This window comes from Muscardinus avellanarius, assembly GCF_963383645.1.
Source record: "Muscardinus avellanarius genome assembly, chromosome: 17".
In the NCBI taxonomy this organism is placed as follows: domain Eukaryota; kingdom Metazoa; phylum Chordata; class Mammalia; order Rodentia; family Gliridae; genus Muscardinus; species Muscardinus avellanarius.
In genome coordinates this window covers 28,705,869-28,850,047 of record NC_137803.1, presented here as the reverse complement: position 1 = coordinate 28,850,047, position 144,179 = coordinate 28,705,869, and the positions used below count along the sequence as shown (strand labels likewise).

Genomic DNA, 144,179 nt, shown 5'->3' with positions numbered 1-144,179 from the left:
GGGGAGGATCGGTTGCCGTTAAGGCTTGTTCTGTTTGTTACTGTCTGGATCGGTCATTTGGAAATTTAGGTGCAACTCATACATAAATGTTACAGTTTCAGGGAGTAAATCTTGAATTATTTTAAACAATTTGAAGCCATTAATAACATAAGTCTCAGGTATCTTTTTGGTAACAAGGCCAATTCCAAAAAATCCCCAAATCCCCATGCCTAATACTATTCCCCAGAAGGAGATGCCGCACGCCTGTTCCAGGGAATGTCTGCTGAGCAGCGTTCCTGCTAAAACGAGCTGTGCTCAGTTTCAGACTGGGAAGAAGGCGCGGCAATATGTACAAAGGACTGATAAAGTATAGCATGTTAATCTATTATTCAGCACCATCACTGAGCACAGATTCATTTACCTTTGAAATGAATCTGGATATCACAGGACAACCTACCTATCTATCTTTGCAGAGACCTGAATTCCAGGTGTGGCTCAGCCACTAACCCACAGTGTGAAATAAAGTTTGGGTCATCTATTGGAAACCTTGGACATTTAGCCAATGAAATAAGAGGACTGTGGCTTTAAAACTGTTTTCCTGGCTGGGTGTGGTGGCTCACGCTTGTAATCCCAGCATTCAGGAGGCTGAGATAGAGGATTGTGGTTCGCGGACAGCCTCAGCTACTTAGTGAGGCCTTCCGCAACTTAGTGAGACCCTGTTTCAAAATAAAGAATTAAAAAAAATAGGGCCAGGGTTGGAGCTCAGTAGTCGAATGCCCCTGGGTTCCATCCCCAGAACTACAAAAAAAAAAAAAAAAGTTTTCCTATGGAAAAATTCAAAGCAAAAGTGTACCCTGTGGCCTCCCTCCTGCTTTTAGCCCTCTTCTAAGCTAACCTGAGGCACCATCACAGAATGCACAGTCTGCTGGAGCGTAGTTCAAAACCACTGCAATAAACAGTCCCCCAAGTTCCCCTTGGGTTAAAAATGCCCTCACTCGGTCTAATTGTCAGATGAACGGCAAGAGGACCTTTGAGCAATGGTGGATTCCACGTCAGGAGCGGGGCGGCCACAAGGAAGGGTCAGCAATCCCCAGAATTTCAGTTCTGGGATCTGCACATTGACTCAGAGTCTGGGGAATTTTACATAAGTATCTTGAGATTCTTAAACATAACTTTTAATGACATTTGTGTAGCTGCAGATAATAGCTGTGTAAGTGAGGATGAACTTTAAAACTACACATGGGCTCAATAACTGTGTGCTCCAAAGTTCCTCCCTTTCTTTTTAACCTTTTAAAAAAGTATAACATATGTTCCAAAAAGTGCATAAATCACGGCGTTGCACTCTCCACGAATTATCACTAAGTAAAAGAAAGAAACCACCAGCCCCCAGAGCCCACCTGCGCTCCTCCCAGTCTCAGGTGCCGTCTTGAATCCTTTCCTCGCCTGCATTTTTCTCCCGCCTGTCCTGGTGTCTCTCAGCAGTGCACCTCACTTCCCAGGCCCTGCAGGCCGAGCAGGGCATGCCTGTCTGCGGCCACTTCTCAGCTGGTGCAGGAGGAAGAGCATGTGCTTCCTTTGGAGCCAGATCCCCAACATCTAGATCTCAGCTTGGCCACTCATTAGCTTTGTGAGTCCTCAGAAGGCGCAGAGCCTGCTCAACAGTGCTGACCCGCTTCCCCTGGGCCCCGGGGTTGGACCTGTGCTCCAGACGCGGCGGCTCATGTTCAGCCATGGCAGTTCCCCAGAGAGACCTCTGTGTGGGCCTTTTAAAGCCTCGTGAGGGAGCACCCACTATTTCCATTTCAGAAATTGCTGCGGTGCTGCCCTTATCCCTGTCAGCACTCTTGCTGCCATAATCGAAGTATCCGACCACTTAACTTAGAGGAAAGAAGATTTATTTTCGTAGGGCTTCAGGCTCAGTCTGTGTGAGGCTGGGGACTGTGGCTCTCAGGTCCTGGCAGTGGGAAAAGGAAAGAGAGGGTGTGGGCTAAGGGGGGGAGAAGGAGAACCGATTATATAATCCCCAAGGCTGCACCTCTAGGGACCTGCTTCCTCCAGCCACACCCTACAGGCCTCAGGTAAATCCTTTACAATGAATGTATTCACATCTGGGATTACAACCCTCCAGACTCAAAAACATCAGCTCCAAGCATTAATAAATGAGCTCTTTAGAGGACATTTTATATCCAATTATAACACCATCAGAAATGGAACAATTTGCCCAGCGTCACATACTGGGCCACACGGAGCCAAGGCTGTCCCTGGGCTCTGAGGCTGGCCAAGTCAGGAGCCACGGCCTGCTAGATCCAGAGGGGCTGAGACCCGGGAGGGAACTGAGGCTCACCCTCGGTCTTGCAGCCCTCTGGGTGCTTGTTGGGGCCAGGGTGTGTGGTTCTTTAAAAGATCTGCTGTTGTTATAGGACCAGGGACGATTACTCAGACTTAATTTAAGCCAAATAGAAAGTCTTTATTAGCCAGCCAGCAACTACACTGCAGAGTGTTTGGTCCTGAGTGCAGCCCTGAGCCACTTCTCAGGGTTCTTTTTAAATGTCAAAATCACAAGCTCAGGAGTGAAAAGTTTAGGTTCCCACAGAATGGACAATCAACAGTTGTTTTTTTCCAGTGGGTGTGCAAGTCAAACGGAAAGTACAGAAACCAGGAACAGCATTGTGCAGGAGCTCAAGAACACATGTCTGACCCTTTTATTGTCTACCTTTTAATTGTTTTAAGGATAGAACGTTCCTAACGGCCTTTATTGCTCTGCAGGGGTAGGCCAAGCAGGCAGTTATGTGTGACTAGCAAGACACCTGCTGATGAACGTTAGTGCCTTGGGGCCACCTAGGGGAGCATCATGGTGACTGGAAGCTAAGGCCTATGCTCGCTTTATCACACTGTCTTCCTCAAGGATACTTATCTCAGCGTCCCCAGAATGTTTCCTAAAAAGACACTTACTAATAAAAACAAAGTCCCTGAGTAGGACTGGGTCCCAGTGGTGCCTAAAAATAGCTGCAGGCACAAATGAATGAATAGCTGGCCAGGAAACCTCCAGGGCCAAAATGTGGAGCAGTCAGGGCCAAGGCGGCAGGGCCTGGGCTAGCAACCGGGGACTTAAAAGGCACAGGAGTGCAGGAGACAGCGAGGCCCCGTCCACCACGTCCTTAAAGCTGGGGGGCAGTGCATGCCATCACCCAACACACACTACAGGACACTGGCCCGGAGCAGGTGCTAGGTGGAGCAGCTACTTCAAAGGGGGTTGGGTCCTCCCTGATATTACAAGTATATACTGGCAATCAGATAGCTCTAGGAGAGGAGGCCTGGGGACACCCAGATGGTGAACTTGTTCATGAATGAGGTCCAGGGCTTTGCCAAGGAAGTCCTTGTTCAAACCTTAGGCCCTGGAAGCAACACAGCTGCGTGTGTGTGTGTGTGTGTGTGTGTGTGTGTGTGTGTGCGTGTGTGTTTTAGTATTTTCAAGAAATGTTTTATTTTTTATTTTTTAATTTATTTTTATTGGTGCACTGTAATCATATATCACATTGGAATACAAGACTTGAGAGGATATACAAGCACACATCATCCAATTAGCTCTCATCCACTCCCCATCCTATTCCCTTCCCCTCCTTCCATCCCATGCTTGTTTGGTGATTAACTTTGATACATTTGTTTACATAAAACTCCTGAGTTTTAAAGAGGCTCCATCCTCCCCTTTTCCATACCCTCTGATTGGTCACCTTAATTGCTTCGCTATAGGGGCCTTTCTATAACTCGACCTCTTTCTGTTGCCCCTTTCCTCCTAGTTATTGCTGATTAGGGGAAGCATCTGGTTTTTATTTTCTGCAATATTTCTCTGTGCATGCCACGTTGCAAGTACCGATCCCACTCTTGACGGCCCCTGTAGTGGCCTGGCTACCTGGTGGACTGATCCAGACCTCGCTGCCTCAAGCAGCGGCCTTGCCTCATGGGAGGCCTGATTCTGGCCTCGCTGGCCCCACACTGGTCTAACCCCTCAGCTGGCTCCAATCCCGGCCTCGGTGGCCCCAGCACTGCCCTAGCCTCAAGGCAGGCTCCGTCCCAACCTCGCTGACCCTGGCACTGGCCTAACCCCTCGACAGACTCCTATCCTGGCCTCGGAGGCCACAGCACTGGCCTTGCCTCATGGCAGGTTCCGATCCCAGCTTCGCTGGCCCCGTTACCGGCCTACCCCTCGGCAGGCTCCAATCCCGGCCTCGGAGGCCCCAGCACTGGCCTTGCCTCATAGCAGGCTCTGATTCTGACCTTGCTGACCCCGGCACCAGCCTAACTCTTCGGCAGGCTCCGATCCCGGCCTCGGAGGCCCCAGCACCGGCTTTGCCTCTAGACAGGCTCTGGTGCTGGCCACTGGCCCCAGCACCGGCCTAACCTCTCGCAGGCTCCAATCCCGGCCTCGGAGGCCCTGGCACCAGCCTTGCCTCATGGCAGGCTCCGATCCCGGCCTCACTGGCCCCAGCACCAGCCTACCCTCTCAGCTGGCACTGATCCCGGCCTCGGAGGCCTAAGTAGTGGCCATGCCTCATGGTAGGCTCTGATCCCGGCCTCGCTGGCTCCGGCACCAGCCCTACCTCTCGGCAGGCTCCAATCCAGGCCTCAAGGGCCCCAGCACCGGCCTTGCCTCACGGCAGACTCTGATCCCGGCCTCGCTGGCCCCGGAACCGGCCTATCCCCTCGGCAGGCTCCGATCCCGGCCTCGGAGGCCTCAGTAGTGGCCTTGCCGGCCTCGGAGGCCTAAGTAGTGGCCGTGCCTCATGGTAGGCTCTGATCCCGGCCTCGCTGGCTCCGGCACCAGCCCTACCTCTCGGCAGGCTCCAATCCAGGCCTCAAGGGCCCCAGCACCAGCCTTGCCTCACGGCAGACTCTGATCCCGGCCTCGCTGGCCCCGGAACCGGCCTATCCCCTCGGCAGGCTCCGATCCCGGCCTCGGAGGCCTCAGTAGTGGCCTTGCCTCAAAGCAGTCTCTGATGCCGACTGCTGACCCCGGCACCAGCCTACCCCCCTGCAGGCTCCGATCCCAGCCTCGGAAACCCTAGCCCAGCCTTGCCTCACAGCAGGCTCCAATCCCAATCTTGCTGACCCCGGCACCGGCCTAATCCTTTGGCAGGCTCCGATCCTGGCCTCAGAGGCCCCAGTAGCGGCCTTGCCTCATGGCAGGCTCCGATCCCAGCCTCACTGGCCCCGGCACCTGCTTACCCTCTCGGCAGGCTCCAATCCCAGCCTTGGAGGCCTTAGTAGTGGCCATGCCTCAAGGCACGCTCCAATCCCGGCCTCACTGGCCCCGGAACCAGCCTTACCCCTTGGCAGGCTCCAATCCAGGCCTCGGAGGCCTCAGTAGCAGCCTTGCCTCAAAGCAGGCTCCGATGCCAGCTGCTGGCCCCAGCACCGGCCTTACCCCTTGGCAGGCTCCGATTCTGGCCTCATAGGCCCCAGCACCGGCCTTGCCTCACGGCAGGCTCCAATCCCAGCTTTGCTTTGAAACAGGATCCTGCTAGTTTGCTGAGAACCTCAATAAGTTGCTGGGGCAGCTTCAAATCTACAATCTGCTTGTCTCAGACTCCCAAGTACTGGGATTACAGGATTGTGTCACCATGCCCAGCCCTGCCTTTTCTTTCAATAGATTTTATTCTTTTTTTTTTTTTTTTTTTTGGTGGTACTGGAGTTCCTGGAAACCCTTCTAACTCTGGGCTACAATCCCAGACCATTTTTATATTTTTATTTGGAAACAGGGTCTCTTAAGCCAGCGTGGCTGGCTTCGAACCTGCGCGATCCTCTTGTCTCTGCCTCCCAAGTGCGGGGATTACAAGCGTGTGCCACCATGCCCAGCAGATTTTATTCTTTAGAGTTTTAGGTTCACAATAAAACTGAAGGCAAAGTAGAGAAGTTCCATATACCTTCTTTATAAAGCAACAAACAAACTTCATCACCATCAACATACCACACCAACGTGGTACATGAGTTACAATTACACTGATATACCGTATCACCCAAAGTTCAGAATTTACATTAGGGTTCACTCTTCATGTTATACATTCTAAGGCTTTTGATGAATGTATAATGCATATATTCACAGTATCATACAGAATAGTGTCATTGTCCTAAAACTCCTCTGTGCTCTGTCTATTCATCCTTTCCTCCCCACTAAGGCCTGGCAGCCACTGACCTTTTTATTGTATTCATAGTTTCGCATTTTCCAGAATGTCATATAGTTGGCATCATACAATATAAAATCTTTTCAGATTGGCTTAGTTCACTAGCAAAATGCACCTAAGTGTTCTCCATATCTTTGCAAGGCTTAATAGCTTATTTCTTTTTAATCTGAATAATATTCTCCTGTCCGGATGTACCGCTGTTTATACAGTCTTCTACTGAAGGACAACATGGTCGTTTTCCAGTTTGGGCAATTATGAATAAATCTTCTATAAATATCCATGTGCAGGTTTTTATGCAACATAGTTTTCAATTCATTTGGGTGAAGAAGGAGCATGATTGCTGGAACAAATGGTAAGAGTATAAGTGATTTGCCAAGAAATTGCCAACCTGTCTTCCAACATGGCTACAGCCTTTTACATTCTTCCCAGCAATGAATGAGAGTTCGTTGCTCCATATCCTTACCAGCTTTTGGATTTTGGCTATCCTAATAGGTGTGTGTGTGTGTGTGTGTGTGTGTGTGTGTGTGTGTAAAAGAGAGACAGAGAGACACAGACACTAGGTAAGAGAATATTAAAATATTAAGTCAATACATTGGAGTGTTTACAGAAGAGATGTAATGAGTAGCCAGTATGAAAATAGTATTAATTGTAGTCATTGAAAACTGCTTGACATTTCTTACAAATTATCATGCAGCAAAATAAGTACATAAGTCAGTGATTTTGAGGCCTTCTTTCATAGGTTTCTATGGCAACACTGCGGGAGACAGGCTCCCAGACCATTTCACCTGGGTCACTTCTCCTATTTACTCATATGAGTTATTTGAAAGAAAAAGCATCACCAAAGACATGGGAAAGAGAACAGGGACCAGGAGATAGAAGGGAAAGAATTTGCTGGCCATTAACATGAATGAATGAATGAATGAATTAATTAATCTCAGTCAGATTAAATTTGTTATTTTATTTGAATTAAACCTTTTTCTACAATTCTGCAAGAGAAGCACAGTTAGAGGGAAATGGCCTGACCAGATATTAAAACACATCATAAGCTGGTTGTGGTGGCGCACGCTGGTAATCCCAGCATTTGGGAGGCTGAGACAGGAGGATCACAGTTTGAGGACAGCCTCAGCTACTACTTAGTGAGGCTCCTTACAACTCAGTGAGACCTGTTTCAAAATAAAGAAGAAAAAATAGGGCTGGGGGTGTAGCTTGGAGGTAGAATGCCCCTGAGTTCCATTCCCAGTACTGAAAAAAAATTTATAAAGCCAGAATAACGAGCATAGTACTGATACTTTAACGGGCAGGATACTAAAGGAACAGAAAAGAAAGGACACACAAACAGGCCAAAATGAAGAGGTGGATTCTGGGTGGGCAGTGGGAAACATGATTCCCGAACCTAAGAAAGACGGTGGTTACGTCCTGTCAATTGAACCTGAACACAGACAACTGAATGTGGAGAAGTGGAGCCCAGATGTCAAGAGCTGAAGACATATGTGTACCAACAATAGAGCCGTGGACTGCTGCCATGTATAAAGCAGGAAACAAACATACAGAACAACGAGCCCGTGCCTGTGAGGAAGCAATGGCCAGAAAGTAACAGATTAAGTCCGGGATCAATATTTATTTATTTATTTATTTATTTATTTATTTATTTATTTATTTATTTTGTTGGTACTGGGGTTCCTGGAAACCCTTCTGTCTCCGGGCTACACTCCCAGACCTATATTTATACTTTTTAAAATTTGGAAACAGGGTCTCTTAAGCCAGCGCGGCTGGCTTTGAACCTGCGCGATCCTCCTGTCTCCGCCTCCCAAGCGTGGGGATTACAAGCGTGCGCTACCACGCCCGGCCAGGATCAATATTTAAAAAGGGAGACTTGTAGGCCAGGCGTGGTGGCGCACGCTTGTAATCCCCGCGCTTGGGAGGCGGAGACAGGAGGATCGCACAGGTTCGAAGCCAGCCGCGCTGGCTTAAGAGACCCTGTTCCCAAATAAAAAGTATAAAATAGGTCTGGGAGTGTAGCCTGGAGGTAGAAGGGCTTCCAGGAACCCCAGTACCACCAAAGAAAAAATAAATAAATAAAATAAAATAAAACAAAACAAAATAAAAAGGGGGACTTGTGAAACCGGGTGTGGTGGCGCATGCTTGTAATCCCAGCAGGATCGCGGATTGTGGACAGCCTCTGCTACTTACTAAGGCCCTTTGCAACTCAGTGAGACTCTGTTTCAAAATAAAGAATAAAATATTAAAAAACAAAACACCACTTAGCTGTTCATAATGCCTTTCTTTTTTCTTTATATGTTAAAAATACCATGTAAGCCGGGCATGGTGGCGCACATTTGTAATCCCAGCGCTTGGGAGTCTGACAGGAGGATTGCACAGGTTCGAAGGCAGCCTCAGCTACTTAGTGAGACCCTGTTTCAAAATAAAATATAAAAAGGTCTGGGAGTATAGCCTGGAGGTAGAAAGCCTCTGGATTCTACCCCCAGTGCCACAAAAAACAAAACAAAACAAAAAAAATACCACGTAGCTGTTCATAATGCCTAGTAAATCACCTGTTTAACTGACTTTGTATATTTTCTACTTTGTATATAACCTTTCAAAATTTAAACCTGGTGTACTTGGAGAGGTCCAAGATGGTAGCCGCCGAAAAGGACATGCATTCCTTGGAGAAGCCCTGGACACCAGATTTTGGCTTAATATCTGATTGGGACAACTTAAGGAGACATTTCCTGCTGTTACTCCCTATCTAGAATACAGGAGAGAGAGAATGGATAACAGCGGAATTAGAAGCAAGATGATAAGGAGGTGCACACCACGCAAGAAAAGTGATTTTTGAAGAACATCCCAGAAGGGATTAGAGAAAAGACCGCTTCAGCCACGCATGCTGGGGACACTTAACAACATACCTTGTAAGAATGATGGAGGGAGCCCAGCAGCGCTGGGCAGAAAGCCAAGCAGCGCTGGGTGGGAAGCCCAGCTGTGCGTCCCGGGGAACTCAGCGTGCCTGGGTGCCACGCTCCTATATGCTGCGCTGGGGCCGTGGTGCACTCGGAACAGCAGATCCTGCTCTTTGCAGTGAGGCTGTGGGCCTCTGCTCTTGGAGGGGAGATAAAATTCATTGCTGCTGAGTGCTCGATCCCACAACCTCTTCAAAACACACATACTGTCTTCTTTTATTTAAAAAAAAAATACTGGAGAGGGGCCAAGGTGGCGGCGGTGGCAGCCAGGATTCAGGAGATGCTGACAAATTCTATCCAATTCAACTGGAACTTCTGAAAAAAAAATTCCCGCGAAGGAGGACTGCTCCTGTAGCACATGCTTAAGAATTCTGGACATAATATCATGTAAGGAAGGAGCTCAGTGAAGAACCAGAAGGAAGGCTGTGGCGGCGGAGGCAGCGGTGGCTATGGAGGCTAGTATTTGGGAGAGGCAGAGATCTGATCCAACCCATCCTATCTTCTGAAGAAATTGCCTCAAAGGTAGAATGCTACCACTGCGCATGCTCGGGAATTCTGGACGACATGCAGTGTGGGAAAAGTGTTTGGGAGAGAACTGAGATGGTGGAGGCAGTGGCCAGTATTCAGGAGAGGGAGAGATCTGATTTAATCCACCTTGATCTTTTGAAGAAATCGCCCCAAAGGTAGAATGTTACCACCACGCACACTCGGGAATTTAGGACAACATGCTGTGTGAATAAGGTGCTCGGAAGAGAACTGAGATGGCTGTGGCAGTGGCAGTGGTGGTCAGTATTTGGTAGAGGCAGAGATTCAATCCAATTCACCTCATAATTTTAAAGAAATATCCTCAAAGGTATACTGCTACTGCCGCACATGCTCAGGAATTCTGGAAAACAAAGTGTGGGAAAAGTGTTCCAGAGAGAACTGAGATGGCAGTGGTGGCAGTGGCGGTGGTGGTGACCAGAATTTGAAGGGGCAGACAGATCCAGTCCAGTCCACCTTGAACTTTTGAGGAAATCTCCCAAAAAGTAGACTGCTCCAGCCACACGTACTCAGGAATTATGGACAACATGTTAAGTGGTAAAAGGGTGTGGGGGGTTTCAGAGGGAGCCCCACATAGCTGGGATGGGCCACTATGCTGCGTGTTCTGGGAGTCATCAGCCCTCATGGCCACCGCACTCCTCTGTGCAGACGGGAGGCCAAGGTACACGTGGACCAGCAGAGCCTGCTCTCTGAAGTGAAGCTGTGGACCTCTGCCTTTGGAGGGAAGACAAAATTCATTGCCATTAGGTATTTGGGGTCCCAGCTTTTGCAAACGACATGTACTGCTCTCTCATATTAAAAAAAAAATCAAAGAACCCCAAGAGATAGGAGGATCACCTAGGATCGAGGCCAGCATCACTGGTTTGAGACCCTGTTTCCAAATAATAATATAAAAAAGATAGGTCTCCAGGAGTATAGCCTGGAGGTAGAAGGGTTTCCCGGAACCCCAGTATCACCAAAAAAACAAAAAACAAAAAAAACCCTGCTCACAGTGACAGAGACCAGAGCCCGATGCACAGCAAGTCAGCAAGGCCGATGCCAGGGCCTCTGAGGTCAGGATAGGAGCCTGCTGGGCAGCTAGGCTGGTGCCGGGGCCAACGAGGCTGGGATCGAAGCGTGCCATGAGGCAAAGCCAGTGCTGGGGCCTCCAAGGCTGGGATCAGAGCCTGACGAGGGTTGAGGTTGGTGTCGGGGCTAGTGAGGCTGGCATTGGAGCCTACTGTGAGGCAAGGCCGGTGCTGGGGCCTCCAAGGATGGGATCAGAGCCTGCCGAGGGGTGAGGCCAGTGCCAGGGCCAGTGAGGCTGTGATCAGAGCCTCCCGTGAGGCAGGGCTGGTGCTTGGGCCTCCGAGGCCAGGATCGGAGCCTGCCTAGGGGTGAGGCCGGTGTCTGGGCCAGCAAGGCTGGGATCGGAGCCTGCCGTGAGGCAAGGCTGGTGCTGGGGCCTCTGAGGCCGGGATTGAAGCCTGCCATGCAGCGAGGCTGGTGCTGGGGTCAGGAAGGCCGGGATTGGTGCCTGCCACGCAGTGAGGCTGTAGCTGGAGCCAGGGAGGCAAGCCTTAAGGCAAGGTTGGTGCTGGGGCCTCCGAGGCTGGGATCAGAGCCTGCCATGAGGCAAGGCCAGTACTAGAGCCAGCAAGGCTGGGATCAGAGTCTGCCAGGTGGCCAGGCCGGTGCTGGGGCCTTCAAGAGTGGGGTTGGAACTTGCAATGCAGCATACACAGAGAAATATCACAGGAAATAAAAAATCAGATGCTTTTCCTAATATGCAAAAACTAGAAAGAAATGGGTAATAGGAGGAAATCTAGTGAAAGAAAGGGCCCTATGGAGGATCAATTAAGGTGACCAATCAGAGGGGATGGGATGGGGGAAGATGGAATCTCTTTAAAATGCATGATATATGTAAACAAATATATCAAAGTTAATCACTAAATCAAGCATGGGATTGAAGGAGGGGGAGGGTGTGGGATGGGGATTGGATAAAGGCTAATTGGACGATGTGTACTTGGATATCCTCACAAGTTTTGTATTCCATTGTGATGTTTGACTACAATGCACCAATAAAAATATATTAAAAATAAAATAAAATAGCCGGGCGTGGTGGCACATGCTTGTAATCCCCGCGCTTGGGAGGTGGAGAGAGGAGGATCGTGCAGGTTCGAAGCCAACCGTGCTGGCTTAAGAGACCATTTCCAAATTTTAAAAAAGTACAAAATAGGTCTGGGAGTGTAGTCCGGAAGTAGAAGGGTTTCCAGGAATCCCAGTACCACCAAAAATTAAGAAAAAATAAAAATAAATAAATAAACTTGGTTTACTTAAGAATATAAAAACTTTACATTTATCTTTATTTACTTATTTATTCACAGAATTTTTTGCTTTTTTACATAGCAAAAATATTTTAATGATTTTATTTTTAAAACTTTGCTATTTTATTTTTATACTTAATAAATTGATTTTTTGGATAAGTGCTTCACAGAAAAATTACTTCATAAATAAGTAGAGTTAGGGCAGTTTTGTAGCACATTAGTTCCCCCTACATATTTATTGTTGAAAATATAGAGCTTTAAATGCTAACATAAATTTGTATATACATATTTTTTATTGAAAATAAATGGTATACATTTAAACTGTACTTGGTGCCCTTACCCCCCACCCCCGTTTTCCCTGTCCCCCCTCCCACTAATGATTGTCCAGGGTAACCATGCTATATTCATAGTTTTACACATATTCGGATGTAGACCCTTATTAATCAAGTTCAGCCTTCTTCCTCTCCTATCTTTCCATTCAAACTTTGCTGAGATTTCCCTTTCATTATCTGGAGTCCCTCTGGTATCCCCAATGGTCCCTAGTTTGGGCATATTAAAGGAAACTTAGGTCCTTTCTCTTTCTGTGTTTGGCTGACCTCACTTAATATAATGCTCTCCAGGACTTTCCATCTTCTTGCAAATGACATGATTTTGTTCTTTATAGCTGAATAGAATTCCATTGTGTGTATTTCCCATAATTTTACAATCCATTCATCTGTTGATGGAGATCTAGGTTGGTTCCATATTTTGGCTATTAAAAACTGTGCTGCTATGAATATGGGTATGCATATGTCAACGTAGTTCTCTGAATTCAACCCCTTTGGAAAGATACCCAGGAGTGGTAGAGCTGGATCATATGGTAGATCTATTCCCAGTTTTCTAAGGAATCTACACACAGATCTCCATAGTGGCTGAACTAGTTTGCACTCCCACCAACAGTGTAAAAGAATTCCTCTTTCCCCACATCCTCACCAGCATTTGTTATTTGATTTCTTTATGCTTGCCACTCTGATTGGGGTTAGATGGAATCTCAGTGTAGTTTTGATTGGCATCTCCCTGATGGCTAATGATATAGAACATCTTTTCATGTATCTATTAGCCATTTGTATCTCTTCTTTTGTAAAGTGTCTATTCAGTTCAATTGCCCATGTCTTGATTGGGTTGTTTGTTTTGCTAGTGTAGAGTCTTGAGCTCTTTGTATATTCTGGATATTAGCCCCCTATCAGAGTGGTAGCTGGTAAAGATCTTTTCCCATTCTGTTTGATTCCTCTTTAGGTTACTGATGGTTTCCTTTGATGATAAGAAACTTTTATATCTTTATTATCTATATTTATAGATATTTATATTTAATATTTATAGATATTTAATATCTACAATGTTTCATTATCCACTTAAAAATAAAAGTAAACCACAGCTCAATTACTGACTGAATTTTAAATTTCAATCTTGCTTAGCAAATAATTTCTGTAAAAAAACCTCAAATATGTGAGGAGGTTGGCATTTAGATTTGAATTTTAAAAATTTTGGTCTATTAATATGGTCCCCAATTTGTTCTCTGGTCCAAAGTAATCCTAAGTAATAGCTAAATCTGAACATTGGGGATTAGGTAAATGGGAAAGTTTTACAGACTTCCTAAATTCTTCCAGGGCCTGGAAGTCAATTTTGGAATTAAGCCTACGTGCTGCATTTGTGTGGCTTCACATTTTCTAACAAGACATGCTTCTAAGCAGCGATCAGTGCAATGGCTCATAAAAAACTCAGCACTGTGGGAGGCACAGGACAGGAAGTCAGCAAGCCTAACTCAGAGGAAGCTTTCATCACGTTGAAGCTGAAGCTTAGAATCCAGGCTCTTCAGAGACCCTAGTAGGACCACAGGAAGGTGTTCCCCTGGTCACATGTATATAAACAAAGATGATACAAATATGCATACAGATTCAGATATTTGTGGACAACGAAGTATATGCAATTATAAAAATTATAAATACACCATTATCTTTTGTTTTAAAACATGAGAATTACAGCCGGGCATGGTGACACACACTTGTAATCCCAGCATTCAAGAGCCTGAGACAGGCAGATCGCACAGATTCAAAGCCAGCCTCGGCTATTTAGTGAGACCCTGTTTTCAAATAAAGTATAAAATAGGTCTGCGAGTATAGCCTGGAGGTAGAAAAGGCCCTGGGTTCCACCCCTAGTACCACCAAAAAATAAAAATAAAAAAATTCCTGTTTTCAAGCACAAACTACAGGATTAATATATTAATTAATATAAATGGGTTTACAAAGGTACATGATTTTTGCATTTCAACTCTCAGCAATAAATAAATTCTGATCTACTTTTTTTTTTTGGTGGTACTGGGGTTCCTGGAAACCCTTCTACCTCTGAGCTACACTCCCAGACTTATTTTATATTTTTATTTGGAAACAGGGTCTCTTAAACCAGCAAGGCTGGCTTTGAACCTGCATGATCCTCCTGTCTGCCTCCCAAGTGCGGGGATTACAAGCGTGTGCCACCACGCCCGGTCTGATCTACTTTATTGGAAAACTTAATTGTCTGCCTTCCCTTGTAGGAAATATTACAAAGTACAAAAAGGCAATCAAACTATATGTGGTAGTGTTGGGAAAGTTTTAGTAGTGGCCTTCCACACACTAAAACTTTTTTTTTTTTTTTTTTTTTTTTTTTTGCTGCGGTATTGGGGGTGGAACCCAGGGGCATTCTATCTCTATGCTACACCCCCAGCCCTAGTTTTTATTCTTCATTTTGAAACAAGGTCTGAGTTGCAAAGAACCTCAGTAAGTAGCTGAGGTCTGTAAACCGCAATCCTCCTGTCTTGGTCTCCCAAATGCTGGGATTACAAGTGTGTGCCACCAAGCCCGGCTTTAAAATTTTCTGAACTTTTTGAGGTATTTGTTGGCATGCAGTGAAAGGTTAACTCAGTAGGCTCAGACTGTTCAAACTCTGAACATTGTGCATGTGTGTGTATTTTACGGGGGATGGACCTCAGGGACATTCTACCTTGAAGCTATAATCCCAGCCTGAATTTATTCTGAAACTGGGTCTCACTAAATTCCTGAGGCTGGCCATGAAACTGTGATCCTCCTGTCTCAGCCTCCCATGTACTGAGATTACAAGTGTACACCACCATACCCACTAAACCTTAAGTTTTATTAGTGTGTGTGTGTGTGTGTGTGTGTGTGTGTGTGTGTGTGTGTGATATTTTGGATGAAACTCAGGGGCATTCTATCTCTGAGTGACACCCCCAGCCCTATTTTTTTATTCTTTATTTTGAAACAGGGTCTCACTGAGTTGCAAAGGGCCTAAGTAGTAGCTGAGGTTGTCTATGAACTGCAATCCTTCCTGTCCCAACCTCCCAAATGCTGGGATTACAAGCATGTGTCACCATGCCCAGCTAACCCTGAACATTTCAAAGGAAGGACTACCCAGGATCAGTTCCTGGGAGTTAGCTTTTCTTTTCTCTTTTCTTTCTTTTCCTTCCTTCCTTCTTTCCTTTTCTTTCTTTCTTTTGTACTGGGGATGGAACCCAGGGGCATACTACCATTGAGCTACACCCCCAGCCCTATTTTTTAATTTTTAATTATTTATTTAGCGGCACTGGGGATGGAACCCAGAGGCATTATACCTCTGAGCTACACCCCAGCCCTATTTTTTGAGTCCAAGTTGCAGAGGGTCTAGGTAGCTGAGGCTGTCTGTGAACCAAGATCCTCCTGTCTCAGCTTCCCAAATGCTGGGATTACAGCATGCACCACCATGGGTTTGGGAAGTAATTTTTGACCTTAGAATATCCTGGGTGTTTTTGAATGCCTGAATCCCTGGGCCATACTATAGCAGTTTGATCTCTGGCAAGGCTAGAAACCAAGCCACTAGGGTGCTGTCTGCCTGTATGACTGACCCTCATTCCCAAATACTGTGAACACTAAGGCTCAGTTGTATTCCCCAGGTTGGCAACTTCTCATATGTCAACACACATCACTACTAGGAGAATGAAGTGCTGTCCACCCAATCTGCTGGGAGAGGACAAAAGTAAGCTTGGGCTTAGACTTTGCCTCATGCACTCTACCCCTTCAGTGATTTTCATCTGTAGCCTTTTGCAATGCAACCAACCATAGCCATAGGTTGAACAGCTTTCCCGAGGTCTTCTAATTTATTGAGTGTGATGGACTCCCCTAAATAGACTGCTTTCAATTTTTTGAATTGCCATGTTCTGATTTTTAACACTTACTTTCATATTCAATCTTACATTAATATTGTATATTAGTCTCTTAATATTGTATTAAATCTCTTAGAGAGAGACCTCAAATTGTGTACTTTCAAAATTTCTTGAAAACTCTCTCTTCCTTGCCCTAACACACATTCTCAAATCTCCAGATTAGAGAATAAAGACATATGGTAACATCTCCACTTGGAGCGAGTCTGCAGAGCTGGCCTCATGACCTTCTTCTGTTGGTACTCTTGCCAGGACTTTGTTCCTTCCCCTCCAAAGCAGAGCTGCTCCTTGATCCCACTGCCCAAAACCTTTTGCACAGAGCTGTTTCAGCACTTATAATGCAATTCCCTTAATTCGAGGCATGTGTGTCTGCTTTACTAGACCAGGCAAGTACTGGCTCCGTGGTCTGACGCCCTCAGGAAGGGATGGAGGCAATGTGCAGGAGTTTGCTCATCACCAGACAGGCCGAGCCACCACTCACCAGCTGAGTTGGCAAGCTGACCCTCAGTCCTTCAGCTTTCTGGTTGCAAAGTGGGTGAAACAACTGTTTGCCTTACAGAATGTTTTGAGAACTGAGAAGATGTCAGTGAAAAGCTCTCGCTTGCAGTGTGGGTAGAGGATGAGAGCACAATATCTGGAAGGAGGGGCCTTAAACCTGGACCTCATTTTTCTCAGCAGCTACTGTATGACTCTAGACATTATTTCAGCTCATTTTCTCAGTCTCTCTCCTGTGTAACCGAGACAAGAGTGCCTACTACAGAGCCACAGTGAGGACCGAATGAGCTAACCAGCTGGCACAGGGTAAGCAGTCAATAAATATTAGCTGTCAGAAATTGAATCAAAGCTAACCTCTTTTGTGGTTAAAAAAAAAAAAAACAGCAATACAGTAATCTGTTCATAGACTTGGGAATTTATTTCATTTAAATAAACATAATATAATACTACTTGAATCTTTTACCCAAGTCTAATCACCATGCAGGCAAAAAAAAAAAAAAAAAAAAAATTCAGCCTCAGGCAAGAGAAGGGTCCCTCTTTCCCCCAGGACCATACCAAAGAAGAGCCAGGAACAGGACAGCTCCCAGATACTGGTCATCAGCTTCCATGGCTGCTCTGGGGGTCCAAAGCACTGTTTAAAATCTACTGTCTCTCCCAGGCTTGGAAGATATCTTAGTCTAAGGTGGGGAGAACCATCTCTCCCTCCAGAATTTACAGGACCTTCAGCAATATTCCCTCAAAAAGCTTACGGGGAGGTCTTGAAAGGCTGGGAAGACAAAGTACCTTCCTGATTTAACAAGAACTCCCAAAATAGCCAAAACAAACTTGAAGAATAAACTTGTAGGCTTACACAACTGAGACTGAGGCAACTGGATAACCACATATACGAGGAGGTGGACCATTATGCCATATAAAAACTTACAATAAAGAGAAGTCCTAAATGTAAGTTAAAACTATAAAACTCTTGGGAGGAATAGGGGTAAATTTTCATGGCCTTGAATTTGGAAATGGGTTCTTAGGTATGAAATCAAAATCATGAACAATACAACAAAGAAACTGAAGACTTCATCAAAACTTAAAATGTCTGTGCTTCAAGGAAGAGAATCAAGAGTGAAAAGACAATCCACACACTGGGAGAATATTTCGCAAATCATGAATCTTAGTAAGGACTTTATCTACAAATATGTAAAGAATTCTTTAAATTCAATCATTAAAGGACAAATAAGCCAATTAAAATATGGGCAAAGGATATAATAGTATTTCTCCAAAGAAAACATACAAATGACCAATAAGCACATAGAAAAAGGGTCAGCATCCATTACTCATTAGAGAAATGCAAATCAAAACTATTACCAGTTAACATTTCCAATCTACTAAGATGGCTCTAATAAATATCAGATGTTAATGAGGATTTGAAGAAACTGGATCCTGATTACTTGCTGATAGGAATTTAAACTGGTGCGGCCACTTTGGGAAAGTCTGTTAGTCCCTCAAAATGTTATGAAGTTACCATATGATACCTGAATTCCACTTCAAGGTATATACCTACAAGAAATAAAAACATGTGTGCATACATACCCAATGTACAAGAGCATCATTATTTTTAACAGCCAGAATATGGCAACAATAAAACATCTATAAATTAGTGAACGGATAACCAAAGCATATATACCCATATGACGTTATTTTATGGCCCTACAAATGATTAAAAGTGTGATACCTTGAAACCCTAGGGCAAACTAAAGCTAGTTATTATAAGCATATATGACTCAATGTAATGAGATGCTTAGAATAGATAAAAGTACATAGGTGTGCAGTTGCCTAGTGCAGGGAGGTGCAGTGTGTCAGACTGTGTGTATATGTATAGGGGAAGGACTGCTAATGGCTATGAGGTTTCTTTAGACTCTTGTAGGATTTGCTTGCAGTTTACCTAATTGCATGTGAGAATGAATTCCAGGGACATCAGGCCAACTGATGCTTGTTCTAGTTCCAAAGTACTGTGTACAATGATTTGGGTCAGACTGTTAGCTTCTAGAGACTGGGAATAAATTAAACTTACACCTAGAGTTATAGTGTATAACTTATTGTACCTGATAAGGTGGTTCTCAGTACATAATCTAGGAGAGATGACAAAGACTTTCCCCAGCCTTCTACATAAAGTAGGCTGAGCCTACAAGGGGTCACTCAGACATGTTTACAGTAAGATCTATTTGCATATTGCATGCACTGCTCTGTGCACTCATTAAAAGGCCATGCCCCTGTTTGCTGCTGTCTAGTAGATACATGTGCTGCCTCCCTCCCATCTCCTCAGCGCCACCTCTACCACCTGTTCCAAACATATACCTCCTCTCAGCTTTCCTCTCTTAGTCAATATTTGCTGCCCAGGCACTAAGTTTCCATAGCCAGCACAAGTCAAATGCAAATAGTTAGCCATATTTCTTCATTCACAAATATTTATTGAGCATCAACTATGTACCACATACCATGTTAGGCTCCAGGATAAAAGTAAAATAAGATGCCACCCCTGCCCTCATGGAGCTTACAATCTAGAAAGGCAGACAATACATGGTGAACCCGTACATAAAGTCATCACAAGGTGTATTGTGCCATACAGGATATAAACAGGGTGACATGATATAAACTAGGCAACACCTACTTTTAAAACAGGATTGGGAGGTGGGAGTGTGGCGGTGATAGAGCACATGCTTCTCATGTTGGAGATGCTGGATTCAACCCCCAACACCAAAACAAATATACAAACAAAAAACAGGATGAGGGAAGGCCTCTCTGAGATGATTAAAAACTGAGTTTGAAGCCTGTCTCTACATTTAGATGTATGGCCCTAAGAAATCACTTACCTTCATTTGTAAAATGGAGATAATCACGCCAAACTTTACAACAAATGACCATTATGTTATCAGGAAAACTCTCTAATGCCCTCTGACCATTTCATAATGCCCTTCAAATTCTTTCCTTCAAAGGTAGAGATAACAAAGGCACTAGACAGAAACAAAGGGGCACCTACCACCTCTTGAGAGATGGAATATAGCCCACACTTAAGAGAACAGCATTGGCTGGCAGGGCTTGAAGTAACAACCAAGTTCGTTAAAGCAAGGCCGTGAAGAGAAAAAGGGAAAAGGCTGACACATAGCCAAGCACTGTTTAGGAAGGTGTGAACATGCAATTGAAAATGACCAGAACATGCACAGCATGTCAGTGAGGACAGGTAAAACTGAATGACAAGAGGCTGCACTTCTTAAAAGACAGGGATGAGCGCCATAAACGATCCTATCTGAAACCTCACACTCCAACTCACCACTGTCTCCCCTAAGTTACTAGCCACAATTACCTCCTGTCTCTGCAAATGGCACCTGTACCCTTCATTTCTAACAGGATAGAAGGATAACAGCCCAACCTCCAGACTAGTCACTGCTATTGCTTTTGCCTTCAATCACTGAATTTTGAATCTTCATTGAAATGACTTGAGTCTACTCCATAATTACTGTGGTCAGGGTGCAAAACCAGATCTCTTAATTTTGTCTCCTAAACACCATAGCTAATTAATGTCATCTCAGTTCAGTCAAAGGGATTTTGAAGCAGGTTTGGGTCAGATTCCCAATCCCACTACTCATTCACTGTGATGATGGAAAACTTCAACTTATTTTACTTATAAGGTGGTAATACTACTTTCCTTTGAAAAGTTACTGTGGTGAATGAGACATCCTTGTCAATTTCTTAGCACACTGTGTTGCTAAATAAGAATTCTTGATTTCTGGGGACTGACCATAAATCCTTTGAAGCCTTTCACTAGATTTTTCGTAATTACTCTATCTTATATACACTTAAAAACACACTAAAACACTTGAGTAGTTTGATAAAGACCAAAATAAGAGGCATATTCAACTTTAAACAACTCTTTTACTTACAAGAGTTAATTTTCAAGAACATAGAATAAAGGAATATCCGAATAAGTAGCTTGAGAAATAGTAAACTATGCCAATCAAGAAAATGCTACACTTCAAACATTTGAACATAGCAATTTGGATGTTTTCTCAAGAGTAAAACCTGATTGGCAACATAAAAGAATGCAAAGTGAAATGGCAGGGCTTGGCCATTTTTGTTTTAACCTTACCACTTTTTCCAGTTTGGGTTGGACTGCCTTTGTCTCAGCAGGTCCTATTGGCATTAGGGAGCTCAGAAAGGCCACAATGGAGCCTACAAGAGGAAAAAGAGAGCTGGCTACTAAGGGCTGGCCCTAAACACAAGTAGTTTAAAAATAAAATTTAGTATTTTTGTTATTTCACAATGCAAGTAAAACCATGTGAAATATTAATTGGATGTTCATATGTAGACACTTCTGGAACCTGTTAGATAAATTCAGTCAACTTTCCATACCCAAGGGTCCTGAATTTGTGGATCCAACCAAATGCAGACTGAAAATATTTTGGGGGGAAAGCTGCACCTGCATGAAGTACATATAAACTTTTTATCATTATTCCTTATTAATAGTTACTACTACTAAAATAATATCAAGATGAGGGAGGATGTGCATAGGCTATACACTAATATTATGCCACTTTGCATAAGGCTTGTACATTTTGGCATTGAGGGAACAAAGTCCTGGAATCAATCACCCACAAATAATGGTAACTGAGAATGCCTGGGAAAGTATCAGCCAATTACCCTTTCAATCCAGTTCACCAGGCTGAGAAGGGCAGAGGCCCTTAGTGTAGATGCCTGTGTAAAGTTAAATTGAGGGAACAAAGTCCTGGAATCAATCACCCACAAATAATGATAACTGAGAAAGCCTGGGAAAGTATCAGCCAATTACCCTTTCAATCCAGTTCACCAGGCTGAGAAGGGCAGAGGCCCTTAGTGTAGATGCCTGTGTAAAGTTAAATTTTACGTGTTCCTGGAAATTACAGCTAAACAGGTCTTCTCATACCATTTGGCAAATTATAAGTGACTATAACTATCTGGAAAGGTGATATAAACCAAGAACCACAGAAGTGTTCATAACCTCTACTCAGAAATTACAACCCTAAAAACTTAAGTACACAATTCATGCGGTCACTACAGCATTATAAGAAAATCTAAAATGTCCAAAGAGAAAGATTAAACGAATTGTGGCATATCCATACAATGGAATATCATGTACTTAATAATGGTTGACATGGTTTTTCCTGACATAGAAGAATGCCTGAAGACTGAAAGAAAAACCAAGGTAAAAATTACATTGAGAATGAATAAAACTATGTAAAAATATGCACCGCTAACAAAGAGACTGACAAGAAATATGAAGAATATTAAAAGTGAAGAACTTTTCTCAGGTAATAATGACATCACCAAGCTCCCACATTACATGAACTAAAGGCCACTAACTACAATGTCAGACTCAAGTTAAAATAGGGTACTGTTTTACATTTTCTAAGATGAAAAGCAGATAACTTGTGACATTTCACAGATATGAAAAAAGAATGAAATAGGCAAGCACTTCTTTAACCAACTGAAGGCTAGATAGAAAAGTATACCTGAGAACTTAACAAATACTCTGTAAAAAATAACTTAAAAACACAAGGGCAACTGATGAATATTTTATTGGTAGAAGAAAAAGATAAGACGGTTACTAAATGGTCAGTATGCAGGACTGGCATAAAGCCTCAACACAATAGTCTCTGTGCAATACTACTTCATCTCAAACCCAGCATCTTCTTCCTTTAAATTCCTGAAGACTATCCTTAGGGAAACCTGTTTATGAACCTGAATTATACTTGCTATCCCATAGCTGCGTTATCATATTTTTAATTCTAGCTTTCCTGGAACACAATTTATCAGATAAACATCATTTAGCCTCAACGCCTGCTGTTTCATCTGGCCTTTAAATTATCCTAGGACAGATGCTATTTCTTCAGGGAAGAAATAAAAACAAATTTCTAAAGTGGCTTGTCTAGGGGTCAGAAAGCTAGGGGTGTAAGCACACCTTAGGTGTGAAGCTACATTCAGCACCAAACACACTGCTAAGAGTTACCAAAGCAAGAAAAGCCCTTCATATTTCTAAGTGAAGGTAAAAATACAGATTGGCTAAGTGACTATAAAATTAGTAACTTGCAGTTCTTTTTCTTAAATAAGACATTCTAGACAATGAATGGTTAGCTGTTATCTAAATAACAGCTAAGATGACTCCTTGATCCCATTATACTTGGCTAAGCAGAACTCCAGACTAGGAAAATACATTGCTAAAAAGCCAAGATATTTGTGAAAATCAGTATAGTGACCATATTAGACAAAGAATAATGGCTTAAAAATCATGTTGTCATAGTGCCAAAGGCATAAAGTACTGATATTCAAAGATCAAAGAGCTCCAATTCAAAACTTTAAAAAATGCATTTTTAAAAGTGTTAGTCACCTGAGATAAAATAAAAGTTTACATATAATTTCACTGTAAAGCACCAAAAAATGAACACTAAACCTGTTTGCATGATGATAAAAATCACAACTACAAAAGTACAGTAAATAAAGTAATTAAGGGTAACAAAACAATAATATGCATTTATTAAAAAATTATGCCACAAAAATCAGGTTACTTTTCTAACTAGTTAATAGAAATTTCATCTATACTTAGATAAGCAACATGAAACTCTACCAGGAAAATTCTGCAGCTGGACAAAGACTGTAATTTGGCTTGGAATCTGACAACTAAGAGGTAAAACTGGCGATGATGGTGTAACTATTGTGTGCGGCAAGAGTCGGGGCTAATTTTGCTTCTGCACATCTTAAACAATATGCAGCCTTCCCAAAGGGATAGCACATTAAATAAAATAGAGATAATGGAGCCAAAGAAGGTATGTGAAACAGTACACATTAAAATCAGAAACACAGACCCCCAGAACAGTTGAGAAAGCATGAAAACCACGCAGGAACAAGTCAGTTCTCTATAATCACACCAAGTCTTTTGTTTGTTTGCGGTACTGGAGGTGGAACCCACCCAAAGGAATTCTACTTCTGAGTGACACTCCCAGCCCAATTTTTATTCCTTGTTTGAAACAGGGTCTGAGTTGCAAAAGGGCCTCACTAAGTAAGTAGCTGAGGCTGTCTGCGAACCGCAATTATCCTCTCAGCCTCTCAAATGCTAGGATTACAAGCGTGCGCCACCACGCCCAGCTAATCACACCAATTCTGAAGTCCCTGTTACAATTCCTATTTGAGAATCAACTAGTTAGATTAAGAGTTTTGTTAGTAAATACAGACTAGGGGAAGAAAGCGAAACAGCAGGAAAGTACTAAATCCTTGAGAACTCAAAATGGTTTAAAAAGCCAAATGTCACAAACTATATAACATGAATGAAAATATTTCTCTACAAGGAAAACCCAGTTTTTTGAGTAATTTAAAATCAAACATACCATAGGGGAGGAGTTTTCAAAGTACACCCAGTTTAGGGCAGCTTGAAAACATCAAATCAGGCTTCCAGCCCCTGTCCCAAGCCCTCTTCAGTGTAAACCTTTTTCATTTTGTTTTGTTTACAGTTTCAAGAAAGACCAAAAAAAAACAAAAAAAAACAAAAAAAAAACCCAAACAAAAAAAACTGATATTGTCCCTCTTTTGCTATTATTTTCTTAATGTTGAAAAGCACTGCTAAGACAAATTACATTGGCAAGAAGTATGTATAATTAGAGACCTAAGACGTAATTTCTGTCAGTGCAACTAAAATGTGAGAAATTTTAACAAAGATTTGTAGATTCCTCTATAATGAATAAATTAAGTTTTTAGGAAGAAATTAAAATTTGTTATTCCCACCTCCCTTTTACCTATTCTTTTACTGTCTCCAAACTATCATGTTTTGGGACACTGTGAATAAACAAACTTTCCAGGCACACATTACCTTAAAAAAACTTCATTAAAGGTTACATAGAATTTTGTTAAGGCTGTAAGCCCCAAATTTATAGAAAATTCTGAATGAGAGTGTAGTTAACCGAAAACAACACATTATGTCAGGGCAGAATCTGCATAGTGTTCTTGAACACAATCACTAATAAAATTAGCCAAATCTCAGTACTTCACTCTGCATTCATCAGCAAACAGTGTCAAAGTGTAAATGAAAACACAGAAAAATGAGCAACACAGACACTATTTTTCTTTGATGGGATCATGAAGGACAGAACCGTAAGAAGAAAAGTAGAATCCAAGCTTTTACCACCTATCAAAAGTTTACTTCAACAAAATAGAATAATTCTCCATGAAAAAGACTCATTCAGCAAACATGACTTCTTTCCATGTATTTTTTTCTTTCACATTGAATTAAACAGAAATTACTGTCATTCTAGAATCAGTGATTACATCTTTTTAATTAAAAAAGTTTAAGTATTTACATAATTTTTATTGCTGTTATTATGACAAAAAAATTAACTGATTTGCAGAATCCATCCAGTAATGTACAAAATTGAAGTCCACTGCTCAAGAAGACATGTATCTGATGCTCAGCATATAGCGTTAAGAAGTCCTGTGTGTCATTTGGTTCTTGCTGCAGTCATCTGTGTTCATCTCTCAGCAAGCAAAAGAATCCCTCTGATGTTCCAATAAATATCAAATTGTAAAAACAAAAAAACAAAAACAAAAAAGCTTTCATGGACCAGAGATCCAAGAGCAGTTCTGATGAATGATTCCCAGAATCAAGTGAGTCCTTCTTTAGTCCAATGAGATGATGTCAGGAATGTTACTTCCACTGCTGGTTATGACCCCTGTCTCACTCCTGCTGCTGGATGAACTAACATGAGTACTGCTTTCATGGGGGCTGGTGGTGGCGACAGACGTACTGCTTGCTGTTAAGGGTGAGGTGAGACTATCCAAAAACATAGGAGGACAGTACTGCTTGAAACAAACAATGATGGCGATGAGGAAGAGGCTACATTGGTTTTTAAATAAAGAAACTAGAAATTGTTAGATACTCACAAGTGATAGCCACCTATTTAAATCCCTATGGAATTTAAAAAATATCTAAACTTCTCTTTGGAAGAAAAATGGCACAAATTTAGCTATTAAATTCTTTAGTGAATGCGTATTCTTGATTCTCTCAAAACATATGGAAATTGTTGATCACATACAGTGGTAAAAGTACAGATAATGTCAACAGTAAGTGAAGTCACTTAGTAATAAATTTTGGCCCCAAAATCATGACTCATACTTACTCAAAATAACTTGTTCATTTTATTTTCGAGTGGTACTGGGGATCAAACCCAGGGACATTCTACTCTGAGCTATACACCAGCCCAATTTTATTTTGAAACAGGTCTCACTAGTTTAATGAGAGTCTCACTACTTTGAGACTGGCTTTAAACCTGCAATCCTCCTGTCTCAGATTTTCCAAGTATTGGTTACAGGTATGTGCCACAGTGCCCGGCTCACTCAATGTATTTAGACAGGGCTTAAGTCACACTTATTTTCCATGTTATTAGCAAAAAAATGCCAATGAAAACTTCAGCAATTTTTCAAAATTTAGTATTAAACAGATTCTTTATGAAAATTAAGAATGGCCAACTGAATGACAGTATTGGAGTCTTTGTACATATACATATAACAATTACTACTTGTGTAATTAGAACATCAACATTCATCCTAAAATGGAGACTACAAGGTAGCTAGCTACTAAGATGCTGAGAAGGGGAATCTCATCACATGATCACACAGCTTTTGGATGAATTTTAAGGAGATCTGATGGATTATTCCTCATGGTGCTTGCTTAGTATCTCTCTACAAGTATTCACATTTCATGTCTTTTTACAATACTGGCGAGAGATTTCCAAACAAATACAAACTTGAGGATGAAATTCTAACACTGACCAAGAGGAGTGGAGACAAGAGTTAAATGTGTTATTTTATATATCTCTGTAGAATACTGTATGAGAAAACTGCACTGATGTTAGCAAAGCAAGTGATGTTTAGTAATATACTATCTTAAGTTTATTTTTAGTTAAGACTACAAATGAAAAATCAGTAAAAGAGATCTGATTAATATCATGCATCCCACATGTCATTCAACTTACGCTTAGAGAAACTAAATTAAAAAACAGTAATTTAAAACTGAAGTTGAACTACATGATCTTCAAGGTCCCTAAGTAAAATGGAAACAACTTCATGTTTCAGGTGCCAGTAGGAAAAATAGATAACTGATACAGTCTTCTGATATAGCAAGTCAACTCAGCGTAATAAGAAATTCCTCAGTCTGCACATTACTGGACCCAAATTTCCAGTGTTAATTATATATTCAAATACAGAGTAATTAAACAGGAGCCTTATACTAGACCTGCAGGTAGATGACTCTGAGTAGCTCATGAAGCAAAGGTCCACAATTCTTCTGTCCCTCCTACACACCTTATCTGCTCTCAAGATTTCCTCTATTATTTCACCTTTCCCTTGCTTCCTCTGCTCTAAACCTGCCAGTGAAATCCATGCTCACTGTGTGGGTTTGTGAGTGGGACTCTGGGAAACCACTAGAATTTATTTTTGAGAGAGATAACAGGAATATCACAACTCTCACTTGGGGCACCCCAAATTTGGGATAACTGTGGTTTAGATGTTAGTTTTTTTATGTACCAAATTTTATGTGTAAAATAAAATTTTACCTGTAAAACTGTAACCTCAAGTCATCTAGCACTTGCTTCCACTCATTGTAATGACTCGTGTTTGTAAGAAATACCAATTAAACTTAAAAAAGTATAATTGAAAACAGTTATTCAAGACAAAAGTATCAACTAAAAAACAGTAACATTATTTCTCCAAATAAAATTGTGAGATATTTATACAGTACTACCTCATCAATGTAAGTAACTGAGAGTTGACTTTCTGATATAATGCAACTTGTAATTTTTAGTTAGTATGGCATAGCCAACAATCAAATACAAATTAGTTGCTTATATTTAGGATACATACCTGGGGATCAACTGGAATAAGGGAAAGAAAATCCAAACCTAAAACAAAAATTCCTTGTTAATAGTTGAACTCACATTTTGAAAATTAGATTTCCCAAAATTATTTTGTATTTATTATCACAAAACATTTGGAGTAAGTGCTTACCATTCTGCCACAAGAAGTTCCTAACCATAAGTGATATTTAATGCATAAACATACTCCCTGATAGATAACTGGAAAAACCACCTTCCGATACCTCAAAGGCAGCAGTCCAAAAATTTCCAGAGAAGCACTAGAAAAGCAAATGTCTTTCCTTTGTCACAGAATTAAAGGCAATAAAAAAGGTGAGATAATAATATTCAGACAAAAAAATACTTAGGTTCTTAAGATATTTCATATTTATTTTTTTAGAAATACACATTGAGGTTCATCTAAAATAGCACTTCTTAAACAGATGTCTATTTCATCAATAGCTCCCTGCCCCTGCTCCCACATCAAGAGTAGTACACAGACTCATGCTCTGCACAAAGCAAACATTTGGTGACTGCTGCTCTCGACAAGCCAACGTTGATAAGTTTACTGGGTTCTAAGCTAATGCAGTTTTCTAAACCAAAGAATCAGATTCTCCAAATGTATTTTAGAAAAAGGAATGTAGAAAATGGTGCCTATTAATACCACTTTGAAGTATTAAAGTTTATCAAAAGTAAAAAAACAAACAAACACAAACCTCAGGTCTGAAGTCCAGCAATAAATTTCAAAGTCAGTTTTCTTAGACCTCTCTGAATTCGTTTCAATTATTTTAAAATAAAAAAGATATCATACACTAGGTATAAGTTATTAAGATAGGCCAGTGTCTTTAATTTTGAGTTTTGATCAGTTGGCATTCAATGTCATCCCAAATGCAACAACCACATGAGTCAGTCTCATTATTACTTGAAATGGAGAATATTAGTATGATATTAAAAATATTTAATTACTGCAACTTTAATTCAAAAATTTAAAGTATATATTTATACCCTTCTAATCACTAAATGAGTATTTTAAATGCATATCAAGTGGTACAAGCTGCAGCACTACCTAAAAAGAAATCAACCAAACAATTTTAAAGCATTTTTAAATTGTTGCTATAACTTTTTATTTCATATACCTGGCAGTGGCTAGATGATACAGTCATTTGAAATTTGAAGACAACAATGAAAAGGAAATCACAATGAACTTTTCCATTGACTTCCCCATTAAACTGATAATCAGTAAGTGACACATCTCAATAAGTAAGAGTACTTCTCTTCATGTTAATGATATTTGATATTTGTTCAGTGAATCCTCTCTGCTTTTGCTGAACAGAAATTCAAGATCTGTCAAGACTCTTCTGGGAGTTTATTATATAGTCAATATTTCTATGGACTAAGTCACAAAAAGCATACTAGAATGTCATTTAACTGACAATTTTATTTTTTATTTTGCTTCAAATGGTATATTTTCCCTAATTTTTATGAGCTACTACTTTATATACATTCAATCACTTATAATGTTTATTATTCAGTTTAACAACTGAAACTTTTCTAAAGCCAAAGTACTGACATCTCTGTGTACTAAAACCAAACCACTCAAAAATGCTCATTTTCTAAATACTCAGCTATTTGCATTTCACAATACCAATTCAGATGAACATTTTAATATAATATCCTAACCATTTTGCAGTTCTATCAATGAAGCCCAAAATTCTATTTATCTTAACTATTTGAATATTTAGCTCTAAGAAATGTAATTCTTTCCTTTATGTGCCAAAAAATATAAAGGCTATTTAGAAAAAAATTAAGAGATTTACTTGATATGTATCTTCCACAGGTAACTGAAATGGGACTAAATGCCATATCAAAACATCTAGATATTTTTCTAAAATTCTGTTCGACACCCTAGACTGTCTTGTAAGCACTACACAGATGCTTTTTACCTTGCCTTTTTACATTTTAAGTAAATTAAAATTTTTACATCAGAGTGTGATGGTGCATGCTTATAATCCCAGTACTTGGAAGGCTGAGAAAGGAGAATGTGAGGCCCTTTGCAACTTAGTGAGATCCTGTTTCAAAATTAAAGAATAAAATAGGGCTGGGGGGTATAGCTCGGAGGTAGAATGCCCATGGATTCAGTCCCTGGTGGTAACAAAAATAAAAAAAATTAAAACAAATTTAAAAAATAATAAAAAAGCTAAAGTTTAAGTCATTACATTTTAGTGCCTTGCTTCAGCAAAATGTTATTTCTTAATTCTATCATATTCTAATTATATTATACTGATATATTTTTGTCCTTCCAAGTACTTCATGGTTGAAAATTTTCAATCATATTTAACTAAAAGCAAGTACTATAAAAATTCTGGTGATGCAGTCTAAATGCTTTCTATTAACACTGATAAAATTAATAACTTGCATTTTAAATGCTTATGTGAAACTGACTGGTTAGTTTTTTTCCCCTCACTGATGTCAACACTTTTCCTCACTTGAGCCATGAACTTTCACAAAACATGATTGCTACATATTAAATGTGTAAAGCTTTTAGCACTTTCAAATTTTAATGATACAGCTTTGAGCACCATTCCAACCTGACAATATGGCACTAGCAATAATTGGGCAGTCATATATTTTCTTGTAATAATCAAGCTGTTTTCCATTCCATACACAAATTATGTTTTATTTTGTATTCACTGTTGCATAGTATCAATCATGTTCCAAGCTGCAGTTCATTATTAATATCACTTCTTCATTTTCCTGCAGATTCAGAAGATTCATATTTATGATGTTTAAAAGAAATGTTAAAAAATGTATTCAAACTCTGTCATCTCTTGATTCTTGGTGTTCTATTTTATATTTTATTATACAATTAAATCTATCAATATCAACTCTGTTATAAATTACATAAAATCATATACAATAAAACCAAACTACTAATTCTTAAGAACAAATTAACAATAAAAGTAAAAACTACTTGACAATGAACTAGGAAGTCTTCTAAAAAATAATTAAACCTATTCTATTTAGTTTATTAACTGATAAAGTTTTCTGCATATTAACAACCAAATATTAATTTATATTGACTAAATAGTAGCTCTGGATGTTAGTATTATTTCCTTAATATCAGCTTAGAATGCATTTTACACAGTACATAGTTTGGACAACTTTTACTGCATTTTTCTCAAATTTGTACATTTTGAAAAGACAAAGTCTTACTTGAAAAAGCTTGAAAATAATGTAAAAATTCTTCCAACTTAAGAAAATTCAACCAGATTAACACAATTTGAAAACAAAGCAAGTGATTTGTAAGGTGTGTCTATTTTAAGAAACAGAAATGTACACTATCTTTTTTCAGGATTAGTTTTATTTCAAGGTACTAAAAAAATTATTTTGGAAGCCTTACTTATAACACATACTATGAAGAAACAGGGACACTCCTCATGCCAGCCAAGGGTAAAGTAATACACAAACATCAAGAATAAAAATATTTGAATTCTCATCTTTGTTATGGACCATGAACCTTCACTGATACCTCAGCATCAGCCTTTGCAGACAACTATTTTATAAGTGGTGCTACCTGGGTTTATAAAAACTATAAAAAAGTTATTTCCCAAATTACATATAGAATAACCACACTTAACAAAATGTGTGTGTGTGTGCGTGCGTGCATATATATATATATATATATATATATATATATATATATTTTTTTTTTTTTTTTTTTTTTTTTTTTTTTGGTGGTACTGGGGTTCCTGGAAGCCCTTCTACCTCCGGGTTACACTCCCAGACCTATTTTATATTTTTATTTGGAAACAGGGTCTCTCTCTTAAGCCAGTGTGAACACCCGGCAACAAAATGTATTTTTTTTTTAAAAAAAGTACTCTAAGCCATGCATGGTGACTCACGGTTGTAATCCCTGCTCAAAACCAGCTTCAGCTACTGAGTGAGGCTCTCAGCAACTTAGTGAGACCTTGTTTCCAAATAAACTATAAAATAGGTCTGGGAGTATAGTCCGGAGGTAGAAAAGCCCCTGGGCTCCACCCCCAGTACCACAAAAATAAAATAAAATAAAATAAAACAACTCTAGAACATATTATTTTTAGTCTACTAAATTTTGATTCAAATAGTCTAATGTGGCAAAATCATACTAGGTTAGATAACACAACTATCAATTATCTTGATAACATAAATTCTTCTCAACAAAATAAACACTGTGCTTAAAATAAAGACCTCTCTAATATAAAGAAAATAAACCTCTTCAAAATCAACTTCATACATCTAGAAGCTGGGCATGGTGGTGCATGCCTGTAATCCCGGTACTTGGTAGGCTGAGTCAGGAGAATCACAGGTTCTCAGCCAGCCTCAGCTACTTAGTGAGGCCCTCTTCAACTCACTGAGACCCTGTTTCAAAATAAAGAAATAAAAAATAGGGCAGGGGTTATAGCTGAGTTAGAATGCACCTGGACTTAATTCCCAATTTTGCACACGTGCGCACACACACAGGACACACACACATACACAGGAATCTAAAAAATAATCATTAACAGAAGGAAGGAAGCCCTCCTAAAAGGGCTTTCAGAGATAAGGAATTTATGAATATAACAGGAACTAATTTTGGTAGGCACAGTGACGCATGCTTGTAATCCCGGTACTTGGGAGGCTGAAATGGGGGGATCACAGGTTCCTGCAAAGCCTGAGCTACTTATAGAGAATGTTTCAAAGTGAAGAATAAAAAATAGTCTGAGAGTATAGCATGAGGTAGAATGCCCCTGGGTTCAATCCCCAGCACCACACACACACACACAAAAGCTAAAACCCAACAACCGGTTCTAGCAATCAAATATGACTGACAAATATATGCACGCAAACACAAAGGCTGTGGGGAGGAGGAAGAGTAAAGAGGTAACAATATGTAAATTTTATAAAAAGACCTTTGCTGCATAAATTCTGGTGCTGGCAAATGTTGTTATAGACAAAAGATATCCCAAAATATTAAGCTCTGCTCCAGAAAAACCTGTGGTTTGTCACTGTGTGTGTGTGTGTGTGGGGGGTCTGGGGGGGAAAGACAAGGTAGGCAAAACTGGACCTAAGCTACATCAATATTCTCTGAATTTCTGATAAGCTACTAAAAGTGGATAGGCTACCAAGAATATTATGAGAAAACATACTTCTTAATCTGTGAAGCTGCTATGATAAAATTTTTACTACTACTTTCCAATATTTCCTATCCTCAGAAATCTATATATTGCTTGAGAGTTAAAAAAAACTTAATATGATACAGTAAAATAGATACTTCTTTTACATGAAGCCTTCAAATTCTTGTAGCACTTTTATTCAAAATTTCAAAATCTGTTCCACTAATTCAAATCAAACCAAGTAAAATTTGATTAAAAAAACAAAAAATTCTTCACATACCTGGCAAGTCAGATGACATGCTTGATATTGGCGTGTGGTGGAATGGTACTGAGTAGTCTGTTAATGAAGGCGGAATAGCAGCAGGATCAACCGAAGTCACACTGGGCACCCTTACAGAAGATGGCTGATACATGAGAACCCTGTTTTAAATAGCATGGGAAATTACAAACAATCTGGTTGTTAGTTCACTGAAGAGAAGAGCTGAACCACTGGGCATTCTCTGATGTCCCTTCATTAAGTCTCAGCACAATTATAGTAGCTACTCACTATACACACTCACCTCTTTCCTAACAGTCATTTAGCATGCATGTATCATTGTTTTCAAAAGCAGCTGGCACTAAAACATCAGGTGCACCACAGGATTATAACATGCATTCACTCACAAATAGTAATGTATTATATACACAATGCCTTTAGTAAGGTAGTTGTAACATGTACATGGATATTGTTTATTTACCTATAAAAGAATTTAAAACTAAAATAGAGGACTCCTAAGATTTGAATTGAATAGGGACACTTTTATAAATGACACTACTCAGAGTAGCTCAATTTGAATAGTATTAATTATTTCAAATCTTATTTAAAAATGATCTGAGCAAAGGTGCCAAATTCTAAAGCCAGCCAACCTGATGGAAATAGGGTACAATTTGAAATCAGGATAAGATGACAAGTATTCAAGATTCAAAATATAATATTGAAAAACAAATAATATTCAAAAATAAAAATACTGGCTATCATAATACTACCTATTCTAAGAGGGCTTATAACTTTGAAATTAGCTGTTCATGCTATTAAATACAAATTAAACATATGTAAGAAATACTGAGTACTGTAAATACTAAACTACTATATAGACATACTACAATTATAATTACAACTTCATAATTTCAAGAAGCTGTGTAATTAAAATAAAATTAATGAAAAAGTTCAGGCTTAAGAGATGATTTTGTACTCTTCCTGTTTGGCCTGCATATTCTTTTGGCCCAGAGTAAACAACCAGAACTTCCAAGAAAAGTATCTTGAATGTATTTAAGAAACAAATCAACATTATTGACCTTATGGCCATCTTACCAACAAGTAATGAGATGCAAAAGAGACAAAAAGATTAAGGTTCAAATCTCCAAACACTGCCAGTTAACTACTGTATGCTTAATGACTGAGGCTGGAAAGGATGTTATAAAGTATAACATTTTAGAAACTTAAAATAGGACCATGATGAAAATGGGAGGTGGTATGAAAACTCTGGACCTCTAGTCATTTGTTCCCTTGGTTAAAATAGTATCATAGCTCAGATTATCAAATTATGGAAATAATAAATGATACATCTGCATCCGCATGGTGTGTGTATGTGTGTGTTACTGTGGATTGGACCACCCAGGGGTGGTCTACCACTGAACCATACCCCCAGCCTTATTTTATTTTTAGTTTAAAACAGGGTCTCACTGACCCTGTTTCAAAAAAATAAAGAATAAAAATTAGGGCAGGGTGTGTAGCTTAGAGGTAGAATGCCAATGGGCTCCATACTCAGTACTAAAAAAAAGGGTCTCACTAAGTTTTGGAGCACCTAAGTTGCTGAGGGTGGTCTCACACACTTGACATTGCATGACACTCTAAATAACTGATAACTATTTCATAACTTGATTTAAATGTTAAACCATGAACTGGGTATGGTGGCGACATCTGCAATCCTAGCATTTGGGTGGCTACCAGAGTATCATGGTTTGCACACAGCCTCAGCTACTTAGTGAGACCCTCCACAACTTAGCGAGACCCTGTTTCAAAATAAAGAATAAAAAAAGGGTAGGGGATGAACTCGGAAGGTCGAACGTTCTTGGGTTTCATCCCCAGACTCGGAAAAAAAAGGTAAGCCACTTAAATAACCAGAGACGATTTAGACAATGAGGTCCTTTAAAAACTGGTTTGTAGAGCCAGGCGTGGTGACACATGCTTGTAATCCCAGCATTTGGGAGGCTGAGACAGGAAGATTGTGATTCTTGGACAGCCTCAGCTCCTTAGTGAGGCCCCCCATAACTTAGTGAGACCCTGTTCAAAATAAAGAATAAAAAATAGGGTAGGGCGTGTAGCTCGGAGGTCAATTTCCTCTGGGTTCCATCCCCAGATCCGAAAACAACAACAACAACAACAACAACAACAACAACAACTGATTTGTGTTATGACATAAGGACCATGTCTAGCTGTTATTCCACACTACATGACAAAAATGGAGATACAAGCTGGGTGTGGTGGCAGACATATGTAATACCAGAACTGGGAGGCTGAGACAGGAGGATTTCAGGTTTTAGACCAACTTTGGTAACTTACTGAGAATTTATTTATTTTTTTTAAAGAGATAAAAAAAGAGAATCAGGCTAGGGCTTAGCTCAGGGTTAGGATACCCTTGGGTTCAATACCAGTACCATAAAAAACAAACAACCACCCCTTCAAACCCAGACACTGGAAATGTGGAAAACAAAGTCACCTTGAGAACACATATACTGTTTTGTTGGCGATTATGCCAGTCTCAGAAAAATAACATATTAGAGTTTAGAAATCTTAAGATTAAAAACTGATCAATTATAGCTGGTGTGGTAGTACACACCTATAATCTCAGAACTTAGAAGGTTGAGACAGGAGGATCACAGGTTCAAGACCAGCTTCAGAAATGTAGTAAGGCCCCTTAGCAAATTAGTTAGACTCTGTTTAAAACTAAAATATAAAACAGGGATTGGAATATAGCTCACAGGCAGGGTATCCCCAAAATAAATACATAAAAATTACCCAAAAAACCCCTATCAATTAGGCACACATCTTGGCACATGCCTGTAATATCAGTGATTGGAAGGCTCAGACAGGAGGATTCAAAGGTCTGAAGCCAGCTCCAGCAGTTTAGTAAGGCTCTCAGCAACTTAGCAAGACCCTGTTTTAAACTAAAAAGACGGATCACATGCTTGTAATACCAGTACTTGGGAGGCTGAGAGAGGAGAATCACAGGTTTGAGGACAGTCTTGACAATGCAGAAAGATTCTCAGCAATCTAGTGAGACCTTGTTTTAAACTAAAAAATAAAATAGGGCTGGGGGGGTGTGACTCAAAGGGTAAAACTATCCCCTCATTCAATCGACTACCACAAAGATAAGTAAATAAAAATTAAAAATTAAAGGACTGGGGGTATACCTAGGGTAAAACATCCCTGGGTTCAATCCCTAATACCCCACCAAAAACAACAAACAACAACAACAACAACAACAACAACAAAAAAAAAAAAAAAACCTGATCACTTTAGGAGGCATAAAATATACATGAAATAATACCACAGGCCTGTACTTCAAAACACATTTTCCAAAAGTAGATGATAGAGGAAAGTCATCTTCTGAAGAATGATCTGCCTAGGTAAGAATCAAGTGGTTTCTAGGTCTCCAATGGTACCTAAAGGTCTAAAACCACAAGCAGGATGTGTGAAATTAGAAAAGTCAAGCTGGGCATGGGGGCCATGCTTGTAATTCCAGCTTGGGAGGCTGAGAGAGGAGGATCGCATATTTGTAGCCATCCTCAGCTACTGAATGAGGCCCTCTACAACATAGTGAGATCCTGTTTCAATTAAAAAACTAGAGGTGGGGGTGTGGCCCAGAGGTAGAATGCCTCTGAGTTCAATCACCAGCAGCACTGGGGAAAAAAAGAGAGAGAGAGAGAGAGAGAGAAAAAAAAAAGAAAAAGAAAAGGCAGAATATGGAGGGGGAAACAGAAAATATGAGATATGTAGTTATATATCCTTAGCTGGCTTAGCTGGGCAACAAAGCAACCATTCAGTTTTCAAGGAATGGGGCAAGAATATAACATCTCAGCTGGGTGTGGTGCCACACGCTTGTAATCCCAGCATTCCGGAGCCTGAGACTGGAGGATCACAGTTTGTGGATAGCCTCAGCTACTTAGTGAGGCTCTCTGCAACTTAGTGAGACCCTATTTCAAAATAAAGAATAAAAAATAGGGCAGGGGATGTAGCTTGGAGATCAAATGCCCCTGGGTTCCATCCCCAAACCAGAAGAAAAAAAAAAAAAAAAAAGCTGGGCATGGTGGTACATGCTTGTAACCCCAGCATTTGGCATCTGGGAGGCTAAGAAAGGAGAATCATGGTTCGTGGACAGCCTCAACTACTTAGTGAGGCCCTTTGCAATTCAGTGAATTTACTATTCAAAATAAAGAATACAAAATAGGGCTGGAGGGGTGCTTTGAAGGTAGAATGACCCTTTCATTCCCAGTACTGCAAATACATAAATATAAGTAAATAAAAACTTTCTAAACATTTTAGTTGGTATCAGTTTCTTCTGGCAGGAATTATAAAACTGTATTCAATATTCCACTAAATACGCAAAGAAAGGGTCTAGTATTGTCATCAAAATGGCTAACAAAATTTTTTTCTAGGTAGAGGTTTTTCACGTTTTTGTTAGTGTTCTGTGAAACTGTTCTCAAGAATAATTCTTACTACAACAAAATGCACCTTAAATATAGCTGCTCATAAGCCAGGCATGGTGGTGCATGATCATAATCCCAGTACGATGAGACAGAAGAATCCCAAGTTCTTGGCCAGCTTCAGCTAACTTAGCAAGGACCTCCGCAACTTAGTGACATCCTGTTTTAAAATAAAGAATAAAAAAACAGAGCTGGGGGTGTAGCTCAGAAGTAAAATGCCCAAGACCTTAAAAAAAAATTCAAACTATAATTTACAAAGTTTTTCTGATTTTACATTCTCTTTTCTTTCTTATTGACTAAAAAGTCCTATGATAAATGTACACAAGAGAAAAAATTCTAGGTGTTTTTCTAGACATGAGAATATAAAAATAATATCCAGAAATAAAACCTCAAGAGTAGGAAAGGATCACAGACAACATGATGATAGCATAAGCCTCTACTATAACATTTTGATAGGTGGTTATCTACTCTGCCTTGCTAAAGGAAATGTGATTTTAACATAAAACATCAACTTTTAAAAAAATCGGTAAAGTGTTAGTTATACATCACAATCAGTTCAGCATGATAGAAGCATATGTGCATGTCGTTCTTGGCGTATTGCCCTCCAGATCCCAGCCAGTGAAACGTGAAGGAAGAGACAGACCTAATAATGGTATGTGCATATGACTGTATCACTATGAACCTCACTGTCCTGTATAATTACAATGCACCAATTAAAAAAACTCAACTATTGTTAGGTGTGGTGATGCATGTCTGTTAATACCAGTACTTGGGAGGCTGAGACAGGAGCATTACAGGTTCAAGTTGCTCTAGCAACTTAGGGAGACTCTCCACACCCTAGTGAGACCCTATTTCAATATAAACAATACAAAGTGCTGAGGTGATACTCAGAGGTAGAATTCCTCTGGGTTCAATCTCCACAAATGCAAAGTTTTCCACTTATCTCTTTCCTTCAATAGATATACATCTAACTGAACGTGACCATAAAGAAAAAAATCTGGAGCTGGGCATGGTGGTGCACGCTTTTAATCCCTGGGTTTGGGAGGCTGAGACAGGAGAATCACACAGGTTCAAAGCCAGCCTCAGTTACTTAGTGAGGCTCTCAGCAAATTAGTGAGACCCTGTTCCTAAATAAAATATAAAATAGGTCTGGGAGTATAGCCTGAAGGTAGAAAAGCTCCTGGGTTCCACCCCCAGTACCACCAAAAAAAAAAAAAAAAAAAGCAAATCTCAGGGCCAGGATGTAGCTTAGTGGTAAAGTGCCTGCTTTGCAGGTGTGGCACTCTGGGTTCAATCCCCAGATTCAAAAGGATAAAAAAAAAGGCCCCTTGAAAAAAAAAAAAAAAAAGCTAAGAACAAACAACAACAACAACAAAACCTTTAAGCTGTGCATGATGGCACATGCTTGTAATCCCAGCATTTGCAAAGCTGAGACAGGAGGATCGCGATTCATAGACAGCCTCAGCTACTTACTGAGGCCCTTTGCAACTCAGTGAGACCCTGTTTCAAAATAAAGAATAAAAATTAGGGCTGGAGGTATAGCTCAGAGGTAGAATGTCCCTGGGCTCCATTCCCAGTACCACAAAAAATAAAAATAAAGAATAAAAATCTGAGCTGGGTGTGGTTGTGCACCCTTGTAATCCTAGTACTTGGGAGGCTGAGACAGGAGATCACAGGTTTGCAGCCAGCCTCAGCTACTTAGTAAGACTGATTTAAAAATAAAGAATAAAAAAAAATAGGACAGGGGTGTCCTCAGTTCAATCCCCAATACCATACACACATACACAAAAAGTAAAAATCCAGCTAATCATTGTTTCCCTTTTAAGAACTACAAGAGACTTGGAAGGGATGAAAACCTGGTGCCCGTGGATCTGAATAAGAACTGCCTCAGGAACACTTAAAACATGAACGATGTCCCTTCTGATAAACACTAGCAGGACCCTGGCTTGTGGATCTGAACTGACTCAAAAATGGCTTTGCCATGGACTGTGTCCCTTCTTATAAGACACCAACATGACCCTGAAGTGCTTTTAAAAGGGGCTTGACCTTTGTTCAGGGCTTGTTCCTAAATTTTTAAGCTTATTTTAAAGCTTCTTGATTTGCTAGGAAATCAACAAATTATTTTTCCTTCTTCCTAAAACTTGTCCCAATTATTTGATTGGTCAAACTGGGGCAGGTACCAGGATTCAGTCACAGAGACTATTCATCCATCTTATCCCAGGTTCTGCTACTCACACCTTCCTTCCTGTTCCCCTTGTCTGGAAGCACTTATTAACACACTTCGTGATTAATACTAATTAAAATACTCTTAAATAGAGCAACATAATCTAAAATAAAACTGGCTCAGTGCATACCCTGAACACTATGTTTCTTTTATTAATCATAAGAACAAATCAGCTTAAGCAGTGGAGCCTTTAAAAGACTTTGAAATTCTCATATTTCAAAGAGTTTCTATCAGAAATAGCATTTACTGGATGCCTTTTAAGCATCTATTAAATTGTTTTTATGATAAAATCCAGTGCATTATTTTCTATTATAGCATTCCTAGAATAAACTCTTAGTCACAGCATACTATTTTTTTTTTTTTTTTAGGTACTGAGGATGGAACCCAGTGTCATTCTACCTCCAAACTACACCCTCCAGCCCTATTTTTTTATTCTTTGAAACAGGGTCTCACAGAGTTGCAAAGGGCCTCACTAAGTAGCTGAGGTTGGCCACAAACCTGGATCCTCATGTCTCAGCCTCCCAAATGCTAGAATTACGTGTGCCACCATGACTGGCTTCACAGTATACTATTTTAATATATAACTATATGATCACTTCCTAATATTGAGTTCAGAATTTTCATTGATCTTTCTATGTAAGCTTATTCTTCTGTATAGGTATTAATGTGTAAATCTAGCTTGTTTATTAAGGGTTATACTGACTTCATGAAAAGAGATGTGTAGGCTGGGCGTGGTGGTGCACACTTGTAATCCCCGCACTTGGGAGGCGGAGACAGGAAGATCGCGCAGGTTCGAAGCCAGCCTCGGTGGCTTAAGAGACCCTGTTTCCAAATAAAAATATAAAAATAGGTCTGGGAGTGTAACCTTGGAGGAAGAAGGTTTCTATCCCCAGTATCACCCCCCCCCAAAAAAAAAGAGAGAGAGAGAGATGTGTAGCTGCAATTTATACAGACTTTTAAAATCAAAATGTTCATGCATTATTCATTCAATCACAAATTTCTAACAAATCTATCAATAATAGTTTTGGTTTTCTTTTCAACCTAGATGATGGGTCTTAACATCTATTTCTACCCTAGCTGACCAGAGATATAAGCTATCTTTATTGCTCTGCATACAGTGGTCATTTTAGATTTCATCATTCCCATGTATGTACCATTGCTTCAGTTAGTTTCATGTACTTATTAAGTACTAATAAAAATGTGGTACAGGACACAGAGGATAGACCTGGTGGCATACTATCCCAGCAGCTCTATACAATTACATCAATTCATGAGTTAGTACCACTATGCAGTTTTAAACAAGGCATGACTCCACAACACCTAAAACTCATTTTACAGGATATTCTAAATGATATCTTTAGAAAGTAAAATCTAGAAATACCATATCTAAGCCTTCTAATTCTAAACACTTCAAAATTATATTTAAAATTTCTCATTTGCCATTTAAAGTACAGAAATGCCAATCAAATTATTTCGAAGAAGTAACAGAAGGAGCATGGCAGAAACCCTTGTTGAATTACTTCCCTCATTTTTTACTGCACTCAAAATGTTTGCCAGGTGTGGTACACCCTTGTAATCCCAGTGCTTGGGAGGCGGAGACAGGAGGATTGCACAGGTTTGAAGCCAGCCTCAGCTACTGAGTGAGGCTCTCAGCAACTTAGTGAAACCCTGTTTCCAAATAAAGTATAAAATAGGTTTAGGACTATAGCTTGGAGGTAGAAAAGCCCCTGGGTTCCACCCCCAGTACAAATAAATAAATAAATAAATAAATAAATAAATAAATAAATAAATAAATAAATAAAATGTTCAAGTTAAACAGGTAAAAGAAGCCAGGTATGGTGGTGCACAACTGAAATCCCAAGGCTGAGATAGGAGGGCTGTAACTACCCTAAGCAACTTAGTGAGACCCTCTGCAACTTTGAGGCCCTGTTTCATCATAAAAGAATAAGGCTCCTGGAGGTGTAACTTGGAGGTAGAATGCCTCTGGGTTCCATCCCCAACACACACACACACACACACACACACACACACACACACACACACACACACTAAATATATGCTCCTACTAAGGTGTTTAAATTTATTCTGAAAACATAAGCATTTAAAAAGTGAAAAGTAGATCAAAAGGTTTCATTGTTAAAACAATAAAAAATTATTTCAAAGTAACATTTTAAAAACAACTGTAAAAATGCTGCTCAAATATACTAGGAGTTTAGTACCATGAATATAAAATGTCTTGAATAGGAAATTTAGAGATTAAAAAAAATCAACAATTGCCTAGATTTGGAGAGTGAATGGGATTAAACTGCAAATGAACATTTTTTTAGGTGCTCATTTTTAGGTACTGGAAATACAAGTGATTTGTGATGATTGTAGAACTGTATGAATTTACTAAAAAAAAAAAAATCACTGAATTGAGCTATTCCGTACTTAAGTGTGTTTTGCTGTGATGACACACCTTATGACTCCAGTACTTGGAATGCTGAGACAGGAAAATTGCAGATTTTGAGACCAGCCTCAACAATTTAGCAAGACTTTTAGGATTATAGAATGTCCTCCGAAGAACTCATGTATTAACATTCATGGTGTAATAGGTCGCAAAGGCTGTGAATTAAAACCATTGTGGTGGACTTGGTGATGGCAACTCAGGCAGTGGGGCGTGGCTAGAGAAGGTGGGTTCCTAAGGTACGTATGGCCTTAAGAGACTGCTTGTCTTTGAATCCCCTTGCTTGTTTGTACTCCCTTGTTTCTGGCCTCCATGATGTGAGAGCAGAGCCTTTGTTCTCTCCCTCTCTATGCTTTTTGCCACCATGACCTGAGCTCCACAGACCTGGAATGAAATAGACTAAACTCTGGAATCTCCAACAACTGTGAGCAAATAAATCTTTCTTCCTCTAAGTTGTGTGGTCGGTTGTTTTGCATCATAACAGTGAGAATACTAACCAGGACAGAGATTCTTGGCAACTTAGTGAGAACATGTTTCAAAACAAAAAAATAAGCAGGGGCTGGGGATCTGGGTTGGAGGTCAGTGTCCCTGGGTTCAATCCCTGATACCAAAATAAAAAAAAGTGAATTTTATGGTATGTAAGAAAGCTAGAAGAAAAAAATAAGTGGACTGAGAAACCAGTGACAAGACTAGCATATTCAAGTTTGAAAAAATGTGTTAACAGGTTGTCAAGAAAACTCCCCATTATGTATGTGCCAAAATCTGTGAGAAGCCCCTATTATATTTTCCTACAGGTTGTAATGGTTTCTGCCAGGTGAGACAGAGAACATATGCAGAATGCAACTATTTACCTACACTTTGCTATGGAGAGTGAACAAAGAAGGGATCAGTTCATTGAGTAATGATTATGTGCCTGTCATTGAGGCTAAGTTCTTTCATTATGTCATTAAACCCAATAATAATCCTATGAAGTAGGTATTATTTCACCACATTTTACAGAATTGAAAAAGGTGGCTCAGTAGAGTTAAGGCTTTCAACCCAAAATCACAGAGTAAGGATGCCAAGTGCCAGAATTGGGACCAACTCTTGGAAACTCCCCAATTCCACATTCTATTATACCAGGCTTACTCACATTGGCCTGATACCATAGTTCTTCACAGAAAGGTTCAAGAAAATAAAAGGTATCATGTAGAAAATAAATAGCTCAAACTCTCATATACTAGAAATGTGAATATTTTCTTTATCAAAAGTTGCCTTCCATGCTGGGTGTGGTGGTGCACACTTGTAATCCCAGTGTTTGGAAGGCTGAGACAGAAGGATCACATAGGTTCGAAGCCAGCCTCAGCTACTGAGTGAGGCTCTCAGCAACTTAGTGAGACCCTGTTTCCAAATAAAGTATAAAAAAATAAGCCTGGGAGTGTAGCCCAGAGGTAGAAGACTCCTGGGTTTCACCCCCAATTACACACACACACACACACACACACACACACACACACACACACACACACACAGAGACAGATGCTTTCCTAGAGTATGCTTTCTTGAAAATATTTTAACTGAACAAAAGCAAATTTTACAAACCTATTCTGAGAAGAATTAGTTGCAAGTATAATGAATAGTGAACTATAAATTAACAAACCCTTTGGTTGGGCTGCTTTGTGTTTCTGACATAAAGATGCATTTCCTTTTGGCAGGAGGGTCTTCCTCTTCATCAGAAGAGCTTTCTATTGTTAGGTCAATAACATCCACTTTCTTCTTGTTTGTCTCACTGGCTACAGTCACTGAACACGGCTTACTGAGGACACTTGAACCTGAATAGAGAGAAATAGGAACATCAAAGGTGTAACACTAAGTCTAGCCATGACAGTGTTAACTATGCGTTATATCTGTGACAATACACAGCCAAAGAAGTTACAATCTCTAACCCACAGCTATCAGCTTCTGAATTCCAAATGTTTGTTAAATCACTGCTAATCTGGGAAGGCAGTAACACCTCTAGGGCTAGGAAACTGGTTATGGGATAAGAGTATATAGTTTCACCAACTGCATATTCTCATAGATAAGTGGTTCAGTTAAGTGAGAATCAGGTACTTCCATTCTAGCAATCATGTCTATGTCAAAGAATGTATGAACTCCTCACCGTAAGCCAGAACTTGATATTCTCACCATGATAGGCTGAAAAAACTCTATTTGTCAGTTAAGTTATTCAGACACTTACAGCTTTTCTTATTAATTATCTATTAATTGCCCAAGTTCTATCTGCCTATTAAAACAATGTCATATTATTCCTTATAATCTATTTATTCAAAAAATATGAAGCTAGATGATAAATGGAAAAGCAGCAGCAATTGTCAATTGAATCAATGTGTGTGTGCAGGTGTGTGCGAGCACATGCGTGTGTGTTCGTGTATGCTTCTTGGGACTGAACCCAGGTATTAGTAACTCTAAGCTACACCGCCAACTCTATATAATAAACAGGGTCTCACTCGCGGAGTTGTTGAGGGCCTTTCTAAGTTGCTGAAACTGGCCAAGAACCTGCAATCCTCCTGTTTCAGCCTCCCAAGTACTAGAATTACAAGTGTGGGCCATCATGCCTGGCTAAAATCACACACTTCTCAAAGATGAGGAAAGCCTTGACCACTGCACTCTTAAGTTCGGTACCAATCAGAGGGGAAAAATTAAAATCTATTATTCATTACACTATTTGTTACATTTTCAAACAGCTAAAACAAACAGAAATATAATGAGTGAACTGAATTAGATAAAAAGAGACTAATTTTACCAATAAATTTAAATTATTCAAACTGAACTAAGTTCCTGCAACCTAGTGGGATTTGAGGACAAGTACTTATTCAAGGTAACCAAAATTCTTTCCCACAAAAAAATGGAAGAAAACAATGTTTGCTTTCTTAACAACTAACCTATGACTCCATGCAAACTTTTTAATCACACCTCTACCAGAGGTGAAAGAATTCTAAAACTGTCCACATAAATGTTTTTCTAACTTTTCCCTTTATAACACATATGGTCTATTAATAGTATTTTAGGTGAGTTCACTTATTTTAAATATAAAAGATACAATATGAAAAGGGTAAAAGATGGTATAAATTTCTGCATACTTCTTAAGGAGAGAAATTATACGCATCACAGACGATCAAAAGACAAAAGCTGACAACTAAACTCCAAAAGAATTTCTAGGGGCCAAGGTTAATGATATTCCATGAGTTCCATTGCTTTGTTCTCTGTTACTATTGAGCACGTACTTTCTATTTTTGTACATGGTTGGCTGGATACTTTCATAGCTTCTTTCTTCGGTCTCATTGGACACCAAGAACCATCTTCTTGGAATTTGATCTCATCTACATCAGAGCAGTCATTGAGAATTTCCATAAAAAGCCTGTAAACCAATTTAAAAGTACATACATGTCATCATTGGCTTTATTCAAATATGAAGAAATTAAGTGTACATTGGAAATATATATGTCATTTGACCTTTTTTGGGGGGTATTTCAATACTTAACACTTAACAACTATTACGCCCTCTTCCTCCTAGGATTGATAAATTTATTATATTCTTTAATGTGTGTGGAGATGGGAGAAGAACCCAGGGCCTCATGTATGCTAGGCAAGTAATCGACCACTAAACTAAATCCCTAGTCAGGTTTTAGGTCTACCAAAGGCAAAATATAAGTTAAGTGACTTACTGAAGATTGACCATGTCAAGTATCAGTGACTAAACTTAACCTGGAGTCTAGGAGGTACCACTGACAGTTACAAACAACCTTCAGTACAGCACATAAACGTAAGCAAACAGAGGTTATTACACAATAAAATAAGTTATAAGCTTTAATATCAAGAAAAAAGGAACAGGAGTGCGAAGAGGAACAAAAAAAAAAAAAAAAAAAAAAAGAAGTCTTAAAAAACTTAAGAAATCCAGCTATACCTTTCCAAAAGGATAGGTATCAGAGATTACAGTAATATATTTGTATCCATGTTCATAATGGCACAATTCACAATAGCCAAATTATGGAACCAACCTAGGTGTCTATTAACAGATTACAAAATTGTGGTATATACAAACAATGGAATTCTACTTTGCAATAAAGAAACAAATTATGTCATTTGCAGGAAAATCAAGGGGCCAGGAAACATTATGTTTAGTGAAATTAGCAAGTCACAGAAAGTGAAGGATCATATGTTTTCTCTAATATATGCAAGTGAGGAGGTAATTGGAATACAAGAGGGACTTCAGATAATAGAAGAGAAACCTCAGTGAGCCAGGGAAGTGGTCTAGGGGAAAAGGAGGATCAATGAAGGAATTACTTCCACTGACATTATAGACATATGTGAGAATACCAAATGTCAATCTCAACACCCTGTATTGGGAAGGGAAGGAGAATGAGAAGGGCGGGGGAAAATCATGGTGTGCATGTATATCACTATCATTATGACTGACTCATGATGCAAATGTCTGAATAAAAAAGAACTTAAGATAATTAAAAACATACAGATTATTTTTTGTGACCAAACTGGAACTGAAATGGAAGCCAGTATTAGAAAAATAGCTGAAAAATTCCCAGATATTGAAAATTAAACAAAATAGCCAAGGATACAATGTTAACATAAAAACAAAAATTAGAAGATATTATGAACAGAATGAAAATAAAAATAAATTTGCCAATTGTAGCTAAAGCTAACACACACACACACACACACACACACACACACACACACACACACTCAAAAATAAAAAATACTGATTTTGTAGTTAAAAACTTAAGACAAAAATTTTAGGCCCAAATATCTAACAAATATATGAGGAGAAATAAAACTGTTACTTCTTCCTAACTCATTTATACTGGTACTAAATCAGATGAAGACATAAGAAAACTATTTACCAATATCCTTCACAAAATTTTCAAAACAAATTCAACAACAAATAAAAAGGATAACAAATCATGGCCATTTATGCAAGATTAGTTCAAAAGTCAATCAACATGAATTAGCATCTTAACAGGCTACACAACGGAAGGTAGAACATAGAAACAAAAGCCATCTAAATTAAGAAAAACCACAACTGTCATCATGTGAAAATATAGGAATAAATTTGACTGTAAACTGCAGAATATTACTGAGAAATAAACAGAAATCACATGCATGGATCAGGACACAAAACTGCTCTGATCACACAAACTGATCTACAAAGTTAAGGCAAAACAAATTAAACAATCCCAGTTTAATTTCCTTCTAGGCAAGATGATTTTGCAATTTTTATGAAAATGCAAAGGACCTATAATAGCCAAAATAATCTTAAAAGGAATACTGTTGAAAGATTAGTTTGTACTACCTAATTTCCAGAGAGTATATTACTCACATATAGATAGATCAACTGAATGAATCTAGAGACAAATCTAAACATTAATTTCTGGAAAGACAAATAAGGACAAAACAATTTTTTCAGCAAACACTGGTAGAACAACCACAAGTCTAGACACCCCCTAAAAACACCTCTTGATCTTTATCTTACACCATAAACAAAAATTAATTTGCTATAAACCTAAATGTTAAAAGTACATTATAAAACTCCCAAAGGAAGTTTTTGTGACCTTGAGTTAGAGAGCAAAATGTCTAAATCTGACATCAAAGGAACAACCCTTAAGAGAAAAACTTCCAATGAAGAATTCTGTTATTGCCGACCATGGTAGATTCCACGATGGAAGGCTGAGACGGGGTATCGTGGATTTGCGGCCAGCCTCAGCTCCTTAGTGAGGCCCAAAGCAACTTAGTAAGGCCCTGTTTAAAAAATAATAATAAAAAAAATAGGGCTGGGGGTATAGCTCAGAGGTAGAATGCCCCTGGGTTCAATCCCTAGTACCCCCACACACAAATTGTTATTTGAAACACACTGAAATAATAAGGTTAAAATGAAAAGATAAAATGGCAGAAAACATTTGCAAGTAGATTTTTATCTAGAATGTATAAACCATCAAAACTGAATTATATGAACACAACTTGATTTTAAAATCGAACAAAGTTTGAACAGTCACTTTAAAGAAACTACGCAGATGGAAAATAAACACATGCATAGATGCTCAAAACAATAAGAAAAAGGCAAATTAAGTTCACAAAGAGGTACTACCACATATGACTATAAACCCTAGAATTAAAAAGATGAACCATATCAAGTGACGGGAATTCTCATAGACTGCTAATGGGAATATAAAATAGTATAACCATTCTAAAAACAGTCTGCCAAATTTTTAGGCATTTGACCAGGTATTACATTCCATAGAAATTTCCCAAGATAAATAAAAAATAATAGTCCACACAAAGACTCGGGCAAAAATATTCGTAGTTGCTTTGTTACAGTCAAAACCAGAAACAATTAAACATGTAAAAGTTTGTGTGTGTGTGTGCTACATATAATTACCTATATATTGGATGAAATGTAACAGCAATAAAATTAACTGTTGGTACATGCAGCAAAATACATGAATTTCAAGTAAATATGCTTAATAAAAGAATATAAAAAATAAGTACCTATGTTACCACAAAAAGTAATCTACAATAAAAGAAAGCATATCAGTGTTTGCCTCAGGACTTAGTAAAAGAGAAAGATAAGAAAGATATATAGAAAACTTTGGGGAGGCTGGATATGTTCATTATCTTGTTTGGGTAAGGATTTCATGGGTGTACATATGTAGAGGTTAAAATTTATCAAAATACATGCTTTATCAATGTGAAGTTCTTATACCTCAACAGAGACAGAAATAAGGGGAAAAATGCTTCATCTGTGACACATTTTTCCCCCCAATCACACTAAACTTAAAAGAATGTATGAGGTAATGCAAGCAGTCCAAAGAAGAACTTATTCAATAAACACTGACACTATTAACAATCTGAATGGCAGAATGGGGAAGTACCTCCCTAAATGGAATCACCTATTCCTTACCCTAAAGTTTCTTCCCCTTCCCCAATTTTCCTCACAGTGTGGTATTCTTTGATTTCATAACACTTAATAACTTATGCAATTTTTTACTGTATTCCACACTATAATCTAGTCCGCATTTTAGATCCAGTATCTGATAGCAATCAACAATGATATCGTATTGAATGAATTCTTGAAGAAATATATCAAAGAACTGCACATGAATGAAAGAAAAATCATAAATGTATCTGACGAAAAGCAAGTAAGCCGGGTATAGTGGTGTACACTTATCTCAGCCTTTGGGAAGCTGAGATGGGAGGACTGCGGTTCATGGGCAGCCTCAGCTACCTAGCGAGGCCCTTTGCAACTGAATGAGACCCTGTTTCAAAATAAAGAATAAAAAATAGGGCTGGGCATGTAGCTCTGAGGTAGAATGCCCCTGGGTTCCACACCAAGTACCACACACATAAAAAATGAAAGTAAATGTTTAAATAAAATTTTTAGAGCTTTCTAAACACATTAAGGACAGAAATAGATCCGATTAAATAAAAATGTAAAACTTCTAAATACAAAAAAGCATGCCACAATACAAATAAAATAACAAATATATTAGCACCTGTAGATAAAGAAGCTAATACCCTTATTATATAACAACTACTTATAAATCAATGAGATGAATAATGTCACAGTAAAAGGAACATTGACAGTTTCTTCATAAAAAATATGATGATCAACACATGAAATAAAAAAATTCTTAATTTTTAAAATAGAAGCAAAAATCAAAACAAGCTAGTTTTCAATTAGGAACTCAGTGAACATTTTAAAAATAAGGTTTAGCTGGGCATAGTCCCAGTACTTGGGAGGCTGAGACAGGAAGATCTGGGTTGACGGCTAGCCTCAGCTACATAGTGAGGCCCTCTGCAACTTAGTGAGACCATTTTTCAAATTAAAGAATGGAAAATCGGGTTGGAAATGCAGTTCAGAAGTAGAATGCCCCTGCGTTCAATTCCCAGCACCATGACTAAATAAATACATAAATAAATAAGGTTTAATATGTAAGACTGGCAAGAGGACTGAAAAGGGACTATATGCGTGTTAGCAGCAGATTGAAAAGATTTATTATAGTAAAACAGCTCTTTCTGAGAAGCATCATGATAATACTAAAAATTTCAAAGTTTAACACTTTCATTCAGCATTTCTATTTCTAAAAACTTATGCCACTTCAAAAAAAATGTTCATAACAGAGCCAAGCGTACTGGCTCACATTTGTAATCTCAGCATTTGGGAGGCTGATACAAGAGGATCACAGTTCAAGGCCAACCTTAGCGATTTAGGCCCTTTGCAACTCAGTGAGATCCTATTTCCAAAAAAAAAAAAAAAAAAAAAAAAATAGACCTAGGGGTATAGCTCAAAGGTAGAATGTCCTTGGGTTCTATCCCCAGTATCTATCTATCTATCTATCTCTATCTCCCTCTCTCTCTCTCTCTCTCTCTCTCTCTCTCTCTCTCTCTCTCACACACACACACACACACACACACACACACACACACACACAAAGTTTCTAACATAAAATAAAAGAAGCAGAAAATAAAGGCCAGGCATGGTGGCGCACCCTTGTAATTCCAGTACTTGGAAGGCTGAGGCAGGAAGGTCACAAATTTGCAGCCAGCCTCAGCTACTTAAGTGAGGTCCTCTGCAACTTAGTGAGACCATGTTTCAAAATAAAGAATAAAAAATAGGGCTGGGGGTATAGCTCAGAGATAGAATGCCCCTGGGTTCCACCCCTAGTACCACAAAAAAGAAAGAAAAGAGAAAAGAAAAGAAAAAAGAAAGAAGGAAGGAAGGAAGGAAGGAGAGGAAAGAAGGGGAAAGGAAGTGAAGAAAGAAAAAGTAGAAACAAAAATATGGACAATTAACTGTTTAGTAAACTCAACCTAAAAGTATTAAGGCATGAAAGAACATGACATATGCAACTATGGGGTAGTTTAAACGCAATCTACAAAAATTCTACAGCCACACAAAATGCCAACTTCAAAAAGTGTTCCTATCAGCCAAGCGTGGTGGTGCACACTTGTAATCCCAGCGCTTGGGAGGCTGAGACAGGAAGATTGCACAGGTTCGAAGCCAGCTTCAGCTACTGAGTGAGGCTCTCAGCAACTTAATAAGACCCTGTTTCAAAATAAAGTATAAAAATTAGAAAAGCCCCTGGGTTTCACCCCAGTACCACCCAAATAAATAAATAAATAGTGTTCCTATCAAAAGGCAACTTAAAATAGAAAAAGCAGGCTGGGCATGGTGGTACACGCTTGTAATCCCACTACTTGGGAGGCTGAGACAGGAGGATTGAAAGTTCACAGCCAGATTCAGCTACTTAGTGAGGTCCTGGGCAACTTAATGAGATCCTGTTTCAAAATAATGAATAAAAAACAGGGCTGGGGGTGTAGTTTAGAGGTAGCATGCCCCTCGATACAATCTCCAGTACAGGAAAAAAAAAAAAAAAGTGGAGGAAACAAACAGTATGGAATATCAATCAAGTATTTAGTAAACCCATCCTAAAATTAAGGCACAAGAGGACAAGACAAATACAACTCTCCAATGGTTCGAAAAAATTCTACAAATAGTAGCAATCATCTTCTATACATATTAGTGCTATTAGTGATCTAGGTAAGAAAAATATCACTAAGTAGACTTCTCTATTTCCCACAAACTTTCAAAAAATATGATCTTGGGAAACAAAAACAATAAAAACGTATATACAAGAATATACTTAAGGAGTATGATATTAAACAATCTGACAAAGGTTAATTTATGCACCTGTACCAAAGTTATACTAAAGGCCAATTGTATTACTGCTGCAACTTTTTATAAGTCTGAAATTATTTCAAAATAACTAAAACTATTAAGAAGAGGCGTGATAGAAGGATTGCATGTTCAAGGCCACTGTCAGCAACTTGATGAGAACCTGCTTTAAAAGTAAATAAATAAAAGTTAGCCAGACATAGTAGTTCATACCTGTAGTTGGAAGGCTGAGAAAGGAGGATTGAAGGTTTGAGGACAGCTTCAGTAATTAATGAGACCCTGTTTCAAAATAATGAATAAAAAGGGCTATGGTTTACCCCAGAGGTAAAATGTCCCTGGAGTATACAAGCGTGGTGGTGCACGCTTGTATAATCCCAACACTTGGGAGGTACAGACTGGAGGATTGTGGTTCACAGACAACTTAAGCAAGGCCCTTCCCAACTCAGTGAGACTGTTTCAAAAATAAAGAGACTAAAAATAGGGCTGGGAGTGTAGCTCAAAGGTACAATGACCCTGGGCTCCATCCTCAGTATCAGAAAAAAGCCCCTGGGTTGAAACCTCCATACCAAGACAAGACAGAAAGCAAGGGGTTGGGGATGTAGGGGTACAGCTCAGAGGTAAAATGCCTCTGGGTTTAATACACAGCACAAAATAAAACATAAATCCTGTAGATCTTCAAATACTTAGAACACCCTTTAATATATGCTGAGGGAAAAGTGTATATACAAACAAATCAATATGTAAAGTATGACCTAAATCTTTATAGTACATCAATAACAATAGGATGGGATTGCTGAAAGAAAATACATAACTTAAAAAAATGTCATTTGAAAAAAAAGGACACCTCAGTGTTATGCTTTGGATATGAGAAAAGCTCTTGTGTTGGGAATGCAGCAACGTTCAGTAGTGAAATAATTAGGCAGGCCAGGCATGGCTGGAGGAGGCAGGTGACTGGGGACATGGTCTTTGGGAGTCCATGTGTCCCCAAGTTTCTCTCTCCCTCTCTGCTCCCTAACTGCCAGGAGCTGAGCAGCCTTCTTCCCCACATCCTGCCACTGTGCTATTTCTGCCTTGAAGTCAGCCAATCATGGACTGAATCTTTGAAACCATGAGCCCAAATAAATGCTCCCCCACTACATGTCCTTGTCAGGGGTTTTGGTCACACAGACACAAAGCTAACTAACACATTCACTTATTAAAAATTAATTCCTGTAATTTTCCAAATTCTGATATAAGCCATATGATGTAAGAAATAATGTTTAGAATTTTGTCTCCAGAGTCAGAATAACTTGAGCATGCATTCTAATTTTGACATTTGTGTGCTATTACTTTATCTATCCTCACATCCTGTTCTTTTCAGAGATTAACTTTTTTTTCAAAATGTTCTAGGTAAGAAAAATATCACTAAGTAGACTTCTCTATTTCCCACAAACTTTCATAAAATATGATCTTGGGAAACAAAAATAAAAGAAAACTGAATAAGCTCTTATCTCCAATACAAATCACATAATCCAAAAATGTTTGAAGCATTGACAGACACTCAAAAACTTTGAGGTTTTGAATTTGGAATGTTCAGATTAGGGATGCTCAACTAGTCAAGTCTAGGCAAGTATCCCCAATCTGTAACACTTTGGGTCCCAAGCATCTCAAGCAAGAGATACTCAATATGGATAAAAGAGAAAATACACAAATTTCTGGAAGTTATACTATAGAAAACACAAAATACAAATACTGGAATTTATACTACAACAGAATTTATATTAGGCTGTACTGAAAGAACATGTAGCTAGTAGCTATTAAAAGGGAGATGTGAAGTTGGGAGATGTAGCTCAGTGGTAGAGCTCATGCCTAGCACTTCAATAGGCCCTGTGTAGGATCCCTAGCACACACAAAAGGCAGTGCCATATACTTACCCATCTAATATTAGACTTTCATAGGCAGCTTTTTTGTCACACACAGGACAAATCCAGGTAGGCTTCTTCTCATTCATTTGTAGATAAAGGGCAGCATCAAAACACTGTAGATGTGTACAAGTCACTGCACGACATGGGATTGTCAGCCTCATTTTTCCTAACTGCAGCACAGGGAACACAACAGGGAAACTAGCTCAAAAAGAACAAACCTTCAAAGAAACAGTCACAACAATATGAAGGTGGCATACAAGATAATCAAAATGAAACCCAAACCTAAAAGTATTCCCATCAAGCTTACTTGTTTGTTTCTTTTATTTTGTGGCACTGGAGATTGAACCCAAGGACAGTCTATCTCTGAGCTTCATTCCCAGCCCGATTTTTTATTCTTTATTTTCAAACTGTTTCACAAACTTGCAGAGGGCCTCACAAGTTGCTGAGGATGGCCGCGAATCTGATATCCTACTGTTTCAGCCTCCCAAGTACTGAGATTACAGGCCTGAGCCAATACACCCAGCAAACTTACTTTTTTTTTTAATTCATTAACTGCCTTATGATTTTTGAAAGATGATTTAATTTTTTCAAATTAAGCATTGTACAAATCCACAAATAGAAAAAGGTACAGTGAAAACAAGACTACTCACTTTGTTTCCAGTTTTCCTATTTAAGGGAACCACTGTTCTCCATCTCTGGGACAGCCTTTCATAGATAGCTTATGCATAAATCAAGTATATTTTTTGTGTGTGGGACTAGGGATTGAATCCAGGGACATCATGCCTCTGAGATACACCTCCATCCCTTTTTAATTTTGAAACAGGATCTCACTAAGTTGCTCAGCTGGATTCGAACCTGTGATCCTCCTGTTACAGCCTCCCAAGTAATGAGAGTATAAGTGGGTACCACCATGTCCAGCTAACTAAGCACTTTTTTGGGGGTTTTTTGTGTAATACTGGGGATAAAACCCAGGGGCCCTCTACCTCTAGGAGTGTCCTCTAGGAGTGATATTCCTAGACCTATTTTATATTTTGCTTGGAAACAGGGTCTAAGTTGCTGAGAGCTTCACTAAGTAGCTGAGGCTGGCTTCAAACCTGCAAGATCCTCCTGTCTCAGCCTCCCAAGTACTGGGATTACAAGCGTGCACTATCATGCCCGGCTAATCAAGCATATTTTTAAGAAAATATTTTACCACAAGTGATGGCATACCTTATACACAATTTTGCACCTTACTGCTATCACATAATTGGGTAACTACTACAAAAAGGTATTGTAATTTAGTAAGTAGACTAGTGATGGAAATCTAAATTGTTTCTTTCCTTTTTTTTTTCCCGGTACTGGGGATGGAACCCAGGGGCAGTCTACCTTCAAGCTACACCCCTAGCCCTATATTTTATTCTTTATTTTGAAACAGGGTCTCACTAAATTGCAGAGGGACTCACTAAGTAGCTGAGGCTGGCCAAAAACCCGAATCCTCCTGGCTTCTAAATTGTTTCTTATCTTCCAATATTACAGAAAATAACACAGTAAGTATCTAGGAATAAAATTATGGGGTTAAAGGGAAAACACATTTGTGATGTTTTGTCACTGTCAAACTACTTTCCATCTAGGTACCTACTGATTTATGGACATTTTAATATACTTGGTTCTGCTCAACCTTGTTGATAGTGTTACTGAATTTGATTTTTGCTAATCTGTAGTTGAGAAATACCCCACAAGAGTTGTGAGCACTTCTTTTATAAGTAGTAATTGAATCTGTTTTTACTTCAAGAATTCATTCATAATCTTTTTCATTTTCCATTTGGTTATTCATCTTTTGCTATCTAGTTATAGGAATTCATTATATAAGAAAAATCAGCTATGTGTATGTGATATGAACTGAATTTTCATTTGCTTATAAAATCTGAACATTTCTCTTTACTATTATCCAAATGTGTCACTTTTTCAACTAATTTTTCCGTAACTACAATACTTTGATCAATTCCTATTTCAAGTGATAGAACTCTAATGATACCAAGATAGACAATACCAAATACCAAAATTTTATACCACTCAAATTTTCCTGTATAAATCCTATAACCTCCCAATATATCTCCTTAACAAAAATTTTCTTCATTTATAACCACCAGCTGCTTTGTTGGTTGAAAATTTATTTCTCCCACAGGATACTACAGGATGCAAGGATAGGTTCTATGTCCGTTCGCCTGTGTGATTCCCACTGTCCTAGCACAATGCATGGTATGAACTCAGTACCTGCTGAGCAGGTGGTACAATGAAAAGCAGCAGAGACAATATGGGAAAAAGGAAGAACTTCTTTACATGTACTATAAAGTTTAGAAGAATTCATAGCAGAATTACAATATTCTTAACTTTGCCTGGGTGGTAAAATTTATAGACTGTTCCTTTTTTTATTGTTTGGCTCATCTATAATGTTCTAAGTTTTCTAAAATGAGTATCTGGTAATTTTGTAACTTGGTACCATGTGAGTACTTACCATTAAACCCCTAACACTTTTACATACATAAATTTTATTATTTATGGTACTAAGGATTGAACCCATGGCATCGCATACATGTTAGGCAAGCATTCTACCACTGAGCCAAATCCTCAGACTTAAAAAAAAAATCTAGGACAGGTTCTCACTAAGTTGCCCAGCCTGGCCTTGAACCTGCAATCCCCCAGACTCTGCCTCTTGAGCAGCTGGGAATACAGGTGTGTGCCACTGTACCCAGTCACACTTTTACATTCAAAATTAATTAACTATAAAATATATCTATAAATATCAAATATCCAGCCACCCTTTTTTGTACTGGGAATTGAGCCCAGGAACAGTTTACCTCTGAGCTAACATTTTACCTTGAATCAGGGTCTCACTAGTTTGCTGAGGGTCTCACTATGTTTCTGAGGCTGGCTTTGAACCTGCGATCCTGTCTCAGCTTCCAAGTACTGCGATAACAGGCAGGAACCACTGTACTAGGCTTAAGAGATGACGCTTTTTAAAAATGTACTGCTTTTTATGAATGAAACGCTTTCAACTAATGCAATATTTTTTTCTCATAAAATGTCACACCATGTCTAAACTAGTATCTATTTCACTGTAGATTAATTAGTCACAATCCAAATAATAAGTTCTTAAGTAATGGCTCAAAATCAGTGGTTTTAAATTATTAGAAGAACTTCCAAAATATATACATGTATTAGCCAGCTGGGCACAGCTGCACACTGGGGTTAACTCAAGAGGTAAAAATGTCCTTGAGTTCAATCCCTGGTATTAAAGAAAAAATAAAAAATAAATAAAAAGTTTCTTCCCATTCTACTAATTTTAAAAAACTTTCATTAACTGTTTCCAACCTTTCCCATTTCCTTCTATATTAAGTATCATCTGCTGCCTTTTCATATAAGTTGATTTTATGTTTCAAACTAAACCATTAACTTTCTGATAACTTCACAGCAAGTCCTAAATATTTTCTCCCAGAATCAGCTCAGTGCCAAGTACAAAGGAGGATCTCAGAGTTGCTGAGTGATCTCGCACCGAAATTTTTATGTAAAAATATAAGTTATTATGTAATTTAAAGTACATTACAAAGACATCTCACATACCCTAACTTATTAAACCAAGACCATCAATTAGCATTTATCAGGTCCTATTTACTTTACTGCTTTTTAAAAATACCAAATACATTCTGATCAAAGGAGCCAGTTTTAAGTATGTTTACTATTAGCTGTGGATTATCTATGGTATTACTTAAAACAGATTAGATTGAGCCTAAAGTCACGTTACTTCTTTGATATGAATCATGAAAATTTCTAGATGGGAAGAAACAAGTGTTCGGAATTCAATCAAAATACATCACTCATTCTCATACTTGCTTTTATAGGAAAATTATTTATAAATACTAATAAAAGTAAAATCCCAAGAATATTGTTGCTTTACTTACAGGGCACATCAAGGATACCCGAAGACTAGTTGTAGCAATTTCACTATCAGGATCTGCAGTGAGTTTTTCTTTTACTTTAAAAAGAAGAAAAGCAATAATAAAGTTTTAAAATAGTAGTGACATAGGAGCAGAATTACAGAAATGTATTTCAAGATTTCCCAACACTTCAAATATGTTAAGAAACACAATTATTAAATATTAATAAATTTAAACACAACCATATTCCTTTTAATTGGGTTAAAAAATTATGAACATTGCCAGGAGTGATGGTACACACTTGTAATTTCAGTACTTGGGAGGCTGAGATAGGAGGATTGCAGGTTCAATGCCAGCCTCAGCTACTTAGTGAAGCCCTCTGCATCTTAGTGAGACCTTGTTTCAAAAAAAGAATAAAAAAGAGATAGAATGATCCTGGGGTCAATACTCAGCCAAAAAAATTATGAACATGAAAACTCTAGATTACATATTTGATATTCTCAGATTTCTTCTTAAAAGCAAGGAGGAGCTGCCAGGCATGGTGGCATACACTTGTAGTCCTAGTACTTTCGAAGCTGAGACAAGGGGATTGCAGGTTCGAGGCCAGCTGCAGCTACTTAGTGAGGCTCTCTGCAACATAGGGAGACCCTGTTTCAAAAATAATAAATAAAAAATAGGACTGAGGGTGTAGCTCAGAGGTACAATACCCCTGGGTTCAATCTTCAGTAATGCAAAAAGAAAAAAAAGTAAGGAAGAATTACAGAAAGTTGTTTCAAGACATAAAACTGGGTACAGTGGAACATGCCTGTAATCCCAGTACGTAGGGGCTGAGGCAGAAAGATGGCAAGCTGGAGGCCAGCCGTGAGCAACTCTATGAGCCCCTTTTTCAAAATAAAATGAATTCAGGATATAGCTCAGAGGCATAGCATGCCTAGGTTCAATTCCCAGTATGACAAAAAAAGGGAAAAAAAAAAGAAAGACTTAAAAATGAGACTGGAGATGTAGCTCAGAGGTAGAATGCTTGCATAATATACACAAAGCCCCAGGTTTTATCCCTAGTACAGTAGAAAAAAATTAAGAACAAAACACTAATGGGAGAGGAACCTGGAATATAGCAGTGCCTGAGTTTCAATGTTTTTCTAACATAAACTCATTACTGTCTTTATTAGGCTACCTTGGTATTTCCAATTGTTAAACTTATCAACATAAAAGATTTAACTAAATATTCTTATATTTTCTCTGACAAATGAAAATTACTATGTATGTGCTTACTATTTAATTTCTTCTACTAGGTAATATATACAAGTTACTGTTTATACAAGAATAAATATATACAAAAGAACGTAAGTTTTCTAGTCTTTCCCATTACATCATCTCATTATGCTTGGTCTTAAAGACATTACTTACTTAGTGCTCTGGAATGATCAGGGTTTCTAATACCTTTCATTTTTAGTCTCTGTAATAACATGGCTGATGTGAGCTGTCGTACAAGATAGACAGACATGGAATAATTCTGCAAAGAAAAATAATCTACATTAGAGAGTAGAAGTAATATTCTCTTTATTTACATAAAATGCTTATCTAAAAAAAAAAAAAAACTGGTTTCTAGAAAGAGAATCCAAAACTTCCAGAAGGAAGTCAATGACTAGGGGAGGGGCAAAATCAATAAGGCTACTTCAGGGAAATAACAGCTCACTAATACTAAAGGGTACATTCCCCAATTATTTATGGCTTTAAAACATCCACTGATTGGTATATCAAATAGCATAAATCAGCACTTTCCAAACTATGTTTCTATTTAAGCACTACTTGCACCTAAGGGCACACAGTAAGACTGTATCTGCCCATGTCTACTTCCAACCAGAATCCCTTTGTTTTCATCTACTAATATAATGAGGCTTTCATAGTTTCACTTAAAAATAGATTCTACTGCAGAAACGAATTGCAAACATCAGTGGTCTAAAATAAGGAGGAGTTACAACATAGAAAGTTGTTCTAAGACGTAAAGTCATGGACAGTGGCACATGCACGAGTTTGATAGTTCTAAAGCTGGTAAAATACATAGATGACCTGTCAATGGCTTTGAGCAAATCACTCAAATAAAGTCAATATTGGCTTTTCCTGTACAAAGTTTTGAGATTTACTTTACTTTCTAAATGGGCATTTTATTGTAAAAGGGGCAGCTACTGTAGTGCAAGACACATGAAGAAACAAAGTTAAAAGGCAAACCCGGCTTGGCGTGGGGGCACAAGCTTATAATCCCAGTACTTTGGAGGCTGAAACAGGAGGATTGCAGATTCTAGAACAGCCTCAGAAAATTGGGAGACTCTCATTAACCTAGTGAGACCCTGTTTCAAAATAAAAATAACATAGGGCTGGGGGTGTAGTTCAAAGGTACAATGCCCCTGGGTTCAATCCCTAGTGCCTGCCCCTCCCAAAAAAGGGCAAAGCCAGAAAATAATAGCACCAAATCCTGAACCTCTTATGGCAAAAGGGAAACCTGTTGATTCAAGAATTCTGTAAAGATAAAATATATTTTACCCAATGCTAAAAAAGTGTATAAAAGCCAGGAATTGTGGCACACGCTTGTAATCCCAGTACTTGAAAGGCTGAGAAAGGAGGACCACAGGTTCATGGCCAGCCTCAGCTACTTAGTGAAGCCATCTGCAACTTAGTGAGACCCTGTTAAAAAATAAAGAATAAAAACTAGGGCTAAGAATATAACTTGAAGGTAAAATGCTCCTGGGTTCAATCCCCAGTATCACCAAAAAAAGTATAATTTATATATAAATGAATGAATCTATATATTCATTCACAATATATATTTTTATTTCACAATAAAAAAAATTTCACAATTGCAAAACCAAATGTTTAAAACACTTTCTAGTGTCTTAAATACCTAAATACCCAATATGTTCTGTGAATTTTAGGTCTATTAATCATTTTCATTACAGAAAACAAATATTATTCTCAGTATGTGTCAAAACTGCTGAGTCTTCAACATCTACATATTTATTTAAAAATCTGTAAGTTACTTCCAACTCTACAATTACCTTGGTGGTTATAAAAATAGAATCTGCTATGAGCATATGCTTTAATTTCTCCAACCACAAAACAAGAATATTACATTTCCATAAAACAGGAACACTAAAATTAATGTTTAAAAATTGACTGAAATCTTTTTACACTCATTATTTGTTTTATTTAAAAGTAACTCTAAAATGTAAATTCTTTATTAATCAGTATCATAAGTGATATAATTCATTTTGAGATAGAATCAGAAGTACAGAGAAAATAATTTTAAGCAATCATCTTATGAGATAACCCACACGTTATCTGAACTATTAGCTGTTTACATAAAGGCTGGAACAATTATAACACACACATTCTGTGCACACAAGTTGATTAAATCATTACCTTAAGGTATTCCTTAAGGAATATAAATGTTTACATTTCCTTACCTGGAAAATAAACAATACAAAGGAAACCTCAAAGTTCTGAACCTTAAGAATCTGTACACCATCACCCCAGAATTATAAACTATTGCTTTTCTGAAATCACAATCTGAAGACTAGGAAAAAAAAAAAAATCAAGCAACTCCAATGGAGGAGAGAACCTTTACCTTTCCAATTTCAGATGCCCAGGAAATAGAAATCTGATTTGGCACAGCTGAAGACAACCTAACTAAAGATGTAATATTCAATGGGCGTCCAGGGCGCTTCTGTTCAATTCCATTTTTAGGCGGTGGTGCATAGCCCTATAACCAAAAGAAAGAAAAAGTATTAAATTCTCTTTAGGAGTTTGAAATTCTTCTCCAAGACAGAAACAGATTTTTGTCTAAATTCACTTTCACTAGGTTTTTATTTTAGCTTGGAAATCACAGTTCAGAAAAATAAAACATAAAATGAGTATTTCATCATGAAATTTAAAATGCTGACATCTTGTAACATTGGCTAAGAAGATTCTTCCTTTTTATAGGAAATCAAGCTTTATAAAGTTGCAGCTCTTTGTAAATGACTCATTTTTGGAGGCCCCATACAAAACACATTCACATACTGGGGTGGGAAAAAACAACAAGCTTTAGAAATTAAAAAAAAAAAAAAAAAAAAAAAGCTAGGCGTGGCAGTGCCTGCTTGTAATCCCAGAGACAGGAGGATTGCAAGTTCAAGGCCAGCATCAACTACTTAGCGAGGCTCTCTGCAACTTAGTGAGACCCTGCTTCAAAATAAAGAAAAATTAGGGCTTGAGGTACAGTTTGGAGGTACAATGCCCCTGGGTTTAATCTCCAATACTGCAAAAAAAAAAAGCATTAATAAATTTTGAAGGAATTATTAAAATATTCTGAGTTGCCCAGCGTGGTGGCACACGATTGTAATCCCAGCATTTGGGAGGCGGAGACAGGAGGATCAAGGTTCGCGGACAGCCTCTGTTACTTAGTGAGGGCCTTTGCAACTCAGTGAGACCCTGTTTAAAATAAAGAATAAAAAATAGGGCTGGGGATGTATAGTTCATGGGTAGAATGTCCCTGGGTTAAATCCCCAGCACCACAAAAAAATAAATAAACCTTCTAAATGATAAAAATTCTCTCTACTGACTTTTCTCTAAGTAGGATAGAAAATAATATTTCAAACCAGGTCAAGTCAATCAACAAAAATCATTACTGCTCTTTCAGTTGGCATTAAATTACCACTGCTTTAAATAGGAAACATACTCTTTTTGATTCACAATATGGGGTTCCTGGAAGCCCTGCTACCTCTGGGCTACACTCCCAGACCTATTTTATATTTTTTTATTTCAAAAGAGGGTCTCTTTAAGCCAGCGTGGCTGGCTTCGAACCTGCATGATCCTCCTGTCTCCACGAGGGGATTACAAGCATGTGCCACCACACCCGGCTACATCCAAATTTTAATTACCATAAAACCTTTCAGACTGTGATTTTCCAAATCAAAATTTATATATTAGAAAATTAAAATCTCTTAACTATAACAACATTCATGTATTGAAAAGCAAACCCCAATTTTACTGACTATATAATGCAATTTATGTAATTTAATTATATGCTACCGAAAACCAAAACATTAAGTTAACGATGTAGCATAATTTATCATTATTTGTTATATAATAGTGAGAAAATATAAGAAAAGTAATAAATAGTCTTTGTGAACACAAAGAATCTTGCATCACTTTTTCACTTAGTAATCAATGCATACTAAATTTCTCCAAATGATACTAATACGTATGCAGAAAGCTTTAAAGAATATCTTAAACTGCACTGCATTCTAACATCTCTCAGATTTTCATGCATGTCACTGACATCCTTAACTAAATGTGTTCAGGTTAATACAATCTGGACCTTAAGAGAATTACAGATGAAAGGTTTTCAGACAATTGCCAGGATTCATTCTCTTTCCTAAAAATGTCTAAAGTATCAGGTGACTGAGAAGCACAGGGCATGTAGTTAAATCAACCACACCAGGATAATAGCACCAAAACTGTTTAAGTACAGGCAACGACATACGTCACAGTTGCTGCCTAGTCATGAGCAACACTAAGACACTTGTGGATTTTAGCAGTGTTGAATTATATACCTACAAACAACGAAATGCAGCATTGATGGTACTGTTTATCAAAGTTAAAAACAGCTATCATTGTTTCTAGACCTTGTCAGTGTGTGCAATAAACTTACATGAAAATCTGATAAATAAGCAACTTACAGGCAGAGGAAATAGCTTCCCATTTACTTTTATACATAGACTATTGGGATAGTTATCTTCTTGAGGACAACTTGTCTCTGCCAGGCAAAGTCTGCATAAAAAAAAAAAAAAAAGAAAGCAGCCTCTTAAACAGTATATCCCAGTATGCTTATGTTTAAGATTCAGAGCCATAATCATAAAGGTGACATGTGAAATAACAGTAACAAAATTTCTAACTCACCTCAGCTGAACTTGGACTGTATAATCTCTCCTACCACCTGGCAAAAAATCCCTGTTGGAAAGAGGAAGAAATGGGTTAAGAAAGGACAGTTAAGCATTCACAAGGACACTCTCATAAGGGGAAAAAAAGCTATTTACATTTTTATTCTTTTTTTTTTAATTGGTGCACTGTATTCATACATCATAGTGGGATACAAACTTTTGTAGACATACATGCACACATCGCCCAGTCAGCCCCCACCCGATCCCCACCCCATTCTCTCCCCATCCCTCCCTGCCATGCTTGGCTTAGTGGTTGACATCTAGTATTATAGCAATTTGTCCTAAATTAAAAATGATAATCTCACATAACAGTTTCATTTGTCTGATACCAAGCTTTTGATGACTTAAAGATAACATTTCAATATTTCTTTTTACTTTCTTTCTTACCAGAGAATATTTTTTTTTCTATTTTTTTTAGGTGAAACTATCATATATTTATATATTTATTTTTCAGAAAAAAAATCTATCCTAATATGGAATATGGACTCTAGATACCCAAAACGATCTTGAAAAAGAACAAAGCTAGAAGATATATATTTTCTGATTTCAAACCATATAAAGCTACAATAATTTAAACAGTGTAGTACTATTCTAAAGGCAGATATATAAACCATTGGAGTTAAATAAAAGCCTAGAGCTAAATTCTTCCCTATATTGTCAAGTTATTTTTGACAAGGTTTCCACGAACATTTGGTGGTGGAAATAATAATCTTTTAAATAAATATTGTTGAAACATAATAATTAGGTGAAAAAAGAATAAAATTGGACCCTTACCTAATCCCATATACAAATATTAACTCAAAATAGATAAAAGACCTAAATATAAATCTTAAGACTATAAACTTTTAGGAGAAAATCTGGGTCATAAAACCTCACAACATTGAAATTGGCAGTGATTTCTTGGATATGATTTCAATGGCACAGGCAACAGAAGAGTATACAAACTCCCTAAAAAATAAAAAAATATTGTATATCCAAAGACAATGTAAACAGAGTTAACAGTTACTGATAGAATGGGATAAAATATTTCCAAATGCTATATCTGAAGGTATATTAATATTCCAACTAGGAATCCTAAAAATTAACAACAATAAAGGCAAACAATACCATTTAGAGATAGGTAAATGACTAACATAAGTAATGAATCTCCACAGATAACCAATCTTAGTTGTCTGTTGGATGGAAAATCTTGTTTCTCTGGTTCTGGTGTGTGTTACCTATTTCTTCTTTGTAGTTAATCTCTTTGAGTATTTTCTCTAGTGCTGGTTTTGAAGACATAAATTCCTTCAGTTTCTGTTTGTCATGGAAGCTTCTTATTTCCCCATCTAATTGGATAGAAAGTTTTGCTGGGTAGGACATTTTTGGCTGGAAGTTGTTTTCTTTCAGAGTTTGGAATATGTTACTCCAAGCCCTTCTGGCTCTCATGACTTGGTTTGGGAAGTCTGGAGTGATTCTAATTGGTTTGCCTCTGAATGTCACTTGGCCCTTTGTTTTTGTTGCCTTTAAGATTCTCTGCTTGGCTTCCACATTGGTCATTTTGACAATTATATGGCGTGGGCATCCTCTTCTCCGATCCTGTCTAAAGGGAGTTCTATAAGTTTCCTGGATCTGTGTATCAACCTCTTGCTCTATATTTGGAAAATTTTCTGCTATTACTTCCTTGAAGAGATTGTTGATCCCTTTGGTATCACTTTCTTTTCCCTCCTCTATTCCAATTATTCTTAGGTTAGCTCTCTTAAGATGGGCCCATATTTCTTCAATGTCAGATTCCTGCTGTTGGATATTTTTTTCTAGATTAGAAACTATGCATTCATTTTTGGATTGCTCATCTTCTAAGAGCGAGATTCTGTTCCCCATGTGGTCTAATCGGTTGTTTGTGCTTTGAATTGAGGCCTTTACTTCATTAATTGCATCCTTTATCTCTTTTTGGCTCTCTCTGAGTTCTTTTCGAAGCACCTCTATTATTTCTACAGTTATTTTCCTGATTTGATCTTCTAGAAATCTCTGATTTTCTGTTTTGTCAGGTTCTGATGTTGTGGGGTTGTGGGCATTCATTGCTCCAGTATTGTTCCTCTTTCCCATGATTTTGGAAGTTTGTGTCTTCTCTGGGTTCTTCCCTAAGGGTCACTATGACTTCACTTAAGGTGTTCTGGATCTTGAGTCTGTGGTATCTCAGATCCCACTACTCCTTTACTGGGTAGTATCACAGAGTCTCCGACCCAGAGAGTCGATAGAGGCTGCTTTAGACTGTGGGGGGTGCCAGGTTGCACGTTCTCCTATGGTATGATATCTCTGCCACCGCCCCCCCCCCACTGGGTCAAGTCCCAGGGAGTACAGTACTGGGATTTCTCCTCTGGGGCCTGCAATTTGACTCACTGTTCTTGAGTACGCAGATGTAGCTGTACTGGATTCGGTGAATTCTCTGCTGCTGCCGCCGGTGGCAATATGGCGCCTTGCTATGCCCTCGGCCGTGAGGCTGGCGTATTTCTTCTTGGTTTTGATTTCCACTCTGAATCCCTGCGGCGTGTGCTGAGCTCAGCCACTGGGAGCTTTAGATTTTACCTGTGGCGAGAAATACCGCCTGGCTGTTCCGCAGCGGCTCACCTCGGCTTGCTGTAGCCGTCGGTGAATTTGCCGCTGCCGCCGGCAGTATAGCACTGCTGACGCGTCCTCGGGCGTGAGGCCGGTGTATCTCCTCTGTGGCTCTGAGCTCTGTTCTCAGTCCGCTTTCTCTCTGGAGCCTGGTGCTTTTTTTGTTTCTCTGGTGATGGTGTTTTCTGGCTATGAAAGGCGCTGATTTTGTGGTAATGGAGATTGGTTGTTAGCGGGGCTCTTAAGCCCCGCTTTTCTTGGTTGCCATCTTCCCGGAAGTCCATTTTTATTCTTACTCCTTAAAAGAATGAAGACTACTCTGCTAATATTGTAAAAGCCTTAACCAAAACACTGTTATGATTATAACATGCATTTACTTAACTTTTAGTCATGTCTTTATTCCAATACCTTTTAAGGTATTTGGTATTTTCTTTCTTTCTTTTTTTTTTTTTTTTGTGGTACTGGGGTTCCTGGAAGCCCTTCTACCTCCAGCTACACTCCCACGGGCTACACTCCCAGACCTATTTTTATACTTTTTTCTATTTGGAACCAGGGTCTCTTAAACCAGCACGGCTGGCTTCGAACCTGTCTCCGCCTCCCAAGTGCGGGGATTACAAGCATGCGCCACCACACCGGGCCAAGGTATTTTCAATTTATAGGAACTTTAGTGGTGCAGTATTTTATAGGAATCTTGGCTGAGCAGTCTAATCATTTGGAGACTTTTGTGTTTATTTAATATGAAGTCCCACTCACCAGACATTCCTACTAAATATAGCTTAAGCATAGCTTCATATTTAATTTTACAGCTATTCAGGTGACTAACATAGAACCAGTGCCTAGACTCTAAACGTTTCTATTCCATGGCAACTTCATAATTATATATTCAAATTACAAATACAAAACCTCTTACACTTTTTTTTTTTGTGTGTACTGCAGATAGAACATAGCCAGAGGCATTCTAACTCTGAGCTACACCCCTCCCCCCCAATGTACTTTTTATTCTTTATTTTGAAACAGAGTCTCACTGAGTTGCAAAGGGCCTCACTAAGTAGCTGAGGCTGGCTGGAACCTTGATCCTCCTGCCTCAGCCTCCCAAATGCTGGGACTACAAACAGGTGCCACCAAGCTCTTGTTACACCTTCTAGATGAGAAACAGAGTCCTGTGCAAAACACCTCTGACACACAACCCGCTAAACCCTTTCCATTAAAATGGTGTCCACAGCAAAGTTACACTGCTACTTTTTAATAGCTTGTGAAAAATGCAAATCTCAGGCCCCATACCAGACCTATACAGTATCAGAATCTGCATTTTCGCTGGGCGTGGTGGCGCACGCTTGTAATCCCCCGCGCTTGGGAGGCGGAGACAGGAGGATCTCGCAGGTTCGAAGCCAGCCTCGCTGGCTTAAGAGATTATTGTTTCCAAATGAAAATTTGGAGTTTAGCCTGGAGGTAGAAGGGCTTCCAGAAACTCCAGTACAACAACAACAACAAAAAAAAGAATCTGCATTTACCTAAGAAAATTTTCCTAAGAAAATTTTCCTAAGAAAAATCTGCATTTTCCTAAGAACCCTGGATGGCATGCATGGATATTACAGTTTAAGTATCCTCAGGCATTATTCTAAATCTTGGCCTTAGAGAGAAGATCTTTGGAAAGCAGACATGTCCTGAGTAACCCTCACCGTGCTCTATGTGGGATATTCGGCACACTACTTTCAATTCACTAGGTTCTGTGGAAGACAGTAAAATGCAGCAGTGACCAGCTTGAGCCCTACTGTCCTAAACTGTATGGCCTTGGTCAAATTACTTAGCCTTTCTGTGCCTTGGTATCTACATCCGTTAAAAATGAAAATTGGTGTATCTACCTCATCAAGCTTTTAGTTGAACATGAAGTCCCACTCACCAAATAATCCTACTGGTTTGCGCACAGCTGTTGTGATGATTAAACACATTAACACACAAGTGCACAGGTTTAAGATGTACTCGACAAGTGTGAACAGCTGACTATTGTCACTGTTTCCTCTGCTCCTAATGTGTTTCTTGGTGCAAGCAGAGTCCACCTTTCACAAGTGTCTCTTCAAAACATTCCAATATCCTAGACCATACTGACCTCTTCTGAGCAACCCACATCATCCCACTCATTCAAATCAAGAAACATTTCAGTCTGCACTGGAGCTTCAAAGATAAAACACAGTATTTGCTCCAAAGGATTCATGCTAGTAGGTAAGATGTATACAACCAAAATAAAATGATGAGGGTTATAAAAACAGGGAAAATTTAATTTTGTCTCAAAAGGTCAAAGTGATTATCCCAAGAAGTCCAATCAAATTATGAATGGTTCACTCAGCAGTGGTTCTGCCTATTTCTTTCTATCCAGTGGCTCAAATAGTGCATTGATTCTCAACAAAAAGATAAACTCAAGATACATGTCAGAATCTTAAGCAACATAATTTGAAAAAAAGAGACATGTCCAGACATGAGCCTGAAAAGAGAAAAGGCCTAACCAGGATATAAATTTCAAGAGAAGAGTAGCAGGAGATAAGATGGTGTTTAAAAGAAGGGGGGGGGGGTTGGGACCTGGGAGTGATGGTACATTTACTGTGGTCCCAGCACTTGGGAAGCTACAACACAGGAGGAGCAGGCCAGCTTCATCAACTTAGATCTTGTTTCAAAATAAAAATAATTTACAAAAGCTAGGGGTATAGCTCAGAGGTAGAATGCTCCTGGGTTCACTCACCATTAACAAATAAACAAAAAAGGAGGGCAAACCAAGATGTTGAAAAGAGCTGTCAGAACTTAAGTGTCAACTTCATCAGAGTGCTACATGGTTTTTAAATGCCAAAGAAAAAAAGGGAATGGGCTTTAGAAAGGACACATGGCCAGATAGAAATGAAGAATAAGGACAAACCATTTTAACTGTGTAGGTAGAAGATGAAGAAGTCTTGAAAGCTATTTAAAAAAAATACCACTGAATGATATTTTAGCATAAAAACTGGTAATGGGTGTTTACAGGATGGTGTAGGTTGTGGAATGGTACAAATGAATAGTTGATGATGCTCCTCACCAGGGTAAGATGTAGAAGTTACAGCATCTGTGTCTCAACCACCTGGGGAGGTGATGACTGTTATTTCAATTTTACATACTGGGTAAATAAAACTCACTGAAATTTAGTCACTTGCCCAGGTGTATATAAATAGAATTGGCTGAGCCAGAATTCACTTTCTAGTGGGTATTATTCTAAAGATCCTACTAGCCTCCCTCAAAGGCAGAGTTGCATGGTTAAGTTATAAACCTTAGAAGTGATGGGTGAAGAATCAAGAGTGTAGCAAATTGGCAGGATGCAATCAATGAACAATGGGATAAAACCAAGAGGCCTCTGTCCAGGCAGATCCCCATCCCATCTATTCAATAAGGAATATAGGAGGAAATACACCAGGCAAAATTTCCTTCAGGCTAGTTTATTTTTCAAGTTTGTCTTGGTACATGAAATATTACCTGGACCACAGCAGACAGTTCAATAAATATGTGCTGAATGAATACATCAAAATCAGCACAAGTCAATCTATGTATACACTAGTCTCCAGGAGCTTAAACTTTCCTGGGTCAGATTATATATCATTTTGAGATTTTTGCTGATGTATATAATTTCAGTAAGTAATGCAATTAGTCAAAAAAATAATGTAAAACTAATGTCTGAGTCTTCCACCAAACAACAGCGAGTTTTCAAGATGTTTGATGCTCAAAAAAATTGTGTGATTCATAAATCTGGATCTTCCAAACTGAGAGATTTGACAAATCTCTTTAATACCTACATATTAAAGACCACAAAATTTGGCTGTAAAGAACTTAATTTTAAAGAGTCATATAAATAAGGTATTAAAAACATCAAAGTGACTTTTTAATTAGAAAAGTTATATGGTACAGATTTCCTTTTTGTCCTTTTATAATCTTTTAATTCATTTGCTCTTTACAAATGTATCTACTTTAAATTTCTTCTGTTTTCTAAACACAGTTAACAGTCTTTTCCATACTGTTTTCAGATTTCTAGTAACTTTAGTAAGGATGACCACATAGCTCACCTGGCCCTGAATTGCTGCAGTTTTTGATCTTACCAAGAATAAGTATTAATAAAGTTTACATTCACATTAAAAAAAATTCTCAGTTTGAAATGTGGCTTATGGTCTTGTTATCTTTGTTATCATAATTCTTTTTAATATTTCTATATTCAGAAAAATACTTTCATTTTAAAAAGCATTGCCAAGCTGGGCATATAGTTTAGCAGTAAACCACTTGCCTGTATGTAAAATGTCCTGGGGTTTAAACCCTAACATAATACAACACAACACACTCACACTTTCCTCCCAACAGGTAGAGATTGCCAAATGTGACTAAAATAATTTAAAGGATACTCTGAGGTTTTATTAAAAAGTTAAAATTTAGCTGGGCATGATGGTATATGTTTGTAATTCCAGTACTTGGGAGGCTGAGACAGGAAGATTGAAGGTTTGAGGAAAGCCTCAGCAAGGAGTGAGACTCTTATCAACCTCATGAGAGCAAGTAGTAAGACTGTTTCAAAAAACTAAAATAAGCCAAGTGTGGTAGCACATGCTTGTAATCCCAGCATTTGGGAGGCTGAGAACGGAGGATCGTGGTTGGCGGACAGCCTCTGCTACTGACTGAGGCCCTCTACAACTTAGTGAGACCCTGTTTCAAAATAAAGAATAAAAAACAGGGTAGGGGATGAGCTCAGGGGTCGAATGCCCCTGGGTTCCATCCCAGACAGACAGACAGACAGACAGACACACACACACACACACACACACACACACACACACACACAAAATAGGGCTCGGAATGTGGTTCAGAGGTAGAATGCTCTAGGGCTCAATTCCCAGCTTTCTTTCTTGCGCACGCAAGCTCACTTACTCACGCCCCCTCCCCCCCCACACACACCCAGGTTAAAATTTTCCCTCTCCTTTTTTTGGGATGGTTCTAGGGATTGAGCTCAGGAGCATTCTACATCCAAGCTACATCCCCAGCCCTAATTTTTATTCATTATTTTGAAACAGGGTCTCATTAAGTTGTGGAGGACTTCACCAAGTAGTTGAGGCTGGCACTGAACCCATGATCCTCCTGTCTCAGTCTCCCAAGAACTGGAATTACAAGCATGCACCATCATGCCCGGCTATATGGTATTGGTGTGCCCGAATAACATGGTACTTATTAGATATTTGACAAGTCTTAGTAAACGTATACTACCCTCACTTAAAGAGAAACAGTTCAACTGTTATGGACTAAACTGTGTACTTCAAATTTTTTATACTGAAGCCCTAATCCCAAAGTGGACTATATTTGCAGACAGGTCCTTTAAAGATGCATTTAAGGTTAAGTGAGATCTATGAGGTTCATCCCTAATCCAACAGGTCTGGTGTCATGAAAAAAGGAAAAGATAGGCCGGGCGTGGTGGCGCACGCTTGTAATCCCTGAGCTTGGGAGGCGAAGACAGGAGGATCGCGCAGGTTCGAAGCCAGCCGCACTGGCGTAAGAGACCCTGTTTTCAAATAAAAATATAAAATAGGTCTGGGAGTGTAGCCCGGAGGTAGAAGGGCTTCCAGGAACCCCAGTACCACCAAAAAAAAAAAAAAAAAAGGAAAAGATACCACAGATTCACTGGAAGAGAGAAAAGGTCATGTGAGAATATAGTAAAATGTGCAAGCCAAAAAGAAAGGCCTCAGAAAAAAAATAAAGTCAACACCTTGATCTTAGAAGCCTCTAGAACTTTGAGAAAGAAATTTCTGTGGGTTAAACCCCCAAGTCTATAGTATTTAGAAACATATTCTAAACATTCCTCTTACCTTGATATGCATATCTCTCTAACTTGTTGAGGTGTCAAAGCAAAAATAAAAAACTTCTCTTGAAATCGCTGAATACTGCTTTGAACTGGGGAAGAAAAAGAAAGACAGTATTTCAGTAACAAATCCCAGGGTCTAAGGACCTGCAAAAACTAGTTACTTCTGTCAAAGTGTCTGCCAAATTCTGAAAGTCTTTTGGTTAAAATGCTCTAAAAATCTGCATTAATCTTGGAAAGTCACTTCAAATGGGCTTCATTAATTTTAAGCATTCATTCTTTATTCTAAAACACTGATTATGCCAGGCCTGGTGGCTCATGCTTGTAATCCTAGCACTTGGAAGGCTGAGACAGGAGGATCACGCAGGTTCGAAGTCAGCCTCAGCAACTTAGTGAGACTCTGTTTACAAATAAAGTATAAAATGGGTCTGGGAGTATAGCCGGAGGTAGAAAAGCCCCTGGGCCCCACCCCCAGTACCACTAAATAAATAAATAAACAAACAAGCAAACACTGATTATAATATATGGTCAAATATAACAAACCCTTCAAGCGTACATTTCATCCTTACTAGAGTATCATTTAATGAAAAGTCTAAGGAAGTAAACTACTCTTCCTCAGAGGAACTTTACCAATTAAATGGGCTGGCTGGCTGGCTCCTCACTCCTTTCCTCCCTCCCTCTATGTTTTGTTTTGGGTGCTTTGTATTTAATTATTTAAAGCATTTGAGAAAATTAAAATTTTAAATTTCTAAGTAATGAGTTAGTTAAGGTATTATCTGCTTACAAAACATCACCTAGTTAAAGCTTACCTAGTGTTTTATCTACATTAAAAACCTATATATTTATGACTTCACAAAAACTTTAGCAGATTAACTTTGATGAATTATTCATTGACATTCTAAAAGCCCACAAAAGAAAACAAAACAAGAAAAAGCCATCACAGAGGCCTCAGATCTTCTGATGCCTAACAAGTAATGCATTACCAACTGAGAAGGGGGAAAATTGACCCTTGTGTGTTACTAGACACAATTTTCCTAAAGTGTTAAGACAAACAAGGTATCAGCTGTATATCCAATGTCAGAGAGCCTCCAACTTTAACTTACATCAAACCAAGAAAAATATTAATGCCCCCTCCAAAAAACATAGGTAGTTTATGGCAGCAATTGTGCTCCCGAGAAATCACACCATGAAATGGTTCATATTATGATGATGGTGCCTCCCTAAAAACTGAAATAGGAGCATTTCAGGCTGACAATAGCTTCAGCAACGCAGTGAGACTTGCAGCAACCTCGCAAGACCATTTCAAAACAAACAAAAAAAAAGGGCTGGAGGTAAATCTCTGAGGTGGAATGCACGTGGGTTAAAACACATACATGCGATGTTGCTTAAATTTTAAGAAGGGTAACAATTATGAAGCATAAAACACCAAAACACAAATATAGTACAAAATCTCTCATTTCTTCAGTTCTTATTCAATTCTTCCTCCCCTCTTACTATAGATTCTACTTTCCATTCTCAGTCCATGGTTAAGGTCACCAATGACCTCTCAACTATCAATTTCAGTAACTTACATGTTGAGATTACAAGTACACACATTACATTTTCAGTCTTAGTTAATGACATGAGCACCTCGTCTCTCTAGCTAGAAATCTCAAAGGATCTAAACGACTTGGTACAAATGGAGTCTCAAAAGGAAGAGAAAGTCAAAATGCTATGGGACATTGAAAAAGAACATGGACAGCAAAATTTCCAGAATTTTTTTTTTTTTGCAGTATTGGGAATAGAATTCAGGGGCATTCTACCTCCAAGCCACACCCCCAGCCCTATTTTTTTTTATTCTTCATTTCGAAACAGGGTCTCACTGAGTTGCAAAGGGCCTCACTAAGTAGCTGAGGCTGGCCGTGAACCTGGATCCTCCTGTCTCAGCCTCCCAAATGCTGAGATTACAAGCATGCACCACCATGCCCGGCAATAACCCATAATTTTGAGGGAGGGGGAAAAATAATTTATACATCAAACCTCAAGCAAAGTAATACAAATATACTATCTAGTTACCTCACAAACTACTAAATAACAAATGACCATATAATCTCCAAAGAGGCCAAACAAAAAGAAAACAATACAAGTAAAGGCTGGCTTCTCATCAGAAAATGTAAGGGAAGGGGAGAAGACATTCTCTAAGGTAGTGAAAGGAAAAAAATGCTAAAAATTCAAGTAAACAAAAAATAAGAGAATTTGTTGCTGGTAGACATGCATCGAAAGAATTGTAAAAGGAAGCCAGGCATGGTGGTGCACACCTGCAATCCCAGTATTTGAAAGCTGAAACAGTATTGCAGGTTTAAGACCAGCTACAGGAACTTAAGAGAGATTTTCGGCAACCTAGCAAGATCCTGTTTCAAAAGAGGGCTGGAGCTATAACTTGAATGTAGAATGCCTGTGTTCAATCCCTAATGTCACACACACCAAAAAGGGAAAGAAATGTAAAAGGAAATTGGGAGTAAAATGAGATATAAATTCATAATTGTATCTTTGTAAATGAAAATCACAAACACTAAATGCTAGATGTAAAATAATATGCTGGGGTGTTCTTCTTGGATTTTCTTAGAAGATACTATACCTACTTAAAGCAAAAGTAATGGTATTAAAAGGTAGGACTTACAGCACACACAGACTTAAAAGGTATACGACCATAAAAAGGATAAATAAAATGAAGAAAATGAGATAAAGCCAGGCGAGCGTGGTGGCGGCATGCTTGGAATCTCAGTACTTGGGAGGCTGAGCAGCAAGAATCAGATTTGCAGGTTCTCGGCCAGATTCAGTATGTTGAGGCCCTCCACAACTTAGTGAGACCTTGTTTCAAAATATAGAATAAAAAATAGGGCTGAGGGAGTGGCTCAGAGGTAGAACACCCCTGGGTGTAGAAATATGCTGTTTTTGTCATACTAGATCTGTCTTTAGAAAGATTTTAATGTTTATTGAGCTTATCAGAATGAAGCAAGAAAAACAGCTCTTGGACATATAATTTTATTCGTGTGTGTGTGTGTGTGTGTGTGTGTGTGTGTGTGTGTGTGTATACTAGAGATGGAACTGGCCTCCAGAAACTTACAGCAACAAAAAATATTGCCTATGCAATTTAAAATCTAATTTGTGTAGATGCTTATTGACAGTTTATAGGTAAATCAATTTTATGACAGAACAGCAGCTTAATGCAAACTACATTTACCGTATAGTAAATCTGATAACTGAAATGAAATGTCACTTTAAAATAAGATTATAAGGCCGGGCGTGGTGGCGCACGCTTGTAATCCCTGCGTTTGGGAATATAAAAATAGGCCTGGGAGTGTAGCCCGGAGGTAGAAGGGTTTCCAGAAAAAAAAAAAAAAAAAGAATTTTTAGAAAGACTAGCAGATAAAGTACAAACAAGCATTCAGGTTTTGCAGTTTATTTTCTACTAACATCTATATTTTGGGGTCAGAAAACCAACTCTGTACAGACCCAAAGAATGTTTTTACATTAAGAGAAAAGGAAAAATATACCATGACCTAAGGATATGAACTAAATATAGCTGTATTGAAATTCTTCCCATTTTCAACAACCTGTCATAATGTAGATTTTGTTTCCTACACATGACAATATCCATCATGCAGTTCTTATAATATAACCCTGACCCATCTCTTACAATTTAACATGTTTTCTATCTATTCTTTTGTCCACATAGAATATAGACAAATTTTTACTTATTTATTTTTGGTGGTACTGGGATTCCTGGAAACCCTTCTATCTCCGGGTTACACTCCCAGACCTATTTTTATATTTTTATTTGGAAACAGGGTCTCTTAAGCCTGAGTGGCTGGCTTGGAACCTGCGTGATCCTCCTGTCTCCGCCTCCCAAGCGCGGGGATTACAAGCGTGCGCCACCATGCCCGGCTAGACAAATTTTTAAAATACAATTTCATATTTACTTTATTTATTTTGTAGTACTGGGGATGGAACCTAGGGGAATTCTACCTCTGAGCTACACCCCCCCCCAGTCCAATTTTATTTTGAAACAGTCTCAGTAAGTTCCAGAAAATTTCACTAAGCTGCTGAGGCTGGCTTCATACCTGCGATCCTCCTGTCTCAGCCTCCTAAGTACTGGGATTACAACAAGCATGTGCCACCACACCAGGTTGGATTTCATATTTAAATTATCTTAAAAATGAAAAAAATGGAAGAGAAAAGAACTGCTTGTGAGAACAAATCAGAACAGCTATTTAAGGGAGAAGAAATGAAGAGACTCTTGCTAGTTTATTTTTGGATTAGAGGATAACCCATTTGTTATAGTAAAACCTTAGCTACTGTGAACTTTAATTACTGCACACACCCATACTTTATTGATACTACAGTTTGCCGTTTTAAATGCCATTTCATCTTAACATTCTGAACAAAAATAATTACAAACTGCAAAACTGTAATGTATCTTTTTGTTTTGTTACTGGTGACTGAACCCAAGGGGCTTCTATCTCCAAGCTACACCCCCAGGCCTTTTTACTTTATTTTGTCTTGCTACATTGCTGAGTACAGCCTCCCAAGTACTGAGATTACAGGTGTGTGCCCACCTTATATGTCTTAAATAAAATATGCTCATTGTTTTTTCTTCTTGCAGTACTGGAGATTGAACCCAGAGCACCATGCATGCTAGGCAAGCACTCTAGCACTGAACCAGATCTACAGTCCCTTTTGTAAAAAAATTTGAGACAGTGTCTATGTTGCCCCTGCTGTCCTCAAACTTGCCATCCTCCTGTCTCAGCCACTCCGGTAAGCAGAATAATGTACCACTGGGCTCAGTTTTCTTCTTTTGTGTGTGTGTGTGATACTAGAGATTGAACCCAGGGGTATGCTACCTCTAAGCTATACTCCCAGCCCAATTGTTTTATTCTTTATTTTGAAACAGGGTCTCACTAAGTTGTGGAGGATCTCACTAAGTAGCTGAGGCTGGCTGCGAACCTACGATTTTCCTTCTCCACCTCCCAAGTACTGGGATTACAAATGTGTGCCACCATGTCCCACTTTCTTTTTTCTCCTTCCTTCCTTCCCTTTCTTTTTGTGGTACTGGGGATAGAACCCAGGGGCATTATACCTCTGAGCTACACCCCCAGCCCAATTATTTATTCTTTATTTTTATTTATTTTTTATTTTTGTGGTACTGGGGTTCCTGGAAGCCCTTCTACCTCCGGGCTACACTCCCAGACCTATTTTTACATTTTTTTTAAAATTTGGAAACAGGGTCTCCTAAGCCAGCGCACACAGCTGGCTTCGAACCTGCACGATCCTCCTGTCTCTGCCTCCCAAGCATGGGGATTACAAGCGTGCACCACCACACCCGGCCTTTTATTTTTTATTTTGAAACAGGATCTCACTAAGTTGCAAAGGACCTCACTAAGTAGCTGAGGCTGCCTGCGAACCATGATACTCCCGTCTCAGTCTTCCAAATGCTGGGATTACAATCATGTACCACCATGCCCAGCTTCCTTTTTTTCATCAATAAATGTGCTATGCTATAAAAATAATTCTTTCAATAATAAGAGATCTATGGGAATAATAATTTCAGCAAGACCCAAGCAGTCTTTTGTCATGTCACCTGTAATTTGTTACAAACAAATCTAATATCCTGTGAGTTGAAGAATTTGATCCATTTTTCAAAGAGATTGCAATCTTAAAACATTGCTATCACCCAGTGTGGTGGCACAAGCTTGTAATCTCAGCGCTTGGGAAGCTGAGACAGGAGGATTGCAGAGGTTCAAACCCAGCTTTAGCTACTTAGTGATGCTCTCAGCAACTTAGTGAGACCCTGTTTCGAAATAATATAAAAATGGGTCTAGGAGTATAGCCCAGAGGTAGAAAAGCTCCTGGGTTCTACCCCAAGTACCCCCCCACAAAAATCCTATCTATTAAATGGGTGAAATAAAACATCCTTATCTTTTAAGCAACTGTTATCTAACTATAAAGTGCAACAAATCCAGATTGAAAGAATAATGTCATCACAATCAGTAACCACTTCCCCGGTCTTCCTCACAGTGGCTCCAGTGGACTGCAGTTTGTGGACCTCCGGATGTTCTGTCCCAACATGGCACTGCTGGAGGTGCTGTGAAAGGTGCAGATACCCAAGACTGAAGAAAGGTCTACCACACAAAGCGTGGTGCACCACTCAAGAGAACTTTTTTAAAAAAACCCTGTGACTTTTTCTACTAATCTTTCAGTCTAATTGTTGTAAATTCCTACTCAACAATATGTTGATAAATTAGAAATCATCTAACCAATCTTCTGTAAATCAAGTCAGCACTACAAGAAAAGAATATGTGCTTTGAAACATCTTTTTTGACTACTCAGAATTTCTAATTCTGTTTCCAAATGTAAAAAAGTTACTCTATAGTAATGTTTTAAGTATTTTTGTATTTTCAAAATCATAAAGCCACACTATTAGAAATTAAGAGAACTTCTGAATATAATTACTTTACTTTAGAAGTTATGGCATTAAAAATATTCAGTTAAGCCGGGAGTGGTGGCGCACGCTTGTAATCCCTGCGCTTGGGAGGCTGAGACAGGAAGATTGCACAGGTTTGAAGCCAGCCTCAGCTTCTTAGTGAGGCTCTCAGACACTTAATGAGACCCTGTTTCCAAATAATTAATAAAATAGGTCTGGGAGTGTAGCCCAGAGGTAGAAAGGCCCTGGGTTCCACCCCCAGTGCTGAAAAAAAAGAAAAGAAAAAAAATTCAGTTAAAGGTAATTATTAATTCAAATGTGGTGGCCCACCCTTGCAATCCCAATACCTGTGAGGCTGAGACAGGACAATCATAGGTTTCCAGCCAGCCTCAGCTACTTACTGAAGCCCTCTGCAACTTAGCAACTTAATGAAACCTTGTTTCAGAATAAGAAATAAAGAAGGCCTAGGGTATATGTAGCTTGGAGATGGAATGCCCCTGAGTCCAAATTCAGCACACCCCCATAAAAAAAACAACAACAAAAGAAAACCTCATCATTACAAGTTAATTTCTTCCTAATTTAGTTTATAAACTGGATTAGTCAGCTCGTTACTATATGGAAATACCTGAGATAATTATAAGGAGAAAAGGTTTATTTTGATTCACAATTTTGGAGGTTCCCATCCACAATCCATTGGCCCCACTGCTGTGTTGAATCTGTGGTAAAGCAGCCGAACCATTCATCTCAAGACCAAGGAAGAAAAGAGTGAGCACGTGATGGCAGAGGTCCTGTAGTGTCCTTGCCACTGTGACGGAAAGGCCTCCCTCACATCACACCTACTTCCTAGAAGTCCACACCTCCCAATCGCACTAACATAAGGGACAATCCTAAAGCACATGGGCAGACTATCCTTACTCAAGCACGGCACAAACTACATGGTATGTTATTGATGTTTTAACTTTCTACCTCAAAATCTCAAAATCATTTTCTTTTATTATTTTCTTTTTAAGACATGATCTCATTATGTTGCCCAGGCTGGTCTCAAACTCAGGGATTCAAGTGATCCTCCCACCTCAGCCTTCTAAATAGCTAGGACTAGATTGCACTACCAAATCCAACTTATTATTTCTTAGCCCAGCATAATGGCACACATCTGTAATCCCAGTACTTGGGAGGCTGAGACAGGAGGATTACAGGTTAGAGACTACTCTCAGCAATTTAGCTAGCCTCTTAACGACTAGGTTCTTCGAGAACCTAGGCAGATTGTGCCTCAAAACCACAAGTAAAAAGGACTGGAGGTGTAGCTAAGAGGCAGAATATCCCTGGGATCAATCTTCAGGACAAGAAAGAATGATCACTTCTTGTCTTTTTAGAGAAGAAAATGTGTATAAAAACAATGATAGGTGGAAATGCTGAAAAGCCTATGAATAGTTTTTGGTTTAGGGAAAAGGGGTTTATAAGGCAAAAGCTTATGTATATTTCTTACATGCTAATTTTAACTAAACTATGGATTGTTCTTAGCCCCTCTCCAACATAAAATATCTTTTTTATCTAAACCAAACAAAATACTATTTAGATGAGAAAACTGTTCCTCGTGGTCAGGAAGCTAAAGAGAAAGAATAGGAAACTGAAATCCTATGAACACCTTTGAGGCATGCCCCTAGTGACCTAAAGACCTATTAGCCCCAATACTTAAAAGGGTCTACAACCTCCCAATAGTGCCAAGCTGATGAACAAGCCTTTAGCAAATGAGTTTTGGGTAAAAATTCCACATACAAAATACATAACACAAAGCATTATCTTCACTCTGAATCTTTCTCAAAATACATTTGAAGAATTTTGCAATAATTGCTGAGAAAAACAAACATGTGAATGAGCCATGAAACTAGGCACGAGTTTAACTAAAAACGGGACAAAAAGGAAATCAAAATAAATTACAGAAGTATTTTAATCAGTTAAGTGAACCTTAAAAAAAAAATCTGGAAGCGGTAGCACACACTTATAATCCCAGTCCTTGGGAGGCTGAGATAGAGGCTCATGGCACGAAGCCAGCCATGACAACTTAGAGAAGCTCTCAGCTCTCAGTAACCTACTGAAACCCTGTTTCCAAATAAGAAATAAAATCAGACTGCGGGTATAGCTTGGAGGTAGAATGCCTCTGAGTTAAAACCTCAGGGCGCGCGGGGGGGGGGGGGGGGGGCTAAAAAAATGACAATTAGGTAATAAGCATTCAAAATGTTTACTCCTAAACCAGGCATGGTGGTGCACACTTGTAATCCCAGCATTTGGGAGGCTGAGACAGGAGGGTAGATTCATGGCAAACCAGGAGGATCATGGTTCACGGCCAGCCTCAGCTACTTAAGTGAAGCCCTTTGCAACTCAGTGAGACCCTGTTTCAAAATAGAGAATAAAAAAATAGGGCTGGGGGTATAGCTTGGAGATAGAATGCCCCTGGGTTCCACCCCCAGTACTGGGGAAAAAACAAAAACAACAAAAAAAACACCCAACCATATAGTACTGTATTATTTAACCTTAAAAAGAAAGAGTTGACACAGACTACAATTCAAAGAACCTTAAGGGACATTTTGCTAAGTGAAATAAGGCAGTTTCAAGAAGACAAATATGGCATGATTCCATGTATACGAGGTACCTAGACTAATAAAAATCAGAGAAAGAATGATTGGGGCTTGTGGGAGAGCTTTGAATTAAAGCATGAACATAGATTGATTCAATCCCTAGCACCAAGAAAAAATGACAGACAGGCATGTAAACAAAATGGTGGTTGTCAGGAGCTAGGGGAGGGAAATGGCGAGTCATTAGTAGTTTCAGTTTTACAAGATAAAGCATTCTAGAGATCGCTAGTAGTGAATGTATTTAATGCCAATGAACTGTATATTTAAAAATGGTCAAGGCAGAATTTGTTATGTGTAATTTATAACACATAACAAATAAACACATAACGTAAAAAACCTGGAAAAAATACTAAAATAATATAATACTTTATATCAGATTTTAATTATGTTACCAGTTTCTTAACACTTGTACATTTAAACATTTGGAATAAATGCCTCAGGTTTTATAGTATTAACAATAAATCGCTAAACTGAACGTCTCTTGTTTTATTTCCTCTCTTGTCCAGAAAAGCACTTACCTAAACTCGTGGGCTTGATGAGAACATCAAGAACGTCATAAAAGGGCAGGTTTTTTAACTGCACATCAGGATGGACAGGAGGAATTGGAGGAGATGGCTGCTGCATCTCAAATGTAGGCTTCGTATCTTGAAGTAGCACAGAACCAACAGGAGAGGATGGCGAGTGAGGTGTAACTGAAGTGGAAGGCAACGAGTGGATTCCAGCCACAGACAAATCAGGTTCTATAGGTGATGAACTACCATCCAAATTGAAAACCGATGATTTGATCGTGGATAAATCAGAAAGTCCTTCAAGAGTCCTTGGATATCGGCGCCTATATAATTCTCGGATTTTAATCTGAACCGCAGGGCTGCAGCCACTCTTCAATAAATGCAGCGCCCTCATCAGGAGGTCATGCTTGCGTCCACTTTTATTCCGTCCAGCAAAGCCTAGTAACACTTGTAGTTCAGAAACCCTAAAACTAGAAACCATATTCTAAAAGGAAAGGAAAAAAAAAGCCAAGTCATCCTCAAGCATATAAAAATCTTATCTAAAATATACTACAAAATCTGTTTTTTCCCTGCACTTTTAACAACTGCAATGTTCTTTCTAGTAACCAGCACTTTCACATACCACTTAAGAGTTATTAATATTCATAAAGCTATTCTTGCATAAAAATGACATCCAACTTATGTTGTTAAATTGTAATTTAACAATTTTATTTTGTTGTATTCTCAATTTTGGCAATCTACTGGTTTATATTAACCACTTCATTATCTGATTGTGCTCTAATTAAATTTGTATTTTCCTATGAACTCTACAACCAATGAAAGTGTTCCTTCTTGAAACTAAGCCTCATACACGTTACAAAATGATCACCAATTAACCAAGCAAAATATTAAATTTAATTATACATGTTATTTCTGATACTAGTAAATCTACAAAACCAAGTCAGAATTGTGATCCAAAATCCAAAAAAAATTTTTTTACCCCAACTCAAACATTAAAAAGCCAGGTGTGGTGGCAGATGCTTGTAATCCCAGTACTTGGAAGGCTGAGACAGGAGGACAGGACACCCTCAGCAAATATTAAGACTCTCATTAACTAGAAAGACCCTGTTTCAAAATAAAAATAAAGCAGGGCTCAGAGTATAGCTCAGAGGTAGAATGACCCTGGGGTCAATTCCCAGTGCCCCCCCCCCACACAAATAAATTAAACAGACAACACAATAAGGAAATAAAATCATTTTAAAATATTAAAGCAAAGATCATATAAATTTTAATTAGCATTCTAACTTCTAAAATAATTAAAATTTCCAGCTGGGTATTCAAGTAAGAAAAAGATCTTTGAAGAGCAAGGAAATGGTACAGCCATTAATCTGTTCTGGGGAGAGAAGTGTGAGGGATTAAACCTGGGGGCATTCTACTTCCAAGCTTGACCACCCTAGTCTTTTTATTATTTTTCATTTTGAAACAGTCTTACTAATTGCTGAAGATAGCCTCAAATCTGAACTGAAGTCTTCAGGTCTCAGCCATCCAAGTAATGGGATTACAGCAATGTACCACCACACCCATTTTGTAGCCATAAATCTTAAAAGGTAAGACTACCCTCCACACCACTATACTGACTTCATAGGTGTAAAATGAAAGCAGCTCCTGCTTCACATCTTGCTTTCTATTTATTCAACAAAACCTATTAAATAGTTTTAACTACTTGCTGTCTCATGAGTTTTTTGTCAATTCCAAATTCAGAGGCAAACCACATGAGTCAGATTTACCTATATACCTTTTGGCCTGGATTTTGGCCTTCACCAAAACCCTTTCAGACACCTACCCTAGAGGACCTTCCTGATACTGCGATTTGAGATTTTCTCACAGGTCTGCCTCAGCACCTTCCTCTTCACTAAGGCACAAGTCTAAGCAGCCTGGGAGTCCTTTCTACAAGAAAGATTAGGGATCTTATCCCCTCAAATAGTGGGGAATTACCACATACAAACAAAAAGACACAGATAAAGACTTATAAGGATGACTTTGAAATTAATGAGATTCTGAACAGCAGATGGCATAGTCCTTGAATTACAAAATGCTGCAAAGATAAAGTACTGCCAGAAACACAGCCAAAGATAAGGATTTTAACAGTTAATGGGCCCCTATAGAAAACTTGAGGCCAGGAATCAGTAGTTGTAGGCTAAGTTCTGACACCAAGACTTACAAAAATCTCATCATTCCTGATAACCAATTTCTACTTAAAACCAACAGCCAGCATAGTATCGTAGACCTCTAAGTCCAGCTACTCAGGAGGCTGAAGCTGGAGGATTACAAGTTCTAGGACAGCCTGAGACAATTTAGCAAAATCATGCCTGCCTCAAAAAAAAAAAAAAAAAAAAGTTTGAAATTGTAGCTCCATGTTAGAGGACTTGCCTTGTATGTGCAAGACTGAGTTCAATTCCCAGTACTAAGCTGGGTGTGGTGGCACACACTTGTCATCCCAGTACGTGGAAGGCCGAGACAGGAGGATAGCAGATTCTAGGCCAACCTCAGCTACTTAGTGAAGGCCTCTCAACTTAGTGAGACCCTGTTTCAAAATAAGGAATAAAAAAATAGGGCTAAGGCAGACATGGTAGTGCACGCTTATAATCCCAGCATTCGGGAGGCTGAGACAGGAGGATCACAGTTCACAGCCAGCCTCAGCTACTTAGTGAGGCCCTTTGCAACTCAGTGAGACCCTGTTTCAAAATAAAGAATAAAAAATAGGGCTGGGGGTGTAGCTCAGAGGTACCCCTGGGTTCCATCCCCAGTTGCCCCTTCAAAAATATTCTCAGTACTACCAAATTAGTTAAAACAATACAACAAAAACCTCTCTTTTATTTAGCATTTAACTCTAAGAAATATACTAAGTAAAACTATATATATATATATTTCTCTGTCAAACTGTGCTGAATCCCATTTCTTAAAATGATATCTATTTCTTCTTCAACTTGGTTTTTGAACCAAGTTCAGGTTTTTCCCCTAGTGAAATGATATGGTAAGTAGGATCATTAGAATCCTCAAAGACGGAGGTTATGAGTACTGCCAAGAATGGATTTCAGCTATTTTTCCTCCACCAGTCTCTGATGTTTATGTTTTTAGTCTACCTAATATTAAGTGGATTTTTTCCTACTCCAACCTGGCTGTTTTCCACCTTGGAAAGATTCTCCAAGCCTGCTTTCCCATACTTCAGTCACAACTGCAATTTGTCCTACACAAATATGTGGACACAATTTGTTTTTTAAGAAAAGATACATGAAATTGCACGTGTAGCTCAGGGGTAGAGTGCTTGTCTACACTGCTAGAAATTTAAGATATTTTAATGTTAGAAATACAGTTAAAAATACAAATATTGTAAATCTCCCATGTGCAATGATGTATATAAAGATAAGGGTGTTACCAAGGGAAATTGACAAGACACATTATTAACATTATATATTCTAGCTATAATATTAAAATTATCTACATTTATAAGTAGAAATAAAGAAAAGCCAAAATATTAATGTCAAAAGAGTGACCATGCTAGAGCCGCAAGAGAAATTCTGACAAAGTCAGAAAGATACCTGAATTCCTATCTACTACCAATCTCAGAGGTCATAGGAAGTCTAATTCCTGATTTATATTCTAGTGAAATCACACATTCCCTATAATTAAGTCCTCTTTTAGCTGAGGTACCTTAAATGAGCCTCTTCTTTACATCGTATTGATTATAATATCCCCCAGTCTAAAGAAATTAAAACTAAGTTAACTATAAAAAGAAATAAAGAACATACTACATTTAAAAAAATCTAAAAAATAAGCCAAATCATTGGCAACCATATCTCTAAATGCTTCTATTATTATAAAGATTTCAAGTAGCCGGGTGTGGTGTGGCGTACACTTGTAATCCCAGTATTTGGGAAGCCAAGACAGGAGGATCGCAGGTTCAAGACCAGCCTCAGCTATTTGGTGAGGCCCTTCACAACTTAGTGAGACCCTGTTTCAAAATAAAGAATAAAAAATAGGGCAGGGGGTGTAACTTGGAGGTAGGATGCCCCTGGGTTCAATCATCAGTACCAGAAAAAAAAAAAAAAAAAAAAAAAGATTTAAAGTAGCTCCAGTGGTGGAATCAGTTAGTGCATAATACTTATAAGATTTAAAATAGTTAATTAAAGAAACAAAGAAACCAAAAAAGCAAGGAAATTAAAGAATAAAGCATCAAGCATTAGAAAATAAGATGCTATTTATAAAGTCAGAGCTAAAAATTGGGAAAGCAAACAACCGCAATCTTAAGGAAGAAAAGGAAAGCAGACGTGGTTGAAGACACTTGTAACCCGAGTACTTGGGATGAGACAGGATGAAAGAAGGTTCTCCACCAGCCCTAACAACTTAGCAAGACCCTGTTTCAAACTAAATGCAGGAAAATAAAATAGGGCTGGGGTGTGGCTCAGAGGTAGAATGTCTCTGGGTTCAATTCCTAGTACGAAAAAAGAAAAAAGAAAAAGAAAGAAAGGAAGGAAGGAAGGAAGGAAGGAAGGAAGGAAGGAAGGAAGGAAGAAGGAAGCATGAGAAAAAGAGCCAAGAATGCACCATTGCAACAGGACAATCGCAGCTTTGAGGACAGCCCCAGCAACTCAGTAAGACACTAACTTAGCAAGACTGCTTCAAAACAAAGTAATTGTGTGTGTGTGTGTGTGTGTGTGTGTGTGTGTGTGTATGTGTGTGTGTTTGTTACTGGGGGTGGAACTCAGAGGCTTTCTACCTCTGAGCTATACTCCCAGACCTATTTTATATTTTATTTGGAAACGATCTCATTAAGTTGCCAAGAGCCTCACTAAGTAGCTGAGGCTGGTGGCTTCAAACCTGTGTGATCCTTCTGTCTCAGGCTCCCAAGTGTGGGATTACAAGCATGCACCACCACGCCTGGCAAAACAAAATAATTTAAAAGCAATGACAGAATATCTCAGAGGCAAAATGTACCTGGGTTCACTCCCCAATAATGAAAAAAAGGGGAAAAAAGGATCATAAAGATCACAAATATTAAGAAAACTTCAAGAGTACATGCCCTAATAGCTTAAAGATAGGGAAAAGTGATTTCCTAGAAAAATACATATTACTCTATCCAATTTGAGATGAGGTAGTACTATTTCCTGACAATTATCCAAAAACATCTATCAAAACCAGTTTAGTGAATAAATCCCCCCCCACCCCCATACTAGGGATTGAACCCAGGGCATTCTACCTCTGAGCTACACTCCTAGCCCCATTTTTAATTCTTTATTTTGTAACCGGGTCTCACAAAGGGCCTAAGTAGCTGAGGCTCACTGTGAACCTGTGACCTCATTGCCTCAGCTTACCAACTCCAGGGATTACAAGTATGCACCAACACAATGGGCTAGTTTAGTGAATAAATTCTACCAGCCTCCAAGGAAAAGATGAAATCCTGTTTCTTAAAACTGACCAAGAAAATATCATCCAGAGTCAAATGAATGCTAGAAGACAAACATGGAAAAATGCTGAACACAAAACATGAAATTTTAAATATACAAATTACTAATATTTCTCAAATGTCAGCATGGGAGTGCATGCCATCTAACCAGCCCGATGGAATAGCAGGCCTAATATACCACCTATTCGTTCTCATTTCCAAGATAGAAGACCATAAAGGATCCGTTAATTTTAGTTTGGATTTTAAATGTTCCCCAAAGTGGTCACCAGCACGTGGCCTCAGTAGGAGGTAATGAAATCTTAATATTATTTTATTTGGGGCTGGGGATTGAGGCTAGGGGCATTCTACCTCCAAGCTACACCCCCAGCCCTTTTTATTTTTAAACAAGATCTCGCTAAGTTGCTAAGGGTTACACTGAGTTGCTGAGGTTAACCTCAAATCTGAGATCCTCCTGCTCTAAATCCAAAGTGGGATTACAGGATGCTCCACCACAGTTAGCCCCAAGGTAAGAGAACATTTATTTACGAGGCAGGGCCTAGAGAAAGGAAGTTAGGTCACTAATGGGGCCCTGGGCCCTTTCCTGGCAGACAAAAATGTGAGCGTTCTGCTCCACCATGTGCTCCCCACTATGCTGTCTTGCCTCACCACAGGCCCAGAGCAATGGGCCCAAGCAATCGTGAATTTCATGAAACTTCAGAAACAATAACCCAGAATAAGTATTTCCTCTTTACAGTTATCTCAGGTATTCTGTCACAGCAATGGCAAGCTAGCTAACATATTGCTATGACATGAGGAGGGGAAGCTACTGAGGGAAAATGACAAATCATACTAATATTGCCTATTCCAGCTATGATATCAAAATAATCTTTATCTTCAGCTGGGCATAGTAGTGCACGCTTGTAAACCCGTTACTTGGGAGGCAAAGAAAGAAGGATGGTAGTTTCACAGCCAGCCTCAGCTACTTAAGTGAGGCCCTTTGCAACCTAATGAGACCCTGTTTCAAAATAAAGAATAAAAAATAAGGCTGGGGGGTGGAGCTCGGAGGTAGAATGTCCCCTAGGTTCAACCTCAGTACCCCTTCTCAAAAAAAAAAAAGTTGAAACATTAGAGCCAGGCGTAGTGGTAACCACATGTAATCCCAGCATTTGAGAGGCTGAGACAGAAGGACCTGGGTTCGTGAATAGCCTCAGCTACTTAGTGAGGCTCTTTGCAACTCAGTGAGACCATGTTTCAAAATAAAGAATAAAAAATAGGGCTGGGGGTGTAGCTCAGAGGTAAAATGCCCCTGGACTCTATTGCCAGTACTGAAAAAAAAAAAAAAAAAGATGAAACATTAGATCATAAAGTCAAGGCCTATATAAAATACATTATGTTTTGTCATTCAATATTATTCCAAAGATTTTAGATAATACAACAATAAAAAGTTATAAGCATTTACTATTTACAAATGACAGCAGTTGCCTGTAATCCCAGTACTTGGAAGACAGACAGGAGGACAGCAGGTTCAGTCAGCTTCAGCTACTTAATAAGGTCCTCCACAACTCAGTGAGACTGTTTCAAAATAAAGAATAAAATATGCTGAGCTTGTAGCTCAGTGTTAGAATGGCCCTAGGTTCAATCCCCAGTACCACAAAACAAAAATAATAACAAAAAAACCCACTTTTTATATTGGAAACATAGAGAATTCAAAGAAAAATTAGAATCAACATTAAACCATTAATATTCATTGAATTTTCCCTATGAAATTAGAAAATAATTAATATATAATATGGGAAAGGTGATGATGAATGAATGAAAATTAAGTGAGGAAAATGAAATCTGGAATAATGAAGTAGAGGACTTGCCATTTTACAGAAGGAAGGCCTCCCTGAAAAGATAACTGAGTAAATTAACGAAGAAATAAAAAAGTGCCCAACGGATCTCTAAGGAAAAGTATTGCAAAGTACAGCATAAATCAAATGCAAAAAGTCCCCAGGAGGGAAGCAGGCCTAAACACTAGAGAAGTAAAAAGCCAACCACTGCCGAACCACGGCAAGATAGAGAAATGAGTATTAAGATAGTAGTAGAATGATGGGATTGTAGGTATAGCTTAGAAGCAGCTTCTAGTATGTATGAGGTCCTAAGTTCCATATCCAGTACCCCTACCCCCACCCCAAAACCAAAGACGCAAAAAAGAAAAAAAAAGTGACAAACTCAGGGAGGAAAGAGATTAACCTAAAAAGGTACTGTATAAAATAGGATGAGCAATTCAAAATGCTCTATAGGTAAGAAAGAAATAGACAGTAATTTCAGACTGCCTTCAAAACAAGCCAGTCATGGTGGTGGATGCTTGTAATCCCACTACTTGGGAGGCTGAGACAGTAGGATAGCAGGTTCTCGGCCAGCCTCAGCAACTTATGAGGCCCTTCACAACTTAGTAAGACCCTGTTTCAAAATAAAAAATAGGGCCAGGGATGTGATTTGGAGATAGAATGCCCCTGGGTTCGATCGCCAGTTCCACAAAAAAAAAAAAAATACCAAAAAAAAAAGAGACCAGCTTCCACCCATAGGCTCAGATACTATGACCAATTCCCTGAAAAACACAACTAGAAAAACTCATTCACCTGATAAAAGACAATTTAAGTACCCTTGTAACTAAAGAAATTTAATTCACAATTTAGAAACTCCCCAAAAGATAAACCCCCAAGCCCAGATAACTGGTTTTACTGGAAAATTTTGTCAAGAATGAACACCAACCAGGCGTGGTGGCACACTTGTGATCCCAGCATTCAGGAGTCTGAGACCAGAGGACTGTAGTTCGCAGACAGCCTCAGCATCTTAGTGAGACTGTTTCAAAATAAAGAATAAAAAATAGGGTAGGGAGTGTAGCTCAGAGGGTGAATGCCCCTGGGTTCCATCCCCAGACCCGCAAAAAAAAAAAAGATTCTTAGCAACCTACCAGACCCTGTTTCCAAAAAAAAAAGAAAAAAAAATTTTAAAAACAAATAAAGAATAAACACCAATTCTATATAATTCCTTCCAGAAAACAGAATATGGGGTAACACTTCCAAGTTTATTGTGAACCTAGCATTACCCTAATTCCCAAACAAGACAAATCAATATCTCTCAAATGAATATAGATGTTAAAAATCTCTTAACAAAAATATTAGTAAATAAAATTCAGCAATATACAAAAAGAATTATGCACCATGACCAAGTGGGGTTTATGCCAGGGATGCAAGGCTTGCTCAATGTGCAAAAACCAACATCACACATACTAGAAAAGTCATGATCAAACCAGTCAATGCAAAAAAAAAAAAAAAAAAAAAAAAAGCATTTGATGGCTGGGCAAGGTGGTTCATGCCTATAATCCCAGTATTTTGAAGGCTGAGATGACTGTAGGTTCAAGGCCAAGTCTCAGCAACTTAAACCCTTTTTCAAAATAAAATAGGGCAGGAGTTGTGGATTGGAGGTAGAATGCCCTGGTTTCAATTCCCAACCGCCCCCCAAAGACAAATCCAACACCCAATATGATGAAAACTCTCAGGAAAATAAGAATAGAAGAAAACTTCCTCACCTTGAGAAAGAGCATCTACCAAAAAAAAAAAAAAAAAAAACCAAACCAAACAAACTAGAGCTCATATAATAGTTAATGGTGAAATAAATGATTTTATCTAATATTGGGAATGAGGCAAAAATGCCTACTTTCACCACTTATTCAACATAGTGCTAAAAATTCTAGTCAGTAAAAGGAAGACAAGAAAAAGAAATATAAGGTCTAATAGGTTGGAAAGAAAGAAATAAAGCTACTTGTGGATGGTACTAAGATATATGAGCTCTTAGGGAGAGAAAAAAGAGACCCTTGGTAAATGGAGATACGCTCCACAAGCATGACACACCTGTCTTGAAGCATATGCTTGTACAAGAAAAATCAGAACAAAAACATAATCAGTTCAGATGGCACCAAATTCAAAGATATATGCAATGTGCCCATAACAGACTTATGGATAATCTGCTTGACCAAGAAGAAACATTCTGAACCCCAAATATCAAACGACTTGACATGGAATTTGACTTTCAAAGAAGCATCCCCAGGAACCTACACAATTTTCCCCAGGAAAAAATCATATATATATATAATTAGAGAGCTCAACCATGGGTATGTCACTTCTCTTCTGAGAGGCAAGAGACACTCATAATCTGGTTTTGAGGTATGTACACCTTTGCTGTCCTTTATTAAGTCTTCCTTATGCCTTGATTTCAATGGATTCTGGACTTCTTTTTAGCAGTATAAGAACAAATATGGCTCAGTTGAGGTCCCACTATCGCTTGGAAGGACCTCTGTAGACTCTGTCTGGTGACAGCATGGCTGTCTATATAGAATTTCCCAATAAATCTATGAAACAACTGGAACTAATAAGTGAGTTCAGCAAGGTCACAAGCTACAACACCAGAACACGCAAACCAATCACATCATCACATCTTTAAAAACAATAAGTAAGTGTCAAGTTAAAAACACAACTACATTTATAATCACTGCAAGGAAAATTAAAATACATACATAAAAATCCAACAAGCATGTATATAAGGCTTGCATGCTGAAAACTCCCAAACACTGGTGAAAGAAATCTAAGATCCAAACAAATGGATTCCTCATGGATTGGAATATAGCATACAAGGATGTCAATTTTCCCTAAATTCATATGTGACTTAACACAATACCTACTCAAGTCACAGCAAGACATTTTGTAAATATAAATGAATTATTCTAAAATTTGTATAGAAAGACAAAGGTATTAGAAGAGCTTCAACAATTTTTAAAAAAAGAATACAGGGCGGTGGATATATATTTCAGTGGTAGAATACTCACCCGGCATGTACAAGGCTCTAAGTTCAACTCCCAGCACCAAAAAACCAAAACAAAACAAAACAAAAAACCCAAAAATAAGAGAGTGAAGAATCATCATTTCGGAACTTACAATAATCAAGATTGTGGGAGTATTAGTAGAAGGATAGGTACATAGCTCAATGGAGCCCATCAGAGTCCAGAAAGAGAACTACTCAAGCATGCCCAGTAATTTTCAATGATGGTACAGAAGGTATAAAGACAGCCTTTAAAAAAAATGGTGCTGAAACAAACGGACATCCGTAAGTCTCAGCCTTCTACAAAAATTAATTTCAAATGGATCCCAAACCTAAAACAAAACTATAAAACGTTTGTTTTCTGGTACTGAGGGTTTGAACCTCTGACAGTCTAGCTCCTAACTATGCCCCCTACCCCTTTTTATTTTTTTAATTTCTAAACAAGGTCCTGCTATGTTGCTGAGGTTGCTCCTAAACCTAAGATCCTCTTGTTTCAGCCTCCCAAGTACTGGTATTACAGGTGTGAACCACTATATCTGGCTCAACCTAAACTTTTTTAAAACAGGAAAATCTTAAAAAGGACATATTGGGCTTTATTAAAATTAAAACTGTGCTGTGCAAAAGACCCCTTTTAAAAGAATAAAAAAGTTGTCAACAAGTTCAGAAAAGATTTGCAAACTACCTGAACAAAGGACTTGTATCCAAATATATTTAGAATTCTCAAAAACTCAACAAAAAAAGCCAATTTAAAAAGGGACAAAAGACACGCACAGACATTTTATCAATAGGAATATACAGATGGCAAATAAGCAAATGTTAATATGTTTAACATCATTAGCCATCAGGGAAATGCAAATTAAAGCCTCACTGAGACATCACTAGATACCTACCAGAATGGCTAAAATGAAAAACAGTGATAACCCCAAATGCTGGCAAGGATGCAGAGAAACTGGATCACTCCATACATTGCTGGTGAGAATGTAAAATGGTACAGCAACTCTGGAAAACAGTTTAGCAAGTTCTTTAAAAACCAGACATACAACCATTGAAGACTCAATAATTGCACTCCTACACATTTATCCCAGAGAAATGAGAACTGTGTTCACAAAAACCCTACACACAAAACTTTAATTTATATTTAAGCCAAAAACTATAAACAACATATTCTCAACAGGTAAATGGTTAAACAGACTATAGTAAATCTATACCACAGACTACTACTCAGCAATAAAAAGAAACTATAAATTTAACAGCCTAGATAAATTTTCAGAAATTATGTTGAATGAATAAAGTGAAACCAAAAAGGCAAAATACTGTATGGTTTGATTTATATGACATTCATAAAAAGAAAAAAATATAAAAATGAGTAACAGAATTTCAGAGATTAAGGTGTAGTGGGTGCAAGGGAGCTAGAAATGGCTATAAAATGATCATGCGAGGGATCCTTAAGGTGATAATATGGTCTGTATCTTGACTATGTCAATATCCTATAACACTGTACTACAGGTTCTGTAATATGTTACCAATAGAGAAATTGGATAAAGAGTACACTTATAGAGTATATTGGATAAAGAGACATTAGAGTACATGGGATGTTTCTACTATGTGTTACAAGTGCAAGTGATTTGAAAATTATTCTTTAACAAGTACAATTTAAAATTACAAAGACAATACTACCAGGCCCTATTTAAGTTCTTAAAAATTCAATAGCATGATATTTACAAGATAAAACCAAAATTTAAAAAGAAAACAGTAAATGTTGAGAAGGGAAATAAAATTCAGGCAAAATTAATTGACTAAAAGAAAAATAATCTAAATGTTAATATCAAACAGTAATATTTAATACAAAAGGCATTCTTAGATTCACCACAAAGAATAAAAGTTCAAACGCATCAGGAAAGTAGACTTAAACTTTTATGTGCTAGTAATAATTTTCAAATATATGATTAAGTTGATAGAACTAAAAGAATAAAATAGGGCTGGAGGTGTAGCCCAGAGATAGAATCCCCCTGAGTTCCATCCCTAGTACCACACACAAAAAAACCAAAACCAAAATCTTGATAGAATTATTAAGGAAAAACTGAATAAAAACATGCTAGTAAAAAATGAACATACCTCTGCCCTCTTTAAAACTAAAGATTTGAAGTACATAATTAACAAGACTAATTACTGGACATATAAAAATTTGTACCAACAACTAAAAAATACATATTCTCCTCAAACACAAGCAAAATATAATAATTGACCAATCGTAAGAACTGGTATCACCTAGACTGTGCTACTAACCACAATGAAAATACAGATCAATAACCAATTTACTAGTGGAATTTCCATGTTTGGAAATAAATTTTTAAATAACTCAGAGAATTGACAGTAGAAAACAGTAAAATATTCACTAATGAAAATAGTACAGACCAAAACTGGTATAATATAGAGAAAGCAATATTAAAACATTTATGAATTTAAATGCCTATACTAAAATATTAAAAATTAATGACAGACATACAACTTAAGAAACTGGAATAGAGAACACAAATCCTAAGAAATTAGCTAAAATTAATAAAATGCAGAAAGGATACATTAAAGAGCACAAAGTAAAAAAACCCCAATATCTGAAGTCTTAAAAATTAGAAAACTTAGCTTAAAATAATCAAAATGGCATTTTTTAAAATAAAAGGTATATATTATCAACAAGAACTACAAAGTAAGCAATTAACAACATAATACCATAAATACCATGTGAATGAAATGAATACATTTCAATGAGTTCAACCTACCAAATCAGGTTTAAGAACTGAAAATATAAACAATATAATCAAAACAACTGCATCAGTGGTTCAGAAGCATCTCTCAAAGAAAATAACAGGGGCTAGGGATAGAGCTAGCTCAGTGATAGAGCATTTGCCTAGCACCTACAAAGCCCTGGGTCCAATCCCCAGCCCAAAAGGAAAAAGACCAATAACAATTTTACAAGCAGTTCAGAACAAGTTTTTCAGAACACACCAGTGATGTTATTAGGAAAAAAAAAAACTAAATTAAATATCTCCAAATTGAGTTCAATAATAAAAAAAAGAAATGGGTCAGGGCTGAATTTATACTTGAAACACAAAGTTGGTTTACTTTTTAGAAAAATCAGCCAAGAGCTGGGCATGGAGGTACACACTTGTAATCCCAGTACTTGGGAGGCTGAGACAGGAGGATCAAAGGTTCACAGTCAGCACTGGCAACTTAGTGAGGCTCTCAGCAACTCAGTGAGACCCTGTTTCAAAATAAAGAATAAAAAATAGGGCTGGGGGTATAGCTTGGAACTAGAATGCCCCTGGGTTCAATTACCAGTACCACAAAATAGAAGAAAAAAAAAAAAAGACAAATCAAAAGAAAACATTTATCATTTGAGATTTAAAAAAACAAGGTACCTACTAATAAAACCAAAATATTTGCAAGAGATTACAATGTTCATGTTTACAAAAACAAGGACAAGGGGGTGGAAGTATGTCTGTAATTCCAATACTTGGAAGGCTGAGGCAGGAGGAGTGCAGGTTCGAAGCCAACTTCAGCAACTTAGTGAGATCCTGTCTCAAAATAAATAAAATAAATAAATAAATAAATGGCTGGTGGTATAGCTTGGAGGTAGAATGCCTCTGGTTTCAATCTCTAGCACGGAAGAAAGGAGAGAGGGAAGGAGGGAATGTAGTTATCTCTAAACTTAACAGATTCAATGCATTTCACATCAAAATTACAACAGATATGTGTGTATATAACTTGAAAAGATTCTAAAAGTATGTGGTCTACTGAACCAAGAAATTTCTTAAAGAGCAATTACAAAGCTAGAGGTCATTCCTATTTGTGTCCTCGGTCATTGGCTAGATTATTCAAGACCAACTTTTCCCTTGAGAACTTAACACAATAAAATATCAGAAGGCATAAAGAGTTACAAAGGAAGCAAAGACCTGAGAAACCAAGAGACTGTAAAAAAGAGAAGCCTAGAAAGTTGAACCTCTTGACTCATCTTTCCACCTAGAGACAACTACTAATGGGATAAGGCAATGGAGAGGTTGAGAAGTCAGGCAGTCAGTTCCGGGAAGATGGAGATGGAGAAAAGCGGTGCTTAAGAGTCCCACTAAAAATTGATCTCTATTACCGCAAAATCAGCACCTTTCATAGCCAGAAAACACCATCAGCAGAGAAACAAAAACTGAAATACAAGGGACAGAGAAAAAGAGGGCTGGAAAAAGGGGACACCAGAAAGAAACCAGCCTGCAGTGCTGCGGCGAAAGCCGCGGCGCGGAGCCGCGCGGACGCCATCTTCCCTCGCGGCACCAGGCTCCAGAGAGGAGGGGGACTCAGAACACAGCTCAGAACCTGACAGGAGGTATGCCGGCCACACGGCCGAGGACACAGCAGCATTTTACCGCCGGCAGCAGTGGCGAATTCACCGGACGGTTTCAGACCAACGCACTCAACAACCCACCAGGCTCCAGAGAGGAGGGGAGGAGAGGGAGCTGAGCACACCCTGCAGGGACTCAGAGTGGAGCTCAAAACCAAGAATAAATACTCCAGCCTCACAGCCAAGGTCGTGACAGCAGTGTCTTATTGACAGCAGCGGCAGCAGCGAATTCACTGAGTCCACTAAAGCTCCATCAGTGCACTCAACAAACGTGAGTCAAACTGCGGCCCCTAGAGGAGAAATCCCAGTACTGCACTCCCAGGGACTTGTGCAGATAGTCTTCCTGGGTCGGAGATTTTTGCAGTAAAACCCAGTGGGGAAATGGTGGTGGCAGAAGTATCACACCATAGTCATAACTCCCTGCGGGAGAACGCCGAGCCTGGCACCTACCCCCATGGTCTTAAGCAGCCTTCGTTGACTCCCTGGGTCTGAGACTTTGTGATACAACCCAGTAAAGGGGTAGTGGTGACTGAGATACCACAGACTCTAGATCCAGAGAACCCTAAGTGAAGTCGTAGTGACCCAAGGGAAGAACCCAGAAAAGGCACAAACTTCCGAAACCATGGGAAAGAGGAATCACAATGGAGCAATGAATGTCCACAACCCCACAACATCAGAACCCAATAAAACAGAAATTCAGAGATCTCTAGAAGATCAAATCAGGAAAATAACTGTAGAAATAATAGAGAACTTTCTAAAAGAATTCAAAGAGCCAAAAAGAGATAAAGGATGCAATCATTGAAATAAAGGCCTCAATTGGAAGTATAAACAACCAATTAGACCACATGGAGAATAGAATCTCGTTTCTAGATGATCACTCCAAAAATGAACGCATAGTTTCTAATTTAGAAAAAAAATCCAACAGCAGGAATCTGACATTGAAGAAATATGGGTCCATTTTAAGAGAGCTAACCTAAGAATAATTGGAAGAGAGGAGGGAAAAGGTGAAACCAAAGGGATCAATAATCTCTTCAAGGAAATAATAGCAGAAAATTTTCCAAACATAGAACAAGAGGTCGATACACAGGTCCAGGAAACTTATAGAACTCCCTTTAGACAGGATCAGAGAAGAGGATCACCACGTGACATAATGGTCAAAATGACTAATGTGTAAGCCAAGCAGAGAATCTTAAAGGCAACAAAAACAAAAGGACAAGTGACATTCAGAGGCAAACGAATTAGAATCACTCCAGATTTCCCAAACCAAGTCATGAGAGCCAGAAGGGCTTGGAGTAACATATTCCAAACTCTGAAAGAAAACAACTTCCAGCCAAAAATTTTCTACCCGGCAAAACTTTCTATCCAATTAGATGGGGAAATAAGAAGCTTCCATGACAAACAGAAACTGAAGGAATTTATGTCTTCAAAACCAGCGCTAGAGAAAATACTCAAGGAGATTAACTGCAAAGAAGAAATAGGTAATACACGCCAGAACCAAAGAAACAAGATTTCCCATCCAGCAGACAACTAAGCAAAGAGGAATAAACAGTATCTCAAAAGGATATAAAATCTTAACATGTTAGGAATTAAAAATTATCTCTCTATAATCACACTGAATGTAAACGACCTCAACTCCCCAATAAAAAGATATAAAATGGCAAAATATATTAAAAACCAGAGTCCATCCATCTGCTGCTTACAAGAAACACACCTTACAAGTAAAGACAGGAAGAAACTCAAGGTAAAGGGCTGGAGCAAGGTAATCCATGCTAATGGAACTCAAAGACAAGCAGGAGTAGCAACTATGATATCAGACAAGTTAAATTCAAACCCAAACTTATTTGAAGAGACATATTTTACTGGTGAAAGGAATAATCCAGCAAGAGGAAATAACAATAATCAACATATATGCCCCAAACATAGGTGCAGCTACTTTCATAAATCAAACTCTTTGTGACATGAAGTCACACATAAATCCCAAAACAATAATACTGGGAGACTTCAACACACCTCTCACAACACTAGACCGATCTTCTAGACAAAGGGTCAGTAAAGATGCCTCAGAACTAAAGAACACCATTAACTAAATGGTCCTGTTGGACACACGTAGAATATATCACCCAACTACAGCGGAGTTTACATTTTTCTCAGCTGCTCACGGAACCTTCTCCAAAATAGATCACATCCTGGGACACAAAATAAGCACTAGCAAATTTTAAAAATGTTACATACTTCCCTGTGTCATTTCAGACCATAATGGAATGAAACTAGAAATCAACTATAAGAAGACCCAGAGAAACAACAGAAACATGTGGAGACTGAACACCACACTTCTGAATGAAGAATGGGTCATAGAAGATGTAAGAGGAGAAATCAAGAAATTTCTAGAAACAAATGAAATAAAAGACAACATATCAAAACCTCTGGGACACTTAGAAGTCAGTATTAAGAGGAAAATTTATAGCACTGAGTGCTCACATAAGAAAAACAGAAAATCTTCAATAAATAACCTAATGACACACCTCAAAGCCCTTGAAAAGCAGGAACAATTGAACCCCAAAGCCAGCCGAAGGCAGGAAATTATCAAAATAAGAGCAGAAATAAACAATACAGAAAATCAACAAAACAAAAAGCTGGTTTCTAGAAAAAATTAACAAGATAGATAAACCACCAGCCAACCTAACTAAAAAAAGAGAGAATCAACCCAAATTATGAAGATAAGGAATGAAAAAGGAGAAATTACTACTGACAGTGTATAAATCCAGAGGATTATCAGAGACTACTTTGAAAAACTATACTCCAACAAAATGGAAAAACTGGAGGAAATCGACAACTTCTTAGATAAATTCAACCTTCCTAAACTGAGTCAAGAAGATATAGAACACTTAAACCAACCAATAACAAGCAAAGAGATTGAAACAGTAATAAAGATCTTACCATCAAAGAAAAGCCCAGGACCAGATGGTTTCCCAAGTGAATTTTATAAAACCTTTATAGAAGAGCTAACCCCAATACTCCTCAAACTATTTCGCAAAATAGAAAAAACAGGGACTCTCCCAAATACATTCAATGAAGCCAACATCACACTAATACCCAAACCAAATAAAGACAGTTCAAGGAAGGAAAACTACAGGCCTATGTCTCTGATGAACTTGGATGCAAAACTATTAAACAAAATACTAGCAACACACATTCAAAACCACATCAAGAAAATCATACACCATGACCAGGTAGGGTTCATCCCAGGGATGCAAAGCTGGTTCAATATGCGAAAATCAATTAATGTAATTCATCATATAAGTATTATCAAAGACAAAAATCAGATGATCATTTCAAAAGACTCTGAAAAAGCATTTGATAAAATTCAACATCCAATATCAGAAACACTGCAGAGAATTGGACTACAAGGAACATATCTCAACATCATAAAGGCAATCTACAATAAGCCCACCGCATATCTCAACATCATAAAGGCAATCTACAATAAGCCCACCGCCAACATCATATTAAATGGGGAAAAACTTCAAGAATTCCCCCTAAAAACAGGAACGAGACAAGGATGTCCATTATCACCACTTCTCTTCAATATAGGTTTAGAGACTCTAGCCAGAGCAATAAGGCAAGAAAAGGAAATCAAAGGAGTACAAATAGGAAAAGAACTCAAACTTTCACTATTTGCAGATGACATGATACTATATTTTAAAAACCCAACAAACTCAACCAAAAGGCTTATAGAACTGATCAACAAATTGAGTAAAGTATCTGGATACAAAATCAATCTTAAAAAATCAGAAGCTTTCCTGTACACCAACCATAAATCCACTGAAAAAGAAATTCAGAAAACACTTCCACTCGATCTCCCACAAAAAAAATAAAATACTTAGGAATAAATTTGACCAAGGAGGTAAGAGATCTCTACAAAGAAAATTATAAAACACTGAAAAAAGAAATCGAAGAAGATCTTAGAAGATGGAAGGATCTTCCATGTTCATGGATTGGCAGAATAAATATCATTGAAATGATCATCCTTCCAAAAGTGATCTACAGATTTAATGCAATGCCCATTAAACTACCAAGATCATTTCTTACAGACACAGAAAATCAGTTCTTAAATTTATCGGTAATAACAGCCCAGAATAGCCAAGGTAGTTCTCAGAAACAAAAACCATGCTGGAGGAATCACAATACCTGACTTTAAACTATACTTCAAAGTCACTGTAATAAAAACAGCATGGTACTGGCAAAAAAAAAAAAAAAAAAAAAAAAAAACAGATACATAGACCAATGGAGTAGAATATAAGACCCAGAAACAAGTCCACACACTTTCAGCCAATTGATTTTTGACAAAGGGGACAAAAACATACACTGGAATAAAGATAGCATGTTCAACAAATGGTGTTGGCAAAACTGGTTAACCATATGCAGAAAATTGGAAATTAATCCCACTTTCTCACCCTGCACAAAAGTCAACTCAAGATGGATCAAAGACTTGGAAATCAAACCAGAGACTTTGAAGCTCCTTGAAGAGGGCATAGGTCCAACACTGCAACACATAGGCACAGATAAACACTTTCTCAACAAGACCCCAATGGCTCAACAAATTAAAAGGTGAATCAATACATGGGATTGCATGAAACTGAAGAGCATCTGTTCAGCAAAGTAAACTGTCAAGAACCTCAATCGAGAGTCAACAGAATGCAAGAAGATTTTTGCCACCTACACCTCCGATAGAGAACTAATATCTAGAATATACATAGAACTCAAGAAACTCAACACTAACAAATCATCCAATAACAAAATGGGCAAAAGAACTAAATAGACACTTCATGAAAGAAGAAATTCAAATGGCCAATAAATGCATGAAGAAATGTCCAACATCATTGGCAATCAGAGAGATGCAAATGAAAACTACCCTGAGATTTCACCTAACTCCAACTAGAATGGCAGTCATTCAAAACACAAACAGATGCTGGCAAGGATGTGGAGAAGTGAGAACTCTTAAAACGTTGGTGGGATTGCAAATTGGTGCAACCACTTTGGAAAACAGTATGGAGAATCCTCAGAAGAATGGGAACAAATCTACCATTTGATCCAGCAATACCACTTCTGGATATCTACCCAAAAGAAAGGAAACCAAACTACCAAACTAATGCATGTGTATCTATGTTCATAGCTGCACAATTCACCATAGCCAAACTATGGAACCAGCCAAGATGTCCATCAACAGATGAACGGATTACAAAACTGTGGGATATGTACACAATGGAATTTTACTCAGCCATCAAAAAAACTCAATTACATCATTTTCAGGGAAATGGATGGAACTGGAGGACGTTATGCTAAGTGACATTAGTCAGTCACAAAAAACAAGAAATCAGATGCTTTCCCTAATATGTGAGAGTTAGGGAGAAATGGGTCATAGGAGGAACTCTAGATGAAAAAGGAAATCCTATGGAGGAGCCAACAAGACAACCTAAAGGAGGAGATAGGAGGGAGGAAGAAGGAAAATCTCTAAAACACACAATGTACTTAAACATATCAAAGTCAACCACTAAGCCAAGCAAGGGAGGGAGGTACAGGGAGGGAATAGGGTGGGAATTGAGTAAGGGTTAAATCACTGATGTGTACATGTCTGTACACACAAGTTTTTTACCCCAACATGATGTATGAATATAATGCACCAATAAAAATTAAAAAAAATAAAAATAAAAGAATATGATATTTTGCTGGGCGAGGGGGGGCATGCTTATAATCTCCAAGCTTAGGAGGCTGAGCCAGGAGGATCACACAGGTTAGAAGCCAGACTCGGCTACTTAGTGAGGCTCTCTACAACTTAGTGAGACCTTGTTTCCAAATAAAATATAAAATAGGTCTGGGAGTATAGCCTGGAGATAGAATGCCTCTGGGTTCCACAACCAGTACCACCAAAAAAGAAAAAAGAAAAAGACATTTTATCAGTTACATAATATTTTACTGTGTTGTAGGTTATACAATTTATTTAACTACTTTTTGTTATAATCTCTTATTTTAGCAAGGGAAGGATATTACAAACAATTTACAGAGAACATCCTAGTACTATGTGAATCTTATTTTTCTAGGAATAAAATTTATGAGAATTGTTAAAAAAAAAAAAAAAGAAGTCAGGCAGAACTCTAAAATAGAACCACAGGTCTGAAGAAGATATTTGCAAAGCAAAATCAGCAAAAGATATGTAATACCTCAATGTACAGCATATCCAAGATATACAATAAACTACAAATCAGTATGAAAAAGATAGATGGTTCAATATAAAAATGAGCACAATACTTGGCAAGTCACTTTACAAAAGATATCCAAAAAGCCAATAAGCAATTTATAAGGACTTAAGACCATTATTCCTTAGGAGAATGCAAAAATACCACCACACCCTCACCAGAATGTCTCAAATTAAAAGGATGGATAAGGGTGTGTAGCAACTAAAATGCTACTACATCACTTGTGAAAGGCAAGGAACAAACCACAAGCACAGATGCTTCTGAATTACAAGGATTCAATTTACAATTTTTCCTTTTTCCAATGGCATTAACAAGATAAGCATTTAGCAGAAAGTGTGCTTTGAATTTTTATCTATTTCTAAGCTAGGGATATGCCATAGGATATGCCATAGGATATGCATCCCACCAACCACTGCATCATAAGGGTTAATAAGTTACACCTCACAGTAGGTTAGGTATATTAAATGAATGTTTGTCTAAGCCGATTTTATATATATAATTTTTTTGGTGGTGGTGGTATTGGGGTTCCTGGAAGCCCTTCTACCTCTGGGCTACACTCCCAGACCTATTTTATACTTTATTTTCTTTGGAAACGGTTGCTTAAGCCAGTGCGGCTGGCTTCAAACCTGGGTGATCCTCCTGTCTCCGCCTCCCAAGCACCAGGATTACAAAGGTGCGCCACCATGCCCGGCTAAGCCTATTTAAATGGTATTTCCATTTAAATGATATGACAGGCTTATTGAGGGCCACAGTAAGTACAGGATCATCTCTACATAAATATGGATGAATGCTGAAAACAAAACTAAGTGGGAGGCAAGCCAGAAACAGGACTGGATCTGCACCTCAGTGGTAAAGTATTATGTGCAAGGTCCAGAGTTCAGACTCTGGTACTGGGGGAGAAGAGGGAACAGAATATACACTACAAATATAGTCACCTTTTAGTATCTATGAAGGATTGGTTCTAGATTCCTAGGAGACAACTAAAATCTGAAGATGCTCAAGTCCAATATATAAGATGGCATATAACCTACAAACATCTTCCTGTATATTTTAAGTTACTTCAAGATTACTTAAGATGACCAATAAATTATAAATGCTATGTAATAATTGTACTGTGTTGTTTTAGAAAATAATTATGGGGAAATCTTATTATGTTCAGTATAGATGCAACGTTTTTCAAATATTTTCAATCTGCAATGGGGTAAATCTGTGGATGTACAACTAGCAAATATAGAGATAAACTTTATATGCAGAAATTGACTTTAAATACTATATAGTTCTATTTTATAAAATTCAAAACAAGAGAAGCTGTTATGTTGAAGTCAGGCTATTAGATATCTTTTGGGAGAAAGGTTGGCAACTGGCAGGGAACAAGGGTAATCACTAATGCCTCCCCCCCCAGTACTGGGGATGGAACCCAGGGGCATTTGACCTCCGAACTACAGCCCCAGCCCCTATTTTTTATTCTTTATTTTGAAACAGGGTCTCATTGAGTTGCAGAGAGCCTCACTAAGTAGCTGAGGATGGCTTCAAACCTATGCAATCCTCCTGTCTCAGCCTCCCAAATGCTGGGATTACAAGTGGCGCCAGGTTACCAATGTTCTTTCTTGACCTGCAAGATTATTTGAGAAAATTCATTAAGCTATATTCCCAGGATCTGTGTACCTATATGGTTGTCAACAGAAGTTTGATTCTATAGAAGATGTCACAAAGTTATAGTAATTAAAACAATATGGCATCCAGGAATGGTGGCTCAGATTTGTAATCTCACTACCTAAGAGGCTGAGACAGGGGGTCTGCAGATTTCAGGATGATTGCAGGTTCCAAGCCAGCCTCAGAAACTTAGCAAGTCCCTGTTTCTAAATAAGAAATAAAATTGGGCTGGGGAGGCAGATACCTTTGGGTTTAATCTCCAGTACACCCCTCCCCCAAAGTGAGACAATGTAGTTAGTATAGTCAAACTAGGGTAAAGAACCAAAGAATGGATGGACAGGCAGACTTATGATGGATTAGTAGTAGGGAAAAATCTATTGCATTAACAGTAAAGGAACAATCTGTTCTTATTTGAGAGAAAAATATACATTTGGAATATGACTTTGGGGGTATAGTTCAGAGATAGAATGCCCCCGTGTTCCATCCTCAGTACACCACACCCCACCACACACACACAATGTAGCTTTAGTAGCACAATATTTGGAAATATCTTCCTGTACGCTGCTGAAAATTTTCTTCAACAACACTCAAAAGCACTATATATACAGAAAAGACTGATAAACTCAACCACATTATAATCAAGAACTTCTGGTGGCAGCCAGGCTTGATGGCATGTACTTGGGAGGCTCACAAGTTTGCAGCCAGCCTCAACTCAGTGAGGCTCTCTGCAACTTGATGAGATCCTGTTTCAAAGATAAAATAGGGCCAGGGTGTAGCTCAGAGGCAGAATGCCCCTGGGTTCAATCCTTAGTACAAAAAAAAAAAAAAAAACAAAAACTTCTGGTGGGTATGACAACTCATGCCTGTAATCCCAGTTACTCAGAAGGCTGAAACAGGAGGACTGCAAACTTGAAGCCAGTCTGAGCAACTTAGCAGGACCCTGTCTCAAAAATACAAAAAGTTGGGGGTATAACTCAGTAGCAAAGCACGCCTGGGTTTCAATCCCCAGTAGAGAAAAATGGAAAAAAAATGAGTCAAATCAACACAGATATTTGCATCATATCTAACTGTACAACTACAAATCAATATTTAGTGCAAATATAGGCAAAAGACAAGGATTAGAATCTCAGAAAAGGGAAGAATGATAATTCACCACAGTAAAAGATGCTCAAATTCTTTAGAAAAACAAAAAATGAAAATTTAGGGCAGATTACTTCAACTAGCAAAAATGAAAGTCTGACAAAAGTATTGGCAAGAAAGCTGAACAAAGTATCTAGTCAGGTGAGAAGCCACACAGCTGTTGTAGGGGCTTCTATATCCAAAGGGGCTTCAAAAGAGAAGGGAAGCTCCTGAGGCCATTGGCCCCTGCAGTCCAGCAGTGTTAGTGAACAGGACTGTCGGGAGTCATCTTAGCCAACGCAGCTTAGCTATGTGGAAATTGTCTGCATGCAGACGAACTTCCTTAGACAACGTGAGACAGCAAGGCATACTTTAATGAACCTTCTATCCTCCAAGAAATGTTTATCTTGCCTCTCCCTAAACCTGGCCTGTAACCCCAGTACTTGAGAGGCTGAGACAGGAAAATCATAGATTCCAGGGGCCAGTGTCAGTGAAAGCCTGTTTCAAAATAAAGAGAAAAAAGAGAGAAAGAAAGAAACACACACACACACACACACACACACACACACACACACACACACACACGGACCCTACTGAATGAGAAAATATTTATTTGCAAACTGTATCTGTGAGAAAAAAACTCATCTCCAGGATATATACCCTCCCACAGGAAGTACTGATAACTGAATCTAGGAGTATTCTACCTCTGAGCTACATCTTCATCTTTTAATTTTGAAACAGGGTCTAAGTTACATGGATGCTAATCTTGAACCTGGAATCCTCCTGTCTCAGCCTCCCAAGACCTGGAATTAATCATGGGCCACCAAGCCTGGTACATAACCTAGAACTTAATTTTTAAAAATTAGGACTGGGAATATAGCTCAGTAAAACACTTGCCTAACCATGTGAGTTCAATCCTCAGTGCCAAAAAAAAAAAAAAATTAAACCAAAGAAGATATACAGATGGCCAATAAGCAAATGAAAAGATGCCAGACATCATTAGTTATGAAGGAAAGGCAAAATAAAAACCATAATGAGTTACCATTAAGATAGTAATAGTAAAAAAGACTATTAGAATAACAATACGCTGGCAAGGCAGTAGATATCAGAATCCTTAAGTACTGCTGGCAGTAATGTAAAAATGGTACTGCAGCTTCGGAAAGCAGTCTGGCAACTTCTCAAAGAGTTAAACATAGAATTACCACATTACCCAGCAATTCTATTCCTCAGTATCGACCCAAAGAGAACTGAAAACATACGTCCAAAATCTGTACATTTGTAGATGAATGCTCATACTAGCCAAAAAGCAGAAACAACCCAAATCTCCATCAATTCATGAATGGATAAAACAAATGACTATATCCACACGATGAAATATTATTCAGCCAAAAAAAGGGGAATGAAATCCAAATACATGCAACATGAAAGAAATCTGAAAACATACTAAACCAAAGAAACCAGACATATGTTGTATGAGTTCATTTATATGAAATGTTTAGAACAATGGAATCCATACACAGAGACAAAGAAATTTTGTTGTTGTTGTATTGGGGGATTGAAGCCAGGGGCATTCTACCTCCGAGCTAATACCCGCAGCCCTATTTTTCATTCTTTATTTTGAAACAGGGTCTCACTAGTTGCAGAGGGCCTACTTAACTAAGGCTGGATGCAAACCTGAGATTCTCAGCCTGCCAAGTACTGGGATTACAATCATGGGCCACCATGCCTGGCCAAAAAGAATACTGGTGGACATTAAGGGCTAAAAGACACAAGGAGTATAAACTAACTGCTTATAAATGTGAGGTCTCTTTGGGAATAAGAAAAATGTTCTGGAATTCAATAGTGATGTTCATGTAACTTTGTAAATAGACTAAAACTCATTTATTCAACACTTGAAATGCTTCAGTTTTGGGGTATGTGAACTATAAAAACAGCTAATAATTAAGTATAAAAAATTATTTTTATTAGAAATAAAAATAGCTAATATCCAATGTAGGAAAATATCTAATGCAGAGAAAAAAGAACCATCTAGACCATCATATACTCAGAAAACTATCAGTTTATCAAACACTATGTTTACTGGAGAGAGGATATAAACCTGTATGAAGCAAACAAAGGCTGAGTGCCTACAATACCTGAGGATGTCTGGGTCTACTGACTACTAGATATTATTGATTTTATTTTATTTTATTTTGGTGGTACTGGGGATGGAACCCTTCTACCTCCGAGCTATACTCCCAGACCTATTTTATATTTTTATTTGGAAATAAAATAGGGTCTCTTTTAAAAAAAGGGTCTCTTAAGCCAGTGAGGCTGGCATTGAACCTACGCGATCCTCATGTCTCTGCCTCCCAAGCACGGGGATTACAAGCGTGCACCGCCACGCCCGGCTATTGATTTTATTTTAAATTATTTTTTACTGGACTTGCCTTTATAGATATCTGAGGTAAAGTCATAGAATTTTATTTATTTATTTTTTTTTTTTTTTTGGGTGGTACCAGGGATTAAACCCAGGGACATTCTACCTCCAAGCTATGTTTTAATTCCTTTTTTGAAAATTTTTTTTGCAGTACTGTGGATAGAACCCAGGAGCATTCTCCCTCTGAGCTACACCTCCAGCTCTATTTTTTTTATTCTTTCTAATTTCAAAACAAGGTCTCACTCAGTTGCAAAGGGCCCAGCTTAGTAGCTGAGGCTGTCTGCAAACCACAATCCTCCTGTCTCAGCCTCCCAAATGCTGTGATTACAAGTGTGTGACACCAGGCCGAGCTTATTCTTTATTTTGAAACAGGGTCTAAGTTGCAGAGGGCCTCACAAGTTACTGAGGCTGGCCGCAAACCTGCAATCCTCCTGTCCCAGCTGGAAATTGTATTTGTGTCTCCAATTATAGTTTTTAATCACATCCTGGATTCTGTTGTCACATCTACTAGTCTGTTTCTCTGAACAATAGTTGGGGGAAAGGGTGATGAGGACCTCTAACCTCAAACCACTCATTAAATTCCCCATCTCCCTCTGCATTCTAATGACACCTCAAGTTATAAAAATGGCAATTCCTGGTAGGCTTAAGAGAGCCAAACACTTAGGCCTTCTGTGCAGAAGACCTTCCCCAGTAGAATTACTTAAGCCTCTTACTATAAAAGACAGCATAAAAGACCCAACTCTGGCAGGGAAAGGTGGCCTACACCTGAGGTCCCAGCTAGCCCTGAAGCCTAGAACTTGCAATCTTTCTGCCTTAAGTCTCCTCAGCAGCTGGAATTATAGGTATGCACCATCATACAGGGCTTCCCTGGCACCTTGAAACTTCAAACACATGACATGCTATGATAATTATCTTTGGGCTACTCAGGCCACATTTTCTCAGAGACCGTCTCCCTTCATTTCCCTCAACCCAACAGGATAATCTCCTAAATCCGGTTTGCATGCTATGACTCTCTACCTTCTGGCTATAGATGATTAGAAGTGAACCCTGACTGAAGCTCTGCACATCAGATTTTATCTTCCAAGAGAGCTAGAAGAGAGGTGGGTGGTACTCTACTGTCACCTGGACCGAAAGGCAGCAAGATGCAGGGCTGCTATATTCTGTGGTGACCAGAGAAGATGTCTAATAATGGCTCACATAGCAATCTCAAAACCAGAAATTGAAGCCAGGTGTGGTGGTGCACACTTGTGATCCAAGTACTTGGGAGGCTGGGGATCACAGTTCAGCCTCAGCCACTTAGATAAGACCCTCTGAAATTTATTGAGACCCTGTTTCAAAATAAAGAATAAAAATAGGGCTGGGGACATAGCTCAGAGGTAAAATGCCCCTGGGTTTAATCCCCAGTATGAAAAAGAAAAAAAAAAAGTTAGGCAACCCATTAAGGTTCTACACAATTTGCCTCATCAAAGAATTCGCCCAAGCCTAAAAAGGCACAAAGCTATCTAAAACATAAGGCTGGACTGGGCGTGGTGATGCATGCCTGCAATCCCAGTACTTAGGAAGCTGAGAAGAGGATCACAGGTTCAAGGCCAGTCACAGCTACTTCGTGAAGCCCTCCCCATTTCAAAATAAAGAAAATAGGGCTGGGGGTGTAGCTCAGAGGTAGAATGCCCCTGGGTTTAATCCCCAGTACCGCCAAAAAAAAGAAAAAAATATACTGTCAGGCAACCCCTATACAATTTGCTTCATCAAAGAACCCTTCCAAGCCTAAAAAGTAAAGGCACAAAGATATCTAAAACATAACAAGAGCCAGGCATGGTGGTACATGCTTATTATCCCAAGCATTTGGGAGGCTGAGAGCGCCTCAGCTTAGAGAGGGTCTTTGGAACTCAGGAAGACCTGTTTCCAAATAAGGAATAAAAAATAGGCCTGAGGCTGTAGCTTGGAGGTAGAATGCCCTAGGGTTTCATTCCCAGTACCCAAGGTGGGGGGACATAAGGCCAGGTGTGGTGGCGTATGCTTGTAATCCCAGTACTTGGGAAGCTGAGACTAGAGGAACACAGGTTCAAGGCCAGCTATAACTACTTAGGCTCTCTGCAACTTAGTGAGACCCTGTTTCAAAATAAAGAATAAAAATAGGGCTGGGGGTGTAGCACAGAGGTAGAGCCCTGAGATCAATCCCCAGTACCACAAAAAAAAGTATGACCTTTCCCCAAAAATCCCAACCTCCAAGTAAATAGTCAACACCAGATGTGAACTGCTCCCATTATTACAATTCTATACTCATTTGTAGGGAATGGCTCTGTAGGGTAACAAATCTTCTCAGAAGCAATGTCAGCAGCCAAATATGTGGTGCCCAAATCTGCTAACCCTTTCTTCTACTGCCAAGAAGATTGCCAAACTAATGCCATAATTTTTTCTGATTCTATGATGTCTATTATTCTGACCATCAAAATATATTCTGAAACAGAGACCATTATCTTGAGAGCCCTAGCTATTTCTTCCCCTTTTCTTCCTTTCTAGTTAGTCCCCTATTTTCCTCCATTATAGAAAAGGTTACTACTTATCATTTAATTTTGTTCATAAATTGCAGAATGATGGCTAGGGTCGATCTATACCCAAAGGAACATGAACAAAGCAATACACCATTAGCTCTGAAGAGCAGATTCTAAAGCTAGAGTCTGAGGTTAAAAACCTAGGCATTTCCAGTCCCAAACTAGGTGATATAGGTCATGTTACTTAATCTCTGTACCTCAAATTCTCCATAAAATTATGAAAATAAGAATGTATACATGAAGTACTTTGGACCACAGCCTGGCATGTAATAAGCACAATAATATAATGGATATAAGCTACCATCATCACTTTGCATGGGGGAGGTGTTGGAGGTATAGTTTAAGTATAAAATAACATGTCAGCTCTGAGCAGCTAAAGCAAAGGGGAGTGGGTAACACTTTTACCACCTACACAACCAGTACTCTCCCTTACTCTCTGAAAACTTCTCGAACAGGTCTCTATTTGTCACCTTAATGCTGGACACTGGGAATTCTAACTAAATTATGGCAGAAATTGAACTGAGTCGCACTCAACTGTAAATATGCAGGCTAAGCCTTTCTTGGGGTGTCCACTTGGGGAGATACAGATTCCACAAAAAAGTGTCAGGCTGGTTCACTGAACAAAACAAAGGCCCTAGTTTTAATGGCCACTTTCATGGGTGGGATTTATAGAAATGTTGATTGGCTTTAGGTGCACTTGTACTTATGAGGGCACTTCAACTTCAGTATCTCTGCCTTGTGATAGTTAGAGAGTGAGAAAATGAAGGTTATCTGTGATCTGGAATTAAGCTGAGACCTTTAAATGTCTCTCAAGCTATGAGCCAAGGCCCAGGAATGCATTTGCCATTGGTCCCCATTATCTGAACCTGATACGAATTGTGAGGAGGGGCGCATCTTCTATCAAGTGTGGAAGAGACTCAAAGACAGCAGACCCACAAAGAAATGCTGCAGCTGCCACAAAACAAAACAGGAGAGGAAGAAAGGACAGAAGAATGAGAAAAAAAGGCTTCTTTGGTTTCCACCACTTTCCAGTTCCTGGTTCCACTCCACCCTGAGCACTGACTGCCCTTCTGGCCCTATACAAATAAGGTTAGTACTCTACTTTTTGTTAGGCTTTGACCAGAAAATATTTATATAAAAGTCTAAAAGAGCTCTTGGAAAAGTTTTCAGCAGCCAAAAAACATTTGGAAGAGGAAAAGTTGTATTCATCTGTTACTACAAAAAAACTTTGCAGGAAAAAATAAATGTACCTTCAAGGTTCAGTCTTCTCAACCCATCCTAAGCCTAATTTATGAATTCACAGAGGTGAGGCTCAGGTCTGGTTGTTTACAAAGTTCCACAGGAAGAAGGGCATGATGGCTCATGCTTATAATCCCAGTATTCGGTAGGCTGGGAGGAGAGGATCACAGGTTCAAAGCCAGCCTCAGCAACTTACCAAGGCTTGATGAGACTGTTTCCAGATAACAAATAAAGGTCAGGCTGGGGATGTAGCCTGGAGGTAGAATATCTCTGGGTTTAATTCCCAGAACCAAATAAAAAGCTCCACAGAGCCAGTGTGGTGGCGCATGCTTGTAATCCCAGCACTCAGGAGACTGAGACAGGAGGATCCCAGTCCTGGGACAGTCTCAGCTACTTAGATCCTTTGCAACTCAGTGAACCCTGTTTCAAACATAAAGAATAAAAACTAGGGATAGCAGTGTAGCACAGAGGTAGACTGCCTCATCCCCAGTACCGAAAAAAAAAAAAAAAAAAAAAAGCTCCACAGGTGTTAAAAGCTCCATTTTCTCCATTTTAAAATTATATGGGGGGGGGGGAGAATACCATGCATTAACATGCTTTTTACTGGAAAACAATTCTTTTTGGAACAGCAGTAGGGAACATGGCGACATGTGCTTTTGCTGATGTCTACTAAACTAGCAACCAGTCAACATCCCCCATTCCATCCTCAAAACAATAAACATACAAAACTCAATCTTTTATCGGATTTGATAAGCCCTGACATCAAATATGTTTCATGCAAACTGGATGCAGTTCATTAATTTAAAATTCCTTATCTTCTCTACTCTGAAATTTAAAAAGAAAATCGCAATTTCTATCTGTAAATGTCCCATACATGTCGCCGACAATTCAGCGAAGCATCAGGCTCATTTATCAGTTTTGTTTCAGTTAACCATTTTCCGAGGGTTAACAGCCTGGTGGTCGTGGGGGAGGGCGGGGAAGGGTTTCCCGTTTAACCCTAGTAAAGCTCCATTTGGAGCCCCACTATACAGATGGATAAACAATAAAGTTCTGAGCATCCTAAAGCTTCTCAAGAAGCAACATTTGCTTTTCCTCTCAAAAGCAAAAAGAGTGCACGCAACATACAGAACACGGACTCTGCAGATTCCTTCCGATGGCACTAAGAAAATGTAAGGCCTGTATATTGACGACTGGGTGCCGAAAAGACCACGCATCTCTCGACGACGTGAGAAGCGCGGGTGGGAGGAAGGGGCCTTTTCTCGTGACAGACCTGACTCAACCGCAGCATCCCCCGTTAAGAGGAGAGAGACAAATTCCTAACTTCAGGCTGCAGGAGACTGGCTTCCTCCAAGTGAGCAGCACGCAGGTGGGCTTCGGAGCCTCCTCGGACACCTAGGGCCCGAGCCGCGGTGGAGGCCGCGGCCCTCCGGGCGCGGGGGTCGGGCCCACGTGCCCCGCGGAGGCGCCCGGTGCGGCCGAGGCCCAGCCCGCGCCTCTCCCCTCCCCCGCGCCCGGGCCCGCTCCGAGCCCCGCCGACCCGGCCCGAGAGCCGACTGGCAGGCGGGCGAGCGGGCGGCAACGCGGCTTCCCCGCCTCCCTCCCTCTCTCCCTCCCTCCCCGCGGCCTCCGCTCTCCACTCCCGCGGGCCCCCGCTCACCCTCAACTCTTCGAAATCCGCCATTTTATTCCCCCCGCGGGCGCCGCTGCCGCCACCGCTCCCCCTCCCGCTGCCGCCAACGACGCCGCCGCCGCCACCACGGCCGCCGCCGCCTCCAGCACCATCCTGCACTGGGAGCCGCTGAAGACGCTGCGGCCGCCGCCGCCGCCACCGCCGGGCGCGCCACGTGACCAGCGCGGGTCCCGCCCCCGGCACGTAGCTCCGCCCCCGGCACGTAGCTCCGCCCCCGGCGCGCTCGCTCCCCACGCGCTTCCGGTGCGGGCGCTGGGGGCCCTGCGCAGACCCAGACCGTCTTCCCGCAGCCCGCATCAGGGCGGAGGCGCCTGAGGACCCGGGAAAGAAAGGGGGGAGGGGGCGGCGGCTCGTGATGGGGACACGCGGGAAGGTCCTGATGGTGCCCTTCACCCGGTGGCATAGCTGGGGACAGGGTGTCCCAAAAAAACCATCCGACCGAGTAGTTGTGGCGGAACTCTCCAAAGATGGGTGTTGAGTGAGCCATTGTTCATCTGTACTGGTGCAGGATGGGCGGGACCTCTTTAAATGGCTAATGTCCTTCAAGCACTGACTGGGCTGGTTTTTTCTGACCTTGTAGGGCCTCTGAACGGTGTGGACTGCGAGGATGAGAGAGTTGGGGGATGTAGCTAGGGGAGAAGTAAAATGAGAGCGCCCGGAAAGGACCCTGATAAAAAGTCGGAAGACCAGGGAAATGTAATAGCTAGGAGAAGAATGAATTGGCAAGACAGTGCAAGGAACCTTGGTGGTACCCCTGAAGTGCTGATGAAAGATATGAGAAGATGCTGAGTCTAACTGGTCGGAAAAGGCACTGGACACAATCCCGGGTTCAGTTTTCCTTGAAGAGGTGTCTGGAACTAAGCCAGGAAGAACTGTAAAACAATATGGTTTTGAAGGCCCTACTTAATCTGCCTCTTTCCCCGTTCCCCATCATTCCAGTTCCAGGCATACTGTACTTTATCTAGTGCTTAGGTCAGATTTCACCTCCTCCTCTGCAAGTTTCAAAAAGTTTTAAGACCAGCCAGGCATGGTGGCACACGCTTGTAATCCCAGTACTTGGGAGGTTAAGACAGGAGGACCTCAGGTTTGTGGCCGGCTTCAGCTATTAGGCCTCTTCAACTCAGGGAGACCCTCTTTCAAAATGAAGAGTAGAAAAAGGCCTAGGAGGTAGAATGCCCCTGGGTTCCATCCCCAGTACCAAAAAAAAAAAAAAAAAAAAAAAAGGCTGGGATGTAGGCTAGCCTCAGCTGCTTACTGAGACCTCCACAACAGTGAGACCCTGTTCCAAAATAAAAATAAAAATAAAAAATAGGTCTCGGGGTGTAGCTCGGAGGTAGAATGCCCCTGGGTTCTATCACCAGTACCAAAAAAAAAAGAAAGAAAAGAAAAGAAATAACAGTACATAAACTGAAAGCCTACCTTTAGTATAGCCTTGTAATAAAAAGCTGAATCTTTGGGCTTCAGGCAATTGAAGTTGGCCATCTGACTTCACTGAGGAAAAATAAAAGGAATGTGACCAGTTAAAGTCTCTAGGTCCCTTTTGTTTTCTGTGCTCAAATGTTGTCTGCCTTCTTGCAACCCTAGTTACTGATAATCATAAAAGACAATTAAGATCTTTACATTTTTTAGAGAATTTTTTTCACACCTCTAATTGAGATATTTAGAGACCACTGTAGAGAAAAAAGGCAAATGTACTCCTGGCACTTGACTCATAGCTGGCAGCTATCAAATTTGGTATCCGAGAAACCTTACCTCACAGTTTGTCAGACCCCCAGATGGGCCTCATTTATCCACCCTCTAACAAAATCAGCTGTGTCATTAGAACCAAGGTGTTTTCACTTAACTCATTCTTAATCACAGGACAAGGATGCTTGAGTTAGAAATGCCTTAAAGCCAAGTAGCATCCTAAATTCCATCCCTGCAAACAACCAATAAAACTAATCTCTTTTGTTGCAGTGAACCCGCCTCTTTTCTGTGCCTACCTTCCCCAGTGGAGGCCTAATAAAGAATTTGCCACACTCATTAGTATGGTGGCATTTCTATGGTCAAAATTCCTAGTGTCTAGCATTATTTTGACCTCTCATATGATCCTCATCTTCTCCTTTATGACATGATTTCATGGTGACTATGTAGGTGGTTTATGTGATTATTTATTATACATAATAAATAGTATTACTTAAAATGTTTAGCTTAAAAAATATAAACCCACCAGACTATAAAGACTGATAAATGCCTACCAAATAATTAAATTAATAAAGGAATGAGCCGGGTGTAGTGGCAAACACTTGTAATCCCAACATTTGGGAAGCTGAAACAGGAGGATCCGGGTTTGCGGCCAGCCTCAGCTACTAGACTCTTTGCAACTCAGTGAGACCCTGTTTCAAAATAAAGAATAATATATATATATAAATATATATAAATTATTCTATATATATATATATATATATATATATATATATATATAGCTGGGGATGTAGCTCGGAGGTAGAATACCCCGGGTTCCATCCTCAGTACTGCAAATAATAATAATAATAATAATAATAATAATAATTGAATGAATGAATGAATGAATAATAATAATAATAATAATGGAATGAATGAACAATGAGTAAATTCTAATTCTGGCCTTTCACAATTAACCAACAATCTTAGCTTGGCTTAATCTTGCTCTTAGTTTATTCTCATTAAGCCTTGATTTATACCTCAGTAGAACTTAATATTTTTTAGCAGAATTAAGTGAAAGTCACTGAGTAAGGCACTTTGGCGAAATAGGAAGATGAATGAAATTATACCCTGCTGCCGAGGAGTTTACACTAAAAAAAATGACCAATATAAACCCAAAATTAAGAGAAGCAAGATCCCACTGAGACTTGTTTGCTGTGTTCATTATAGTTGCTTCTTCAGGATCCACTCTGCCCCTCCCTCATGTATAACAGCTCCTGGCTGGGTTGGATACCTTTGCTTGCAAAGAATTCTAGGCGCTGCCCAGATGGGCCTAAGCCAATAAGAACTATTGGGTCCTAGCCAGTGATTAGAATGAAAGCACGACATGTAAATCCAATTATTACTGGGCATTTATAGGCTTTGCCAATTATATCAAGTGAACTCATGCCCTAAGGTAAGCCAGAGGGAAGTCTGGGACATTTATTCAGTTATTAGAAATGGGACTTTCTGGCATATGTAACTCTAGCCATCTTTTTTAAAATTTTTTATTGGTGTACTGTATTCATACATCATAGTGGGATACAAAAAAAAAACTTTTGTAGACATACATGCACACATCGCCCAGTCAGCCCCCACCTAATCCCCACCCCATTCCCTCCCCATCCTTCCTTCCCATGCTTGGCTTAGTGGTTGACATCTAGTATTATAGCAATTTATCCAAAATTAAAAATGATAATCTCACATAACAGTTTCATTTGTCTGATACCAAGCTTTTGATAACTTAAAGATAACATTTCAATATTTCTTTTTGCTTTCTTTCTTACCAGAGAATATTTTTTTCTTTTTTTTTTTTAGGTGAAACTATCATATATTTATATAATTATTTTTCAGAAAAAAATCTATCCTAATACGGAATATGGACTCTAGATACCCAAAACAATCTCAAAAAAGAACAAAGCTAGAAGATATATATTTTCTAATTTCAAACCATATAAAGCTACAATAATTGAAACAGTGTAGTACTGTTATAAAGCAGATATATAAACCATTGGAGTTAAATACAAGCCTAGAGCTAAATTCTTCCCTATATTGTCAAGTTATTTTTGACAAGGTTTCCACGAACATTTGGTGGTGGAAATAATAATCTTTTAAATAAATATTGTTGAAAAATAATAATTACATGAAAAAAGAATAAAATTGGACCCTTACCTAATCCCATATACAAATATTAACTCAAAATAGATAAAAGACCTAAATATAAATCTTAAGACTATAAACTTTTAGAAGAAAATCTGGGTCATAAAACCTCACAACATTGAAATTGGCAGTGATTTTCTAGGATATGATTTCAATGGCACAGGCAACAGAAGAGTATACAAACTCCCTAAAAAATAAAAAAATATTGTATATCCAAAGACAATGTAAACAGAGTTAAAAGTTACTGATAGAATAGGATAAAATATTTCCAAATGCTATATCTGAAGGTATATTAATATTCCAACTAGAAATCCTAAAAATTAGCAACAATAAAAGCAAACAATACAATTTAGAGATAGGTAAAAGACTAACATAAATAATGAATCTCCACAGATAACCAATCTTAGTTGTCTGTTGGATGGAAAATCTTGTTTCTCTGGTTCTGGTGTGTGTTACCTATTTCTTCTTTGTAGTTAATCTCTTTGAGTATTTTCTCTAGTGCTGGTTTTGAAGACATAAATTCCTTCAGTTTCTGTTTGTCATGGAAGCTTCTTATTTCTCCATCTAATCTGATAGAAAGTTTTGCTGGGTAGGAAATTTTTGGCTGGAAGTTGTTTTCTTTCAGAGCTTGGAATATGTTACTCCAAGCCCTTCTGGCTCTCATGACTTGGTTTGCGAAGTCTGGAGTGATTCTAATTGGTTTGCTTCTGAATGTCACTTGGCATTTTTTTTGTTGTTGTTGTTGCCTTTAAGATTCTCTGCTTGGCTTCCACATTGGTCATTTTGATAATTATGTGGCATGGGGATCCTCTTCTCCCATCCTGTCTAAAGGGAGTTCTATAAGTTTCCTGGACCTGTGTTTCGACCTCTTGCTATATGTTTGGAAAATTTTCTGCTATTACTTCCTTGAAGAGATTGTTGATCCCTTTGGTTTCACCTTCTTTTCCCTCCTCTATTCCAATTATTCTTAGGTTAGCTCTCTTAAAATGGGCCCATATTTCTTCAATGTCAGATTCCTGCTGTTGGATTTTTTTTTCTAGATTAGAAACTATGCGTTCATTTTTGGAGTGATCATCTTCTAAGAGCGAGATTCTATTCTCTATGTGGTCTAATCGGTTGTTTGTACTTTGAATTGAGGCCTTTATTTCATTAATTGCATCCTTTATCTCTTTTTGGCTCTCTCTGAATTCTTTTAGAAAGTTCTCTATTATTTCTATAGTTATTTTCCTGATTTGATCTTCTAGAAATCTCTGAATTTCTGTTTTATCGGGTTCTGATGTTGTGGGGTTGTGGGCATTCCTTGCTCCATTGTTATTCCTCTTTCCCATGATTTCAGAAGTTTGTGCCTTCTCTGGGTTCTTCCCTTGGGTCACTATGACTTCACTTAAGGTGCTCTGGATCTCGAGTCAGTGGAATCTCAGACCCCACTACTCCTCTACTGTGTTGTATCACAGAATCTCAGACCCAGGGAGTTGATAGTGGCTGCTTTAGACTATGGGGGGTGTCAGGTTGGGCTTTCTCCTATGGTGTGATATCTCTGCCACTGCCACTCCCCCACTGGGTCAAGTCCCTGGGAGTGCAGTACTGGGATTTCTACTCTGGGGCCCGCAATTTGACTCACTGTTGTTGAGTGTGCAGATGAAGCTGTAGTGGACTCGGTGAATTCGCTGCTGCTGCCGCCGGTGGCAATATGGCACCGCTGCCACACCCTCGGCCGTGAGGCTGGCATATTTCTTCTCTGGTTTTGAGCCCCGCTCTGAGTCCCTCGGCTCGCTGTCCGCCGCTTCTCTCTGGAATCTGGTGGGCTGTTGAGTGCATTGGTCTGTAGCCGTAGCCATCCGGTGAATTCGCCGCTGCCGCTGGCAGTAAGGCGCTGCTGCTGCGTCCTCAGGCGTGAGACCGGCGTATCTCCTCTGTGGCTCTGAGCTTCATTCTGAGTCCCCCTCCTCTCTGGAGCCTGGTGATTTTTTTGTTTCTCTGGTGATGGTGTTTTCTGGCTAAGAAAGGCGCTGATTTTGTGGTAATGGAGATTGGTTGTTAGTGGGGCTCTTAAGCCCCGCTTTTCTCGGTCGCCATCTTCCCGGAAGTCAACTCTAGCCATCTTGTTATAATGGGGAGCCAACCTGAGGACCACCCCTTCTTTTTAGCCAAAATCACACACAAAGATCAGAATTGGCTTTGCCATTTATCTTAACTCCATACTTGTCAGTTTTCTTAAGCCAGTGCCCTTCCTCTACCTTGAGATATTTTGAGCTGTGTGTTCTATTAGTTGCCATAAGACAAATTCTGAAATAAACGGGGGGGGGGGGGCTTGTGGCACATGCCTGCAGTCCCAGCTACTAAGGAGGCTAAGGCAGGAGGATCACAAGTGTGAGTTCAACTTGGGCAATTTACTGAAATCCTTTCTCAAAAAGGTCTAAAGGTATAGTTCAATACAGAGCACATGCTTAGCATGTATGAGTCCCTGGGTTAAATCTCCAGGAAAAAAAATCTGAACTAGGGTTGAGGTTAGACAGAAATAAAATGTTAGGTAAAATGGAGATAAACTAGGAAGGAAAGGGAAAATATATATTTTTTTTAAATCTAGAAACTTCATAACCCTTAATTTCACCCTATAAGATCTGCTCTATCTTAGGCAGAAGTCTCACTAGGCCCTTAATCATAAAGACCCCTCTCCCACCTGAGATTACTAAGATGCTCAGTAAACAAAGGAAGATCAAGCTCAGATGCCACCGAGCCACCACCCACCGATGCCAGGAACCTGAGGATGCTGAGGAAGTCCAGACTTCTACCCCTGCTGCATGCCCCTACTTACCCCCTCATGGGCCTCCTTTTAAAAGAACGGTGAGACCCCAAAGATACTATCTCCCTCTAGAGATGGCCCACATCCTGCCTTGAATATGTAGTCCCACTTTTCCTAAATAAACCTCAGTCTTTGTCTCTGATTGGTGTGTGCTGAAATTATTTTCTGTCTTGGGAGCCAAGGGCCCCACTGATCCTGAGTTTCTGAGGTGGGGAATGAACCTTTTACTCCCTGACATTTCTGGAGCCCAGCATAGGGCTTCAGCAATATTGGCCTAGGTAAGTGCACTCAAATGCTTTTGGATAACCATGACATGTAAAGGAAGATTTTTCTGTCCCTGTTTCTTCCTTTTACTGGCCAAGCCTGCTCCCCCTTAGAAGATGTGCACTTGTTTATAAAAGCACTGAAGGGAGGGCCCACGTCATTTGGGGAGCATAACCCACTCCTGAGTCAGAGAGAACATGTCGTTCATCCGGGAAAGCACACAAGAGGGATTGGTCACTTGGTGTTTTGTTTGTTTTGTTCAAACTTTAGATCTTGAATAAGTTGATCCTAAAGTGGTATTCCATAGGTACCAGTCAGAACATATAAAAAGCCTCTCCAAATGTAGATACTCAAACCTCAAAAGAGCCTACAGATGATCTTCCAAAAAGAATGACCAGTACATAGAAAAAAAAAAAAAAAAAAAAAAGACCAGATCATCTGGAAGTGTGTTTCAGTGGTAGAGTGCTTGCCTAGCTTACACAAGGTCCTGGGTTTGATCCTCAGCACTGAAAAACAAAAGCATAGCAAACATTTCCCACCACCACCACAAAAAAGCCCCAGATTATATATATGAACACAAATATCATAAGTGAGCACTAGAAGAAGCATGCTTATGTGCTCAGGGTTGGAAAAATAACCCAGTTGTTACAGTCAGCATCTCATCACTGTGATCCAAACACCAGAAACACAGGAAACTTAAAGGAAAGATTTATTTGCTTATGGAACTGGAGATTTCAGTCCATTTATAAATAGAATATATATATATATATGTATATATATACATACATACATATACATATCTATCTCTCTATATATTCACATACACATATATTTTATTTTATGCAGGCTCTAGGTTCTTAGGACATGATGGTGGGAGGCAGAGAAAGAGGATTCAGAGAGAGAGAATCAGAGCCAAACACTGCAGCTCAGTGGGGCTGGGGTACACACACACACACACACACACACACACACACACACACACACACACTGTACCCGGCCAAACCCCAAGGAGGCTGCCTAGAGCAGCTCCAGCATACACAATACACTATACCTGGCTATGCCCCCAGAAATCCACCTCTGAACATGCCTGGGACTCTTTACATCCGTATGATAATACTAATAGAGACTCTAGAATGAAAAGATTTAAGAAGTCAGTGTTGTCTGGTGTGGTGGCACACTCCTGCAATTTCAGCACTCAGGAGGCTGAAACAGGAGGGTCACAGGTTCAAGGTCAGCCTCCATTACTTAACAAGATGCTCAGTAATCTAGAGAGATCCTGTTTCAAATAAAAAATGAAGTATCGCTGAAGGTGTAGCTTGGGGATAGAATGCCCCTGGGTTTAATCCAATCCCCAATATAAAAAAAAAAAACCAAAAACAGAAAAAGAACTAAGAACTCAATGTATAAATTTAGAACTATATTACACATGATTCCAGAAAGAATTAATAATTAGGACACATGTTTGAAGACTATGTAGAATGAAGCACAGATAATCAAAACCAGGAAAATGCATACAAAAATATTGGAGACATAGAAGATACCATTTAAAAACAAATCTACTCAAAGTCAATCAAAGACCTGAATCTTACACCAGAAACTTTGAAACTACTAGAGGAGGGCATAGGACCAACACTCCAATACATAGGCACCAATAGAAACTTCCTCTATAAGACCCCCAAAGCTCAGGAAATTAAAACAATAATAAGTGGGATGGATGGCATTAAATTAAAAAGTTTCTGTTCAGCAAAGGAAACCATCAAGAGTCTAAAGAGAATCCGGGCATGGTGGTGCATGATTGTAATCCCAGCATTTGGGAGGCTGAGACCGGAAGATCGCAGTTTGCGGACAGCCTCAGCTACTTAGTGAGGCCCTTTGCAACTTAGTGAGACCCTGTTTCAAAAGTAAAGAATCCTGCCAGGCATTTGTAATCCCTGCGCTTGGGAGGTGGAGACAGGAGGATCACACAGGTTTGAAGCCATCCTCGCTGGCTTAAGAGACCCTGTTTCCAAATAAAATATAAAATATGTCTGGGAGTGTAGCCCGGAGGTAGAAGAGTTCCATCCCCAGTACCAACACCACTAATAATAATAATAATAATAATAATAATAATAATAATAATAATAATAATAAAGAATTCCAGTATTTGGGAGGCTGAGACTGGAGGATAGCAGTTCCCGGACAGTCTCAGCTACTTAGTGAGGCCCTCTACAACGTACTGAGACCCTATTTCAAAAATGAAGAATAAAAAATAAGGCTGGGGTGTAGCTCAGAGGTAGAATGCCCCTGAGTTCTATCCCCAGTACCGCAAAAAAAGTAAAAATAAAAATAAAATAAAAAGCCGGGTGTGGTGGCACAGGCTTGTAATCCCAGCATTCAGGAGGCTGAGACCGGACGATCGCGGTTCGCAGACAGCCTCAGGTACTTAGGAACCTCTGCAACTCATTGAGACCCAGTTTCAAAATAAAGAATAAAAAATAGGGCAGGGGGTGTAGCTTGGAGGTTGAATGCCCCTGGGTTCCACCCCCAGACTGTCGCGTTCCTCGACCAGCGATTAAGCCACAACACGAAGCTCTTCTTGCAAGCCGTTTATTCAGGATACAAGTCAAAGAAAATGGCGGAATGGCGGAAATCTGCCTTGCGCAGGGCATTATAAACATTAACTCTCCCAATCACTTCCTGCCACGTCTCACTCACTCATTGGCTCATGCTCGTCAGGCCACCACCACATCATGCGTTACATAACTTTAGCCTCCAAATATGGAGTTGCTTCCTGCACAGCCATGTGTCAATCAAGCTCAGAGGCAGGAAGCCGGCGCCATCTTCTAGTTCAGAGGCAGGAAGCCGGCGCCATCTTCTAATGGCGGCTCGCCACACCAGACCAGCAAAATAGATGAATAAATAAATAAATAAATAAATAAATAAATAAATAAAAAATAAGGCTGGGGGTGTAGCTCAGAGGTAGAATGCCCCTGGGTTCCATCCCCAGACCTGCAAAAACAAACTATATATACGTATATATATGTGTATATTTTTTCCACCAGGATCCAGATAGATGTTCCTAAATTTTCTTCAGTCTACCAGTGTGCCACACAAATTTTACTTTTTTTTTTTTAAGATATTGGAGATAGAACCCAGGGACATTCTACCTTTGAGCTACACTCTCATCCCTGTTTTATTCTTTATTTTGAAACAGGATCTCACTAAGTTATGGAGGGCCCCACTAAGTAGCTGAGACTGGCCATGAACCTGCAATCCTCCTGTCTCAGCCTCCCAACTACTGGTATTACAAGCATGTGCCACTATGCCCAGCTAAATTTTACCATTTTCTACTTGTGTTATGACTCGACAAAGGAAGCATTAACGTAGAAACTCACACATATGCATGTACACTAGGAGCCCTGTACAAAATTTCATTACCATAAAAAAAAAAAAAGAATCTAACTAACTCCTTATCACAATGCACAGGCCCCTGTTTCCCCTGTTTCATCTGCCTTTAACTCTTGTTCACTTAGTTTCATTGTCCTTCTTCCTCTGCTATGATTATCACTCCTTTCAAACTCCTTTATTTTTCTTTTGAAATTTCTCACTACTTCAAAGTATATTAATTCATATAATTTGGGTACAATAATTCCCAGAATTCCAGTCTCCATTAGAAAATAATTTTCATAAAAATAAGGGCGTGTGTGTGTGTGTGTGTGTGTGTGTGTGTGTGTTGCTAGGGATTGAATCCATTCACCCCAGCGTGATTTTTTATTCTTAATTTTGAAACAGGGTCTCACTAAGTTGCAGAGGGCCTCACTAAGTTGCTAAGCTAAATTATTCCCTTAGCCCGATTTTATTTCTTATTTGGAAACAGGGTCTTGCTAGGTTGATGAGTCTCACTACTTGCTGAGGCTGGCCTTGAACCTGCGATTCTCCTGTCTTAGCCTCCCAAGTACTGGGATTACAGGCAAAAGCTTCCATGCCTGGCTAGGATAGGGGCTTTGTAATCCACTGAATCTCTATTGCCAAGAGCATCATTTACTCATATCAAGTATAAAATAAATATTTTTAAGTGAAGGAATACTTTTATTTGCATTCAAAAGGAGGAGGATACCATTTCAATGGCAAATAATCAAACATGGAGGATGAAAATTGCAGTTTTTTTTTTTATAATCAATAACAGAAAGGACAATAGCTAAGACCCACTAAGCACTCACTATGTGCCAGGCATTTTCAGACACTGGAACCACATATTTTGGGGATATACATCAGCCTATCTCTTCTTCTCATATCCCTTTGCAGATCTATTTGGACCATGAAATCTTACACCCTAACCACAGCTGGTTTGATTTGAAAACAACTTGACTGTGGAAAGGCCATCTGTCAGCTATGGGAAATAAACATTCTTTTTCTTGCAAGTTCAAGCAAGTAATGTTTGAAGATGAGTCATACAAATGGCAGGACATTTCTAAGTGAAGGGAACAGCTGCTGAGGTCCCCGGAGCTGCTCTGGTCACTGCCCTTTCTGAATCTTGTTGTTTGATACCTTCTTAGCAGAATGATGTATGTTATTCTACTGTCCTTCCAGTAAAATATACTCCCTTGTTTCATTATTTATTTATTGTTTTATATTTGTTTGTTTTTGTACTGGAGATTGAACTCAGGGCCATTCTACGTCTAAGCTACACTCCCAGCCTTTTTAATTTTTGTTTTGTTTTTTGAAACAGGATCCCACTAAGTTCCTGAGGTTGGCTGGAAACCTGCAGTCCTCTTGTCTCAGACTCCTAAGCACTGAGATTACAGAACACACTTGACTAACTCCCTTCATTTTATTTATTTATTTATTTATTCATTTCTGTGGTGCTAGGGGTAGAACTCAGGAGCTTTTCTACCTCCCAGACCTATTTTATACTTTATTTATTTTTGTTTTTGTTTTTGTTTTTGTTTTTTTGGTGGTACTGGGGGTGGAACCCAGAGGCTTTCTACCTCCGGGCTATACTCCCAGACCCATTTTATATCTTATTTGGAAACAGGGTCTCACTAAGTTGCTGAGAGCCTCACTAAGTAGCTGAGGCTGGCTTTGAACCTGTGTGATCCTCCTGTCTCAGCCTCCCAAGCACGGGGATTACAAGCGTGCACCACCACGCCCGGCTTTTATACTTTATTTGGAAAGAGGGTCTCACTAAGTTGCTGAGAGCCTCACTAAGTAGCTGAGGCCTGAAAAGGAGGCTGAGAAAGAGAGTAGTTAGCATTTCCAATTCCTACACTGGGAGCTGAACTCTTCAATTTTAGGAAGTCATTCAGATGGTGGGTTGTCAAAAAGGTAATAAATGTCCAAGACATTATCAGAATTCTAGTTCCTTGAACTAATGGTACAGGCCCTTGATAACCGAACTCAACCTCCTCTTTATGAAAGCCACTCTGTGTGGTAACCAAAGATATCCCTCTTTCATTTCTTTTCTTTTCTTTCTTTTCTTTTCTTTTTCTTTTTTTTCCTGCAGTACTGGGGATGGAACCCAGGGTCATCCCACTTCCAAGCTATACTCCCAGCCCTATTTTTTATTCTTTATTTTTATTATTTATTTATTTACTTATTTGGTGGTACTGGGGTTCCTAGAAACCCTTCTACCTCTGGGCTACACTCCCAGACCCATTTTTATACCTTTTTATTTGGAAACAGGGTCTCTTAAACCAGCGCGGATGGCTTCGAACCTGGTGATCCTCCTGTCTCCTCCTCCCAAGCGCGGGGATTACAAGCGTGTGCCACCACACCCAGCTTATTCTTTATTCTTTATTTATTTATTTTTGCAGGTCTGGGGATGGAACCCAGGGGCATTCGACCTCCAAGCTACACCCCCTGCCCTATTTTTTATTCTTTATTTGAAACCAGATCTCACTGAGTTGCAGATGGTTTCACTAAGTAGCTTAGGTTGTCCAAGAACCGCGATCCTCTGGTCTCAGCCTCCCGAATGCTGGGATTACAAGCGTGCGCCACCACCCCTGGCTTTATTCTTTATTTTAAAATAGAGTCTCACTCTACTTGCAAAGGGCCTCACTAAGTAGCCGAGGCTGGCTTCAAACCTGTGCGATCTTCCTGTCTCAGCCTCCCAAGTGCTGGATTATAAGTGTGAGCTACCACGCCCGGCCTCCCTTCATTTTAAAAACTAATATAATTAGTTTTGTTTTGTTTTGTTTTGTTGATGATTTCATTTTACTCAAAAACAAAAAAGTAAGACAGGGTGGTGGCCATGCCTGTAATCCTAGTGTTTGGCTGAGACAGGAGAAGGATCGCAGGATTGTGGCCAGCCTCAGCAATTTAGGGTGTTAGTGAACCCAACTTAGTGAAACCCTGTTTCAAAATAAAAAATAAAATAGAGCTGGGGTGTAGCTCAGAGGTAGAATGCCCCTGGGTTCAATCTCCAGGACAAGAAGAAAAAAGAAAGGAAAGAAGGAAGGAAGGAAGGAAAGAAGGAATCTCTTAATCAAGGAAACTTGATTAAGGCAGTTTTCCCCACTTTTGTCTCTTTTAATACTTAAAATACTCTGAAAGAATGTTACTGCTCTCATTTTACACAGGAAGAAATCAAAGACTTGAGCATGTTAGAAGTAAATTTCCATGACTTCATAAGAAAAGACACATATTTGAAAGTGGCTCAGCAAGGTGAATTTTACTTTTTGCAAAACGGGTTCCTGCCACCAGTGACTCGGGCATGCAGAAGAACATGGCGGGAAATTGCTGGGCATTCTATTTTCAGTGGAGGCTTCAGTGCTGTGCTCCACTGATGCAAACACAGCTTCACAATCTCTACCTTATTGGCTGAAGGGGATACCAGGGGAGGGGTTCACACTCAAAATTTCCAGGAAATGCTATCTCTGCAAAACTATAATAACATATGAGGTTACAGATGGCAGTTTTACAAAATGGGGCCAAAGTCAATCTATTCCTTTAATAGAAAAGATCTTATTATTCACACACACACACACACACACACACACACACACACACACACACACATACACACAGCGAGCAAGCGAGAGAGAGAGAGAGAGAGAGAGAGAGAGAGAGAGAGAGAGAGAGAGAGGAGGGAGAGAACAATAGGTCTGTATGATTACAATGTTGTGTGTGTGTGTGTGTGTGTGTGTGTGTGTGTGTGTGTGTGGTGGTATTGGGGATTGAATCCAGAGAAGCATTTTACCTCAAAGGTCCACCCCAGCCTTATTTTTTTATTCTTTATTTTTAGAACAGGATCTCACTAAGTTGAAGAAGGACTCACTAAGTAGCCGAGGCTGGTCTTGAACCTGTGATCCTCCTGTCTCAAGTACTGGGATTACAAGCATGTGCCACCATGCCTGCTTTGATTAAGATGTGCTTTCTTCCTATTGACACATTTGGCAGTTTTAAATAATGGCAGGTTACACGTTTTTAGCAATATAAAAGAAGTCAAGTTTTAGACTATGTGTGGTGGTACTTGTCTATAATCTCAGTACACGAGAGGTTGAGACAGAAGGATCACAAGTTTGAAGCCAGTGTCAGCAATTTAGCAAGGCCCTCGGCAACTTAATGAGACTGTTTCAAAATAAAAAATAAAATAGGGCTTCGGGTGTAGTTCACATGCATAATGCTTCTTGGATTCAGTGGATTCAATTCACAGTAACACACACACACACACACACACACACACACACACACACAAACCTACTTGAAGGTTTGTTTGTTTTTGGTTCTGGGGATTGAAATCAGAGGCTTCTACTTCCAAGTTATGTCCTCAGCCTGGTTTTTTTTCTTATTTGGAAACAGGATCTTGCTAGGTTGATGAGAGTCTCATACTTCCTGAGGCTGTCCTTGAACACGGGATACTCCTGTCTCAGCCTTCCAAGTACTAGGATGATAAGCTTGCACCACCATGCCTGGCTAAAAATCAACTATTAATAGTAAATATTGCTGGGCGTGGTGGTGCACGCTTGTAATCCCTGTACTTGGGAGGTGGAGACAGGAGGATCGCGCAGGTTCGAAGCCAGCCTCTCTGGCTTGAGACCCTGTTTCCAAATAAAATATATAAAATGGGTCTGGGAGTGTAGCCCAGAGGTAGAAGGGTTTCCAAGAACCCCAGTACCACCAATAAAAAATAGTAAATGTTAATAGGTGGTTTATAGTTGACTGTCAGGGGCTTTGAATTTAGGCAGGTATATTTCTTGTCATTCTTGGAAACTCTTATTCTTGCATTCCTGGAGAAGCTCTGTTGAGCTAGTTTGATGTAAAAAGGATGGGGTAGGGATTGATGAATTAACGATTGATTTCAAGACAGTAACCAATGAATTAAAAAGCATGTGGTGAAAAATCTCAGAAATCACTTCATAAAATATCGTTACAAGAACAAGTATAATAGTTCACTTGTTTTCCAATGGAAGTTGGATTATTTTTTGTTGTTGTTTTTTGCAGTACTGGGGATTGAACCCAGGTGTGGGGCATTCTACCTCTGAGCCATACCCCCAGTCCTATTTTTTTTTAATTTTTTAAATTTGTGCATTGAATTCATACATCATAATGGGGTTAAAAACTTGTGTGGACATACATATACACATTGACCATTTAGCCCCTACCCAATTCCCACCCCATTCCCTCCCCATCCCTCCTTCCCATGCTTGGCTTAGTGGTTGTCGATATGTTTAAGTACATTGTGTGCTTTAGAGAGTTTCCTTCTTCCCCCTCCCATCCCCTCATTTAGGTTGTCTTGTTTGCTCCTCTATAGGATTTCCTTTTTCATATAGAGTTCCTCCTATGACTCATTTATCTTTAGCTTTTACATATTAGGAAAGCATCCAATTTCTTATTTTTTGTGACTGACTAATCTCACTTAGCATAATGTCCTTCAGTTCCATCCATTTCCCTGAAAATGATGTAATTGAGTATTTATTTTTGATGGCTGAGTAAAATTCCATTGTGTACATATCCAACAGATTTGTAATCCATTCATCTGTTGATGGACATCTTGGGTGGTCCCATATTTGGCTATGGTGAATTGTGCAGCTATGAACATTGATACACATGCATTAGTTTGGTTTCCTTTCTTTTCGGTAGATATCCAGAAGTGGTATTGCTGGATCAAATGGTAGATTTGTTTCCATTCTTCTGAGGATTCTCCATACGGTTTTCCAAAGTGGTTGCACTAATTTGCAATTCCACCAAAAATGTTTTAGAGTTATCACTTCTCCACATCCTTGCCAGAATCTGTTGTTGTTTGTGTTTTGAATGATTGCCATTCTAGTTGGAGTTAGGTGAAATCTCAGGGTAGTTTTGATTTGCATCTCTCTGATTGCCAATGATTTTAAGGATTTTTTCATGATTTATTGGCCATTTGCATTTCTTCTTTCGTGAAGTGTTGAAGTCTCTGTTTAATTCGCTTGCCCATTTTTTGATTGGATAATTTGTTTTTTTAGTGTTGAGTTTCTTAAGTTCTCTGTGTATTCTAGATATTATTCCTCTATCGGAGGGGTAGGTGGCAAAAATCTTCTCCCATTCTGTTGGCTCTCGATTGAGGTTCTTGAAAGTTTCCTTTGCTGAACAGAAGCTCTTCAGTTTCATGCAATGCCACGTATTGATTTGCCTTTTAGGTTGTTGAGCCTTTGAGGTCTGTTGAAAAGGTGTTTATCTGTGCCTATGTGTTACAGTGTTGGACCTATGCCCTCTTCAAGGAGCCTCAAGGTCTCTAGTCTAATCTCCATGTCTTTGATCGATCTTGAATTAACTCTTGTGCAGGATGAGAAAGTGGGATTAATTTCTAATTTTCTGAATATGGTTAACCATTGTTTCCAACACCGTTTGTTGAATAGGCTATCTTTATTTCAGTGTATGTTTTTGTCCCCTTTGTCAAAAATCAATTGGCTGTAAGTGTGTGGATTTGTTTCTGGGTCTTCTATTCTGCTCCACTGGCCTATGCATCTGTTTTTGTGCCAGTACCATGCTGTTTTTATTACAATGGCTTTGTAGTATAGTTTAAAGTCAGGTATTGTGATTCCTCCTGTATGTTTTTTGTTGCTGAGAACTACTTTGGATATTCTGGTTTTTTTGTTATTCCAAATAAATTTAAGAACTGATTTTTCTATGTCTGTAAGAAATGATCTTGGTAATTTAATGGGCATTGCATTAAATCTGTAGATCACTTTTGGAAGTATGGCCATTTTAATGATATTTAGTCTGCATATCCATGAACATGGAAGATCTTTCCATCTTCTTCTTTGATTTCTTTTTTCAATGTTTTATAATTTTCTTGGTAGAGGTCTTTTACCTCCCTGGTTAAATTTATTCCTAAGTATTTTATATTTTTGTGGGAAATCCTGAGTGGAAGTATTTTCTGAATTTCTTTTTCAGTGGATTTATGGTTGGTGTACAGAGAAGCTTCTGATTTTTGAGATTGAATTTTTGTTTTGTTTCTTTGGGTTTTTTTTTTTTTTGTGTGTGTGTGGTACTGGGGTTCCTGAAAGACCTTCTACCTCTGGGCTACACTCCCAGACCTATTTTATATATTTATATATATTTTTTATTTGGAAACAGGGTCTCTTAAGCCAGCAAGGCTGGCTCCGAACCAGCGTGATCCTCCTGTCTCCGCCTCCCAAGCGTGGGGATTACAAGCATGCACCACCACGCCCAGCTTGAGATTGAATTTGTATCCAGACACTGCTAAATTTGTTGATCAGTTCTATAAGACTTTTGGTTGAGTTTGTTGGGTTTTCTAAATATAGTATCCTGTCATTTGCAAATAGTGAAAATTTAAGTTCTTCTTTTCCTATTTGTACTCCTTTGATTTCCTTTTCTTGCCTTATTGCTCTGGCTAGAGTCTCTAGTACTATATTGAAGGGAAGTGGTGATAATGGGCATCCTTGTCTTGTTCTTGTTTTTAAGGGGAACTCTTGAAGTTTTTCCCCATTTAATTTGATGTTGGCTGTGGGCTGATTATATATTGCCTTTATGATGTTGAGATATGTTCCTTGTATTCCAATTAACTGCAGTACTTTTTATCATAAATGGATGTTGAATTTTGTCAAATGTTTTTTCAGTATCTGTTGAAATGATCATGTGATTTTTGTCTTTGATTCTGTTTATATGATGAATTACATGAATTGATTTTCATATATTGAACCAGCCTTGCATCCCTAGGATGAACCCTACCTGGTCATGGTATATGATTTTCTTTATATGGTTTTGAATGTGTGTTGCTAGTATTTTGTTTAGTAGTTGTGCATCCAAGTTCATCAGACATATAGGCCTGTAGTTTTCCTTCCTTGAACTGTCTTTATTCGGTTTGGGTATTAAGGTGATGTTGGCTTCATAGAATGTATTTGGGAGAGTCCTGCTTTTTTCTTTTTCATGAAATAGTTTGAGGAGTATTAGGGTTAGAGCTTCTATAAAAGTTTTATAGAATTCACTTGGGAAACCATCTAGTCCTGGGCTTTTCTTTGATGATAAGCTCTTTATTACTATTTCAATCTCTTTGATTGCTATTGGTTGGTCTAAATTTTATATATCTTCTTGACTCATTTTAGGGAGGTTGTATTTATCTAGAAAGTTGTCAATTTCCTCCAGATTTTCCATTTTGTTGGAGTATAGTTTTTCAAAGTAGTTTCTGATGCTCCTCTGGATTTCTACAGTTAGTAGTAATGTCTCCTTTTTCGTCTTTTATCTTCATAATTTGGGTTGATTCTCTCTCTCTCTCGCTCTCTCGCTCTCTCTCTCTCTCTCTCTCTCTCTCTCTCTCTCTCTTTTTTAGTTAGGTTGGCTAGTGGTTTATATCTCTTGTTAATTTTTTCGAGACACAAGCTTTTGGTTTTGTTGATTTTCTGTATTTTTTATTCTCTACTTTGTTAATTTCTTCTCTGATTTTAATAATCTGTCTTCTACTGGCTTTGGGGTTAGATTGTTCCTGTTTTTCAAGGGCTTTGAGGTATGTCATTAGGTTATTTATTTGAAGATTTTATCTTTTTCCTATGTGAGCATTCAGTGCTATAAATTTTCCTCTTAATACTGCCTTCAAAGTATCCCAGAGGTTTTGATATGTTTTATCTCTATTTTCATTTGTTTCTAGAAATTTCTTGATTTCACGTCTTACATCTTCCATTACCCATTTTTCATTCAGAAGTGTGGTGTGCAGTCTCTACATGTTTATGTTGCTTTTCTGGGTCTTCTTATAGTTGACTTCTAGTTCAATTCCATTATGGTTTGAAAAGACACAGGGAAGTATGTAACATTTTTTGAATTTGCTAGTGCTCATTTTGTAGCCCAGAATATGATCTATTTTGGAGAAGGTTCTGTGCGCAGCTGAGAAAAATGTAAACTCCACTGTAGTTAGGTGAAATATTCTATATGTATCCAACAGGTTTATTTGATTAGTGGTGTTCTTTAGGTGTGAGATATCTTTACTGACCTTTTGTCTGGAAGATTGATATAATGGTGTGAGAGGGGTGTTGAAGTCTCCCAGTATTATTGTATTGGGATTTATGTCTGAATTAATGTCACCATTTGTTTTATGAAGTAGCTGCACCTATGTTTGGGGAATAGATGTTGATTATTGTTATTTCTTCTTGATGGATTATTCCTTTTACCCATAAAACATGACCTTCTTTGTCTCTTCTAATAAGTTTGGGCTTGAAGTCTAACTTGTCTGATATCATAGTTGTTATTCCTGCTTGCCTTCGCATTCTGTTAGAATGGATTACCTTGCTCCAGCCCTTTACCTTAAGTTTATTACTATCTTTACTTTTTTTTTTTTTTTTTGCTGGTCTGGGAATGGAACCCAGGGGAATTCGAACTCTGAGCTACACCCCCTGCCCTATTTTTATTCTTTATTTTGAAACCAGGTCTCACTGAGTTGCATAGGGCCTCACTAAGTAGCTGAGGCTGTCTGAGAACCAAGATCCTCTGGTCTCAAGCCTCCTGAATACTTGGATTACAAGCATGCACCACCACACCTGGCATCTTTACTTGTAAGGTGTGTTTCATGTAAGCAGCAGATGGATGGATTCTGGTTTTTAATCCATTTTGCCACTTTATGTCTTTTTATTGGGGAGTTGAAGCCATTTATATTCAGTGTAATTATTGAGAGATGATTTCTAATTCCTAACATGTTAAGGTTTTATTTCTGTTTGAATCACTGTTTATTCTTCTTTGCTTAGTTGTCTGCTGGATGGAAATTCTTGTTTCTCTCATTCTTGCATGTATTACCTATTTCTTCTTTGCAGGTAATCTTTTTGAGTATTTTCTCTAGTGCTGGTTTTGAAGACAAATTCCTTCAGTTTCTGTTTGTCGTGGAAGCTTCTTATTTCCCCATCTAATTTGAAAGATAGTTTTGCTGGGTAGAAATTTTTTTGGCTGGAAGTTGTTTTCTTTCAGAGTTTGGAATATGTTACTCCAGGCTATTCTGGCTTTCATGACTTGGTTTGGGAAGTCTGGAGTGATTCTAATTCGTTTGCCTCTGAATGTCACTTGGCCTTTTGTTTTTGTTGCCTTTAAGATTCTCTCCTTGGCTTCTACATTGGTCATTTTGACTATTATGTGGTGTGGGGAACCTTTTCTCTGATCTTGTCTAAAGGGAGTTCTATAAGATTCCTGAACTGGTGTCTCGATCTCTTGCTCTGTGTTTGGAAAATTTTCTGCTATTACTTCTTTGAAATGATTATTGATCCCTTTGGTTCACCTTCTTTTATCTCCTCTTTTTCAATTATTCTTAGCTTAGCTCTCTTAAAATGGGCCCATATTTTTTCAGTGTCCAATTTCTGCTGTCAAATTGTTTTTTCTAAGTTATAAACTATGCATTTGTCTTTGGAGTGATCATCTTCTAGGAGCAAAATTCTATTCTCCATGTGGTCTAATCAATTGTTTATAGTTTGAATTGATGCCTTTACTTCAGTGATTGCATCCTTTATTTCTTTCAGACTCTCTCTGAATTCTTTTCAAAAGTCCTGTATTATTTCTACAGTTACATTCCTGATTTGATCTTTTGGAGATCTCTGCATTTCTGTGTTATCAGGTTCTGATATTATGGGGTTGTGTGAGCTCATTGGTCCATTGTTGTTCCTCCTTCTCATGGTTTCTGAAGTTTGTGCCTTTTCTGGCTTCTTTTCCAGGTCACCACGACTTCACTTATGGTGCTCTGGATCTCTGGAGTTTGTGGTAATCTCAGCCACCACTACTCCTTTACTGGATTGTATCGCAAAGTCTCAGACCCATGGAGTTAGTTGAGGCTGCACGAGACCCTGGGGGTGCTGGCCTGAGTGTTTTCCCATGGGGAGCTGCGACTAGGGTGTGGTATCTCTGCCTTCACTACTCCTTCACTGGTTTGAACTGCAATATCTCAGACCAAGTTTATCAAAGCTGCGCGAGTCCCAGGTGGAGCAGCACAGGGCTTTCTCCCATAGGGGCTGTAATTTCACTTACGTTTTTGGTGCATGCTGGTCTGGAGCTCTTCGGGCATGGTGAACTCACTGCTGCTATTAGCAATATAGTGCTGCCACTACACCCTCAGCTGTGAGGCTGGTGTATTTCTTTTCTGGTTTTGATCTCTGCTCTGAATCCCTGGAGGGCATGAAGAGCTTGGCCTCTGGAAGTTTTAGACAGTCTTTGCACTTAAAGAACTGCTGAATTATAACCAACTGATCTGCATTTGGTCACTTCAGCTCCTTGTTTACCTTTTCCTCGCTGGAGCCTGGTGCTGTGCTCTCTGGTTGTTCTTCTAGTCTTCCTTTTCTCTGTCCCTTGTATTTATAGTTATTATTTCTCTACTAATAATGTTTCCTGGTTATGTAAAGTGCTGATTTTTTGGCAATAGAGATCAAGTGTTAGCAGGACTCATAAATGCTGCTTTTCTCAGTTGCCATCATCCCGGAAATCTCCCCCAGCCATATTTTAAAATTAATTAATTAATTATTATTTTTTTAGGTACTGGGTATAGAACCCAGGGGCATTCTACTTCTGAGCTACATCCCTAGCACTCTATTTTATTCTTTCTTTCTCTGTTCTTTCTTTCTTTCTTTCTTTCTATCTTTCTTTCTTTCTTTCTTTCTTTTTTTTTTTTTTTTGCAGCTCTGGGGCTGGAACACAGGGGCATTTGAACTCTGTGCTACACCCCCTGTCCTATTTTTTATTCTTTATTTTGAAAGAGTCTCACTAAATTGCAGAGGGCCTCACTAAGTAGCTGAGGCTGTCCGCAAACCACAATCCTTCGGTCTCAGCCTCCCGAATATTGGAATTACAGGTATACACCACCACACCCAGCTCTGAATTTTTGTTTCTTGAAACAGAGTCTCACTCAGTTGCTGAGGCTGGCCTCCAACCTGCAGTCCACCTATAATGGCCTCCCAATTTACTTGAATTACAGGTATGTGTCATTATGCCCAGCTCCAGAAAATTTTTCAAAAATTAATAATATATTACATGATAATATATAATACATATAATAGATAATAGATAAAATATAGAAACTATTATTTATATTATTAATGTAAAATATTAACATTATCAATGTAAAATTATTATTAATATGATATACTGTTATATTATATATTATATCTACCATATATAATAATATTTATAATTTGTGTGTATATATGTATATTGGGGGTACTCAGGATTATACCTAAGGGTATCCTATTGCTGAGCTATACTCCTAGCTCAAGTTTATATTTCATTTTTGAAACAGAGTCTCACTAAATTGCTGAGGCTGGCCTTGAATCTGTGAGTCTCCTGTCTCAGCCTCCTAAGTACTGCAATTAAGGAATGTGTCACTGCACCCACTGATTAAATAATGAAACTTTTTTTTTTTTGGTGGTACTTGGGTTCCTGGAAACCCTTCTACCTCCAGGCTACACTCCCAGACCGGTTTTTATAATTTTTTATTTGGAAACAGGGTCTCTTAAGCCAGCGCTGCTGGCTTCGAACCTACGCGATCTTCCTGTCTCTGCCTCCCAAGCAAGGGGATTACAAGCATGAGCCACCATGGCCTGCAACTTTTTTTTTTTTTTTAAAAGAGAAAGGAAAGCCAGGGTGGAGGTGCACACTTGTAATTCCCACGCTTGGGAGCCGGAGACAGGAGGATTACACAGGTTTGAAGCCAGCTTGCTGGCTTAAGAGACCCTGTTTCCAAATAAAAATATAAAAATAGGCCTGGAAGTGCATCCCAGAGGTAGAAAAGTTTCCAGGAACTCCCCTATTACCAAAAGAAAGAGAGAGAGAGAAAGAGAGAGAGAGAGAGAGAGAGAGAGAGAGAGAGAGAGAGAGATACACCAGTCTGGTGGCATTGGCTGAGAGTGGTGGCACAAGCTTGTAATTGAAAGGCCAGCCCCCTGAGGGGGAGATCCTCACTCAAGTCTCGGGATAGGCCACCCCCAAGAATCCACAGGAGAGACTTTCCTTGATGCAAGCGCAGGAGGTTTATTAAAGGGCCAGTGCACTGGGGCCACCTCGTAACTCACGCAGGAGCAGAAGGGAGCGACCCCGAGCACTTGGAACTGGGGGTTTTTAAAGGGAAAAAACTGCAAGCTAGGGGGAAATTGGGCCAGATGACATGCGTTAATGAAAAATTACAGAATTGCTCAAACAGTACATTCTGTGGTCAAATGTTAGATAAGATGCTAGGTGTGGTCAACAGGTTCCTGGAAAAGGGTAGGCTGACCTGGGGTTATATATTTCTTAGGAATGTAATTTTTTTTAACTGCAACAGATAGCAAGAAACTATTTACTCAACATTTGGCTGGTTGCTAGGGGTCTATCATTTTAATTTTAAAATGGAACCTTTCATAATCAAAGCAACCTAGTGAGATTCTGTTTCAATATAAAAAATAAAATGGCTTAGAATATAACTTGGATGCCCCTGGGTTCAATTTCCAGTACCACAAAGAAAGAGAGGAAGAAAGAAGGAAAGAAAGAAAGAAAGAAAGAGAAAGAAAGGAAGAAGGAGGGGAAAGAAAGCATAAAGTTTCAATGAGATTTTTATAAGAAGGGAGAAATACAAGTTTCCTAGAAAACAGAAGTTCTTATTTCTCATATGGTATTAATAGCTTAGGAAGTAATAAACTGCCATTTTAGTGCTACTAATTGCAGGACCTGTTCATTAGGCCCCCGCCTGTGCTTCTGATCAGGGGTGACTCTGCCCTCCTGTGGCCATTGGCAAAGCCTGAGGATGTTTGTGGTTATGTTTGGGGAGTGCTACTGGCATCCAGGGGAGAGAGGCCGGGGAATCTTCAAATGTGCACAGGACAGACTCTCCAACAAGGAATTCTCTGTCCCCAGATGCCAGTGGTGACGGCTGAGAAGCCCTGCCCTGGCCCAGCAAGTCCAGCTGGCAGGAGCCTCCTGAGAAAAACAGAGACACGGAGAGAAAATGCCTCTTGAGCTGGCCTTGGCGGCGCAGGCCGCAGTCCTGCACAGGAGCCTTCGAGGACCTCAGGTTCCAGTGCAGACCCCGGCGTTGTCTCCGCTGCTTCTTTCTGGAGTGGTGCTCTCCAGTAGAATATCCCTGTCAATCTCAGTCAACCTGAATATCCCATGTGAGAAGGGGGTGGGGAGGGAGCCTGGGGAAAGCGCACCAAGCGCTGTGTACATGATTGTCACTAACACTACAAACTGCTTTATGACGTAAGACTGCAAGAATACACCAACAAAAGTATTTTATTTTATTTTACTTTATTGAGGTACTGGGGATAGAACCCAGGGGCATTGTACCTATGAGCTACACCCCCAGCCCTACTTTTGATTCTTTATTTTGAAACAGGGATCACTGAGTTGCAAAGGGCCTCACTAATTAGCTGAGGCTGTTCACAAACCACCATCCTCCTGTCTCAGCCTCCCAAACGCTGGGATTATAAGCATGAGCCACCATGCCCGGCTTCCCTGTTCTATTTTTTATTTTATTTTATTTTATTTTATTTTTGGTACTGGGGGTTGGGACCCAGGGACTTTCCACCTTTGGCCTTTAACCTCAGCCCTATTTTATAATCTATTTTAAAACAGGTCTCACTAAGTAGCTGAGGCTGGCTTCGAACCTGTGTGATCCTCCTGTCTCAGCTTCGTAAGTGCTGGGATTATAAGCATGATCCACCACGCCCAACTTATTCTTTATTTTTTTTTTATTTTTTATTTTTTTGTGGTACTGGGGTTCCTGGAAGCCCTTCTACCTCCGGGCTACACTCCCAGACCTATTTTTACATTTTTATTTGGAAACAGGGTCTCCTAAGCCAGCACGCGCAGCTGGCTTCGAACCTGCACGATCCTCCTGTCTCTGCCTCCCAAGCGCGGGGATTACAAGCGTGCGCCACCACGCCCGGCTTATTCTTTATTTTGAAACAGGGTCTCATTGAGTTGCAGAGGGCCTCACTAAGTAGCTGAGGCTGTCCGAGAACCGAGATCCTCTGGTCTCAGCCTCCCAAATGCTGGGATTACAAACGTGCACCAACACACTTGGTTCAATATTATTTCTTATTTGGAAACAAGGTTTTACTACATTGCAGAGGGCCTTGCTAAATTGCTGACTGAGGCTGACTTTGAACCTGCGATCCTCCTGTCTCGGGCTCCCAATTACTGGGATTATAACCATGCAGCATTACCCCAGGCTCAAACCTCCTTTCTGATTTCCTAGTATCTGGAATTCACTCTTTCAAAATCTCCTTAATATAAAGATTTTTTTTTGTGATACTAGGGATGGAACCCAGGGGCACTGTACCTCTGAGCTATACCCCCCAGTCCTATTTTTTATTCTTTGTTTGGAAACAGGGTAACACTGAGTTGTAAAATGCCTCACTAAGTAGTAGCTGAGGCTGTTTGTGAGCCACAATCCTCCTGTCTTAGCCTCCTGAATGCTGGGATTACAAGCATGTGCCACCACTCTTGGCTTAAAGATTTTTTTTTTTTTTAAACTGGGGATTTAACCAAGTGGCATTCTAACTCCAAGCTAAAACCTGTGGCCCTATATTTTTCACTTTGAACCAGGGACTCACTAAGTTGCTGAAGGTGGCCTTGAACAGGCAGTCCTCTTTTCTTGGTCTCCCAAGTACTGAGATTGCAGGTGAGTACCACAGTGCCCGGCTTTTTTATATTTGCCCTCCACCCATGAATCACATTCTTGGTGGCATCTAGGATAAGAAAGTAAGAGGAAGCCAAATGTGAGGGGCGCATGCTTGTAATCTCAGTACTTGAGAAGCTGAGACAGGAGGATGAGGCCCCCTGCAACTCAGCGAGGCCCTGTTTTAGAATAAAGGGCAAAAAACAGGGCTGGGGATGTAGCTCAGAGATAGAATTCCACTGGGTTCAATCCCATGTACTACACACACAGAAGACATAAATAGAGTGAAGTAAAAAGGCCTTAGAAAAAGGTTTTCAATTTACTTTGCCCAGCTCCATCAGAGGAGTCACTATCTATGTCAGGTATAGCCTTAGGAGATGTATTTTTACATAAGACTTGAAAGACAAAATTATGTGTGTGTGTGTGTGTGTGTGTGTGTGTGTGTGTGTGTATTACTGGGGATGGAACTCAGAACTGTTCTACTGAATTAGATTGTCAGCCCTGTTCTATTTTTTTTAATTTAAAACAGAGTTTCCTTATGTTGCCAAGGCTGTCCTGGAACCCGTGATCCTCCTGTCTCAGCCTCCCAAGTACTGGGATCACAAGTGTCTGTCAACACACCTGGCTTCAAATGACTTCTAGAGAATGGATAATGGGTTAACAGTCATCACAATAGCACTAGTCTTACTGTACAAGTTCGTCAGAGCGCTTGTTCACAGGCGCATTGTCAATGAGCAGTAATGATTTGAAACGATTTTCTTCTCAGAGCAGAAGCTCTCAGCAGTGGACTTACAGCATGTGAAAGCCCTGTGGTCGTCGATGCGCCGTCATCCAGCCTTAGTTGTTTCATTACAGAGCACAGGCAGAGGAGATCTAGCATCATTCTTGATGCCCCTGGGATTTACAGATGGTAAATGAGCACTGGGTTCAAATTAAGAAATCTGCTGTGTTAGTCCCTCACGAGAAAGTCAGCCTGTCTTTTAAAGACTTTTTTTTTTTTTTTGGTGGTACTGGGGTGGAACTCAGGGGCTTTCTACCTCCGGGCTATACTCCCAGACCTATTTTATATTTTATTTGGAAACTGGGTCTCATTAAGTTGCTGAGAGCCTCACTAAGTAGCTGAGGCTGGCTTTGAACCTGCACGAACCTCCTGTCTCAATCCCTCAAGCCTGGGGATTACAAAGGTGCGCCACCACGCCCAGCTTCTTTTGAAGCTTTTAATCCAGGCATTGGCTTTTCCACTCTAGCTATAAAATCCTAGATGGCTGTGTAATTTACATCCAAAGCCAGTTGCTTAGATAAGCCACATTTATCATCATCTTAGTTGTACCTTTTATTATTTTTTGTGGCATTGGAGATGGAACTCAAGGGCATTCAGCCTCTGAGCTACACCCCCAACCCTATTTTATTTTTATTTACAAACAGGGTCTCACTAGATGCCGAGAGTCTCCCTACTTGCTGAGGCTGTCCTTGAACCTGTGATCCTCCTGTAGCTGGACCTTCTAGATAACTTGCTGCAGTCTCTCCATCAGCACTTGTTGCTCTATCCTGAGCTTTCGTATTATGGGGCAGCTTCTTCTCTTAAAGCCTCATGAACCAACCTCTGAGAGCGCAACCTTTCCTCTGCAGCTCCCCACCCCCCCAGCCTTTGAACAAGCTGGGAACTTGCTCTGGCTTAAAGGAATGTTGTGGCTGGTTTTATCTTCTATTCCAACCACTAACTTGTTCCATATCAGCAGTGAGTCTGTTTTACTTTTTTTTGTTGTGGTTGTTTTGAATTGTTTTTAAAAACACTGTCCTGTCAGAGGTATGAAACATCCTCAATTTTTTTCCTATTGGAATGTTTGAGACTCTTGGAAATGGTATACCTAACATGGCTTTCCATAAGTGTTCTGAGAGTTTAAGTCTTGCATGTGGATATATGAGAGCCATTTGTGCACTTTGCATGTATCTTTTTTTTTTTTTGACACTTTATCCCTATATTAACCAGGTTTACCTTGAACACCTCACTCAATCCTCCCCGGGTCAGCCTCCCAATAGTTGAACTACAGGCACTTGTAACTTTGTTGATTAGATTTATTTTTCTGTGAACCATCTTTCTTATATTATCCAATTTTTAGTCTATTTGTGTGTGTGTGTGTGTGTGTGTGTGTGTGTGTGTGTGTGTGGTAGTGGGGGTAGAAGCCAGAGACTTTCTACCTCTGAGCTATACTCCCAGACCGTTTTTATATTTTATTTGGAAACAGGGTCTCACTAAGTAGCTGAGGCTGACTTTGAACCTGTGCGATACTCCTGTCTCAGCCTTCCCATCGCGGGGATTACAAGCATGCGCCACCATGCCCGGCTAGTCTGTGTTTCAAAGGACAAACTTTTAACATGTGGCTTTAGTTAGTTAGTTAGTTAGTTTGTTTTTGCAGATCTGGGGATGGAACCCAGGGGCATTCTACCTCTGAGCTATACCTGAGCCCTATTTTTTATTCTTTATTTTGAAACAGGGTCTCACTGAGTTGCAGAGGGCCTCACTAAGTAGCCGAGGCTGGTCGCAAACCGTAATCCTCCTGTCTCAGCCTCCTGAATGCTGGTATGACAAGCGTGCACCACCACACCCGGCTCTGGCTTACTTTTAATTCCCTCCCCACGTGGCTCTCTGCATTCCATCCCCAGTAACCTCTCCACACTGGGCCTCAACACAACCCTTCTCTGGTCCCTCTATTATCCCATATGACACATAGGAGACTTAGTTCTTTTTTTAATTTTAATTTTAATTTTATTTTTAATATTTATTTTATTGGTGCAATGTATTCATACATCATAATGGGATAAAGAAAATACTTTTGTAGACATACATGCACACATCGCATAGTTAGCCCCTACCCGATCCCCACCCCATTCCCTCCCCATCCCTCCTTCCCATGCTTGGCTTAGTGGTTGACATCTAGTTTTATAGCAATTTATCCAATATTAACGATGATAATCTCACAAAACAGTTTCATTTGTCTGATACCAAGCTTTTGATGACTAAAAGATAACAGTTCAATATTTCTTTTTGCTTTCTTTCTTACCAGAGAATATTTTTTTCTTTTCTTTTTTTTTTTAGGTGAAGCTATCATATATTTATTTATTTTTCAGAAAAAATTTATCCTGATATGGAATATGGACTCTAGATACCCAAAACAATCTCAAAGAAGAACAAAGCTAGAAGATGTATATTTTCTGATTTCAAACCATATAAAGCTACAATAATTGAAACAGTGTAGTACCGTTCTAGAGGCAGATATATAAACCATTGGAGTTAAATAAAAGCCTAGAGATAAATTCTTCCATATATTGTCAAGTTATTTTTGACAAGGTTTCCACGAACATTTGGTGGAGGAAATAATAATCTTTTAACTAAATATTGTTGAAAAATAATAATTACATGAAAAAGAATAAAATTGGACCCTTACCTAACACATATACAAATATTAACTCAAAATAGATAAAAGACCTAAGAATAAATCTTAATACTATAAACTTTTAGAAGAAAATCTGGGTCATATAACCTCACAACATTGAAATTGGCAGTGATTTCTTGGATATGATTTCAATGGCACAGGCAAGAAAAGCGTAAATAAACTCCCTAAAAAATAAAAAAATATTGTATATCCAAAGACAATGTAAACAGAGTTAAAAGTTACTGATAGAATAGGATAAAATATTTCCAAATGCTATATCTGAAGATATATTAATATTCCAACTAGAAATCCTAAAAATTAACAACAATAAAAGCAAACAATACAATTTAGAGATAGGTAGAAGACTAACATAAATAATGAATCTCCACAGATAACCAATCTTAGTTGTCTGTTGGATGGAAAGTCTTGTTTCTCTGGTTCTGGTGTGTGTTACCTATTTCTTCTTTGTAGTTAATCTCTGAGTATTTTCTCTAGCGCTGGTTTTAAAGACATAAACTATGCGTTCATTTTTTTTGTTTTTTTTTAAATTTTTTATTGGTGCATTATATTCATACATCATATTGGAGTAAAAACCTTGTGTGGACATACATGTACACATCACCCATTTAGCCCCTATGTGGAATTAAATTATTTTCTTTTTTATATATATATATATTTTTTATTAATTTATTTTTTAAATTGGTGTATTGTAGTCATATATCAATCACATTGGAGTACAAGACTTGAGAGGATATACAAGCACACATCATCCAATTAGCCCTCCTCCAGCCCCCATCCCCTTCCCTCCCACTCCCTCCATCCCACGCTTCTTTGGTGATTTAATTTGATACATTTGTTTATGTACCTCCTGCATTTTAAAGAGGCTCCGTCCTCCAGTATTACATACCCTCTGATTGGTCACATTAGTTGCTTCACTCTAGGGCCCTTTCTATAGCTCAACCTCTTCCTGTTGCCCTTTTCCTCCTAGTTATTGCTGATTAAGAGAAGCGTCTGATTTATATTTTCTGTGATATTTCTCTGTGCATGCTGCGTTGCAAGTACCGATCCCACTCTTGATGGTCCCAGTAGTGGCCTGGCTACTCAGTGGACTGATCCAGACCTCGCTGGCTCAAGCAGCGGCCCTGCCTCATGGGAGGCCCCAGTTCTGGTCTTGCTGGCCCCTGTACCAGTCTAACCCCTAAGCTGGCTTTGGTCCCGGCCTTGGAGGCCGCAGGAGTGAACTTGCCTCACGCCAGGCTCCGATGCTGGCCATTGGCCCCTGCACCAGCCTAACCCCTTGGCAGGATTCCAATCCCGGCCTCGGAGGCCCCAGCACCGGCATAGCCTCACGGCAGTCTCCAATGCCGACCTCGTTGGCCCCAGCACCGGCCTAACCCCTCGGCAGGTTCCGTTCCCAGCTTAGGAGGCCCCAGCACTGGCCATGCCTCACGGCAGGCTCCGATGCCAGCTCGCTGGCCCCAG

General features: G+C 39.2%; 1 protein-coding gene across 4 annotated transcripts; it reads right to left on the bottom strand.

Moving 5' to 3' along the window:
- Positions 1-25,366: 25,366 nt before the first annotated feature.
- On the bottom strand, positions 25,367-113,299 carry PIAS2 (protein inhibitor of activated STAT 2; the record flags this gene model as incomplete). Of its 4 annotated transcripts, XM_080714408.1 has the most annotated exons (15): positions 25,367-25,549; positions 27,608-27,645; positions 33,010-33,149; positions 43,785-43,956; positions 45,409-45,542; positions 53,786-53,946; positions 57,715-57,788; positions 59,098-59,203; positions 61,313-61,447; positions 63,405-63,495; positions 63,625-63,675; positions 72,110-72,194; positions 81,717-82,191; positions 92,883-92,991; positions 113,276-113,299. In XM_080714408.1, the coding sequence occupies 13 exons, from the start codon at positions 82,186-82,188 to the stop codon at positions 25,367-25,369; spliced, it is 1,842 nt and encodes a 613-aa protein (XP_080570534.1). The 4 variants fall into 4 exon arrangements, with proteins under 4 accessions (XP_080570534.1, XP_080570535.1, XP_080570536.1 ...); XM_080714409.1 differs by lacking the exons at positions 92,883-92,991; positions 113,276-113,299 and having other exon boundaries at positions 25,367-25,546; positions 81,717-82,188; XM_080714410.1 differs by lacking the exons at positions 92,883-92,991; positions 113,276-113,299 and having other exon boundaries at positions 25,464-25,520; positions 81,717-82,188.
- Between the last annotated feature and the right edge of the window lie 30,880 nt (positions 113,300-144,179).